The 144,179-nt window shown below is 42.4% G+C and overlaps 1 protein-coding gene across 1 annotated transcript; it reads right to left on the minus strand.

Annotated features, from left to right (window-relative positions):
- Positions 1-1,326: 1,326 nt before the first annotated feature.
- Positions 1,327-95,924, minus strand: CCBE1 (collagen and calcium binding EGF domains 1). Its single transcript, XM_064736458.1, has 11 exons — positions 95,809-95,924; positions 95,613-95,693; positions 25,765-25,817; positions 20,467-20,601; positions 19,625-19,762; positions 14,432-14,538; positions 9,640-9,760; positions 7,525-7,664; positions 7,398-7,433; positions 6,833-6,868; positions 1,327-5,333 (listed from the first exon to the last, which is right to left on the minus strand). The coding sequence occupies exons 1-11, from the start codon at positions 95,907-95,909 to the stop codon at positions 5,100-5,102; spliced, it is 1,182 nt and encodes a 393-aa protein (XP_064592528.1). The 5' UTR covers positions 95,910-95,924; the 3' UTR covers positions 1,327-5,099.
- Positions 95,925-144,179: the final 48,255 nt, after the last annotated feature.

The raw sequence follows: 144,179 nt of genomic DNA on the forward strand, positions 1-144,179 counted from the left end.
GCTCGGCACCACCGAGCAGAGCCTGGTCCATCCCCTGACCCTCCCTGCAGACACTGACAGACATGGATGGGGTTCCCTCTCAGTCTCCTCTGGAGGATGAACATGCCCAGCTCCCGCAGCCTTTTCTCATAAGAGACGCTCCAGCCCCTTAATTCCTTTTGCCACCCTCCGCTGGACCCGCTCCAGGAGCTCCCCGTCTCTCTGGCGCTCAGGAGCCCAGAACTGGACGCAGCGCTCCATGCTGGGACACGGTCTCCTCCCTCGCCCTGCTGGCGCTGCTGCTCCTCACGGAGCTCAGCCCGCAGCCGCGTACCGGGACAGGGAGCCGGGACAGGGAGCCGGGATCTCTCAGCGGGACAGGGAGCCGGGACAGACCCGGCCGAGCGGGGAGATGCTCACGGGAGCGAAGGAGCCGCGCAGCGGCGATCCAGGGTCCCGGAGGTCCTTTGTTTGCTCTTCTAAAAACTATCGGATGTAAGCCAATTAAACAAGCAGATTTTAAAATGTTTGACTTTAATACACTGCTGTGTAGCTGGTTAAAAGGAAAAGGACTGCATCGTGTCATACGACTATCATATGGCTTTCCCCAAATGCACACATCAAGTAACTGAGATCCTGCTTTCCACGAATTCTTGACAGTTCTGTTCTGTTAGGCTCATGCTGTCACGGAACAGTACTACTAGCAGGATCCTCAGTACAACCGGGAACTTCTTTGTTTACCTTTTCATTCCTAGATCTGCTAACTGTAGTTTTTTATCTTTAACACTTTGCTTCCACTATCTACTTTCTAAAACTGTAAAACTGAAGACAGTTGTTACTATGACTATTACAACTTTTTCTCCTTTTTTTTTTTTTTTTTTTTTCCTTTTCCCCCCTCGTGTTTCACTGTGATTTATAGATACTTTTCATTTTACTTTGTTCGCACATTTGCCCGCATATCGGGTATTTCCCCGTTAGCGGTGGCGGGATGCCGGAGAGCTCCGGAGCGCCGTGCCGCATCCCGGGCTGTGCAGGAGCTGCGGTGCTGGATCCAGCCTCGTGTAGCCTTAATGTGGCACAGGAGCCACCAGCCATCCTCAGGGCAGGGGTGGCTGTGTGCTTTATTCCCCAAAGTCTGAAACCCACCCCAGCTTGCAAAAGCTCGTGTCCCAGAGGTGAAGAACTATGACAGTATCGTTCAGCTCCAAGAAAAGTGCTAGAAGACAGTGTAAGGAGATTTCTTGCCATCCGTTTCTTCCAGTTGCAGAGAAAGGGCATAGTGTAATAAAAAGCAGCTACCAACAGTGTAAGAAAAAATATCTTTGTTATTATGAATACATCATAAAATCACAGTCATCTTATACACATTTTAGTATTTTATATATAAATAAAGTGAACAGTATAGTTATTGGAATGTGTAAAAGGAACAAACATATGGATTTTTAAAAGTGTGAAATTAACAGGTAATTGGACCCATCCCCACCTTTTGTTGCTGTGCTGGGACTTGGTACATTAACTCTGAAATACTTCTAGGCAGAAGGCTTTGCAAGCTGTGATGCTAACAGTAACTCCAGGCACCACCCTAATTCCATTTACAATCAATTTTCCTATCCTTTTCTTATTTAGCCTGCCTATATAGGAATTAATGCATGTCAGAACTACAGCTTTGCAAGAAAGACTAAATCTTTATGTACTTGGCACAGTATTGAAAGAAAACATTTTTCAAGATTCATGATTTTGTTAAACCCATTAACAATCAGAATTTTCTTATCACTACACACTCTTGCAAATGCTCCCATTAAATATATTTCTAATATTAATAAAATAACAAATTCTTTATTATCCTTCTGCTTATAATTTGATGTCTTAACATCAAAATAATATTTCTTTCTAATAAAATTATACATACCATTTATATGAAACAAAGTTGTCTTGTGCATAAGCCTGGTAATGAGACTAGCTATGAGTGTAGAAGTTTCTGCTTTCTTGTTTTGGATTCTTGGGAGAGTTTGTTATTTTTGGAGCCACAGAGTAATAAATAATTTGCAAGGTAATGACTTCTGTGGCTACCACTAACAAAACTTAAGATTGGAAATGATTCCTCTGCTCTGGCTTTATGAAACATTTGGTGTGCTGAAGAAAATGACACTTTTCTGAACCTTTCTGTGTTTACCCCAAAATCTGAATGAAATGTTGCTGACACAATATATTATGAGTGACCACACAGGTAATCAGAAACGAGAAAGTTCCATGCAGAGATCTCAGCTGGATGTGGATTGAAGGCTGGCCCTTCCCAACCAGCTGTGCCCAGAGGGACTCTCCCTGCTGCAGGGATGTCATGCTGGATGGTCTTTGCCATAGTGTTCCCTCCTTGCTGCTGGGACTCAAACAGTTTTGAGGCAGGAAATCTGTGCAGAGGAGGGCAATGACAAGGGCAAACCAAGGAGCAAATTCTGTCACCTTTCTTTTTTTATATACTGTGAAAGACAGTGCTGACAGCTCCAGAAAGGGAAGTCATTGAGGTTTCCATTCAGAAAGGCATGGAAGCATGTGCTATGTTTATATTCATGAATCTGTAGGAAAACTTGATGTGCTTACAGCAAAATATGTATTTTATCTGCTTTCCTGGTCCAGTCTCAGAATAGCTCCTCCCTGGGCACTTTTACACAGCAGGGCAGTTGTCACCTCTCCCTGAAATTTGATGGTCAAACTGTCGGAACTTCTCATTGGGTATGTGCCTCTATTCCTAAAAGCAGAACTTAGAACTAAAATAAGTGCCTTTTTTAGAATACATCATCTTGTGGGCAGCAAGCATTAGTATTTAGTTTGTATGTAGGAAGTGACTCATCTAACAGAAGTTTTAGATCATTCAGTATCTGATGGTCAAAAACCTGCAGCTACTAATTCTCTAGTGGGAACCAGCCTGATCCAGCAGGGTGCAGTGGTAAACATATGCAAGGGCTCCATAATTTGCTAGATTTAAAATTACAGCATTTGACATTTAACAAACTTAATTAAAATTGCATATTCATAAATGATGTAATTTATACTTAGTTGCCTGCTTGAAATTAAGAAAATAAGACACAAATGCCTCAGTTCATGCTATCTTTGAGGTTTTTTCCAGCCTGCTGCATATAAGACCATCCCTCTTTTGGACACAGGTACCTTCCTCAAGTCTCCCTTATTATGTGATTCACAAGATTGCTTGGATCTGCAGCTGCTGGCAGAGCTTCTCCCAGACAGAGGAGAAGCCCAAGGACCACAGGGTTAGATTTCTAGAATTTTTTTCACCTATCCCCATAACTTAGGCATTGCTTTGTAAATACAGATATAATGTGAAAAGAAATACAGAATACTCAGTGTTCTTAAAAGCTAATGTCCTGGCTTGTGGCTTAGTGGCAGTGAGACGTTGGGAAATGGCTACAGGAATGAACACATCCTCTTAAGACAGTACACAGAAGTTATGGAAAAGTCTAGACAGACAGCTGTTTATGCAGCGTGACCTGTACTGATGCTGTCAGGATTACACCAACTGTCTTTCAGCCCAGAGAATATGGAATGGAATCCAAACCTTTACATAGTCTGAAAAGGCCCTTCTTATATTTTTACCTGTATTTATTCTACTAGAACATGCAAGCCCTGAAAAACATGGCAAAGTAACAACTTTCTCTTTGCATTTGTGATATGGACACTACCAAACACTAAACATACTGTAGAAGTAGCAGCTACACAGACACAACCTTGAAATTTTGTGCTTAATATACTTTATATTCTAAGCATGGCAAAGTCCTCAGCAGCTGTAGTAATCCAAAAGAAATGGCAACATACTTCATCCATGAGGTATGGTATAACTTGTGCATCCAATTTTCCAGTGTAAATAAAGGGCACTCCCTTTTATCCCCATTCACAAGTATAGGATCCCACGTGCAGTACCTCTCCTTAGCCATCCTCGTACCAGTTGAAATGTTTTGTCATATGCACTCCTGCACATGCTCACACTCCTCATACACCCAGCCAAACACACTGCCACTCTGTGTTCCAGTCTGGTGAAAGCCATTTAGGTTGGTCTCATGCAGCAGAGCAACAAAACAGGTGGAAGCTCTTTGCAAACATGAGGCCTTTCTCTGGTCTTGATTTCACTCAGACTTCAGAATCTCACCAGGGAAGACATGCACCTGCAGGAGATCAGAACCTGACTCTTTCTGCAAGGCTGGGATATATTTCGTTCCTGCCAATAAGCCTGCCTGATTCACTTTTGATTTGGTTTCCTGCTTTAAACATCCCCTTTATCTTGATTATCTTTGTGTAATGTATCCAACACAAATCTGTTGAGAAAGCTAACTGGCCTTCACACTGAGCAGTGGGGCAATGGTAAAGAAAAAGTAGTGTTTGTGTGTGACTCAAAGCAATTTATGACACACACATCTTTTGACTGTCTGAACAATACTCTAGCAACACAAAGCTAAATAATTTACTGATCAAGCAGCAGCACCCTTGTCTAACCCTTCAACTTTTTTTTGCCTTTTTCTGCCTTGATGAGGCATAGTAGAAGGCATGTCTCACTTACAGATGGCCTCTGCTGTGAAAAAGGGGTCCACTTCTGACACTCTCCTAAGCCTGGGGACAGTAGCTGGAGACTTGAGTTTAGTGGTATAATTTATTTGCACTCATAAAGTAACTGTGGACCAAAGTGTTCACTATCATAATTCGAGGATGATGTTCAGCTAACCCTTTGTCCCTGGCAAAATTTGTGTACTGGGTCATTTGGACATAGAATGCAAAGTAGGCAGATGGAATGCTGTGGTCTGTGTTACTAGCTAGAGCATGCCTTAATCATACTACATGCTAAGAAGGTTTTTTTTGTACAATGCACAGTGCAGGCTTGGCAGTATGGAATTTTTGCAAGGAGGCTACCATGAACCAGGAAAGCTACAGTACAGGCAGCATGGTTCAGGAAAAGCAGAAAGAAAAATGGGAAATAAGACATATATATATATATATATATATGTATATATATACACACACACACACACACACATATATATATATATATTACATTGTCAGTGCATTTTTTTTATATTGAAGAATTCTAAAGAGGCTTTGTTGTTCAGGAGGAATAGCTAAGGGTGGTCTGCCTTCTGTATCCTGGTGTTTCTGGATGTTGCCCGTGGTTTGTAGTCTTCTCCGGATCCAAAGTCTACTGTGTCGTGATAGTTTGTGAATTCCTGAGGTAATGGAAACTCTTCTGTTGATGAGTGAGTCCTGTGTCCAAACACTCTCTCTTGCAGCTCAGCGATGTCATTTCTGATGTCTGCCATCATCAGCAATAGGAAATCAAATGAACCCGGTGGGCCCTGCAGTCACAAGGCACTGCCATTAATCACAATCCACCTTGCTCTTACAGTTTTCAAACTGGCTGATAGAATTACTCCTGCAGGAGTTGTTCAGTAAAATTCTGCTTTGTATCAATTCCCAAAAGCTAATGGTCTGTTTTTTAACCACCTTTAATCAGGAAACAATTTTTGAAAGAATCAGATGTTTTTGCAGACAGAGCTTAACATTTACAAAATGCTCAGTACTTTTGTCACTTAACAGTTCCTTTGCTTCATAAGAATATCTTCAGACCTCATGGGAATAGAGGGGAATAATCTTGGTTTCTTGTCTTCTTGCTTATTAAACTGACATAAATTACATTCTTAGAATGATTAATCAACAAATTCTTTTAAGATTGCTATTATTTGTCTTTTCAATATGGTAACCTCGCTGCAGTCAATCACTTTCTAAATATATTTATTGGGAATTACAACGCAGAGAGTATCTGATTTTAGAAAATTATTATTTCTTTTTAGTTGACTTCACACAGTAAAATAAATTGTTAATAATGAGCACACTCTACTGGTCACACTCTTAAAAATTAACTCCACCAATGAGAAAATACCATAAATGAATAGAATCACAGAGTGATTTGGGTTGAAGGGACCTTAAAGACCATATAGTCCCAGCACTTCTGCAGTGGGCAGGGACACTTTTCAATAGACCAGATTGCTCAGAGCCCCATCCTGCTTGGCCTTAAGCACTTGAAGGGATGGGGCACCCACAGCTCCTCTTGGCAACCCGTGCCAGTGTCTCACCACCCTCACAGAAGATATCCTAATATCTAATACCTAATTTAAACCTGCCTTCTTTCAGTTTGAAGCCGTTCCTTTGTCCTGTCACTACATGCCCTTGTGAATAGTCCCTCTCCATCTTCCTTGTGGATTCCCTTCAGGGATGCCATTAGGTCACCCTGAAGCCACCTTTTATCCAGGCTGAAAAATCCCAACTCTGTCAGCCTTTCCTCATAGGAGAGTTGCTCCAGCCCTCTGATCAGCCTGGTGGCCTTCTCTGGATTTGCTTGAACAGATCCATGTCCTTCCTGTGCTAGGGACCCCAGAGATTTTTTTAAACAAGTTCACCTGAACACAGATCACCAATATTCATTCCTTCCTCTGGAACTCAAAACCTCTAGTTTCCCAAATCTGAGAGAGGTGAGGAGCAGGATTTTAAAAGGTTCCAGGGATCAAATTCCTGTTGGGAGCAGAGGTTGAACTGCACTAAGTAGCACCCTGCATTGTTCTGCCTTCTGAGGGTGTCACCTACTGCCTTCGGTTGCACACTCAGCAGAGGAAGAGATTTGTAGGCAAAAACATTTGGATGAAAACAGGTAATTACTTTGTTTCCAACAGCATTTTCTGTGTATGTAAATTATCTGTTATCTTGGCACAGGAGTTTTTTTTCTTTAACTTTTGGCTGACCTGTGGTTAGCAGTCAACATCACTCTGTTGTGGAAATTCCTCCTGTGTGGAATACTTACAGGTATCCCCTTTGGTCCTGGTGCTCCTCGCTCCCCCTGTAATCAATACCACCTCAGTTAGTTTGCTGTGACTAAAGCAAATTTTAAAAGTTTGCTTCTGTATCCTCATTTACTGTCCCCAGATCAAGAATCATCAGCTGATGCTTATTTGGAAAATGAAAAGGAAGTGAAGGAGGAATGCAAGGAAATTGCTGCTGATTCTAGTGGGAACAGAGTGGAGAATCCTGGACAGTAACAAGTGAATCAATGAACATGAAGAATTCACAATGAATGAAAAAGGCTAAAGCATCAACATTTCTTCATGGAAAAGCCAAAAGAACTGCAGAGAAACAAAATAATTCAGTGTGGCATAGAGCTTGGTAGGACTATTTGCAAGACCTTAGGAATGGCAAACACAAAATAGCAGAAAGATGACATGAAGGAGTCGGAAAACAGGATGCTTTCATCTTAAAAAAGGAAATGAGGTAGCAAAAGGGTGTGACTACAAGTATGTAGAGTCTCTCTAGCAAGCCTGCACTTCATATGTGCATGTGCCCATGTTATAGAAATTAGTACCTCTCCTCACCTTGCTACCATCTCTCCCTGGGGCGCCAGGTGGGCCCTGCAAGAGAAAAGAAAGTGTCACATGGGTGTGAGAAGCTGTGGAGCCAAGGGCACTTGTGCAGTGCACGGCAGGAGACAGGAATACTGACCACAGGGCCCCGTCTGCCCTGCTTAATGTGTGATATGTCTGGAGATGGGCCCATTGGCCCCATTGATCCACGAGGGCCTGGTTGGCCAGGAGGTCCAGGTAATCCAGGAGCTCCTTGACTCCCTTTAGGTCCTGGAGCCCCTGAAATCAAAAGCAAAAGTTACCTGCCAGAGAAAGCCTTCACGACGCTTCATCAGTGCAAGAAATGAGGAATGACTTTTTTTTAAAGACCCAGTGGGCTGGTTACTTAAACACACCCAAATCCACAACAACACAACCGATTGATTTATCTGTATCTGTACATCAGCAGCCATCTGAGACAACATTAACCCTTGTCACAGTAGCTACAAGAGATGACCACCAATTTAATCTTGTGTATAACAAGAATTTGAGTCTGCCAGGTGATTAGGGACACAGACTGGGAATGAAAAGAAAAGCACAAACGCCTCATTTGCACACGAAGAAGAACAAATCACATTTAGAAGCATCTCATAAAAAGAAAGCCTCAGAAAACTCATGGGAATTTTGGGTCATGGGCATCTACATGACTGACACAAGCAAGCTCTTTCCAGTGGGGGGCTGCACCTCTCTTTTGCCCAGTGCAATAGCCAGTGTGTTAGGGGAAAAAAGGCTCTCTTATTCCATTTTGCTTTACATAATTTTCATCTTCTGCTGGTTCAGCAGAGCATGTTACTTTTTAGGAAGCACTCAGGCAACAAAACATATGTTTAGCTCAAGAGAAACTTGAGCCAGAAACATAAACCAGAAAATCAGGCACCTGAAACAACATTTGCAGACAATAAAGACCATTAAAATGCCCCTAGTTCAAATGCTTCATGATTAGAGGAGGAAACACTTCTCTTCATACTGAGGGCACATGAAAAACATAAAGAATAAAAGGCAGAGGGTAAAAAGCATTCAGCAGGACTGAATATGTACAGTTAGGATTTTCAAAAGGAGACAACTCAAGTTCTGTTCCTGGGACTCTCCCAGGGGGGACAGCAGAGGAGGTGATCAAGGGTTTAAAGGGGGTTTTTAGGGGTGGTTTTCAGATTTCTACAGTACCTCGGACAGCTCAGTCAAGGGGAAACCCAGTGGGTGGGAGATCTGCAGGGTCAGGCTCCTCAATTCCTTGGAGGAATTGCGAAGCAGCCCACTCTACCCTTCAGAGTCTGTTGCTGAACTTCTAAACATACAGTCCTTGCACTTATGGAGAACTGAAGACTGAAGATATTCATCCTCCAGGAAAATGAGATAGTGACTCAGAAAAAGCAAGATTGCAAAAGGGGATATAAATGGGAAGATGAGGTGAGTTCAGGAGGGAGTAAATCAATCCTCATAAGGAGTATTTGCCAGTACTCTGTAAGAATCCTGATGAAATCCAGCACAATGCTTGGATTTATTGCTGATCCAAAATTAGATCTGCATTCAACATAATTTGCAAAATTTTGAGTATTGTTGGCCACCAGATGCAAGGTGTTTGGATTAAGTTCGGGCTTTAGAATTTCTTTGTTTTTCACTGTGTTTCAATCTATAACTTAGCAAAGAAGGTGTGAGTGGAGTTATACTTTTCTTTTTCAGATTGCTTTCAATCTGGGATACAACATAAAACCAACAGATGAATCCTTGAAAATCAGACAAAGAAAAATAAGAGTTGGCACAAACTCCTACAAACTGAAAGAACATTTTTTCCTCTAATCCTGACTGAGCTTAAGCAATAGATATTCCTGAAATGAAATGGAGAGTGTTTTAAGACAGAGTTAAAACACAGGAAATGACAACTGCAGCAGGTGAGATATCCCAGGGAGAGGGAGAAATTTGACACATACAGGACAAACACAGCTTGCATGCCAAGAAACACACGGAGTTACAATGGATGATGTCAGACAGTTGGCAGAAGCTGACCATAACACCCATAAAGTTTTGTTTGTTTGTTTGTTTTAATTTAGCACAAATGCAAACATATCAATCAAAATATGAAACATATGAAATCATATGATATGAAATGAAATATGAAATCATGCTGAAGTTTACTGAAACCAGACTGAAGTTTACTTTTTTAGTGCTAAACATTCCTGCACAACAATCCTGCACATTTCCACCCCTCTGGTATTACCTGGAGGGCCTGGTTGGCCAGGCTGGCCTGGGGGGCCAGGGATATATGCATTAGAGGCAAGCACTTTTTCACCAGTGATTTGCTTGCTAAGATCAGCAGCATTATTTGGCAGCAAAGCAACCTGCCAAAAGGCAAAAAAAAAAAAAAAAATCTGTGTAAGACTTAATTGTTCAGCCAGAAAAACTACATTTAAAAGACTACATTTAAATATTTCAGGAAATATAATGAGTTTATTCATATCCTTGATTGATATAATCAGAAAAACATTCTTATTCTGTGAATCTGTTCACTTTTCAAGTCACTGTGGAAATACTGCAAGCCAATCCAACAGAGGACAGAGGAAATTCAGGAGAAACACAGCAACAAGTTCTGAAAAACTTAAGTCTCATTACTGCTTCTCAGGAAACCTGTTTTTCCTTATTTGAAGTTTCCTCTATTCATTTACTGCCTTTCTCAGGGCAACATTTTCTCAGATATTTAAGTCCTGAATTGCTGCACAAGTCCCTAACTTTCCATAGGTTTTAATGAGAACCCTAAATCCTTTGTGAATCTGGCCCTGGAAAGTAACCACACTGTTTAACCCATTAGATGTCTGGATCTGCTCTGCACAGAGAGACAAAGATAAAGTAAGTGAGAATACAAGCAGAACTGCATACGACACTTTAAACTGTCATTATCCATTACCTGTTTAATTATCCATGAAACATTCACCTATCCAGTTGAATGTATTTAATAATTAAACATATTTAGAAATATTCTGCAAATGTTTAGTCTCTTAAGAGGCAGCTGAAGGATGCCTGGAGCAGCCAAGAGGCTGGTGTGCAGTGAGGAAAGGAGTTTATTAGTGGTGAGTGGTTGCATGTAGACTTGGAGATTTTGCACTGCCAAATTGAACTGGAAAACTATTCCAGCAATAGCAGTGCAGAGCTACCCCTGGGTGAACTTTGTTGCTTCTTGAATGAATTTGGCTCATTGGATAAGTTGATGCTGAATTCTGCAGCATTTGCCTGTGAGAGCTGCATTGAATAATATAGATGATGACTCCTGCTATTTGACAAAGCTTTTTATCAGCTATCTGGAATTCTCTGAGCTGTGCTGTTCTTAAGACTCCTACCTGTTTCTGTAATTATTTGACATATATTCTTCTGCCATTACTGGAAACCTAATGTAATGCACAGGGAAACACTACAGTGTTATGCACCTGCAGTACCTACTTGAACTGGGAAAATTTCCTTCGGCAAACATGTTATTGCTTAAGGATTACAATTTAAAGGCAGCCTGTGCTGCTTGTAGTTTGGGGTTGAATGCACAGGACAGTTCTGAAGGAAGAAAACAAATCAGGAAAAAAGGCTGAAAATGCTGGAATAACTCTTGGTGGCATTTCCAAAACACCAGTTTGATTTTGAGACTGGAACTCAAAATGTGATGACAGGAACACAAGGATTTATCAGCCATTTGTGAGTTAGGTTTTGGAGACAATTGCGGTTCCAAAGACCAGATGACTACACTATAGGCAAATTAAGAATCATGATGTATGTTTAACAAGAATTTGGTATATTCACTCCACCCCTGCAGAAATCAGTGGCCGGATGAGATCATATTTTCACAGAAGTCCCAGAAGGTGTTTCTTATATTCTCACTCCTATGAATTTGCTTTTCACACAGAAAATGAGGCTTCAGCACACCTATAGCTCTGGGGTGAGCTGTCATCTCTGCTTTTTCAAAGGAAAACGTGTGTTTTGTTTACCAGTGACCTTGAAGCTTTCTCAGCTGTTCCTGGCTGGATACAAAGGAAAGGCTTGCAAGGACCATGGTACAAAACTTCCACTACATGACACAAATCAGTCAAGGACTCTGTGGTTCCAATGCTGCCAAGCAAAAGCAGAGACAAAAAGTCAAATCCTGTGGCTACCTGAGAGTATTATATTTTTAAAGTAGTTTTTTTGAGAATATTTTCAGTGTCATCAGTGGGTGCTTTTCCTTAGGTGTGGCCACAACTGAGTGGCAGATTAATTGAAGACCTCTTTTTAGCTTGCATGTAAATATCTAATTCTGGGGATCTACAGCTGTATCAGTTGATAAATAGATGTCACTTTGTACATAGACCCAGCCACGAATACTCTTCAGGTTATACTGCAAATGGTCAGACTGGAGTAAAAATGCGCATTTAGTGGCAAAGACTCATCACGAAGTGGATTTGGAAGTGTATTCTCTTCTGATGCTTAAATATTTACTTCTTCCTGCCAGCCAGGCTGTTGTAACAACTGAGTAAGTTAGAAAAGAAATCACATAGCTGCTGTGAAAGCATCTATGCATGCTTCCCCACTGACTCAGCTGGACTGGAAGTACACACTAGGAGTGCCAAAATACCCAGGCTCTGGTCTAGCTCACTGCTCTTTGATATCTTCTGGCCAGAAAATGGTTGTTACATGCTCTGGGCCAAACCATGTGTTTTTGTTGTTGACTCACATCCTCCTAGATATTGGATATACTCACTGGCCTAATTTCTGTTTCACCTTTTAACTGAACCAGGATCCTAGTCCAGGGTAACCTTGGCTTTCTCCATCTTCGACTCCAAATCCTAATGGCCCTTGGAAAATAATATTTTGGTTGTTTTTCCCATGTGCATCCAAATATTAGCAAGAGTAAATTCTAAAGAAAGGCTGTTCTAGAAATAAATCTTCCATGTGCTGTTTTGCATGTTGCGTTTGGAGTTTTGCATAGTTTCTAGGAGGTCTGTGGTTTAGAAAATTGGACAGTGCTTGTCAGGAGTGATGTGGAACATGGCTTTCTAATTAAGATGTTTAAACACATCTGTGCAATAGGACCAAACTTACTCAGTTTTTTTCTTATTTTAATTGTTGGCTGCGTGTCAGCATGCCAGATATATTTTCCTCAGTTTTTCAGCTTCCCACTCTTCTTCCTTTCATCAAGGTCTTAGATCAACCTAGGACTGCCCACAGACCTCTAGTCTATCAGGACAGTGCATCTCATTGGATGACAGGCTTTTCTGCTAACCACAATTTTGAATAAAGGTCATAAAATCTGAAAAGCTTAACCACAAGACTGAAGACTCATTTCATAAACCATCTCCCTAGCAGACAGAAATTAACTTTTCTATGTAAAACAGAACAGCTTTAACCACAGCTATTGAGAGATGTTCTCCCCAGGGGAACTTGGCCGTGGCAAGTGGCTGGTGAAACATGAGGGTTGATGTCTCCCTGGGCAGAGAAGCACCATGGGGCCAGGTCTTCATTCAGCATAGACAAAAACTCTCTTTTCTTTGGGGTAACAGTTGCTGAGGGTATTGAGAACCTTCTCTTTCAGCTCCTTCCATGTGGAGCACAACCCTGTGGGCTCCCTCTGAGGATGCCAGGTCGATCAAGTCTCACTAGGGGTATACAGGGGGAAAAATTAAGTTAGGGACTATGACAAGATTTAGCTGTGAAGCAAGAGTGAGCTGCTACACAGCTACTACACAAATGCCTACAATGACAGGTCTCAGTGGTCTGAGTTTTCCTGGAATGAGTTTTGAACACAAGCATCTAACAGCAGAAGTTAGACACAAAAACCTCCCATTAGTTCCATCAATCAATTCTCGAGCAAACAATGTGGCCAACAATGTGACCCCCAGATCCTTCCCTGGAGGTCAGTGTGAGCCTGCTCAGCATCATGGAAAACAGCTGGAGAAACAGCCACTCAAAGGCATGGATCCTTTTTTAACCTCTCTGCTACCATTTTTTTTTAAAAACAGAATTTCCATCACACATGAAATTCTGTCACTTCCATGTTTGTGTTCATACTGATTCAGAAGGAATACATGATGTTTTGAGATTTTGGAGATAAAGAGTATCTCCAACCTCAGTAAATTTCACTTTAATAAGGAATATTTCTTTCTTCCTAATATTAAATGAGTAACATCAAATGCAATGACTGAATACACCAAATTGTGTTTAGACACAATGGAAAGAAATTGGTTGAGTACCCTGGGAGAAATAATTGCAGCCTGTCAGCATGATCTGCTGAGAATGTTCCTACAGAAAGCTTCAATTTGAAAGAACCTTAGTGTTCAAAGGAGATGCCACCAGAAAAGGCATTACACCTGCATCCCTGCATATGGCTCTCCAAATCTGAGGCTGTGTCTTTGCATTATCTCACTACTACTCTTTCATTATTGTACTACTAAAATGCAAAAGGAAGCTACATTGTGAGCAATTGAAGCCCAGGAAAAGTTTCTAAATGCATTATTCTCTACTAGCAAGGGAATAGGCAAGAAAACACCAGAAGGTTTGTGACTGAGGGTTTTTCTTTTTTAAGGGGAAAGTCATATTTAAACCTAGTGATATTTTTGTTTAGTCCTACACTTATTTGGCAAGAATCCTGTACCAGCATCCTATTAATGAAAAATCATGTTCCCACATCTATGAAATGTTTTGCACATGCTTACTCTAGAGGTGGATCATTTCCAAAATCCTGTGCATTCAGAGTGAATGAAAAACTCAGGCCAGCACAGATTGCCAAGAAACCTGGGCTCAGCCTGGGATGGGTGTTTGTCAGACTCTGTTACCACAAGCTTGGTAACACAGCTCCATGGACTTGGGGACCAATCTGATAACAAATTGTACAAGAGCATAAGGAAGAGATATCATTCCTACATGATTTTAAAATACATTGCCCTTCTCTTTGTATGTGCAAGAACCACATGTCAGTGACAGCTCCAAACATAGAAATTAACCTCAGTTGCTGTAAAACACGCAGGTCTGGTAAAAACATGAGTGATCAGTGTTCATACCTTTTGCTTCAGCTGTAAAACTGTCTGCTTTATTTGATGGAATTCCTTACAAGAGGCACAGCATGTCCCCGGTTTTGCCACATTTTCAGATTTCTCAGGAAGCCCAACTGAAAGAAAGCAGTTTCCACTATAAATGTAAAGATCCAAAGGAAAGAAATTCATAAAGCGATAGCAAAAGCAACTTGAAGGTTGTTATATTTCCCCAGACTGTGAAAAGAGAAGGGAATCCTACCATTATGAAATCCTTGACTGTAAATTTCTATGTAAGGCTGAGAAACTTTGCAGGGACAGCTCTGAGCACATTTTTAAAGCAGCTGTTTCCAGTTAACTGTCCCCAGAGAATTCATTTGTTTAATACCTGGAAAAGTTCACACCCCTTCTTTTATCTTTTTGTTTAGGGTAGACTAACCCCGTAGATCTGAACTGACTTATAGTCCCCTGAAGGGCAAATTTTCATATGCTATAAATTACAGTAAAATCCCTAAGAATATGCTTATTTCACTCATTTTGCACAAACTGCTCTTTATCATCATGGGTTATTCTCCATGTGATGGAATTAGCCTGGGCAGAGATGGGGATTGAGATTAATGACAGGGATTTAAATCCACACAAGAGGAAGGGTCACATCTGTTGATACTACGCATGAATAGGATCTTTTCAAGAATCCATTAAATTATTCAAACTGCGAGAGATATTGCAAATGTTATTTTTGTCCTTTTCCCAGTACCATACACAGTCAAGCAGTTCTGCATTGCAAGCAAACAAGGATTGTTGTAACAGATGTCTGCTTAAAGACAAATCTGGTTTCCAAACCACAGGGTGACACATACTGGTAAACTCTAGGTGAATTTTTTTTCACTTCAACATTGTTGAGAAATATCAAGTCTATTGAGGCTTTGCACATGATGTGTAGCCTTGTATGATGTTACCTGTGAGGGTTGCTGGGCGTGTTTGAACACTGACCTTTCAGAGCATGTCCCACAATGGAAAAGCTCTGCAGGTGCTCTTGTTAAAGCCAGGGAATCTCCAAAGTCTTCCAAAAGGATCAACTGCATCATGCTGAGTTACTGTGTTACGCTTGTCTCTTGGATTAAATGCCCTTCATCTTTTCAGAAATGTGTATTGATTTTGAAACATCTGCATCTTTTGAAATGAACCTTGAAGCTTCTAATACAAAAAATATTACGTGTTACTTGATTTTAAATATTTGCAAGGTCCAGTGTGGAAGACTGCAACCATCTGATGGTTGTCTACAGACCACCTATGCACATATTTGGGAAGGTATGTTTATTCCATTGCCTATAATGGCATATTGATTTTAGAAGTCAAAAGTTAATCTAGCTTATCTGCTAATCAGTTAGGAGACAGATATAAGGGCAAGATGCTGGAATAACCAGGAGCCTTAGGAGAGCTATTAGGACTGATTGGAAAATTGGGGCACAAAGGCCTGGATTTTTTCCTCAGTCATGAACTGCCTGTTCCCATGGCTGCACTCCAACAGCCTTCCTATATTGCACATATTATTTACCATTTTTATGGCAGAAAGCACACTGCTGTTTGAGCTTCCCAGCCCTTTCCCCAGCACAGGTTTTGTACCTGATCAGCTTTCTGTGCAGTGCTCAGATGGCTCCAATGTTTAAGACCAGGTGGTACTACTTGATGTTTTCCAGTGGACTCTACACAGCACAGAATAGAATTTCACCAAACTTCAGCTATGCTGGATCCAAAACTATTTAGCCACAAGACCTCCCAGAGAAGATCCAGCATTTTTGTGAAGATACTGGAATACACAGTATATGCTGCTTTGCTCCTTCTCTCCTATATTCCTAATGCTAATAATTTTTTGCCTTTAATTCCCTCCAAACCCTCTTTGCCCATAAACCTTTCTCTTGTAGCTGAAATAATCTTCACCATGCAGGGCTTTTTTTCCTTAAGAGGGAATTGATGTGGTGTAATGAAGACACCACTTTACATTTCGGTAAAATAAATTTGCTCTTGACTACAAGTCAGTTATTGCAGAGTTCTTCCTCCATCTCCAATTTTTCATCTTCCTTTAGAAAACCCCAGTGTCTTGACATGCCCATTTCTGGACCTGTGTAGGAGTTACAGAAGGATGTATATGGAGCCATAAAAAAAAAAAAAAACCAAAAACAACCAACTTTTTTTTCTTTCTTTTACAAACACCAATCAAGTCTGGATTTTTTACTGTTCCAAAGAAAGATTTCTTTTTATAGTTATCTCACCAAATGAGTTCTATCATTGTGTTAGGAAATGTTGCTGAAAGCAACACACAGTCATGTGGAGAAACTGCCAGAGCCTCTGCTGTTGGAAACCTAATGCAATCCCACCAGAATCTGTGGAATTATATGCAGATTAAGAAGCAGTGAATTTGGCCTTGTGTTTCATTTTAGAACCCAGTTTGTCTTCCTGAAGGATGTGACACAGAGGGCTGACAAGCATAGATAAAACAATCCATGGAGACGAGTGCTGGGGGGATCAGCTAATGTTTGGGAAATGTCATACCAGTGAGATTTCTGCAAAGCTGGCTGGATTGACTTGTTGAAGGAAGAAGTCCAAGATCCTTGTATGAGCCAGCATGAGCTGCATCTCAGGAGAGAGGTGGAATCCCCCTAACTCATACCAGACAGAGGTGATGATTTGCCCAGGGAAGGAGTCATCCATCAAACATTTGCTCTACCCCCATCCAACCCTGTATCAGGACCAAACTACAAGAAAAGTCAGAACAAAGTGTGGATAAAGCCAGAATTCACCTAGGACGGGCCAGCAGAGGCAAAAGGCCATTAGATGGAGCCACCCACGCATGGTGCAGAAACCGAGGTCACCTACCAGGCTCAGCTGGGCCACCACTGAGCAAGGCACTTATATAACTTGCTCCCATTGCACAGATTTACATAAGGAAACTGAAATTAATTTGAAGAAGGCCTAAAGCAGCCCCATTTCATAGAGGCTCTCAGAACACAAAATCTAGCTTACACAGGATGGGAGCCCTTTAATCTTGGTGAGATGCTGGTGAGCCCTGTGGCACCTATTGCTGAGGGATCTGCTTGGGGAGGGCTTTGTGTATGGGCATGGAGGCCGTGCCTTGCTGATGCTGGGAGAGGAGGAGGAGATGCTGGCAGGGGAGAGCTCTGCGGGAGCTCTTCTGCGGGCAGTCTTCGCATGGGGGCTCTTGAGCTGATCATCTGTGTTGGATTATCTGGGCTCAGCCTGCTGAGATGGTTTCATCTGCCTGCTTCTGCGTGGGTAGCTGCATTGTCTCCACCAAATGTGAATGTGGGTGCAAGAAAAAAATGCTCCCTCTTCTTGCGTCCACGAACCAACCCAAAGCTCAGTGTCAGGACACTCACAGAGCCGAAAAAATGGTGACCACATCACAGCCACTTACAGAGCCAAAAAAGTGTCAGAATGGCATCCTTTGGAACAATGAGAACACGGCTGTATCTCCCGGAAAACAGGCATCCTCGTTAGAAAAGGAGAACGGTATAGTGGTTTTGCCTCTCCCACTAAATTTTAAGATAAAACGTGGATGTTCCGGCTGTGATGAAGAGCGAACGATGCGTTCATTGGGCAGGCGCTCCGGCCGGGCGCGGTGCAGGGCTGGGGCCGGCCGCGGGGTGGAGATAAAGGCAGGCGCTGTTGGGCGCTGCAGCCGCTCCTCGCACGGCCAAACCCCATCCTGGGAACGGGCACGGACACGGCTCCTCGTGTCGTGTCCACCCGGGTCCCAAAATTCCCAACATCTGTGTGCAGTACAGCGAGCTAACTGACCAGAAAACATCCTTCTTTACTTCGCACAGCTGGCTGGGGAGATATCTGGAGAGATGGTGGGTGTTTCATCCGAGATTATCTGCTGGAATTGGCACTTTTATGTGCTGGGGTACATTCAGTGTAAAAATGGTGGTTTTCAAACAGTAGAATAATTTTTATAGCCTTGAATATTTTGAATGGTTGGTTATCCTGAATGCTTTGGACATTACTCTATAAAGAAATTTGAACTACCCAGAGGAATATTTTAAAAACCCCTCCTATTTGTAGGGGGATTGTCTAGGTTATTTATCACATACATGCACACACACACTCTGATACGGAAAAAAAATTTAAAACAATAAGGAAGAATTACAGCTAATGGAGTGGCCCCAGATACACATTTTCAGATGAAAATGAAAATTATAAATTGCTCTGGCCATCCGGTGGGATTTGGATCACACTGTGAGACCACATTCAGGCATTAATTGATGAACCTGTGGTAACTCACCATTCATCAAAAGTTGTTGGGTTTTTTTTTTCAGACCACTGTTCTCTTCCTCCCTTCTTTTTAAATTTTCATATCAGTATTTATTCTGTAGTATTCTAAATGCTGTAATTTATTAACTAGGATGAGGTCAAACCTTTAAAATAATTTGTGCACAGCACATGTGTACACTCTGAACCAACAGTGAGATGCAAGAACAAGCCCTTACATTTGCTCATTTCCTATTACATTCCATTTAAAAAAATGAAGAAGAAAGAAAAAAATAAGACACACAATTTGACATAATTACAGGTCAGCAGCATTTGGTCTTGGTCAATGTAATTTAGAAATTGATTTAAGCGAGGCTTAGAAAATGTGTTGGATCCCCAAGCACACATTTTTGAGCCTCTAAGGGCCAAGGGGCACTAGCCATCCAACCCAGGGCCTTTTGCTAATCTCAGATGTGGGTGTGTCAATACAAATTAAAATTACTGAAATTATTTAATTTACAGGTGAAATCAGTGAAAATTTTTATGGCTCTTCATCTGTTAAGATTTTTTCCTGGGTCTCCTTAGCTCGGGACCACAAAAAGTTATAATCCAGGCAAGTATTGGAGCAAACTATGGCTTTTAGCAACTGGATCCAGCAGGAATGACCTCACTGAAGCTGTAATGGTAAATTTCATTGTTCAGCCATTCTGCCTCCTTAGGAGAAGATGCCTTCCACATCCCCCAGTGTACTTGTGCATTGGAGGAGAGAGTTTGGCAGGGCTGCTCCACAGGTGTTCAGGTGCCCAGAGAGCTGCCTGGATACCCCACAGGAGCATCAGCTACATCCCAGCTTTGGACCCCCGGCTCCAAGTGTAGCACTGGGAACAGTTCCTCTTCATGACAGACCAGCCCTTTAGGCATCCAGGACATTTAGTCTGCACTAGCACCTGCCTTTATCTCCTCTGGTGCATGTCCTGCCATCCTCCTCCCGGATGTAGCCTTCGTGACACTCGCACCTGTAGCTGCCCACGGTGTTGACACAGATCTGAGAGCACAGAGTCCCGTTGCTCGTGGCACACTCGTCGATATCTGGAGAGAAGCAGAGATTAAAAATGCCCCGTAGCTGGAGGTTTCAGACCTCCAACACAATAAAAGACTTCCTTAAGAGGTAAAGAGAGATTTTGTGGTCAAACAAACAAGTAGTTGGAACACCACAATTGCAATTGAAGCTGAAGTTTTTGGTCTGGAGCTCTGGGCAAGCTGCACCATTAGAATTATTAACCCACCTGGCATTTTATCAGTGAACATTGTTTGAAAGTCTTCTTGCATTGAAAAGCTCTCAAGCAAAGCTCAGTCCTGCAAACCTTGGCTCCCTGGCATGGCAAACCATGCAGGGAGGGCAGGACTAGCCACAGCAGGACCACATGTAAATGATCCTGAATTATATACTGGCCGAGTCAAACCCCAAGGATTAGTTTTAGTAATTAGGCCTAGTGATAATGCTTCAATATTCAGTATATATGGCTCACAACCAGCAGGAGGAATTAAAGGAAAAATTACATAAGCCCAACACTTCAAAGTGTTTGGGTGTGTAAGTCTTGTTGCAGGTAATACCTCCTAATAATTTCAGGGAGATCCACATCTCTCAATTCTTAACATAGTTAACTCCCACATTTCTTCTGTGAAAATAATGAGAATAAGAAAGATTTCAGATTCAAACTGACTTCTAAAAGTCTGAAGGGAGCAGGATAAACCATTAACCAGGGAGGAGCTCAACATGCTCATCTACCCACCCAGGCAGTAAGGCTTCTCTCTGTTCCTGTGCCTCTCCCGATCATAGCGGTATCCAGGATAGCAAGTGCATAAGACTCTCCCAAAATTATCTGTGCACTGCTGTTCGCAAGGAGCTTCAGCACAGACATCGTAGTCTAAGGGAGAGGAAAACATGGTTAGGAAAAATATCAAAGTCAGTAGATGGATAATCTAACTTAGATTGCAAACAATTCACCTCTCTGCTAATTAATATAAAGTTCAGTTACATTGTTTTTAAGGACTCAAGGAACGTAGATATAAAACATTCATGAGACAAAAGCAAAGGAATAAATTAAAATTGTAATTGCTATTCACAGCTTTACAGTAGTTAGACTATTTCTTAAAGCTGCTAAGCAAGAGTCACTTTTGCATTTGGCAGATTTTAGGAGTTCTTTTCAAAGAAATATTGAGTTACCTAAAACATTCTTTTAGCTTTCTTCAACAGATTTTTAAGCCTGATAGCAACATTTTTATGCAGAATACTGTGAAAAACCACGAGGTTAACTGCCAAAGACAGGCAGAAAGTATATCACAAGGAAAAGTTAATTACATCACATGCTAATTGTTTGAAGCCAGATATAACCCTTCTGGCAAACAGTGCATTGTTACAAACTCATCTCTCTTAACAGCTGCAGTGTGCAGATCACGGTATGTCATTGAAATCCCAAAAGACTGAAGTCCCTATTTGAAACCCAAAGGAGGGAAAATCTGTTTCTAATTTCACTGCTGTGTAGCAGCAGAACTGAAGCCTCAGGGATGGACACCAGAGCACAGTGGGGTTTGACCCACATCCCTGTCCTGTCAGGGGCTGCATGTGGCCCTTGGCTGGTGCTGGTGGCAGGGCTGGGGTGAAGGACCCCTCCCAGCTATGGGTGTGAGTGTTTTGCAGCACCATGAGGAATATCTGCCAGGAGACACCAGGACCTCGAGTGGCATCTGCTCTCAAAATCAGCTCGAGCACAGCCTGCCCAAGGTGAGGTTTTACACCAAAGCAAGTGTCAGTTTCTGTCACCATTCCAGAGAACATCACCCTGCAGAGAGCATCCGGGTGGCTGTGACAATCCAGTGAGTGGGCACTGGGGGCCACTGCAGAAATATCTCATCCATGCCCCAGACCAAACCTGTCCAAACAAAATCTAAGTGGTTCAAGCAAGTTTCCATCAAAGCATGCACTGTGTTTCCATATACATAATTAAAACTCATTATTGACTCACCCTAATGACTAGCAGATACCTCTGGGTATGGTAATTGTTCCAAACAATTAAAATGAGCTAAGAGATGGTAAAACAAATGAAAACACATTTTCTGTACGAAGTATATAGAGTACATGCCTAGCACTGGGGTTAAAAGTGACAGCATGCCAAAATACGGAAAAGCACAAATTGAGACTTAACAAGATGCTGTATCTCACACCAGAACCCCTTAGAAAAAAAATGTACTGTTCTAATAGACATACTCCTGTAATAGTGCCAAGCATTCTGTTTGTCATCTCCTAAATAACAGACATCCTTTCTTTCCGTCTTTCTTCCCAAACTGAAGTTTGCCCACAGTGCTGTGGTGGTGAATGGCAATGCTAGGACCCCCTGCAGTAAATAGTGTCCAACAGTGCAGAGTCATGAAAGAAAATCATAACTCTTGCTTTCACACTGCTCAGTCTAGGGGTAGTTTGGACTCTTTAGGTGATCCTGGGCTGTAAATTCCTATTATATTTGGCACTACTAAATAGTCCCAGCTTTAAAGGATTGCTGGTATTTTTCCTAGGCATGGTTGCAATTTTTGTTTTCCACTGAAACAAAATCAGAGTGAGAACAGGATGGTATGTCCAGCATGGGGGTGAACGAGCTGCTCCTTACCCAGTGTACCCACTCATGTGTGGGACTTGACCTGTGCCACGTTCAGCTATTCAGAGCAGAGGCAAAACAAGCTCTGGCCTCCCTGTGCTTCCATGAATAATTGTGCCCCAACAAAATCAGGAAAAACAATGCTGGAAGGGGCCATCTCCCATCACAAGCAGGAGTAGCTATGCATAAACATTTCCTAGTTTTCCTTTTCCCTAAGGGATGGATGTAGCTTGCCTAGTAGTCTGGTCCCAAGATGAAATATCCTTGCAGACAGAAAGCTTTTTACTCATATCTAACCCAAACTCCCCTTGCAGACACTTAGGCCCATTATTTTTGTCCTCTTTTCCTCAGCCATAAAGAACAATTTACCTTCCCCTTTGCAGCAAGTTTTCACATACCTAAAAACTCTTATCATGTCTCCCCTCAGTCTCCTTCTTTCTAGACTAAACAATGCCAGTTCTTTTTATCCATCTGTCGCCAAATTTGATGTAACCAGTCTTTGAACATGTTCACCTCAGCACAGCTCCATCATGTCCATTGCCTCATTTACCTTCACACAAAGCTGCAGAAGGGTCCAGGAAGGACAAATATCCCTGCTGGTGGTCCCACACAGTCAACCCAAATCACACAATGGTTGTAGGCAGGTCCCAGGTCCGGAGCTGCATCCCCAGGGCTTTGGTCCCAGGTAACATGACTTCCCTAGAAACAGTTCTCTCAACTGAGATAGGCAAAAGCTGCTGCACCCCCTGTGCATGCTCTGCAGAGCTGGAGATGAAATTTCCCTCTTGTGTTCAAACTCCTTGTTTGCCAGCCTAAGCAATGTGGTTTAGGGATGAATCAAAACCATACAATAAGGATCAGGCTGTTCCAGACTGTAGGAAAATGCAAAAGCCAAAGCAGAATAACAAATGTCTCTGTATAAGTTTCAATGAACTCAGAAATGACAATATGGCACGGAAAGTTTACCAAGGAAATTTTTGAAACAACATTACTAAGGAAAGACCAGACTTGACTATAGTTGGCTTGTAATAGAGTATTTTACTCTGAATTCTTCCACAGCCAGCTCAGGAAACAAACCAGCAATAGGAAGGGTGGCCTCCAAAATAAACTACTCCATACTGCATCTGTCCCTTCTTCACTCTGACACCATGGGACAGGACCCAAGACTGGACTTTGCTGGAGCAGTGAGTCTCCAAAGCAAAGAAAAAGGAGATCACACAGGAGAAAAAGGTGAGGAGCTGTTCTTTTTATCCACTTTGCTGAACAGGTGGAGCAGGAAGAGATGCTATGGAGAGAATCAGACACACAGAAGTAACTCCACTCAGTGTTTCCTGAGTATCCCTGGTCCTGCAGCTGGAAGTCACAGTGGCAAGGTGAGTACAAAACAGACGAAATGCAGAAACTGGAGGCAGAGACTCATACTGTACTACACTGATTTCTGTTACTTTTCAAGGGCAGATGAAAAATAACAGGACGAAAACCAATAAGGGACGTGGACGAAGCCACAAGCCTTTGGGAAAGAGTCTGTTTAAGGAACAGCTGTCCCAGAAGGAGATTGGTGTGTTCCCCAGGCAGCTATAAAAGGGTGGAAAAGGGAGGATCTATACCTCTGTCAATCCTCCTCCCTGCAGCCACTGCTAAATCATAGAGAAGACAGGGCTGGAACTACTTCTCAAAGTTTCAATGTGCCAGTACTGGATTAAAAGGTGCAGATGTGCTCTAATAAACTCACATCTGTAATGCATTTATGTGTCTGTTTGGAGATATGGATTTCATGCAGCTACTCTGTCAAGATTATGCCAAAACAATGTGTGAAGAGCCAAGTGATGTCTTGTAACAGAGTAAGTGAAACGAATACTTCAGTGAATCATTTTTCTTGCCCCTACACCAAGGGCCTGAGATTGTCTTGGATGTTATAGCAACTGCTGTGGCCTCTGAAGTTTCAGGCAAAATACAGATAAAGCTGAAAAGGGGGAATGGAGAAACAAAGGGAGAGAAGCAGAGAATTGAATTAGGGGCAGAAACTCTCAGGTTACTGAAATGCAGTTAAAAGACAGGATTGGGCAAAGTCAGTGGGCACATAATAAAAGCTGCTTTCATAATCACCAAACATCTCAAGACATGAGAATTAAAAGCCGAAGTAATAAATTGCCGTGGCTCTCATTTTATTTTTGCTCCTATTAATTCTCTTGCTGTATCCATTATATTCAGTGAGTAGCCAGTACATAAAATTCTTAAATACATAGGAAAGCTGGAAGCCAGAATGTAGAGTCCTGGCTTCTTTCCACCCTGAAAGGATTCAGGAATTCTGCCTCCAACACACACAACTGCCTCTTCCAAGTGTCTGTCTCACACTGGAGCTGTCACCCATGTCACACACGCTGAGACAAAACTCACAGCAAAACCATGGGATGAGGAACTATGTGTGAGCACCAATTCCACCCAAACCCTACCCAGCTCCTCCAGGCACAGGGTCATCCTGAGCTGTTTCCCTCTTTTTTTCTCTCTGTCTCCACCCCCATCAGTCCACCAATTGTTTTAGTGTTTCTAGCCAGCAGCAAAGAAGACACAAATTAAAAACAACAACAGCAACAAACCCATAACAAACCCACAAGGATTAGAGTTTGAGTTAGAATCCCTTTTGGTTGGACACTGCAACTCAAAACCAGCTGATTCTCCAGTACGTGGATTTGTCACTTTTTTTCCAAAACATCACAGTCACAAACTAGGAAAATTCTCAGACCAAATCAAGGCTTTCCATATATCATCAAATAGAAGAATATGTTGCCACAGATCAACTTTTTAACATGTAAAAAAAAAGTTTTTTGGCATGTCATCTCTGGGCCATTTGCTCCTGCCTGGTAGTTCCTGCAGTCCAACAAATTCACAGCCAGTTTCATGCAAATCAGATCCATTTTTACTACTGCATACTGAACTATCCTGATTAAATCTGCATCTTCCTTGGCCCCTGGTGACAAGGAAGTCACACCCATGGGAAATTGCAGGCAAGACTAACTCACCTACTCACCATCTCCCTGTGCACTGACAAGCCAAGTCAGCTGTACCAGATACCAGGGAAAAAAGGGGAAAGGCATCATCCATGAGAGGGGCACAGAGTGCTCCCAGCTACCCAGCCATGGGCAGAACATGTTCCTCTGTCTGCAGAGCAGCAGGTCATGGCACAAGATCTGTGCAGCCATGTGTACTTAGGGGAGGATCAAGGCTTGGAATGCTAAGCAGCACTCTTGGAAATTGTTGATCTTTTTATTTTCCCAACAATTTCTGGGAAACAGCTCCTCCCCACACTGATACATGAGATATGGTGAAGCCTGTACTTCTGTCAGGTTGCTGTTCCAAACAGACAATGTGGAGAAGATGGCAGATGGGGAAAGACAAAAGCATGGGGACATGACATGTAAGAACAGTGAAATCACATACCTTCAGGAATGCACTGTCCAAGAACAAACTTATAACCCTTACAGCATTTTTTCCTGAAAAACAATAAAATAAATAAATGAATAAATAAATGTATTCTCTATAGATTCATGCTGCCTTTAGAAACAGCCATCAGTGAATTGTGGATGTGACGAACCAAACAAGACGAGGATCTTGAGCAGCTGGAGTTCAGCATAACAGAACACAGGTTTTTTCGTGCATTGTGGAAATGCATGAAAACAGGGAAACCATCCATTCTGTCTTTTCCTTTGAATCAATAACTAATGCAGAAGAATGCTAAAGCCATGTCAGTCACTGACACTACACCTCCCTGGACAACATGTAACCATCACAAATCATCATTATGTTGAATTTAAATTAGCTATCAGTTGCAACCGATGGCTTAAAACAAACAATGCATTTCTCCAAGCAATGTAAAAACAAACTTTGGCTCCCTATTTTACCCTCTTCCTTAAGATTAGCTGAAATATAAATTATGCCTAATGAGAGTTGAACATCTGAAGAGGAAGCCTTGCTTTGTTATGCAAACAGTGGTGCCTCATTAGACTTCTCTCCAAACACTGCTGTGAAGTTTTATCTGCAAGACAAACAAATGCAGGAGGAACGAGTTCAAAGGTGCATTGGGGAGGCTGTTCACAAGCTGCAAGCCCTGCTGATGGCTTTCCAAGTGCACATTGATCTCCTTCCCTCTGCAGAAGGAAAGAGGTTTCCTTGTAGCTGCTCTTCAGAGGAAGATACAGCCCAGCTTGAGAGGGCTGGGAGGTGAGCAAGGAGAGGAGGACATCCCTGCCATGAGATGCTGACCTGTGGGGTTGTGCCAGCCAGAGCTAACCAGCCACAGGGAGCAGCAACTGCCATAATTTGTACCCTTCTCCATGGAATTCCCACCTTATTTTCAGGTTTAGGACCAATGAGACCTGTGCCAGCAGATGATGTGATAACCTGCTCCTGGGTAAGGAGTCACCTGCTGGGAACCTTGCAGGAGCTGCGTCTCTGCTCTCAGTTTGTCTGGTCATGGCTTTTGGCTGGATTCACTGGCTTTCTTGTGGCTAAAGTGAGGCTTTATTTGCCTGGCTGGATTCTCCCAAAAACCAAACTAACTGCCCTGATCAAACCCTTCTCCCACAGCCATACATTGAGAACCCATCACAGGCTAAGTTTCAGCCATTAAATGCTGCCCTGTCACGCTGATATTGCACGGCCTTGTGCTTTAGCTTTCACTTAAAACAACCAGAAAATCATATTCCCATGGCTGATATCCAAGTGTTTGCTGAAATCCCCCCCTTCAGCAGCTTCTTGCTGCAATGGGCTCCACAGTGGGATGAGATGGTTTTCAGCGTCTTTCTCAAATTTTTGTTGGAATTTTCCCAAGCCTTACTGATAAGGGGATTTTGAAATATTCTCTAAATGTGTGAAGATTTTTCTGCATTGTGGAAGTTTTAAATTATACTTAAAGAAGTGTTTAGAAGAGGGATGCCATGAATTCAGACCACATTCCACATGATAATCTCTTCCCAGTTGAAAGTTACAGATCTCTGCATTAGTGCAGCCTCTACTCAGCAGCACGCTTATCAGCATGATTTTGCCAGGGAAACTGCTACTTTAGGGTTAATGCAAAGGAAATACAATACAATACCTTTTTCTCTGAACATTACATTGCAACCCTGGGATTCCTGCATGCTTTAGCTTTCTACATTCTTAAAGTGAAATCTGTCAAAATGATGGACAAATGAGCATTAGCAAAGGCATTTTAATAGCAACACTCATTTTCAGACATCCAGGCTGACATGTCTAATCAACGTTGCACAGCAGCAATCTCGTTGTACATAATGAGAGGTAAGAAGGGGTTCCTACTGATAATTTTAGCTACTGGATAACTTTCAGCAAGGTGGTTGCCATGCAGCTGTGCATGTGGCCATGCATAAAACACAAACACATGGCTGTGGGTTTGAAGCTCCACCACTAAAACCTGGAGCCCTGGGGAAATTAGGTTGATTTGTTAACCTGAAATCTGGTTTACAAAAGATGAAGCTTCTGGCAGACTTTTATCTGTTGCAGTTTTAAATGGGGTATTTCAGAAATTAAAAATGCAGTAACTTTTGATTCTCATGCAATCTTTTCTCAGGAATAAGAACAACCCCAAAATGATAGACGGTTTGGGGCACCATGATTTTTTTAATGCAACATTCAGCTTTTGTGGTTGTAAGAAAATCCGTAATGATAGAGACACCCCCAAAACCAAGTCACGCCTTATTTTTTCTGGCGGGTACCTGCTGAAGAAAGAGGGAGACATTGTGCTCCAACCCTTTGCTCTAGAGTTTGAGATGCTTCTAGAAGACTAAATGCCAGAAAATGGGATTTAGGGTCAAACTTTTGATACCAATAAATATACCTGTGACTAGGCAGATCTGTGGCAGATCTGTCTTTTTTTTCAGGATTTGTGGCCTACTACCTTGCAAACTAAGAGAGGAGCTGAGTTTCCCGGGAGCTTCCCTGTGTCCCCTCACCCATAGCCCCCTCCCAGAGTGCCCAGAACACAGGGGTGCACCAGCACAGCACCCCTGCCCCATTCTGCAAAGCAGTAGCTGCTTGATAGCATCGCCTCAGACAGGCAGGACGAGAGGCAAGATGGGAGGAATGCGGCTTAATTAAGCCACTGCTTTATTAAGTTAGCTTATCTGGCAGCTATCAGCAGTAAGTCATCCAGCAAGGACCATGTTTTTTTCCCATAATTGCTTCCACCTGGCGCAGAGCTGCCGTCACCCCAGCCCACCTCCTGCTCTGCACGGGACACCGCAGTGATGCCGGAGACACCAAGCAGGGCAGGCTGAACCCAGGAAATAAATACTCTGTGTGAGAGGGGAGGGAGTCACTCAGGGTCCTACAGCTGCTGAAAATCTTCAGAAATGCAAACAATAACAGGATAAACATTTTAAATTATAATTAACCTGCATCTGTTTGCAGTAACATGGCAGTGAGTTGGGTTATAACAACAGCTGCTCCGTGCATTTATTGAGGTTTTGGAGAGGCAGCTGTAAATCTCTGCCATGACTCATGCTGAAAAAAATACATGGTCATCATTTAGTGATAGAAAAAAGGGAACACAAAGGGGAAATGCAAAGAGAAGATGAAAAATACATGTTTTATACTGGTTTCAGACTAAACATAATATGTTAAGGAAGCTCTTGCTAAAGATGTCAAAAGTAGAAAGAGAAGAGTCTGCTCTAGGAAATATTATCCTCCTAGGAGCAAAGCAGACACAGAAATCTCTATGCTGAGCCTGAAAGTGAGTTCTTAGGATAAAATATTGCCCTTGCTTTATCCCTAAAATGCTGCCTGGCAGTCAGTGAGCAGGCTGACTCCTCCCCGACAGAGGTAGTTCAAGAAGAGGAACTTTACCTCCCAGTTACTGGGGCTAGGAGAGCACTCACAGACAGTTTCTAGAGCTCAGCTGAGGCCCAAGGTCAGGCCACTGGAAGATGCAGCAACCCCATAGGTGGCCAGGCAGGTAAAATCCCTACTCTCCAAAACACTCTTTCTGATCTATTAATATCAGATCAGTTGCAATTTAGGGGGCAAAAGAGATGCTTAGGATTTCAAACAGGTTTAAATAGATCAGCACTGTTCTTTCAAGTTGGTGCATGTAGGAAGCAATCATAATACACTCAAGAAATGTCTTTAATAAAAAACCAATTTCTTATTGGGAAAGGAGAGGACTTTTTTCAATACCAGACTTCTTCAGCCTAAATCATAACTTGAACTTAGAAGAACTTGTGCTGTGTTCTGAAGACCTGCCAGTTACACCTGGCATGGTGTTTTTAATTGCACAAAGGGTTTTTGTTAGGTCCCTCTCCTTATTGTTCCTGCCCAGTGTTTCTTTTTTTGATCACCCTGGCTTTGAGAAATAAGTGGTGCAGCAAAAATGCAAATATAAAATACAGAAATGAATGCACAAAAATTAATTAGACATCTATAAATGCAAGCCAGTGAGGTACACTAAAAACAAGCCTACAAAAACCCAACCAAACAGCAAACTCACTTTTCTTCTATATGAAATCCAAATGAGCAACAGGTTTGTCTGCCAAAGCTCGCACAGACAAAGCCCATCTGCAGCACAAGTGCAGCAGCTCAGTAGCTGTGCACAGTTTCGCTGTAATTCACATGGAGAGAAGATTTATGACAACATGGTGTAAAACTGAAGCAATACACTTTATTTTTGTTTGCCTTTCTGTGGGACACATACCGAAATCTTGAGTAAGAGGGGATGGCCTCCCTGCAGACACTTGCTCAGCATACACTTTGCCACGATTTCCAGACTTAGTCCTTTTTCACAGTTTTGTAAAGAGATAATTTATGTTCACACTGGGTGTAATGCAAGATCCAAGGCCAGCCCAAGCCCTTCATGTCATCATCCCAGCTGAGGGGGAATAACCCAAACACAGTGAAGTCTTCCAATACTGCAGCACCTATGACTGCTGCAGGTACCTGTGTGCTTCTTTATTTCTCTTAACGGACTGATCAGAGCAGGGTTTGCCTGAACAACCCTGGGGAACTCAGGCCTCTGAGAGCAAGCCACTGCAATTTACTAGCTGATTTCTGTAGAAGTAAAATTTTCAGTGGTAAAAGCATTGCCTGAAACCAACTCTTGTTTTTTGTTAGCTATTAAAGTCAAATAATTTTGCCCACATATAATGGTTTTCTTTCTCTTAGCAGCGGAAAAAAAAAAAAAAAAACCAATGCCCTGCTATCTGCTCTTTTGCTCAACTCTGGCTATTAAGACAGATACCAGAAATGAAATCACATTCCAGTCATTGCTAATGGGAAAGTTTTGATAAGATTCACAGTTCCTGGACTTCTCTTGTGTGAATGCAAGCCAGGGACCAGATCCTCCCCTGGAAAAAGCCACATACCTCTCTTGACTCTAAGGAACTGTGCCAGTGCTTACCCTGGGAGACCCTGACTGATGCTCTTGAAAGCTTTCAGACACGCTCCTTGGCTGCTCCTTACTGTTAACTGACCCCTTCCCTCCTCCAAGTGCTGTTTCATGTCATCTTTTTATGGCCAAAGGGATTTTTATGGTGGCAGAGCATAAACTGTAGTTTCTTCTTCTCAGAAGAGAACTTCCAAATGAATATGATGGTTTACAGCCCCTGCTGAGCACAAAATTTATGAATGCTTGAAGCTCATTCCTCTATAAAAGAGAAAAGAAATACTTTGAGGTGTGGGAGAAGCCCTCTACCCTGCATGGGTGTCAGTGGGGCTGGGAAGCACTGACCTGCATGAAACTGAAAGATGCACAAAAACAAAGCATCACAGGTCTCACAAATTTAGCCACCAATAAAAAAGCGTATTAGTTTTGTAGGAAAACCTGGGCCTCTGTTCTCCACGGGAAGAGTGCAGGACACCTCTCCCAATGGGGTTTGTGGTTTTACTTAAGTAAATGAGATGTGGTGAGGTATTCAGTAGTGGTTTCTAACAACATCAACGCAGGGAGACCATTCTCCCAACACATCCCCCTGCATCAGCAGATCAGCACTCCCAGAAGACCATCTTTTTTGGACTTTCTTAGGGCTTCAGGATGCAGAGAAAGCAGTTGACGTGAAAATCCGGCAGGCAGCCACAACAGAAAAACATTTCTCATGAGCTTCTGTTCATTGCAGAAAGAACTGGCAACTAAACCTCAGCTTTCTATCTCTCTTTTGGGCAGAAGAAAAAGACTTTTGGTAGCGTTTCCCGTGATTATCCCTTTCAATGTGTAACTTAAAGATGCTCTTGTTGTGAAACATAAAGATGCTGTTGGGATTTCCACATGAGCCACAGAGACCACGGTTCCACACTTTTGGGGAAGCAATGACTCTGTGCAACAGGGCCAGAACCAACATTTTCCCTGGTCGGTTCCTGGCCCAACCAGAGCCACGGGGCTGCAAACACATTGACCAAGCACAGGCTGATCAGCATCTTTTTCTGCAGAGCAGACCAGCTGGCAGCACTGGTAACCATCAGGGCCTGGGTCTCACTTAGCATACCAGTGTCCAAAAATGACTGAATAAAAGTCTGCTTGCAAATGTCCCCTTAGCAAAGAAGGAAACTCCCAGCAGGAAAACGTTACACAACTTTGAAAAGGTAATGACCTCAGCCACCACTGGAAAAGCCATTTGTTGGATATTTTACATGTAATGCATGTAAGCATCATCCTCGAAATCACATATGAGATCCCTTCAAGTGCTAGACTGTACTTTCTTCCGCTCTTTCCTGGATTTTTATTTCATAGTTGTTTTTTCATAACACAAGGGAATGCTCATGTGCTTTATCACTAGACAACATGTCAAAAATAGCAAAATTATTAAATAAAAGGCTTTTGACTGTTTTCATCTGCTTAGACTCAGCTGTCAGCTTTGTCTTGCTCTCTTTTCTAACAAATTTCTTTTATTTTCTGGCATTGTACCAAGAAAACGATTTTGTTTAGTTTTGCAGGTGAAGTTGGTATGGATTCTGCAGAATCCAAGTCGAGGTTTGACAGGTATGAAATCTGAGGGGAAGAAAAAAAGGAATTTTATACAATGATAGCACTGTTTGCATTTAATAAAAAGTCTAATGAACTGGCAAAGTATAATGCATCCTCATAAATATATAGTCATGTCTATGAACAAGTAGCCTACTTAATATCAATTTAAATGATCCAAGATTAAGCTTGAGTTTTAAAATAACTTGCTGCTTTGAGACCTAAAGCACGAGAATTGAGTAAAAGTCCCTTTTTCCACCATCTCTGACTTCCAATTAGAGGACTATGAGCCAAATTCCCTTCCAAGTCTGTAAGTAGTATGTTTTGCTGATGGCACACATTCAATTATTTATCTAACCCAAGGTGAGCCAGAGTACAGGACTAATCACAGCACATCTGTCCCGTCTCTTGGATTTTTTAAACTTCCATGACTCTTCATTTCGTAGCTCCAATTTCCTACCAAGTGTCCATGTGAGATAGAGAGCAATAAATTCCATTTCATGAGGGAAGGCAGAGCCAGAGCAGAGCTGCGAGAAGCTGGACTCATGGGCTGGCTGCTGTGCTGGTGCTCAGTTGCTGCAGTCAAACAGCCACTAATTGCTGGCAAGCTCTCAGACTTACTGAGTCCAGCCCAATGCAGCCCTGTTTACATAGCATCTCTCATCAACAAGATCACAAAAATGCTGCATAAGCAATGTCTAATAAACTCCTTTAGGTAAACAGCAAAAGGAAAGCTCCTTTTACGCACGCATGCACAGAAAAACACATCACACAAATGGTGCCAGGAAGTCAGATCTCTAAAGCTGGATCTCCAAACAGGACATAAATCCCAATTAACCTTCAGAGACAAGCCAGTCACTCTGTCTACATTTACTTACTGGAGTGCTGATATTAAAGGGCCTGATCCTGGTTCTGCTGCAATCCCTGGCAGACTTGACAGGAACATGTGTCAGATTGGGAACAGGATCTGACCAAGGCTCAGGATGGTGGATGCTCAGCTCTGAGGATGTGCTACAATTGGACTTCTTGGAAGAATAGTTCCAGAAAATCACTCAGACATAAACTTGATCAAGTCTTGCTGACAGTTGTCTTTGAAACAGTTGAAAGGTTCATCTTGGTTTTGATGGATTTGGGATGTGATATCTACCACTGCTCCTGTACTCCCCCCCAGGGAAAAAATCCATCTGCACCTTAAACCATCCATCTGCACCTTAAACCATCCATCTGCACCCTAGACACAGACCTGGACACTTAATCCAGATATTTAATAGGTCTTTTAATTTGTTTTTTGAATAGTTTTTTAAATTCCACTCCAGGAAAAAGTAAGTAAATAAGTCCAGCCAGGCTAACACTTCCAACTTAAATAGCCTAGAAATGGGGACAGCCAAACACAAAGCCTTCAGCTTTTAAGAAGTCAAATAGCATGGAAAAACACTTGAAGAAAGATACATCTTTGAGCACCTTTGAGCTGTGATTAGTCCTGTACTCTCCACACTGACTCTCCATGATGTCCAGACGATATTGTGGTTTCCAGCACTTGGCTGGAAAACTGACAGGAGGAGGATGATGTCTGCATTTGGATACTCTGCCTCTCTGTGGAAACCTCATGGTGAAAGGACAAGGGGCATGCAGGGCGCAGAGGTTTATGTGGATTGCTCCTGATTTCTGGGACAATGTGAAAATCTCAATGGTCACTCCCCACACCATCTATAGAAAAGGGGTATGTGATGGCTCCTCTCTTCAGAGAGCACTTTGTGCAAAAGGCACAAAGCAATCTAATTTTATACATTGTGAATCACATAAGGATGCTTAACAACTCCTCATGCCTAAGGATTCTTATCCTTCCATAACTGGCTTAGAGTCACTGGGGCATGACCCTGCTCCAGCACAGCTGAGGGGATTTTCAAGGCAAGGTTTCAGCCAAGCAACAGAAACAAAACCCCTATAATTTTAGAAAAATAGATTCACAGCATAATTTGAGTGGCAAGGGACCTTTGGAAAGATTGTGATCCAAGTGCACCTGACAGCAGAGAACTGCTCAGAGACTTGCCCAGATGAATGCTGAATGTCTTTGGGGATGGAGATGGAGATTGCATCACTTCTCTAGGACCCTCTTCTGAGTGTTTAACCACTTCACTGCCCATTTTCTCCTTTCTATCTCCTTAAAATGTCCCTGCTCCAACCTGTGGCTCTTGTCTTGTGTTGCTTTGCAGTGCACTTCTGATGAAAGTGTGGCTTCATCTTCTCAATACCCCCAACATATCTTCCCTGTAACTCCCCATCAGTTAGTGGGAGACACCAATTAAATTCACGCCAACTCCCTCCTCTCCAGACTGAGCAAACACGGATCCCTTGGGCTCCCCTTGAATACAATGTGCTCCAGCCCCTCAGCATCTTGTCTCCAGCTTGATGAGTGAATGAAATTTCACACAATCAAGTCAAAAATAACACTTGCAGGTATTCTTTAACAATACAAAAAAATTGGATACAAACAAAAAACTTTAAAAAAAAAGGGAGGAAAAAAGGGGTAATCTGTTAAATTCCAATTAAATTGGAGCTTTGGTTCACAATCACTATTTTCTCTCCCCACTTCATCTCCAAATGGAAGTTTGAAAGAAGAAAAGCTGATAAAAAAGGTAGTAAAACTTGAATGAAATAAAGCAACACTATTTTTTTCATTAAAGTATTGTCAACAGAAGAGCTGGCCAGTTATCATCACTATCTAAGCAACAAGAACTTGAAGTTGTTTTTTTAATGTAATTTCAACATCAATAGCAGCAATGGAATTAAGTTCTTAGTGTAAGCCCTTGGAAATATCTATAAAGATACTAAAAAGATAATATTTCAAGTGTTCACCGATCCAGATGTTTTTCTCTATTTCTCCTCTGTTTTATTGTTCCCAGAGAAGACCTTATAAATGATGAAACTGCTTATTAAGTATACAGATTTAATGAATTGGACAAGGGAAGAAATAATTCTTAACATAACATGTTCACAAGTCAGACCCATGTTTATTGTCAACAGAGATGATAGCAAAATACTCTCTTTGCAGAGAGTAGTCTCTTTTAGGATAGAATCTGGCTCCATGAACCACTTCCAGCATACTGAAAAGATTAATTTCTAAGACAACGCAGTATGAAAGTTTGTTGAATTATGCAGTGATGCTGTACCATGGCCCCAGTGCCAAGGCTTATTTTTGGAGCCACACATCTGCAGGTTATTTGTTGCAGGATGGAGTGGATGGAGTGAATCCTTAAACAATTTCCTAAGTAGAGAAGCATTACTGGAACGAGTAGTTGCTTACATGGTGTCACTGGAAGGCCTGGTATCTGGGATGTGCGCTGGTGTCGGAGCTGCCTGGATAGCTGACACTTCTCCACTTATGCTGCAGTCAGCAGACAGTGGGAAGTTCACAGAGCAGCTTTTGGATGTGGCACTCAGCTCCTCTGTTCAAAGTGGCATGAGCAGGAATGCCATCCAGCCATGGGCTGCCGTGATTTTGGCATGGAGTGAGGTGGCCCCTCAAAGCCAGTGCATCCCACTCTTTAATTTATAAACAAAAGAGTGACTAAGACAGTTCTAAACATAAAAAGCAAAGCTATTTTCAGAAACTTCCCCACATTTCCCCACCACACTGTGTCCTACACAGGGCTCAGCTTTCAACCCAGCCTGACCCAATTGCCTGTTGGCCATGTACTAATTGCAGGAGCGATCACACCATGCCCTAACTGATCAAACCACAGCCCCACTCCCTGGTTTTACTGCCTAATTTAATGGGACTGGCATTGGCATTCTTCTTTCTCATCCTGCTGCTGGAATATGGTTTCAGCTCTGAATAACCTGCTGAGGCTGAACACAGGACTTCAATGAGATGCTGAAATGCTATTGGGAAAACTCACCTCCATTTCACTCTGTACACTTGATATTTGCAGCCATGTTCCAGTTGAAAGACTCTTCTCACCCCTAGTCCCCTCTAACCCACTGCCTCAAAAATAGGGATGAGGTCTGCTACCAGGCATGGCACCCAGGCAGCCTGAGGCTGCAGGATGAAGAAGAATTTTGCTTTGGACAGCTATGAAACACTGAGAGCAAAGTAGAAGTGGGCCAAAGGAAATTGGACCTATTGTGGGCCAAAACCTTGCTGCTGGGACAGACTCCTTCTAAAGGCAAAACCTTTTGGGATGCACAAGAGAACTAAGAGGAAAGGTCACAAACCCACACCTGGACCCTCCCATCCTCAGATGGGCAGTGAAGATGTGGTCCTGAACTGGTGAGGGTGACTTGTGACAGATGCATGGAGAGCCTCAAGCATGATGAATTCTGAGAGGAAGCCTGATGGCTTGCAGCACTGTGCGATTGCCCTTGTATTTATTACACCTCCCATTAAAATGGGGTCATGCTTTCAGATACTGATGCCTGCAGGCATTCACCAAATTTGTATAACTTCACCCTCTCCTAAAAGCAATGCACTCTGGGGATGACTCTGCTGGAGCTGGTACAGCAGTTCCAGTTCCAGGCAGCAATTCAAAGCTGCAAGTGCTGGAGGGACTCTGGCACTTGGAGCATCAAAAAGGGCTCAACATTTGGGCTCAAAAGTGAAAAAAACTGACACCAGAGTGAGAACAGAGTCAGGGCTATTGACCAATTTACCCAGGAAGACTGAGTAGGCCCCTCAGTTTGTCCCATTTCACCAGGTTTCCCCTCCCTGCAGCTCATCCTGGACAACTGCCCTGCACACCAGCCCAGTTGTGACATTCAGTGGTTTAGTCTGTGACTGCAAGGTCTTTTCAACTCACTTGCAAACGTTTGTTTTCTTCTAGTGATGGGACTTTGCTTTGTCTGCCTTATTTCCGTGACCCACGGTGAGGGCAAACATCCTGCTGGGTGTCAGTTTTAAGACGTGCTTGCTGCTGGCCATATTCTTGTTTGCCTGTGGGAACCCATCTCTCCCCATTACTCTGCCATCAGCTTTTGGTATTTCTCTCACAATGTCACTTTTTTGATGACTGATTTTGGTGGTCTGGGTCAGGGCGGCTGTTTCTTGATAATGCTCAATGCCACATTTCTGGTTCTTCCTTTACCATTAGTATATTTAAGATATTACAGCATAAATACCTTGCTACTGTAATGCCTGTTCATACCTAGGAAATATATGGAAAGATGGTCCTTGTGGTAGGACCTGGACCTGCCTGCACAGCCCTCACTGGAATGGCACCACAAACCCGAAAATCTGGTGTTGGTAACAAAAGTTATACAGCTGCTATCATATGTGCCTTCATTTCTGCTAATGCTTTATTCTCTGTACAGTATTTAAACATCTTTTTCATGTCACAGCAGCCATGGCTGAGAGAAGGCTCAGGAAAAACCATGACCATGGCCATAGGCAAGAGTCATCACTTTCATCTAAAGCAAGCCACCAGGGAAAGTTTGGGTGATTTCTTCCTATTAACTTATCCTCCTGTAATATGTTTCATCCTGTGTCATTACTAAGCTTCCAGAAATGTTCAAGCTGATGTTGCACTTAAATAAGTAAATACAAAGTGACTGCTAAGGAAGTTTAGGAGATAAGAGAGCAGTGTATTTTTTCTGACTGACTTATTATGACTGGTGTAACTGTGGGTGACAGTCACTTTGGCTCTCCATGAATTAAATTCAGTTCCTCCTGGAAAATGGAAGATGTGTCCAAAATCGGTCTTGCAGGTAAACACACTGCACACCCAAGGCATCTGTCTGTGCTAGCCTGTAGAGACAATGCTAAATTTAGACCTGAGGCTAAATCAATATCAGTAAAAACAAGATTATAATTGCTAGATTCATCCCTCAGAACGTCCATTTTGAGTTTCTGTTCCTCTCAGAATATACATTTTGTGTCACTTTGTACTGCTTCTACATTACCACCTATTTATCTTATGCAATACTTGTGCATTGCCTTTGAGTGCACTGTTCACACTTGAATACTTTTACAGAGGTAGTATTTTATGCAGAATAAAACAAACTAATTGTTTTCTTTTCAACTCTATTCACAAGTTGGTTTTTATTTCTGAGACACTCCAAGGAAGAAAACCCAACATTTTTACTGGCTGAGATATCAATCTGATTCTGTAAGGCTGTTTGAAAGCACTATAATATAACTGGCTCACTCTAATATATTTGGAATAAAGTTTTGGCATGAGGTGTAAAGCAGTCTCCCCCAAACCCATGAGTGCAAGCAGCAAAGTGAAATCAATACTGTGTGCATTCCTTGAGAAATTTCATCTTGGTTTGGATTTTTTTCCCACCTTTCCTACTAATGAAGTGCTTGTTCATCAGTGTTACAGCCCGATGGTCACAGTGTGTATTACAATCTCACCATCTGCATCATTTACATTCCCAAATGTGGAATCTCAGCCAGATGTCTGACTTATCTCCAAGGCGCTGATTTCAGACATATGGTTTTTATTTAAATGAATCACAATACTAACAGAAATCCAGTATCTATTATCTGTCACAATTGCAGATAATAACTCAGAATAAATTTAACTTGAGCTTTTTATTGTTGCCCACATAGACAATTCTGTGGATGAATCTCCTAAAGTGCAGTAATAAAAATCAAATGAAAGTTAAGGCACAATGTTAAGCAGAGTAGTTCATTATAGGAGAAGTTTCAGATTCTATTGAAAACAGAAGAAAAATGCACAACCTTTAGTAACACAGAGATCCTGAAGCAATGCACGACACCGAGACACAATTCAGTGCCAGGACATTAGGTAACCCCAAGTCGTAGTTCTGTTAATTCCTTTAAGGATCCAGCAAAATGCAGTGCATTGGTGCTCTGCACTGATGATTGCCATCAGGTGTGGGGGGTTCATTACCTGAAAACAGCATCACACTCTCCTGTTTGCATGCGGAGCTTGAAGGTTCTATTCAAAACTTGTGTGGTGTTTGCTGGCACAAAATAAAATGCACACTTAGAAATGTGTCTCTACTATTTTGCTCTGACTTGGATTTCTGGACCTTTCCACACTCTCAATTAGTAGTGGTAGGAGTAATAATATGTTTTTACTTCCATGATGTTAACCACTACGGTATGAATGTTGCAAACAGAAACTAAGTTCAAAATAAAGAAAATTGATAGTTCCTTGCTCTGATTCTTTTTCTTCCCACTTTGATATTTCTATGATTCTTATTCCTTCAATTTGCTACCAAATAAACACCATTCTTTGCCTTTCACAGAAGAAAAGTATTGATGCTTACACTATATTGACATCAAAATGTGCCTGTCACAAACCAGAATCCCAAATCCTTATGCAAACCCTGATCAGAACAATTGTTTCGGACTGAATGTATTTTCAGCTATGACAGGATGCAAGAACAGTGTGAGTGCAGGAAAATCAAAGCCATCACATTCCTTATTATAACTGTACACAATTTCCTGTGAAATAGATGATTTTCATATCAAAACCACCATGACAGCATGCACAGGGACAAATGTGCTCAAGTACAGGTGCCTCTGTCTTCCTCTGGGAGGGACAAATGCTGGAGAGCATCTCATCCTGGTGGTGGCATGGCAAAACTCCTAAGCCCAGCGCCTTGCTTGAGACATGCAAGCAGAGAAAACCTAGACTTTAATGCTGCAGTTTTCACCAGAGCCAAATAATTTATTTAAACTCTCTCAGAACTCCACTCCTAGGGAAGGTGGTCAAAGGCCATGAAATGATGAAATCTGCACCAAAACCAAGAGGAGGAGATGGCCTCCTTGCTCACTCTGCTGACAGTGTCCAGCCACGTCCCTTCTGGGGCGGGAAGACCCCACAGAGGCACCTCCTCAGCCCCGAGCACCCCTATGCACAGATGCATCCCCCCATGTGGGAGGCTGGGAGTGTGCCTGTGGTTTGACAGCCAAGCATTGCGAGCCCAGAGCTCCCCCAGAGAGGGGTCAGCCTTGAGGGAGCTCCTAGGGGAACTCTGTTTGCAGAGCTGGAGACAAGGGCAGCCGCCCCCTCAGCTGTGCAGCTCCTCTGACTCTCCCTGTGGGTTCAGTTGTTTCCTAAGCCAGGGAGAGTGCAATACTAAAACATCATTGTATCTGGACTTCTCAGGAAACCCTTCCAGAAATGGAACTGGAAAAAACCTCCAGACTACAATCATGCAATTAAACGCTGAATCACAACAGAGAACCACAGAAGCCCAGTGAAAAATATGCTGGCATGTGGTTACCGCTGGCTTTTCTTAATCTGTGAGTGCCAAAACCCTTTGTATGTTCACAAGGTCACTGTCATGTGCAATGGTGACTTTATTTCTCACCACTCCCTGAACAACAAACTCCCTTTCAGTGCTGCTTGAAGCCATCACAGATTATGCTTGTCTGCCTGCACATTTTCAACCAATGTCCAACTTAACAACTTCATCTGCCAGAATGTTTTAACAATGTAGTCCTGCAGAAGATGGGGTCAGGGCACCACATTGAGACACCATGGGCTGCTACAGCAGCTCTGTGCCAGCCCTGAGAGGGGACTCTGCACAATCCAGGAGTGCTGGTGGATGTTTAAGGGGGGACAACTGTAAAATACAGGCTGGGGTGAAGAATCGTGGGAATTGGCTCTGCAGTCATTATGTCTGGATCTTTTCTAGCCCAGTGTGGAATGTGTATACCTATGACAGGGTCCATGAATAAATCCCTTGAGCTGAGGGTGCTCCACCCCCAAGCACAGACCCTAACTAGCCTGATTCTTCTCCAACAGCTTGTGCCAGGAAGCTTCAAGCACTGCTCTGTTACTATCTACTGTTACCCAGTACTATGACATGGGTACTGGCCTCACGGGCACACAGCTTGAATCTCTGAATTTTCATTGATTCAATTCACTGCTCATGAACAGTGTAGTGCAGTAGTGCTCAAAGGTGCCCAAGCAAGTTTTGAGCATGCTAGTGTGGGCCTGGAAGTGGGACAGCTGCCTGAATCCATCACTCTGCCCAGACATTGCTCTGTGCTGATATATTTCCTTGCTCTATGGTTTTGGGGATAAAACAGGGACAATAGGATTTTTATTTTGCTTTTATTGTTATCATTACAATTACAGTAAAGCAGCCACTCTGATTAGTTCCTGCCAGGGTATGATCTTTGGAGTAAATGCTGCTGAGGATTGAAAAAAGTGGCTGATAATTCTGCTTGAGGAGCAAGCTCATGCCATGAGATCACCCCCTTTATAATCACCTATGCAATGCACAAAGTCCAGCTGAAGCCTCCTGCCCTTGAAAGCTGTGCAACTGTTTAGATGTTGCCTGATGCCACCACAACTGTCCTCTATGGAAGAATGGGCAGGACTGGTCTGCCCTTCCATGAGTGATAAAGCAGTTAAAAGAACATATGAGGTCTTATAAAAATGATGAATTCTCTTTCCACAGAGAGTCGGGTAAGTTTTATGCTGCTACCTACAAAAATGTGAACTGCTCAATTTCTCATTGGGATTTAGCTGTTGCATTTTGACAGCAATGGAAAAGAACAGCAAAATGGCCAAATCTGCTCTTATTAGAGCTGGACATTAAATTACATGCTCTGCTCCATCCACAAAGAAATGTTTATCAACTGCTGCCAAAACCCACAGCACCCTGGTGTTTCCTCAGGCTTGCCTTCCATTCCTACAGCCACTGAGGAGGCTGTTACCCTTGGGAAGTCTCATTTAGAATAAACAGTTCTTTATGTTCATTATCGTGATTCCCAGAGAAAGGGCTGGGGGAGCTAATTAGCAGCTAAGCAGGACTGGGAGCGCCAGGCTGGACCCAGAGGATCTGCGAGTGCATTCTCCAGGCTGAAGAGCTACAGCAAACCTCATGACTCTTCCTCTGGCCTCAAGGATCCCTGGGCTTTGAGCTGGGTAATTTCTTTTTTTTTTAGTGGGATGACAACAGTTCACTGGAGGAGGGCAGGGGAGAAACCAAACTACAGCACTGTGTCAGGAAATGACTGATTCTAAGAAAAATATAAGATGGGCCTGGGTGCCAAGGCATTTCCGTTCCTCACCAAACAGAGGTGTTTGCAGATCAGACTTGACTGACTTCTTCACAAAGGCAAAAAGGAAACTAGAAGCCCCCAAGCACTAGTGTTTTGTGGGAAGCCCAGGTTGCATTGTTTGGGGTTCCTTTACAGTTCAGTTCAGCCTGTGCATCTGTTTGTCTTTGGTTCAGTCTCACCCCTGTGATTATGGCAGGTCCAGCCAGGCTCAGTGAGCTTGGAGCTCAGGTGGGAGCACCCAGCCATGCTCACAGCCTCCTCCTCCACAGGCACCAAGGGCTCTGGACCAAGGGAGCAGCTTGCCCAGCTGCTGAGGCTGGGGGCTCACGCCCAGGGGTGCCCTGTAGTCGATCCAGTGAGGGGAAAACAGGACTGATAAGCACCCCTTCTCAGAGCAAGTCTGCTTTAAGTCCAGCAAGATGAAGCATCTTGCCAGTTAGGGAGCTAGCCACAGACTTTGCCAGTGGCACAGATTTTTGGTTCAGCTTTCTGCCTTCACCAGAGATTAAGCTCAACTTCTAATAGTAGGGGTTAATCTCCTCTAGTCAACACGGTTTATTAAGAGATCACAGTAATCCCTGTATGGGTTCAAAATCAACAAGTTAAAAATGTATTAACCTGTGCAACACTGTGGCAGATTAAAAGAAATTTTGCTTGTGCTGCGGCCTATCTGTAAAGTGGGGCTGGATTTTGTTCTGCTGCTTGTTCTTCCTAAAAGAGCTGTTTGATAAAATACAGCTTAATTGCTGTCTAATGTTTTTCTAACACGCATAGAGATTGTCTCACTTTTGAAACATCTAAGATTTCAAAGACCCACAAAGACAGTCTTCCAATTCCCACTGGCTTGCAGGAAATGCTTGTAACCCATGAGTTTGAATCAGAGCAGTGCTTTTTTTATCAAATCTCATTCAAGTTATTTTTTTCCATTACCAGTTTCTCGCCCCCAAATCATTACTTAGTTATACATTCTTTGCTACTTAGAAACACAGGAGGAGAGGAAGAGGGAACAAATGCATCAGCCAGCAATGCACTAACGATCATCTCTGGGAATGCTAATGACTTCTCACTCAGCAAACAGATTTTGATGTAGGCATGTCTAGTTCCGACAAGGAAGGCAGGAGAATAGCACCATTTCACATGAAAGCACATAGGCATGGCCAAAACCCTTATATAACACAATGGGATTGTCAGCGTGGTTAAAAACAAAACCATCACTGTGGTGCTGGACTGTGTTGTATGCATGGTGCCCTGGAGACCTGGCTGTCCTGGATGCAGCAGGGCGTACAAAAGTCTGGGCTATTCACATGGATGAGGAATCATGGCCAGAATTCCACTGCATCTGCAGAGCCTGGGCTAGCCAATGTGATGTGGACGTGCAGGGAGGGCTTTGCAACTGCACCAAGATGAGAACTTGCTGCATGGCCCCATCTGCCTTCTCCTCCTCAGCCTACCTGGATTTGTCTCTGCAGGCCAGCAAGCAGAAAGGAAAGTGAGGAATTAAGGTCTGGTGTGGGGGAAATAATATTAAATAAAAGGCAACATTTAAGTTTCCTGTTGCACTGAAAATCAGAAAACACATGCAGGATGACCTGAAAAGGCAGGTTTTGATTTGTAGGGAAATTCAGCACCTCCCTGCTGCAAGACTGCACGGGGGCCCCAAAAGGCAATAACACACTCTGCTTTAGCATTTCCACAGTACCTAGAACGGCACTGTCTTATGAAAGGAGGAGAACAATGAGGCAGCCCTGTGACTGAAGTGACACCCCAGAGCTGCTCCCCCCTTGCAGGAACGTGCTTCCCTTGCCACCAACACATTCGGAGCCAGCAGTTTTCTCCCAGCCAGCACAGAGAGCCATTGCACAGGGATACCCTAAGAGATGGGCTAATTCTAGGTACCCTTCCTCACCTCTTGGCTGCTGCATGCCCTGCACACAATGTCACCCAGGAAACTGAGGCTCCAGCAGCCCTCCCTTCACTGCAGCCCCTGAACAGACTGTGGGGTTGATGGTCTGTAACCAGCTTGCAGGGAGGTGTAAGGTGCTCCCAGGGTCTACAGGACTGGGACAAAACACCTGAAGGCAGTTGTAAACATAAAGTGAGTTGCATGCCCAGCTCCCAAAGAGCTCACCAGAAGACACCCCTAGAGGCAGATCCTGGAGTGAGGGAGAGATCTTCAGATGTCTGGAGAAAAAGGACAAGAATGTTCAAAAGCATGGAAGTTTGCAAAGAAAATTTGCAAATAAGGCAAGAAGTTTTCAATGTAAAAAAAAAAAAAAGAAAAAAAGGACAGTGAAAGGGAGGTGGAACAATGGGCTGAAACTCCAGAATGGTGGGGAGCAGGCAGATAAGGAGCATTGCTGTGCCATGTCTCACTTCATAAAGTCCAAAGATAACCCAGGGAAATGATGAGGCAGCAGAATTAAATAAACCAGATAGCAAGTACTTTTTCATGCAACACTAAACTGCAATATTTGGGGTGAGTTGGAGGCTAAAGGACGAAGGAGGTTTATACAGGACTCAGATAAACCCACAAGAAGGGCTAGGGCTAGGCAAGCACCACAGGTACAAGCCTGCCTGTCCCCACTGTCACAGGCAGGCAGAGATGCTGCCAGCTGCTGATGGTTGATAGGCACAGGACCAATCCTGCCTTGTGCTGCTTTTGTGCTGCCACCTGCCAGTCTTTTATCTAAAAACAAAAACACCCTCTCAGGTCATTGAGTCCTGCTATTAACCTAGCCCTGTCAAACTCACCACCAAACATGTCCCAGAGTGCCACAACCACCTGTCTTTTAAATGTCTCCAGGCATGATGACTCTACCATTTTCCTGGGCAGCCTGTTCCAATCCTTGACAACTCTTTTGTTAAGGAAATTTTTTCTACTACCCAAAGTAATCCTCCCCTGGTGCAACTTGAGGCCATTTCCTTTGGTCCTAAGCTTTGAAGCTCTTGCTGCAAGCAGGAATGCTGAGGAAGAGCAGCTTTCTCTCAGCCTAGCCAGCTACCTGGGCTAGTTTGAAAGCAAGATAAAGCAGCCCCCCGAGTGTTATGACAAGAAGCTTTTCAACAAAATGAAGCAGGGAGACTCTGTTTACAAGAAGCACTTGTAAATGGAAACCAAGACCCAAACCTGAAAGGAAAACCACATGGCCATAATCTCTCTCTTGTGAAAGGAGCAGTAATTACAGTGTCACACAGCAAGCTAAATGGTCTCTAACCAAACAAGGATTACAACTGCATTCCTGGGTCATACCTGACCTGGAGAGTGCTCTGAAGTGCAGGGAGAGGATCAGGCCTCCCCCCAGCTGCGTTACATATCCCTGGCACAGCTGGACAAAAGGTTACAGATCAGCTCAGTGAAGTTTATCCAAATGATTTTCCTGGAATGAAAACCTTGACATGAAAGTTTCCAGTGGGGATGGATACCAGCCTGCTTCCACGGCTTCATTGTCAACAGGAAATGTGCGAAGTATGTGATGGGATCCTCCACATTTCATAATTCAACCTATAGGTGCTAAGTCAGTGCGGATTGAGGAAGCTGTTGCAGTGTTGATTCTACCAGGAGATGTTCCATGCAATGCCTGGACTTCAGTTTGTACTTCATTCCAGCTGAACCATGGGTCAGGTTTGGATTTGCTCTAAAGGACTGTGGAAAAGGGGGCCCACAGGGCCAGCATATGCTGCACATGTGCACTTGGACAGATACAGATGGATAAACCAGCACTTCTACAAGCAACAAGCCTTAATTGCATGGCTCTCAATGCTTTGGAGCTACAGAGTAGAGATTCCACCCAGGGGCTTCTGCCCCTCCATTCTGGCCATTGGAATGTGGAACAGCTCCAGGGTTGAACTCCTCCAAACCCCTGTCTGCCTCTGACATGGCACCTGTGGAAATGTAGGGCTGGAAGAAAGTCTAAAAACCAGCCAGGAGTTCTAATGCAAATGAGAAAACATTATGGGGTAGTATTACGCTGAGTAATACTATCAGAAAATAAGAGACAGCCTCTAAAGACCAAAATCAAGGTCCAGATCAGAAGGCCTTTATCATCAGCTCTGAAAAGGAGGCAACAGTGTGCACTGACACAGGACATTCAGCCAGAGGCACAGCTAAATGTGTAAGAAAACAGGCAAGCCCTTGTTCTCCTTGGGAAAACTCCAGAGACAGACACTCTTGTACCCACAGAGCTAAGCACCCCATTGCACAGCCCTGCAGCACGATTCTCACGGGTTTCCACACGGTGGGCACGATGAAAGGGCTCACTGCAAACCCTGACATCAGCAGGGACCTCCCCTGCTCTAGATCACTGCACACACAAAGAGCAAGGGCTCGCACCAAGCCCTTACCCTCAAACACAGCCATGGCTTCCTGACAGCCACAGTCGCTGTTCTTGGTCCGTGGGGAAACAAAAGAGCCCAGCGAGTCGGTGACCACACAGTGCTGCTGAGCACGGTGGTGCAGACAGAGGCGGCGGTGCCTGCAATACACAGCGTTCTCTCTGACCAGCACTTCTCGTGGCAAATGCTCGCATTGAAGCGACTGACAAACCACTGCAATCAGTGCTTGCCCAAGCCCAGACCCCAGTCAGCTCAGATCCCTGAGATACGGCTGTTTTTCCCGAGTAATTTGCAACTTTCAGCTTTCACGTGAGAACTCAACACACTGCAAATTCCGAGAAACTGCTGATATTTTTAGCAGCATCATATTCAGAAACCAAAATCAAGAAATAATCCTTAAAGCATCATCCAAAAACAAATAACTCAAGGAGCTAATGGCTGTACCGACACCCTTTTCTAGCTGAGCACGGGTTATGCCTCAACATATTTTTGATAACTGAGTGGAGGCACATGCCAAGCTTTCCCCTACATCAAAAATACAGCAGTCCTTTTTCAAGAGCTGAAATTTCACCAGTGGCTGCTTGTCACTGTGCTAACCATCATGACAAGCTGGCTTGTTGCAGAAGGGAGTTGTTTTCTTTGTTAATTATGCTGTTATTTCCAAAAACATGCTTTAGATGATAGGATATAAATCTTGGTGGGCCTCTCCTAAGCACATTCTGGCCCACATAAATATCAGCAGTGAAGAAGCATTTGACAAAAGCATTAGACCCAGAAGTGGAACGGGGGGAATGCTGGTGAGAAGCACAGCTCTGTGATAGCACAGCAGCCAAAGGAAAAAGGGCTGCTCTGAGGCTGTCCTTCATTCAGATGAAAAAACCAGATAAAATACATTAGCCCCACATGTAGCAGCTGTGCCACAACCAAACTGTTTCTAGTTCCAGGTGTTGCTTATTATTTCTCCTCTTCCAAGGGGTTAGAGCATCTGTAGAGATCCCAGCAGCCTGCAGAAGACACAGTGGCATCCACAACACAATGCGGGCTGAAAGTGCTGCACAGGACAGGAACTGAAAAAACCTGCTGTTTTTTTCTCAAAGCTGAAAATATCTTGCAAGATTGCTCCATCTGCCCCACAAGACGAAGGAAAAGCTCAGAAAGAACCAGGACAAACAAGACAGGGCTGATCTGCAGGAGGAAAGAGGGAGGTAGGAGTGCTGCCGGTCACTGCTGGGTGCTCAGGCAGGCACTGCCTCACTGCTGGGCATTTGTGACAATAAAGGCATCGGACAGGAGGTGGGAAGAACTCACAAGAAATAACCCAGTGCAGATGAGAAGGACCCCAGGAGTGACCAGAAAAATCCATTCACTGAGTTCAAATGATTCATTCACTTCTTCAGTTATATGGTCTGCATGGAACTTTCACATTTCCCTGTAGCCTTTGACTGGAGATCTGTGGTTTTTTATTTTTGGAAGAGACGTTTCACCTTTCGCAATAAATTCTTGACTGATGCAAGCACAAAGAGATGCAAAGGAAACACTGGAAGTGATCTTACCAAGGGGCTAAGAAAACACTTCAAACCCACATGTCAGCTAAGGACAGATTCATGTGCAGCACGTGCTTATCTGTGATACAGCATTTTTTGAAAGTATTATTGCTATGAGAGATAAAGAAAATTTACTAGCATGCATACATTTCCAAAAACCATTTTATAGGATTCAGATTCAAGATCAGCAACTGCAGCCAAGAGGAGAGATTACAGGATTAAAAACCCTGTATTTAGCACAAAAGTCAAAACATGACTACTCAGTCAGAATTAGGATTGTATCAGTTGGAAAAGATGAATGTGTTGCCCAAGAGCTGTTTTCTAACAGTTCATTTTATATCACAAATTTTATATATTGAGCTAGACACACTCTCAACTACATACACACAAAAATAAGCAGGTTCTGTGAAATTTGTGGGGTTTCCTCTTTTCTTTGCCAGGTAGTGAGCTGAAATGCAGGGAGATTAAGACACAAAAAACCCCTGACCAACCATACAAAAATCTCCACTTACTGTGGAGTAGTTTGTGCTGCAAAGAGGCTGCTTTTTCAGTTTTTGTGCTGTTCTGTGTTTGAAACCTGGTTCCCACTGACTCTGGGTCTAGCTGTGAGTGGTCCCTACTACAGTAAATGCAAACCAAAGTCCCAAGCCAGGCATCACCTGAGAAGACAGCTTAAAATATTTTTTGCACCAGAAAGGACTGGAAGGTGAGCTCCAGCTCTCCCCAAGCTTTGCCTTCTGCAGCCCTTGCTTTATTTCCACATGCTCTTCTCCACCTTTCCAAAAAGCAAAGGGTTGTACAGAAAAAAACCCCTCTTGATATTCTCTGTGAGAGAAGGGAGAGGAAAAAGAACTTCACCTTTCACCCCACCTACTCTGCTGGGCAGACACCACTTCTAGGGAGGCTGGCCTTGTGCAGAGATGTTCTGGCACGGCCTCATCCATCCACCACCTCCACAAAGGACCTTCCTGTCCTGTGCAACCATTATGCGTGGAGTTTGCAGCACTGGGCACCTCCTGGTACATTGCAGTGCCTTTTCTTCCCTCTCTTCTTCACACACTTGCACACAGAATATTGTCAGGCATTGCTCCCCATCTCCTTCCCCTTCATGCTGTTGGATAATAGGGGAAACATAAACCACAGGACAGGAAGTTCTCATGTTGATGATATTGCAAGGTCACAGCTACCCCTGTTTCATCTTACTTTAAAAGATCAGTAACACTGCCACTACTCCAAAGAGAGTTTTAAGACATTCCTGTAGTTGACTCTGTGCTGAAGTATTATTTAATATATTTCTCAAATCTCTGGCAAATGCAGAAAGCCAGCTATGCTATTAGGTTTCTCTTTAATTTTCTTTTTAAACACATCACTGCAATGCTAAGCAACCCCAGCTATTGTAATGAACTCTGCTTTAAATGCAAAACATGTTTTTCAGCTCTTAAAAATCAATCAAGTTGCCAGAGATTGCTAAAATAGCTCATATGAATTCCCTGCCATTTTCTACATGCAAAGGTCAAGCCTGGGAGATGAGCAGGCACTATGAGTTTGCAGACTGGCTCCATCTGTTGCACATAAAGTTTGGGCTTGGCAGTGAAAACACTGGAGGAAGGGGGGGAAACCCAAGACTTACTGTCTGTGTTTACTAGCTGCAGGGCTAGTCTTGCAGGGAGCTGAGTGTCTCAAGCCTTGGTGGGGTGGAGGGGACACAATGGTGCTCACCCATCTTTGGGGTCTTGCACAAATCTCACCTCTGCTTGTTTTTATTAAGCCACAGAAACCTGCATCTCCTTTGAAGCTTTCACCTTGGCTTTCTCTGTGCCTGTGCCACTGGCTGGGACACCCATGACTGCTGTGGTGTAGGAAACACATCTCCACTTGGGTTATTCTCTGCACCCACAAATGTGGAACGGAGGTAGTGAAAGGCTGTGCCTGTTTGAACCTCAAGGCAACTGGTGCTGCTGGCCACAGCTGTGCCCTGTCTGCAGACAGTGATAAAGAGGGAGTCATGTTTTTAATACCAGAATGTGAGAAGACCTTGTATCAGCAAGGACACGAGAGAGAGAACTGCACAGCTGCCTCCCCAGCATTCCTGCCCGCGATGATTAATGAGCGCAGACCATCAGCTGCATGGCCGTAATTGAGGGTGACATGCCAGCAAGGCCTTGTGTTTGTGCAAGGATGGAGGCAGCACAAAGCTGCTCTGGTGGGAGAGGTGAGCAGCGAGCCCTGGGCAGGGAAGGCAGAGGCATCCTTGCCCTTTGGATGCTCAGCATTCCAGCACTGCCAGGTTGCCCACTTCACCTCAGCCTAGACTGTACCCATGGAAACACAAGACAAACAAACCTCATTTCACTTTCATTTCTACCTTACTTTCTGATTCAAAGGGTTAAGAACGCTCTAGCACTGAAGGTATTTTTCTCCTGTTGTCCTTTATCCATGACAGCCAACTACTGGTATGCCAGGGCGGCAGCAGAGGGGATGCAAGGGACACAAATACACCTTGCATTGACCCGGCAAGGCTGGAAAGCCACTGCTGGCCTGGGGCAAATCTTCAGTCAGGGCATTCCTCCTGCGTGAGTCACATCAGGGACCAGGAGTGCCAGCCTGGGTAGCTAGCTAAGCAACAACCAAAAACAACCCAATAAAGAGAACAATGTTATTGCATCTTGAAATTACGCTTGTGGTAAAATGAAAATCTTTGCAAGAAATGTGAAAGCCTGCCAGATTGGAGCAGAGGGCAGGAGGAGGAGGAGGGCTATTAAAATGGAAGTCAGATCTGAGTTTCTTGTCAGGCTGAATTCCTTGCTGTGAATAATAAGCTTTTGCCACAAAGAGAAAAGAAAGTTTGTTCACTAGCTGGGGTTTTTCCAGAACCCACACAACATCTAAAATTCTACAGCCTTTCTTATCCCAATGAAAAATAATTACTCCAAAGAATATTCTTCAATGAACCCTTAGGGGACAAATTATGATACTTCACTGGAAACACTCTGTTCTTTTCCCTTCCCAAAACAATGTTCTTGTGCTCGTTTCCAGGAGGTAGGCAGGCGAGCACCGCAGCCAGCAGGAAGGCTCTTTGGTAATTCATTAAATATCACTGCTTTTTAAAATCCATTCAATATCACGTGCTCTGTGGCAGCTTTGCTGCACCACTCGTGATGGAGATGCTTCAACTCTGTAAAATTCAGCAGCAACAATCAGAAGTCCCATCTAGCAGCATCCCTGAGGGAACCCCCAGCAAAGGTGCATTACAGCCCAAGGTCAAGCACTACAGGCACTCAAGAGAGATGCATTCATCTGCATTTGTCAGTGTAAATCTTCCTACAAGCACTGGGCCAAATCTGGACGGCAAATTCGGTTTGGAGTATCCAGGAAATAAGGTTTGTACACAGCAGAATAACTATTTTAAACAGGATGCAATAAGCTCCTCTTGTAGGATATTTATGTTGCTGCGATGTTTTATAAATAACAGAGGGAAAATAGTAAATAAAAAGGAATTGGGCTTCTCATGAACACACAGACTGTTTCAATCATGTCAGATGTTGCCAAAAATGCTACTTTATTGTGCCTCTAGCTGCCACCCATCCAGATTTTCAGATACACCTCAAAAAGTGTGATAAAGGCCAGTGATTCCATGGACAATCTTTATTTTCAAAGACTGTAGCGTGCATTTTTAATATACCTCCCTGTCTCATCTGAAGAATTCTTGACACAGGTGTCAGAATCACCACTGCTTCCAAATAGGTACTACCACTAACAAAGAGTAAAAAAGCAAAACCTTACATGCACTGTGGAAGTCCACAACCCAGGATGTTTGGGGACTTACTAATGCCTCATTTACTATGCAATAATTAAAACAGCTATTCCTGACATCATTAAATTATTACCAGTAGAATTACATCAGGAGAGGGGTTACCCCTATTACCTTACAAATTTTTTGATTGAACAGCACCAAATAGAAAAGTACTGGAATCAGTTCACATGCACGCAAAAATCCAAAAGAGAGTATTTTTGAAAAGCAGCATTCCAGATTGAGCATTTTAAAATAGCTACAATAGGAGTTACTTTATTTACTTTTCCTTTCTTTATGTAGAACAATGGTGGGCTCCAGGCTCCCAGGAAAATTATTATTAGTACTTTGTTGATGATGAGAGTTTGGATTTTGCTCCATGGAGCAGGCAGGGTGCATTCATAAGCTTCTGTCACAACAGCTTTGCAGTGGTGCCATGCAACTTGTTTTATTCCAAACTATTCCTTCTTGCCATCTTCCAGAGTCTCCCCTAACCACTGTGTTATCTCTGACTTGATCCCAACATGGTTATTACTCACAAAATGAATGATACCTACACAACCATGTCACAGATAATAACTGAGAGGATAGGATTACTTGAAGTATTTTCTGTAATTGTGGTCCACAAAGAAGTGAGATTTCATTCTATGCTATAACAGAAAGCAAATTAATTCAGCTCTATGAATTTTCAAAGTAATCTGATCTCAGTGTCATGTAAATAAATCTATATACATGTGCATCCATTGAAAATGAAATCCCATTTTTAAAACTATTTCTCATGAGCTCCCTTCTAAGTGGCTTGTTTCTGACTTGAACAGGCTAGGTCAAAAACTCCAGGTAGACCCATCCAGGACAGAAAAAATGCTGATTAATGGTAATTCAAGTGTTTTCCATGACTATGTCAATTTTGATGACATTTTCAGTAAAAGTCCCAGATAATTTAAAGAGCATTTCAAGTTTTCTGATACATAAATATTTCAGGCAACAAAATATTTAAAAATTCTTATTTTATCCCTTAAATCAGGAGATAGCATGCCCTAAGTATTGTTATTTCCTGTTTTCTGACACATTTGTTTGTGAACTCTTTAATACAATTAACCTCTGCTCCCAACTTGTGGTGGTCAACCAATCCCAGATCCCTTGGGTTTGCTCCCAGCAGGATGAATGACAGGCCTTGCTCTCCAGAGGACTGAGATCATACAAGTGCTGCCAAACCACAGCCAGGCTTGTGGTGCTGCCAAATAACTCAGGTGGCTTTGGTGGCAGCGGCTAAGAGATCAATTTATGCTTGAATATCAAATCTTTGCTTTTAAAATGGGTATCTATCTGAATAAGGTGAGATTTCTTTTTCCCCCCTACAAACAAAACGCTTAAGCCTGTTACCCTGCTACTCTCAGTGCCTGTAATTTACCCTTGAGCTCACCCACTGATTTCAGCAGAGAAATCATCCATGCATTCTCCAGCACTGATTTGACCAGATTGGTTGCTGTGATTTACTTTCATAAACACTGCAAATAACAGTGTCCTGTTTCCATGGGTTATTTTTGACCTAGCAATGCCTCATTTACACACTGCAGTCAGTAATTTTTCTCCATGCTCATACTATTGGTTTGGTTTTCTAACGTGGCAGAAGGGTAACGCTAGCCCCTCCAAAAATGCCACCCATTAGGGACATCAGCTAGGTAACTGGTGACACTAAAACCCTGTATCCAGCTTTCAAGCTCATGAAAGGACAATTTCATCTTGTAAATTTGTATGGCAACACTCCAGGCCTCCCCATGCCTTTGGACATGATATGTAAATATAGACAGATGCCATGTGTGCAATTTGAGACGTGAGGTGAAGTAGTTTTGGGAACATTTGCATTAAAAAAGCATTAAGCATCTGAGTGCCACCAGCTGCTGGTGTAGCTCGGTGTGGAGCCACCCCATTGCCCAGCTCTGAGAACGCTACAGGGCAGCACCACACATCTGCTTCCAAACAGAGGGCAGTGACTCACAGTGCAGATAAACCAATAAATCCCTGGGTAAACAGGCTCAGAATCCAAATATCAGAAAGGGGGCTCTGTAGCTGAACAGTGAATAAAGACATCAGGCAAGCCCTGCTGTGATCTCGTTATAGCTGCAGTTTAACTCTCCAAGTTGTGCCAGACAATGGTTTGATCCAATTGCCTGGAGATGTGGTGGATTCTGATGCTGGAGCTGCAGGACAGCATTTGGACACAGACTATTAACTCCTTGGCAAAGTGTAGGAAGAGAAGATGTCTCCATAAGCAGAAGATTGCTCCTCATGACATGCTTGCATGAGGAGCATACCTTCACAGGCAGACACAGAAGACACAGTCATTCTCTTCTCTAAATATACAGGAGAATATCATCAGAGGAAATGAATAACAAACACTGAGGTTGAGGAACTGGGTCAGGCATAGGAAGGAGAAACTGTACGTGAGTCATGTAACAGCCTGGAAAATAACCTTCAAAGTCACAATGGCAGCTGACACTGAGCACGAATTTTAGGGAATGGAGAAGTGCACAAGATTTGCAGTGTGTAAGCTTTTCACAAGGAAAGTCAGATATCATCCTCCTCTGGAGCCACTTGGAATACCTGTGGGGGTGACTTTACTCTCCTAATTTTCAGCTAGCAATCAAACAGTGATAAAGAGGACATCTTCCTTAGCTCTGGAAGACAGCAGGCAGTGTTTGCCTTTCAATCCACAGGCTGCAAAGCAGGTGGTTAAGATCTATGGAATTTAGGCTATAACTTTGATAAAAGCATAAAATTCAAGTTTGTCTCGTATCTGCAGCCATGGTGGGGTTGTGCATCCCCCAGAAGCACAGGCCAGCAGACAGCCCCTACTTGTATGCTTCAATGTGCTGATTAGCATCAGGGTGGAGGAACGGGTTGTCCCACAGGCTCCCCAAGGCAGCCAAAGCTGAATTCAGGAAAGATTATGACAAATAGACAGTAGGAATCACTCTTGAAGATGTGGAAATAGACATGAAGGAGAGTTTCTGTATATTTTTAGGGCAACAAGAAGTAGTTTTCAGATAATTGGTGGCAATGGATCATGCAGGGGCAGAAGGAGTGTGTGAAATGAGAAGCACAGCAGACTGGGGAGTCTCACCTCATCCTACTGCAGGCATCCAGGCAATGGTGCCTCCTGAAAACTTTTGGGCAGGAATCACGTGCTCTGTTTGAGAGATTCCTTCAGCAGGATTTAAGCTACACTGTAATACCAGTGATTTACTATTTTGAACCCTTTTAAGGAAGCATTCTATCTCTGTGTTTGTGACAGGAAGAAAACTAAACTAGAGAATGAGAAATCTCCATGCATTACAGAGAACTGATCAGAAAGAGAAAACCAAGGAAGACACAAAGAAATTGCAAAAGAATACAGTAAATCCACTGACAAGATTGAAAGCACTGATGCCAAGGTACATGTATCAATGTTAGATTTTTTTGGTGCAGAAGAACCACTGAACACCAAATGGGAGCTGATGAAGATACTTCCTACTTAAATGACCTACAGAGGTTTCAAAAAGGTGTCATTCAGACATTGCATAAATTGGTAACAAATAAGGTGTCATATAGACACAGAGATGAGAGGGCTGGTGAGAGGGCTGATGCTACTCACTATCAGGGAGACCCTGCACAGTCCTGGTTTAAATCCCTGTGTCTTACATCGGGAAGCAGCAGCTGCTGTGTAGCCCCTTGGCTGATCCCTTTGCTGCTGTGTGCACAGAAACTTTGAAAGGCCTCTCTGGTGACATGCCACCAACACTCTTGTGTGGCTCCCTTGCACTATCCCAAAGTTCTTTATCCTCTTCTTGCTGCCTTTCTACCCCAAAAGTCACAACAGTTTGGCAAACAGCCTGTTCTCCTGCTCTGTGTTGTACAAGCATCATCCACCAGAGCTGGGAATGCAGAGTGCTGGGATGGCACAAGTAACAGCAATCCAGACCTCACTTTTACTCCCTTTGCTTGTGTGAACATGGACATGCACAGGCTGAGGAAGGAAGGATAATAATCATCCTCTTGCTCATGGATTTGGACACTTTTACTGTTTCAACTGGCATATGTGTCCATAAGCTAAAAGCAGCAGAGCATCCCTGCATACCAAGTTATTTCCACTGTTGGCTGGGGGTCTTGATTTACAGCATTGAAACAGACTCACAATCAAAGCATTGCTGTGTATAATCCAGCTGAGGCAGTATTCTTGTAGCAATTGAGAATTAGACAGGTTTTAGAAGCTGGAACCAATTGCAGTTACAATGAAAGAGGAACCTCTGCATAAATGGCTCAGGATTTCCTGTTATTGCAGATTGATTTTTGTGATGCAAGGCAAGATTCATTTTTTTCTCCCCAATAATTAAACACATGTGAAGTAGCATTCTTTCCAGTCCACAACAATGACTTTCCTGGAGATTGTTTTGACAGCGCTTTCAACTGAAATATTTTTTTATTAATATAAATGTTTGTTTCTCAAAGTCATGACTGCACAATGATATCACAGCACACCAATCCACTTTCTGAGGAAAGAAAGATGTTATTTTAAGAATGTTGACAACACAATTCCTTGAAAAAAGGCTATCTTAATCCATTTGCTGGAAATTTTTGGGCTTGCTGGCAAACATGAGGCTAGTGCAAAAACCTTTAGCAGAAGGAAAAGTAAGATAAGGTTTAAAAGTACATTACTGGTTCATACAAGAAAACTTTAAAATTACAGTAATTCAAATCCACTGATGTTTTCTGCCTATATGGCATTACAAAGGTAAACTTCTCAGACAGTTTATTGCATCTCATCTGTAAAATAATTGCTTTTGATGTAAAAAATGTGCAGAGCTTATCAATGCCTGAAAGTGGACTATGGCCCTTGTCCAAAACTTGTTGATGTTAGTGGGGATTCTTACACTGAGTTTAGTATCTTAGTTAGCAGGAAGTTCACTGTCAAGAAACTTGTTTTTACAAATACCATGATCTAACCACTAGAGATAACTCAATGGTTTCTAACAAGAGTTGAAAATACTACTGGGGTAAGCAAAAATTAGGACCAGTTTGTGTTATTCCTTGTCAAAGGGGACAGATATTCATGCCACAATAGTCCTGCTCAGCACTTTTCACTGCAAAGCCTGTGGTCCCCACAGCCCTGCCACTTCCGGCAGGACTTCTCAAAGCTGTGTGTGCTCTGCGTATCCCTGTGCCCAGCCTCGGCTTTATGCTGCATCCTCCTTTCTACCTACACTCCAAGGCTGAAGCACTCCCCAGTTTGCCCTGTCCCCAGTGCACATACAGAACCCTATTTGCCCTCTCCCCTCTGCAGAGGCCCCTGCCACCACTAGAAAGATGAAAGTGGGTCATATCAAGGAGATTTAGCCGTAAACCAGCGAATGGGCAAGTGGCCACACAGCCCACACTTCAAAGGGCAATACACTCCTTGGGTCTCTGTCCTGGAGAAAGGCCTGTGTGCAATAAACATCAGATAACTGGAGCCTGAAATGATCTCTTTGTATTTTCACTGTTGCTTTTTATTAAATGTGGGATAACCTATCTTTTATTACCTCCAGTGAAGCAATTCATTTGTACCCACAGTAGCTTTGGGGAAAGACCCAACTTCATTTTCACCTTGACTAAGCCCTTCCACCCCTTGCCCCCGCCTCTTTACTGTTGCTTTTTGTGCCGAATGAATGAATGCTCACTCAGGCTTCAAAGTACATGGCAGTTTAAAAGGCCTTGTTTGTTAAGATCTCCCAGCCGTCTGCTGGGGAATTCCACACAAAAGCAGATCTCCCCTTAGGGATTATTTCGCTACCTTTGAAGACTGTTTGCCAGCATGGCTGCTTTTTATTTGCAGAGGTATTTCAGCCTTGTGAACCGACGGGCTGTATTATGCACTGGGGATGGCTTCGCTAAAACAGCTCCACAGGCCAAGTGTCTAAATGTTGACTTGCTGATATCCAGCATCCATGAGGATTTTTTTTTTCCCACTTAGCCTAGTCCTTTGAAAAGCAGTTGGGCAAATCTTCCCACTGAAGCTGAGATATATTTCGGTATTAAGGGTGCAAGTCCAATACCTGTTTTTCCCCAGGGACATACAGCACCTTGTTCCTGACCATGCATCCAATGCCTGAGCTGAGGCTCTCACAGTCAAACAGGGCTCATCACAAGTATCTTTCCAATTTCCCCGTTAAAAAAGTTGCCTGCAATCCTGCAGAATCCCAAAGATGCAGGAAAGAGCTCCAGGCAGACCCTGCAGCACTGAGTCACATCTTAAATTAAAATTTGCCACTGGCTTGCTCAGGCAGCCTCTCCATCTCATGGGCCTCCATGGTGCTCCCTCATTCAGGTCCTTTGTTTTCCCTAGATGTCCCTGGATGTCTGACTTTGGGATCTGGAATTCATTAGGTAGCCGGGTGCCTAGAAGTCAGCCACGGCAATACCAAAATCCCTTTGGGATTAGCCCAAAGCAACATGCCTAATGACACCCAGCAGCTGTAGTTAACTCCAGAAGGATTCAAGATGGTCAAATGTGATTGAGAGACCCACTCTTGAACCAAATAGTCTCCTTTCTAAAAGATGTAATGCAGCATTTTCCTGAACAAAACACAGATGCATTCTATCTTCTCAGCACTGAGCATACACATCTCTTCCTGACTCCAAACTGGGATTTAGAAGTGCTGACAAGTTTTGAGAACTGAAATGCAAAGTCTGAGGCTGAAAAGGTGCCAAGATGATGGCTTTAAAGCTCCTAATCTGATACATGTGTGCTGGCACAACAGAACCAGGAGAGATAAAAGATGGGAGATGGGGGACAGCCCAGTGCACATCCTCTGTGTGCAGTCAGTGCAGGCAGCCCATGTCTCCCTTTGCCAAGTTTTCTTAATATTTTAGAGTAGATAAATGATCTCCTTAACACATATCACACTCTTCTCTAGATAACATGAGGGGAGGCAAAGAGAAAACAGACAGGGAAGACAGGCAACCCCACTACACTCTAAAATGATAAATTTGACTGTAAACACATGAGCTTAACATTTATTTTTAATCAGTAGGTTTAAGAATTAGTTCTGGGCATGTGTTGTAAATAAAACCAAAACAAACACAAATGGTTGGGTTTTTTTTTTTATTCCATAGCTATGGTAGGTAATGAAGAAGCTGCATGGAACAACTGTAAATGTTACAACTCATTTGTCTAAGCCATTGCTCTATGTGTCTGAACTTCATTTTTAGAAATTCACCAGCTAAACCAAAGCATATTTCTAAGGCCAAACTGGAATGAAACAAAGGACTTCTCCCATGAGGTAATCCCATAGCAGAAGACTCCTTTGTCCCATGCACAGAGCTATTACCAAAATACTGCCAAGATGAAGTTTCTGTTCAAATTGTTTGTGTATGCTCAACTGGAAAAGTGTATGAGGAATGGCACGGATTAGCTGTACTTGCTGTTGCTCATGGAGCAGTGCAGGCATGTCAGGCCTGTCATAGTACAGATGGCAGATGCTCAACTTCAAAAAGCTGCAAATTCAAGTAAAGTGCAGTAACTTAAAACTGACCCAGAGAGACAGCCATATATTTATGCCTGCAAAAAACCTTGGCATATCAAAGCTGAAAGATTAAGGACCAGCAAACCACCACCTCTCATTATGTCACATGCACTATGATGTAAATATTAATGATTCATTGTAATTTCTGACATTATGTTATGGGCCAAGAAGTTACAAAATAGAGAACGAATTTTCAGAATGAAAATGCTGGCAGTTTCCAACATTAGGTGAAATAGTAGGATTATGACCTGCCCTTGCTATTAATAATAATTAATTCAAGTTAATTACCAGCTGCATAAGGTGGGAAGATCCTTGGCAGGCAAAGTGATCTGGAAATCTGCATTCACACAAATCCAAGAGACACCAGAAAGCCAACAGACATCCCAGCACCCTGGGAAACTTGCTGGGAAGAAACACAGCACATCCCAGAAGGAGCTTCTACACATTCATAAATTCTAACTGAATGTAAAACATCCAGGAAAAAGACCTCAGAGATGTGAGGAATCCAGTGAGAACATCTGTTCGCTGCACAGGAAGATAAGTTACATAGCAAAGAAAATATTACATTGCCTCAAGAAAGATAAACTAGGAGCAATAATTTTCTAGCAATAGGTTTGAATCTCTAGAAATAATAAAAGCTAACTCTTGTTTGTGACAAAATGTAACTCAACCTGACTCTGAACCTCTCAGAAAACCTGGTCTACAGAGAGTTATTCATCCTGTGTAATCACAAGAGGAGATGGCCACATGAGGGAGAAACCTTTAATATGTGGGCACTCTGAGATTTGTTCTGCAGATTCCTGCTGGCACACCAGCTTGTGTCCACAGCACTTGGGATAACAACCCACTGGCAAGGTCAACCCTGGGCATTAGCAAAACTTAAGAAATGCTTCAAAAAGTTTAAAAAATATGCAGTTTATGTCTGTGATGTCAAATACCCATACAAAATTAAACGAAATTGGTAAGAGCATGGTTTAAATCATAGAAGGGACAAAGAAAAAAAAAAGCCCACAGACTAAGAGGAGTTTTGTTATCCATCATAAGGATCCTTCATTTTAAAGACACCCAGCCTGGTAACAGCATCCATGCTGACAGTGGGAAAACATCACTCCCAGCAGCTGCTGAACTCATTAGCATCCAGCCTCTCACAGCCACCCTGAGGACATCCCAGAAAGTACAGAAATAAGCCCTTTTCTCAGACTCCAATGTTCCACCCAAATGACATCCACAGCTGACAGATATTCAAACTAAGCAGTTATCTGAGGAGCCACTTATCCTGAGTTTAGTTAAAAAGCTCACAGCTGCTTAGTACACTTAATGGGCTTTACCTCTGCTTTTCAGGACCAGCCTTTCCAGTAGTACTTGGTGAAAACCGTAATTTATATCCTGGGTTGCATGCCACATCATGCAGAGATAAGAAACATTCATTTCACCAGCTCTCCCTTTTTCTACAGTTTATCAGTAAATCCCACAATCTCTGTTCTGTGTAAATTTCCCACCTATGGAAAATCCCTGTGTCAGAGAACACATCTCTGGAGAGTTAACAGCAGGCTCACCTCCTCTTTCCTAACCCCCATACCATCCATCCCAGGGGTGGCCATTGCACACCCAGCCCAGATAGATGCTGGACCAGCAGCTGCTTTGGTGGGTTCCCACCTCTCTGGGAAGCTGACAAAGCGAAGAAGTCCCCATATTCTCTGATGGCCCCAGTATGGTGATGCACCAGCCGAAGGATGGGTAACTCAAGAACTCTCCTCAGCCTCAGCAATGTCAGGCCCAGCAGTGGGGATAAGAACCAAACAACTTGCAGGTTACCTGTTGGACGTGTTTTGGGCAAAGAAGGGAGGTGAGGATAAAGTTTTTGCAAGAGCTGAGTGGTGAAACCGTTTCCTGGGATCCTTGGAAAGATCCTGGTCAGGATGTTCAGGGTTAAACCCATGCAGGGAACTGGCCCCGGCCATGACCACAAGGCAGTGCTGCCCAGGGCTGGGGATCAATCCCTGGAGTGGGCTGTTGGCACTGTACAGCTTTTCATACACCAACCCAAAGCACACACACAACCCGAAGTGAGGTCCTTTGGACATCAAGAAAAGGTTACAGCCCTTGCACAGAAACCAGAACTGTGGGGCTGGAGGAAAGAAATGCATCACCTCAGTGGTTAAAGGTGGCCAGGATAAGGCTAGAAATCAGCCACAAACATATGACAATGCTATACCAGTCAGGTGAGGAGGTTTTGGGGAGCCAACCAATCCTGTGCCAGCAGAAACAGCCCCAGGCTCTGTGGGTGCAGACCTGCCTGAGCTGAATCTGGCCACAATTCTTTGTGGCAGAAAACCTCAATGGAAGTGACAGAGTAACTTTACCCAAATAAATGGAAGTGATAGTATAACTTTAACCAAATAAATGTCTGTAAAATATTCTGAAGCCTCCCAGGCTGAAAAGTCTTAAAATGTGTGATTGCATTTTGCTACCTGATGCTAAATCATTGTCTCATTGCAGAAAACAGGGGGCATCAGATGAAATTAGTAAGAATCAAGTACAAATTAAATAAACACAAGTTTTACCCACAGAATGGCTATCCAAACAGTGGAGCTACTTTCTAAGGGATGATAAAAATGTCTTCAGTCAAAGGGGAAATTAAATTAAGTCATGCAAGAGTAATCCACTATTTTGACTAAATGTAACTGAATTGATAGAAAATGTCTCCTGCTCATGAAGTCCCTGAATTGGAAATGGTTGAAAACTGGAGGAAAATTACAGAAAACTGCAGCAGAGTATTGAGGAGAATGGCTCTGGAAGCTCATGAAAGTGACATATTGGGACTGATGGACTATCAGCACCACTTAACGCGATGATACTGGTGGTTTTAGGCAGCACTTTAGGCTGTGGCATTGAAGCTTGGTGGACAGGAGGTGTCAGAAGTGCTGAGTTTTCAAGTACAGCCATCGCTGAGGCCTGTTAGGAGCATCTGCAGCCTGCTCACCCAGTCCCCTGAGTAATCTCATCACACTGGAGTGGGGAGGACCCACCAAAAAACAGGCACAGGCAATTTCTGTGCCCAGCAACCAAAGAACCTTCTCACAGTTAAACAAGTGAAAACACCTTTACCCTACACCATGTTCCTACAGATCCCACAGCTGAGGCCCAGGTCCACACCAGGTTTTGTCCGCTCTCAGTGGTGTCACCTCAGCTGGGGGTGAAACACAGAGAGTTTCCTCTGCTGCAGCTTGAAAAGGATTGGCTTTCTTGTGGCTTAAGTCTCGATATTCACACACACTCTGTGAATGGCTTGCAGTTCTGTTTTGTCCCATCAGCTGGCTTGTAAAAAGCAAACCATGCTCTAACAGGCATTCCTGGAAAAAAACAGGGATATGGGACCAAAACGCTGGCACTGCATGACTAAGTTAGAGCAGGTTGTTAAACAAAGGCCCTACAATGATCCCAGGGACCAGGTGCACCTGCAGATATAAAATATTTTCAGCTGGCACAATGACAATAGCATTACTAGGAAAAAAAACCCCAGAAAATAAATTATGTAAAAAAGAAATGTATGATGAGTTGACAAGAGAGTTGCAGGCAACCAAATGATACCTTTTGCTTTTCTGGACAGATGCTGACACAGAGTAACACGTCCTTTTATCACTTCCATAACAATCCAACCACAATTCCAAATATTTCCTATGACATGTTATGGAGTATCAGCAGTCATAACACTGGAACTATGGATATTAGGCAAAAAAAGAAGAATGTAGTTAGCTGGAAAAAGGTTAATGGTATACAAACTCACTAAGCTATGAAATGCAGCTCCTAGATGCATAACGTGGGTGAGTTTAGTGTTGATTTAAGCTTAAAATAATGGAGTGTTTAAGGTCCTGTATTTTTTTCAGCATTTCAGCAACACAGGGAGCATAGGGAGGTTGTTCAGATCATGAGCTAAAATTGAGGGGATAGGTGACACACAGCTTCAACAAATCCAGGACTTAAAGTTGTCTTCCTTTCCTTTCTCACCAGAACGTGATATTTTGACAGCTGAATGTGTCTGGCTCTCCTGAGAGATGCAAAGATACAGACTGGGACTTTAAATCGCCTATTGCATCAACACAAAACAATAAACAGCTTCACACAGTGTCTGTAACAAAAGTTCCCCTTTACAGAAAACAGGGAAACTCACAAAGTATGGGTTAAAATCATAGTGGAAGTGGAGGCTGCAGATTTCAATCTGTTCGGAGACTCGGTTCCAAATTGAACATCCTGGCGTGCATGATCTGCCCTTGGCAGAGCAGCCAGGCATCCCCCTGCCTCCTGAGGAATTGCAATTTTCCTATTATTTCTCAAAAAAAAAGAGAAATGTTAATATAGGCTTTCTCCCTGCAGGAGCACTCAGCCCTCTGGCAGCCCATGAGCAGAGCTGCTTGCCTTTTCGGTGGCCCCACAAAGTCAGATTTTCTGAGCCTGGAAGAGAGGTTGTTGTGGGGAAATCTGCTCCCTTGGAGAAGGGGAGGAATTTGGAGATAACACCAACAGAGGATATAAACAATGGACACCCAAAGGACCCATGCACACCGAGCAAATGCCCTTACACAATAAAAAAAAGACATAAGATACATTAAAATGCCCACCCAGGTTTGACAACACTGCAGACAGTCTCCTATTCCTTATCCTCCAGAGTAATATACAAAACAAAGGGTTATTTTTTTAAGATTAAGAGCAGAGACAGTGGGATTATATGAAAGATTTGACAAAGTGTGTAATGGACGGACTCAGCATGGAAATGGGTTTGGGTGGGTGCCAAAGGCTCAGGTCACAAAAACTACATTGTTTCTTCTTTTCCCTGCTTTTAAAGTCTTTATAAATAAGCATCGTTGGACACAAACTACTTTTCTTCCTATTTCTAGACATCAAAATGATTTCTTAAGCCTGGAAAGTATTTCAGATCCAAGCTCAGAAATCAGAAATTTGGAGTTAAATTTGCTTCTGATGATAAAAACAAATGAATTAAATAGATACTTCTGCTATTTGGAGTTTAGTAGAGAATACTTCTTCATATTAAGTTTGGTGACATGAAGAGCATCAAGTTTACCCAGTTTCCAGGATACCTTCTGGCATTAGCATACAATGTGCTAAATGATCATGCACAAAACACAAGAAACCTTAATGCTTCTGCAAGATAATATTCACCCTTACGCTAATAATTGAAATTAACTCAGTTGTCTCACAGTGTTTACTTCAGGACTGAGATATGAAGGGTAGAATTGAACATGAATCATTTAGGGGAAAATTCACAGAGCTACTTGTGGGTGAGGTTGGAAGCACAGGTTTGCTTGTGAGCATTCTTGGTGCCAGCCTGAAGCTGCCGTGCAGGCAGAGCAGAACAGGGACAAGCACCAGGGGATGGGGAGGCACGAGGAACTTGCAGTGCCAGCAAGGACTCTGCACCACAGAACTGAGGATGGATCTCTGCTTGAAAAACACCAGAACAACAAACACGGCACTTCCAGGGGGACACTCAGGATGATGCCATCACTGTATTTCCTAGCACCAAAGTCAGGCCATTCTGTATGTCACATCAAGGGGGTCCAACAAGAGCAATAGAGAGGGATGTGGTCGTCAAAGCTGTTCTTTGGACCCTAAGGTCCTCAAAGCTGTTCTTTGGACCCTAAAACCGCAAGGATGACCTGGGCCTATAGGAATGTGGTGCCATAAGGGTGGGATGCCACCAGTAAAGTGCTGAGGAAGGCAGCTTACAGCAGGCACAGGCATACTGCACACTTTGGGGGTCCTTCACTTGATGTTTTTGCCTTTTTTTTTTGTTTATTTATCTTCTTGAGTCCCTCTACAGAAAACAGTTTAAAAAACAACCACTACCACCAAGGAATCCATCCCTTCACCCACAAGAACAGCTTTTTCTCAGGACAACCAGGAATCATCAGCTCAGGTTAAGCAAGACCTTGGAAACAAGATTTCCAATGAAATTGAAAGGCTGAGCAGCTCTGCCACAGCAGCCAAGAGTTCCCATTGATAACTGCACAGGTTGAGAGTACTGTGCTGGCCTTTCTCTATCCAGCAAACTTGCCAGATGTTTGATTGGAAGCTTCCCTCATCCTCCAGGAATCCAGATGCAGCTTTTGGCATGATACCAGCTCAAATTATTTTTAAAGCCCCTCTGTGCACTTAAAATGACACTGTAATTAAGATTAGAAAACAACAATCAATCCAGAATTTGATAACACCACTGAAAGCCTAAGAATGAACAATTAAGATTGGTTTTAGTTGTGCAACCCATGTGTAGGATGAATTTGTTAGAGACAATCTGGAGAGAAATCTTTTTAGTAAGCCAAGAAGTTTAGGAGAGATAAAAGGAATGTATTAGTGCATCCAAACTGTTAAAACAAGTTTCAGAGTGTTTTGTCATTTTTGAATGTAGCATTTTGGCTCTTCAAATCTTTCATGGCTTTTTAGGAGACATATTTTATTTTCAAGTTACTGAGAAACTAAATCAGCCCGTCACCTCACTAAGCACATGTGTTCTCCAAATACCCAGAAAGTTGAAACACTGTAAAACAAGATTATTTTGGAAATTATTATGCAAAAGAGCGGCATTAATATCCAGTGATGACAAAACTGCCATAGGTAGGTCAGAACAAAAGCCCATCTATCCCAGCCCTGTTTCAAGAAATAGCTTAAAGATCTAGAAATAGAAATACAAATGGTCAACCACAGCATGTTTTTCCTTCTGCATCCCTGTCCCAGCAATGAGGAGGTGGCATTCCAAGAAGGTTGCCCACACAATGTGGAGTCTAACAGCCAGAACCAACACAGCTGGGGTTTTGGCATGATCCCAGCCAAACGGGGTGTTTTAAGGTGTTTTTAACTCTAAAACTCTTAGAGTTGCAGTGGACTCTGCTCCAGCCCGAGGAGCAGCCCCCGTATGCTGTGCTCAGGGCCAGCATTGCTGCCCAGGGAGCTGCATCCTTGTCTGCCTAAAGCTCCCTAAACTGCTCTGATGGTTGGTAGAAAGTCAACCACACATCCTCCAATAAGCTCATTGTCTGTTCCTCACGGAGCAGGAAAACTGACCCTCAGAGCATCCAGGACCTGGCCAGCTCTTCACCTCTTGGGCAAAAACTTTGGCCAAGGAACTGAGACATCTTTGTGTCCTGGCTGCATTGGTTTGGGTTTCAAAATATTCCCCAATCCATCCCAGAAGAGGCAAACTCCTAACCCAAAAAATTAAGTAAACAGATTTAATTTGCCTTTGAAAATCTTGGCTTTTCTAAGGCCAGTGAGATTCATCTTCTTTTATCCCCATAAACAACTTCAAATATACCAAAGCTTTCTCTGGCACAGGATTTATTCAAAATTTGAATGGACCAGGACAATGTGGAAAACATATTTTTAAAAGTTCTCTATTATGTAAACACCTCAGCTATTTTTGGTAAATGACTGCTGCTATAAAAAATATGAAAAAGAAATCACATAGCAATTATTATTATTATTATTATTATTGTAACTACTCACAAAATAATGATATGATTATTTTTGATTAAACAATGCTTCACCCATGGGATTACGGGGAAAGGTCAAACAAAGGCTTTGCTGCATTTACAAAGCTGCTCTGAAATCTTGGAATGGCCTCAAGTTTTTAGGAGTTTCATCCACCATTTGGGACTGAACTGCAGCTGCAAAGGTACACTATGTGAAGGAGCAAAGTGCCTCTCAAGGGGATGCCTCTTGAGAGGCAGGAATTTGTATGTTTTGCTACCAGTTCTCTGCCTCTTAAGCTCTTTGCTGTCCCCATTCCCAACAACAGCACTATGTTCCTATTCTTCTCCATCCTTCTTTGTACGGTTGTACCTGAATTGCTTGGTCCTGGCACACATATAATAGTGGCAGCATGGTGGGGCTGAGTGTGATGACACATTTGACTCAGAGTGCATTAATTCAGGCTGGATAAGAAATTCCTCACTGCTCGGCACTACTGAGAGCCCAGTGTGCTGGGGAAGGAAGGAGATGGTCCACAGAGCCAGAGGGAGGGGGCCCAAAAGGAGCAATGCAGCCTACCCCACCCTCCGGGATACATGAGGATATGAGGAGTGTCCAAAGGAAGTGGAGTTGGCACAACAAGAGGTGCACTTAGCAGTAATGTGGCTTTTTAAAAACACAGGATATTTCCCTGAGCAATTTTTTCTTTTCCTTTCTTTTTTAAAATCCCTATGAAAAATCAAATTGTGTTCTTTATTTTAATTTAGAACTTTTGTTTAAAGCTGATGTTAGAAAAGCCTATACTAAGTTATGCTCATATAAACTAGCCAAGATTCTTTTTTCCTTGGTGATACATCTCACCTTCAGCTTTGGCCATACAACTTGTTTTCAGACCCATATCAACAGGATACCCACAAGATAACAAGGAGAGTCTGATTAAGGAGAATTTAAAAAGTCTGTGCACCATTGACTACTTCAGGTTCAGAACTCAGGCTTTCTCATTTCTAAAGTATTACCTTTCTTTAAATTTAAAACTGATTTCATACTATAGTTTCACAGAAAAACATTCTGGATGCAGAAAGGCAGCAAAGTAATTCCCCTCTCTTATGGATTACAACTTGAGAAATATCTCAGTGCATGCCTCTGCTTTCAGGAAGGGTGAAACGGGGAAGATGCTTGAAGCAGAATATCTGACATCTGCTCTGACCACTTGGGAAATCTCTCTGTGAAAAGTCTGAGAGCATCGAATGATTTTAAGGAATCTTTCAAGTGTTGAATGATTTGGTGCATACTGAATAAGATTTTTTGCCGGCAGAGGTTGTATCACTTGGAAGAAGCTGGGACAGAAACATCAGGAGTTGACAGCTGAGTGCTGGCCACGCACATGGCAGCTCTGAATTGCCAAACCACGGCTGCCAGGGGATCCTTCTGCCCCAGGCTTTGCCAATAAGCTTTACCTTCCTTGGTCCTAACCGTGGTGATGGCCATCCCATGGGGCTGCTCCTGCCCCTGGAGATTTGGACAGAGCTCCAATCAGGCCAGAGACCCCATGTCTGCATCAGCACCAGCTCTGGCAGTGCAACAAGCCCCAAAGGCCTCGCTGGAGACAGGTATCTCACAATCTCTGGTGGAGACGGTGCAATCTGAGCCCAACCTGCTGCCTCCCTTAAGCATGGCTCATTAATTCCCTTCTGAGCCCACACATCAGCAGAGAGGCCAGCTGCACCTCTGTGTGAGCATGGACAGGAATGCATACCTTGTCTGGGCTTTTGCTTGGCCTCAGTAAGCAATCTTATTGAGCAAAATTGGAAAAAGAGATGTCCAGTATCAGCACAACAAATCAATCCCTTCCCCATTTAGCTCTCCTCCATTCCACAGCAAGGTTTGGGTTGGTTTTATAGTTATCTATCTTTTTTGCTATCCGCTTGAAACACCATAAAATAAAATTAAACAACATAATAACAATATTCAGCATGGCATGACTGATCTGTAGAATCATGACATATTTGCAAGGCATTGCTCTGATACCTGTGTCAGGGCTTACACACCTGAACTCCCAGACAGTCTGGTCACTTAGCTCAGTGATAGGCACACACAGATGGGCATGTTTGAGTCAATTTCTAAGGAATTTAGCCATAGATAATATGGCAGTGTTACATCACTCTCCAGAAATCTGGCCTCCAGCTACCAACCAGGTCTTGGTGCAGAGGAAACAGCATCTGCACAGCACAGTTACCCAGTAAAGATTTCAGGCAAAACATGCAAGCCATTAGTATTCATGAGAGCTCCCTCATTTCTTTGTTATTGCTCAACAGAAAGCACTTTGGAAATTCTGCAGCTGAGTTTTAAAGGGGAAAAGCAAGGGATAACTGCAGCCAAATGAACCTTGACAAAAGTTCTCCGGCATTGTACAGATGTGAACAGATTACATATCTGCTTGCAGGAACATACAGGTTTGCTATTATACTTCAGAAGGCATCTCTATTAATAATTTCAAGTATTTGGAAAAGTTCATGCACTCTGTCTGAGGAATTTTTGATTAGGTAAAAGATTTGATTTTTCTTTTTCTGAGCCAAGTATGTACACTGGCAGAATGACACAGGCCCAGTATGGTACTGAAACTGTATTCATCCTGGGGCAATGTGCTGCAAGATCTTCCTGCTAAGAAGCCCCACTTGGAAAAAGCACATGAAAGATAAATAGAAATGGTATTGTTTCAAATGAAGAAAACAAAAATGTCCATGAAGAGGATAAAGCGAGTGTCTGTCCTGGTGGAGGAGGTCATAGGTGGAACAAAAGCCTCCAGCAAAAAATCTCTTCAGAGGTTTCTTCAGACAGGTTTAAATCACACTGCTCTCTATCGTGCTGGCCTTTGACTCCTGCTATCATCTGCCCCAGGGCACTTGGCCACACAAGCTTTCTGAGGCTGGGCTAAGAGACATCTAAAGCATCTTGGTGAGCGGGGAGGGAGTTCAGCAGCTGGGCTTCACGGCAGGGAAGGGCTGATTAACTGGATGCATGAAAAGCCCGATTAGTAAAACATGCATCAAAAAGGCAAGATCGAGCCACGCCAGAAGTGTCTTGCGGAAGAGATATGATTTAAATAAGGAACAGAGCTAATTAGGCTTTAGGAGAATAATTATGGATCATATGACTTACTGAAGAGTGAAATGCTTGTCAAATATCACTGGGATTTATTTAATCTTTTGTGATTAAATCCCCTTTATAACTCTAAGCTTTGGAATCTCAGCACCAAAGGACAAATTAAACCCACTAAATGGAGTTTAATTATACTCTGATGGCTATTCCCACTGCCACTACAGGCTGGTAAAAGACTTTGGTGCAAATACCACTACTAAAACATAACCAAAGTCTAGTTTCTAATTTAGAGCAATTATTGATTTTCTGTTCTTTTGGTGTATTTTCTTTACATTAAGTGTGAAATGACAAAAAAGGCCCACAGCAGTGAGGATGCTGCACTTGTAGATCTCTTCTGAAGGCAGATTGCAACCTCCTCTTTGACAATGCCAGATATGCAGCCCTATGGTAAATCAACAAGAAAAAGTCACGAAAACATCACTGAGGCCAAAGACTTTGTTCTGTCCTGCCAAGCAAGTTAAAGTTCTGGTTTGAACTTCATAATGAGCCTTTCTCTCAGCATCACACAAAGCCTGGAGGAACTAGTTAAATTCGGGGGTGTCATTGTTTTCTTTGGCCATCACTAAGAAGCACCAAATGATCACAGCATGGATAATAGTCGAGGTCTCTCTCCTAGAGCTTTGAAGTCCCAGGTGGTCAGTCATCAAGGCACAACCTCATCCTCAATTATAGAAGAAAAAAATCCCACTGTTGTTCCTGATAAGCCAACCATCAGTAGTGCTGCCTAATTGCAAGAGTGATGAAAGCATATAGAGTTTATTTTTTATTTACATGCTCAACTGCTTTCTTAACTGAATTGTCAACAGCTTAAGACAATTATATCAGAAAATCCTGGATCAATTAACTCATAGACCAAAGAGACGCCATAGGCAAGGAAAGTATGCACGAAAATAACTTGTAGGCATCTCTTAAGGGAGGCACTGAATGGAGTGTATTCCTTGCTGCAGTGTCATTTTACCAAGCACCATCAGAATTAAAGACTAAAAAATGTCTTTAAATTTGCAAGCTGAATTTGCATAAAAAATAACACCCGGGAGATCACTGGTGTGTGAGGATTCGCCTGCCATAGGAAAAATATTAATAGACTGTGTAATGGACACATTCTTGTCCAAAACTGGAAAGGCTAGAACTATTCACAGGAGGTAAAATTTTAAAAAGCAGCACTTCTGTCAGGAGGATTATGAATCTATTTTCATCCTTAATTAATTGTGTGCTATTAGCCAGTACTTTAAAATAAAATAAAATAAAATAGGCACCAAAATTGACATTTCTGCACCTACTCTTACCGAAGATCTCACAGAACAGGGTTTTTCACCCAGAGTTTATTAACTCTGAGTACAGGGAGTCCTCTTCATTTTCAGTTGCCAGCTCATCCACCCTAAATTCATTAATGGTTACTCCATTTCCTGTGGCTATGCTTAAAACCACAAAGTTCTTGCTCACACAAAAACTTCCTAGTTAAGAACTTTCTCTGCATTAATTCAGCACTACCAGGAAAGAACAGGTTCTTCCTTATGCCCAAGGAAAGGATGTACTGTCTTGTCTGGGACACAATTGTCCAGACAATTTCCCATCTAGTGTGTCTGCCCAACATTCATTTATCACTACAAAACCAAAGTCAGGTGTTATAAAACACCAGCTGTGCTTAGGCCAGGAATGAATAATCAAATCACATACGCTTTACGCACCTATTTTCAAAATTGTGCAGATTTTAAAAGTATTGAGCTGCCACCTTAAAAAGAACACAAATTCCACAGAAAAATCTCATGGATAGCAAGGCACATTCCAGATGTGGAAAAAATTTAGTTTTGTTGCTGACACTTGAAACACAGTCAGTATATTAGACCTGTACTGGATGTCAGTCTCCCTTTGATTACAGCCCAGGACAGTGTTTGGCTAGCTGGAGATGTCCTTTGGATGTGCAGGATGCAAGTAGAGAATCAGATTTTCTCCCTTGTTTCTAGGCATGGCATCTTATGGAAACAGGAAATTACTCTAAACATTGCTTCATTTTAAAATACTTGGAAATTACGTAACTTCAGATCATGATTTTAGTGTTAAGTAGGCCATGTTTTCTTATCAATCAAGCATGAAAAATCTTATTAAAGAGTACAATTTTTTTCATCTTTAGTGAATTTAATGACATTTACCTGTCTATGGTTTACTTGAGGTATTTTTAGTAATTCTTTAGTAACTTGAATAATGGTTTATTTGAGGGTTTTTTCAGTAATGGTTTTGGAACACATTACTGAAAAGAGATTATATAAAATACAAAGTATAAAATATTATATTAGCATTATAAGCAATCAAGTAGAAAGAGCCCTGTTAAGATTGATAACATACAGACTGCAGTCTGGTGATTGTAGAAGGACCTATTCCTTGTAAATATGAAGATAAAAGTAACTTGTTATTTCTGTGATCTGGGTGATTCTAAATTCTGTCTAATCCGATACCCTGTTTTTCACAATGCACATATAAATTGACATGAATTTTTAACAGAAAATACATATTTAACAGGAATTTAATATTCCCCAACATAGCTACTTGACTAAGCTCCTCTCTCTCTGATGGCTGTGTCAGCTCCAGCCCCAGAGGGTTTGAAAACGGAAAAATATGTTCTGTGTTTGTGCTCTAAGAGAAGGGGAGAGCAGTAAGCTCTGACAAATTTTAATTCAATGAATTGTGACTTTGACAAAACACATTCCTGTAGTTTTGTGTTGTTTGGAGCAGAATTTTCCTTTAGTCAGATCTTAAGTAGTTGCCTGCACGTTCGTTTACTATCTCATTTGTTCTTGATAAAACTTTGTAATTTGGGAAATCTCTTTCCAAGCATGTAACTTTGGAACAATTTATTCTCTGCTGGCCAGTTATTTTAAATTACTAAAAAAGAAGCCAGGGACTCTTGAAAGATAATTATCTCCTGCTGGGTATCTGCCAGGAGCACAAAAGCTACAAACCAGCAGCTCAACATTACCTGAAGATTCATTCAGAAACAAACTAAGAAAAAACCAAAATTGTAATATATTCCTTCCTTCCATTGTTTAAAATACGTTCTAACAATATGGAGTTGAAATACCAGCATTTGTTTTAACCTCTTACTTTACAATCTGTTACGCATAATCATGCCTTTCCTTTGGAAAGGATCTCAGGAGTGCAGGGATGTGTTGGCCGTAGAAAAAGCTAATGTGGATACCACCCATCTGCGGGACATGCTGGTTTCCCAGGGGATGTGGAAATCTCATTAAGCTGTGTAATGAAAGACAGTGTACACGGGTATTTGTGACTTCCCCAACTGTGGGGCAATTCACACCGAGCCGCGGATGCACAGCCAGGCTGGGGGTATGGAAAACAGCTTAATGCCATCAACGCCCGGCGCGGTTTCATGCTTTAGGATACGTATTGTTTGAAGACCATGACACTGTTAAATGCAAGCAGAGCCATGAAACCAGCCCTAGCTCACAGCTTATCTCACATTTACCCGATTAAATGGTCATTAGGATTTCAAAAGCCACAGCAGATGAGCCAAGCCTCTCTCACGAGGCTACGGGCCATTTACAAGAAATGCGCGTTATGGCCATTTTGACAAATAAATCATAAACTAAGCAGAGAAAATGTGAGTCATGGCCTTTGCTGAGAAAACCACCACATTTGTAGAGCCCAGCTGAGACACCTAGCTGGTGGAAGAGGGTGGATTTAGAGGCAGCCCCCCCAGCTCAAGCCACCACAACCATGGAAATTTGACGTTCCATGCGCAGATGAAACATTTGACTCCCCATCACCCTGGGTTTTATGACAAAGTCATCCAAAACATAACTAATGCCAAAGGGCAGATCTGATGCTCAGCAGAAAGGAGCATATGGAAAGGGTGCCTTTGGTCTGTGAGTGTTTATTTCTCCAAAACCAACACGCATCTGCTCTTGGATTATGGTCAGGGGGCATACAGTGTTTGTTAAAAATGTCAATAATACAGGTGTAAAAGCTGTTATAAAATTGCATTCCAAAACTTTTTTTTTTTTTTTAACAAAGTGTTTACTGAAACTGTTGATATGAGTTAAGTGCAGGGTCCCAACCACAGCACACTCCCAGGGCTGACTGAGAAAAAGACAGGCAAAGTCGGCCAAAAGAAAAAGCAGAACAAAACCAATAAAAACAGTGTTTCCAACCTCTCAGCAAACTCCATCTCACGCAAATTGAAAGCTACATAAATCTGTTTTGAAGCTGTGCCCTCAAAAAACACCTTCCAGCCTGGGTTTTTTTGTAGAGATCTCTGTAGTTTTCTGGGTCAGCAGAGTTTACTTGCACAAATGAATGAAGATACAGATATAGAACACACAGAAAGTATTGGTTGTGAAATATTGTCATAGCATTACGGATAATAACTTTGGTAATAGCTACCACCAATAATATACCTTTCAAAGTATTCTTTTTCAAATTAATGCTTTAAAAAAATGTCTCCATTTGCCTAGTGAAATCAAAAAAAGAGATAATAAAACTTGTTTCAAAGTCAATGAAACTTATCTGCGGCTTTCAGTTTTTGCACTTTCAGTAACTTCGCTTTCATACTTTCAGTAATTGTATTTTTAGTTTGTCCCGTCTTTTCCCAGATTCCCTCTCCAGGATGCAGGCATATTGAAATGGAGTAAGCTGAGAAAAATCCCTAACTCCAACCTAAGCCAAAGCAAAATAATAAATCTTCTTGAAAGGAAGCTCAACAAAAATAAAAATAATTTCATGGTCTATCCTGAGCCAACAAAAATGTAAAAATAAGAAACAACTAGAATTCAAAAATCATTGTGTTTCATCTTCAACAAAACAGATCTTCAGGGTTTTACAAACTAGTATTAAATATGTGACCTTCTGTCATCTAAGTCATTATGATTTCAACATCTAGACTGAAAACCTAATTAAAATGTAATTTTAAAAAAGCTGCAGACTTTCAAGTGTAATCTCACCTAAAGAAACCTTTGCTACACTTATACAAATACAATGCATTAAATGATGCCTTAGGGAATGATGAAGAGAATTATACATATATAAAATACATATACAAAGCCATAAATATTTGAGATTATATGTGTATTATATAAATTTAATTATGAACATAGTAAAGATGATGCTATATATTTAACATATTTTGATATATTTATGCAAAAAGTAAAGCTTGTCTTAGGAGCATTTTGCAAAAAACAAACCTTCATGGAGTAATTCATAATGCAATCTTTCATATCTGAATGTGTAAAATTCTGTGAAGTAGGCTGATGCTATCATTATTCCTATCATCTTCCAAGTAAACTCTATTTGCTCAATCATTTATGGGCACCAGTTATAATGTAAAGCCCATTAAAAAACCCTTTGATCATACTCTTTTTAAGCAGGGCTTAGAATCATGCCTTACCTATATTTTCAACAGTATCTGACATGTTTTTAATTTTCTTTCTCTTGATGAACCTCATCAACCATTTGGATCTGTTCAGCTGTTTATACTGCACAAGCATGCTAATCACACAAGTGATAAATGCAGTCACTTGGGAATTTTGCGTGTTCAATTGACTCTCAATAACTCTTAAAATTATAAACATTAGGTCATACTCTCACAGCCTCTCCTTAAGGAGGCAATATATCCTGGAACACCATTTTCCTTGTGTGGTCTTGAGCTCTAAAACACCACTGGCAAAATGTCAGCAAAAACGCAAGCAATTTAGGTTTCTGTCCCACAGTCAATATCATTATATTGTTCCTGAAAACAGATCACAGTTGGAGTTTTGTGGGCACTTCATGAAACCTCCTAACCCTTCCCCACCCAGTCAGTTTTGATGCCAGATGATGGGAGACACTGATATTGGCAGGAGCTGGCTTATTTCATTAGGCACAGATATGGTTTGGACTTGTTTCTCGAGAGCGTCCTAAGTGGGATGTGCCCCATCCCCACTGTGCACCCGCATGGACATCCCACAGCTCCTTCCCTTGGGAAGCAGCCAGAAGGAAGCTGGGACAGGAGGGCTGAAGATTATTTCCCTCACAAGTTACTGTGTTCACAGTGTTCTTCTTAGAGGATTTACAGCTCCTCCGCCTCCTTACTGAATATGAAACACCAGTTGTATCCTCAGGGCCCCTGTGGTGCTTCATTTATCTCATCAGTGCTATGTAACAGAAATTAAAAACACCAGCCTAGCTCGGGAGAAAAAGCCCAAACCACAAACCAACCCAACAAATGAAAAATGCCACATGAGTGTCTGAAAATCTTCTACATGGAAGATGGTAAATAGCAATCTATATCAGAGGAAAAACCAATTCTTATATCAGTTAGCAGCAGTCATCTCTTTTTCCCCCAAAATCCTGCATGGCTTGAGGATATAAGAAAGTATGCACAGTTTCTACTCTGAAAAACAGTGTTTCCTGTGCTGATTTTACTCTGCAGTGTGAATCGAGATCATATTCAAGACAAGAGGAACAGAGATCCTAAAACCTATTAAAATTGTGGCACTTTGCTAGTTTTGCAAAGATTACACTTGAAAGTCTTAAACATTACAGTAAGCTTACAGCTGTCACAGCTGAAAATACTCTTTCACTTTTTCCTAGGTGTAAAAAATCAGATAAAAATTATAGATATTGGGGGCTGTCAGAGCCTAGAAAGTCCTTTCCAGAGCTGATTTTATCTTAGGGTTTTCATTTCAATTGATAAATAGAAGAGTCTGAGAAAATGTTATTACTGATACCTCTCCAGAGAGTGGAGATAATTCATGTTCTTCCATTTTCTCCCATACTGTTTGCTCATTTTTGACTTTTCCAAGAAAGTTAATGTTTCTTGAGATCTCCACCCATTTTTGCTAAACTGTACCCTCTCTGGAAATCCCTGCCAAAATAACAGCATGAGATACAGCTATTGGCTTTAGAACTGGAACTATATTTTCAGATCCTGACCGAGACAGAGTAACTGCTCTTAGCTTGTAACAATTAATGGCAGAAAAAATATTTGGCTTATTTCTGTCTTCCTTTTCTAGGTACCATGCACAAAAAAAAAGAAAAACCAAAACAATTCTGTACTGGGAAACGCCAAAAAATCAAACTGCAAAATTAAAAATTGGAGAATGAGATAGGGTGCAATTGTGGGAAGCTCTTACAGCCATCTGATTCATCTGAAAAGGTGGCTTGGCTCCTCAGTGGCACTGGAGTGTCAGTGAAGCTGGCTGGTGTTCCCACAAGTTCCTCTGTCCAAACTCAGGGAGTTTTAGGCATGGGATTTGTTTTATTTCAAAATTGCATTTGGGAACACATTGACCCACAGCACATAACTTCATCACATTAATATCCTAATTTTTTTGAAAAGTAAACATAAAAACCAAAATATCCCCACAAGCTGAAATCCATTGCTTTACTTTTCTAGAAATCCTTTCATTTAGCTCATTGTACTTCCTGGTCTAAGATTTGTCAGGTTGTTAAAATGACACAGAATACTAAATTTCACTTGACAATTTCATCAGGTTAAAAACCAAACCCTTGGTATTGTTTATTTACTTGAATTTTTCCATTCTGTTCATTTTATATATGAAGTTACAGGATTGTCACCATATGGCATTTACCAAAACCAGGCACCTGTGAGGCTGCATTACTCTTCCAGAATCTTCCAGCACCCTGAGTCCTCCTGGCAACTAGTTACCAGCTCATCTTGTGGCTATTTCTAAAGAATTAGTTATGTCTGTTCCTAGGACTAAAAGTGCCAGTAGCTTGCAAATAGGGCAAGTTTGGCAATATTTCCCTTCTTTCTGTTGATAATCATAATTGCTTTGGTGGTGGCCTGCTGCCATGACTCATGATTGCACTGTTCTTCATTCATTCCCCAAGGACCTAAAAACTAACAAAAAGACCAGAATCTACCCTAAAATCTCTGGCATTTTTGGTAATGACCCTTAAATACAGAAGGCTGTGAGAAAACAACTCTAAATGTTGGGTTGAGAGTTGAGTGGATGACTGGGACAGGTTTGCCTTGACTTCATCCTATAAATCCCTATAAATCCTCATTCAATAGTAAAATCCTACCCATGGTAAAAATCATCTAGATGGACCAATTTCTACAAATTATGGAAAATAGAGCCATAGCCGCTTTCTTTCTGGCCACTGAGTCATTTAAACTTAGTGGAAATTATGTTTTCAAAGACTCTTCTGTCCTTCTTGGATGAGAGACACACTGAGAAGTTTGACAAAGCAGAGAGCTCATTGTAATAATGCTAATGATCCTGTTTCGGATCCCTGTTTGCAGTTGTACAGAAAGGATGTATTTTGTCTTCATGCAGCCTTAAGCAAACCCAGGGTCTGACCCTGCAGCCTCTGGAACGCAGTCACGACTGTTGGGGAGATAACATCGCCCATGTCGCTGCTGTATCAGCTTTCTGCTGGCATCGGTTCAGTTCTCCTTACAGCAACAATCTCCCTTTTCTTAGCCCTCAGCTAACTTCCAGCTTTCACTGGTGCAACTGCTGCTTTCTCAGTTATTCCAACTTTAAGGGTCACTGGAGAGCCAACCTCCAGATTAAGTCTTCTCTCTCTTCTTATCTAGTAACGAGAATCTCTGAAAATCACCGTAACGAGACAACCCACTTCTTCACTCTCCTAATGGAAGATAGCAAAGGCAAACTACTCCAGCTTGTGTACCAGCAACCTTCAGGCTGGATTTGAGCAGGCAGCAGGCATAAAGAAAGTTTTCTTTTTACATGTGTCATGAGACATTTAATCCCAAAGCTGCTACTTGGAACAACAACATAAAGAGCCAAAGTTTTGTTCTTTGAACAACATCATGGCTATTACCCAAAACTGTGTCCCTGGAGATACTGTCTGATTGATGTTAAAATCTGTTGATCAGGTACTGAGAAAAGCAGACTCAAACATTTCTCCCCACCCTCAAAAAGTAGTGCAACACCATACTGTAAACTAATAAAAAATTTAATTTTTCAATAATTTGTGCACAGTCATGACATTAGGGCTCTAATTCCATTTCAGGTTTTAAATCATTCTGTACAAAAGACTTGTCATGATTTAGATCCATGAAAGAGACTCTTGACATTTCAAACTCCCCATGTTATCCTGCTCAGATTCCAAAAGAAAAATTAACCTTCAGGACTAGACAAAGAATGCTCTGCTCTAAATATGCATTAGTAAGCTCCTTGGGAAAACTTTCAGTTTAAACACAGCTCTGGTTTATAGCTAGTATTTTCTATATTTCCTTGTTTTGTTTATTTTCAGGGATATTTGTTCCCTGCTAACAATGACAAGGGAGACGTTCATAAGGAGGCAGGGCCATCGCAGGATGTTGAGCCCAGCCATGGAAGTCATTCGGACAAGAGATAAGATTTCCCACATTCACCACGTTCAATAACAAGGCTAAGATGCCAAAAAGGAAGGAGCCCATGATTTTAAGGCACCAGAGGATGACGGTGTGAGCCTGAGGGTTTCCATCTCCATCCTACTGAAGCAATCAGTGGTAGAACCACAGGTACGGGTGCGAGTATGAGGGATTGAGCTGGTGTCCCAAACAGCCTGCTTGTGCTGACACAAAACACCTCCAGGCTGGAGCAAGCAGGACCACAGGGGGCTGCTGGTTTCTGACATCTAAAGGCGGCACTGGCATTTCCCATGAAAGCTGGGAATACCCTGGCTCAGTGTGGCCACTAGATAGTTGGCTACATGGCACATATAAGGACACAGTTTTGATGGCTAGTGAAAGCGTCTGAGCTATGCAGTAGAAGGAAGGCAGCTCTAAGCTGGTGCTTGCATAAAGATATTTGCAAGCTGTCATCAGCATGTCCAGAATTCCCCGTGAAAACCAGTTCCAAATCCAGAAGATTTGTTTGTCACATGAATATAGCACTATATCTAACAAGACCCATGTCTTCAAGCTTAGTACTCATTGTCACTCAAATAAATACATAATTTTTAACTAGGAGTGCCTTCTACCTTTCCAAGAGGGTTATTGCTTCTTTCCATCTCTAGACCACTTCCCTCTTCCCATCAGGCTGTCCATGTTTCTGAAAGCCTTGTGCCAGGTATGCTTCCTCATCCTTGCAAGTTAATGACCCAATTATTCTTCCAGCTGAGGTCTTGTCAAGGGTTTGCACAGTAGTATTAAAAATTTCTCACAACTACTGAAAAGACTTCACCACGCAGACTGTGGCACCACACTTGACTTTCTTATTTCCAGTTCCTGGTTGTCCAGTAACCAAACCTTTCCCCCTGTGCCTTGCCCAGCTGCTAAGCTTCTCATTTGCAGTGCCATCTCCCTAAAGACAGAATTGCCCCAACACTCCCACTAGACCAGATAAATCTATTTTACTTACAACAGCTGTCTGTTTAAAGGATACACGGAACAGCAAATGGTTTAGGTAATCCCTGTTGGGGATCAATTGCTGCCAAGTTTAGACCACTATTTATTTTCTCTCATTTCCAGACATTTAAGTACCAGAGGCGATGATCCACCAAGCAAGAGTGTTAGAAAAGCACAAACATCCCGACGACTGAATATATTCCTCTAAGAAAACATGAAGAAATTCTGACTAGAATGACATCTCTGAAGCAGACAGAATGTGCAGTTGTCTCCCCTGTGATGCATATACTTTGGCTGTTCTCAGATGACAGAACAAGGAGCACTTCAGAGCACCTCCTCACAGTTCTGGGTGCCCCAGGGAAAGCATTATGATTTTCTCAGAATTCTAACAAGAAGACCAAAGTTTTCAAAGACATAATTCTCCCCTTATTTATTCAAGTTATGGTCTTTTTCCTTGTCACTGCCATGACAGACTACTGGTTTCAGGGACGCTTGTCCTGCATCTCGACATTTCCAAATCTACGTGTCCCAGAAAAATTACCCACAATTAATTTTCTGTTAAAAATCAAAATCACAAATGCAGTTCTACATTTATGATCAGATCCATGTCTTTAATTTCCTTTCAGACTCACGGCATGGTACCATGTCACACAGCATGAACAGGGACAATGTAATCCTGCCATGTTCCGATGCTGGTGGGCCTTCCCTCCTGGGCATATCCAGTTCCTGTTTTGGCAGACTTACACACTCTCCCCAGACTCCTGATAAGGCTGAAGTGTTTTCCATCTCTCTGCTTACTTGCTGCACTGTTTTAGCAAAATTATGGTTTTTGCAAGCAAATAAAAAAGAAACTTTTGAGGCAGCTTTGCAGGGATCTACACAAAACTTCATGAGTTAAAATGGCACAGTTAGGAAGGCAAAAAAACAGACCTGTAACAAAATCCACTGCTGAGCCTTCTGGATAGTTAACAAGGGAAAAGAGAGAGTATGCTCTGCCTTGGCATCTGGAAGGAGCAGACTCAACCTTAAAATCAATTCTCTTTTCTACTCTCTGCAGTTCAGAGATGTTGATAAATGCAGGAGAATTCAGAGAACCAAGAAAGAGATGGAAAGGCGAGGGAATACAGAGCATCCTCCTATTTGACCTGACAAAGTTATTGAACACAGACTTGATCACATTCTAAAATGATATTTGCAGCTTGTTGGTTTTGTTTTGTTTTTCACATCAGCAAGTTGAAAAGTTCTACCACACATCAGGATTAACTGCTCCCTCTCAATTCTTTTGTTCCATCTACCCTTTACTTGATCACAGGCAGATGATACACAGGCATTGAACTCCCACCAAACTCAATGGGTTGAAGCATCCAAATGGTTTGATCATCCATCTCTTAGGGCATCACAGGGCTGAGAATAAACTTACACTGATCTTGACATGACAGGGCTAAAAATGCAAAGTCTCATTTGTTTTAGTGAAGACACACTAGTTCATTGAGGATTTCCAACTTTTTAGAATAATTGCATACACGTTATTTATTTATTTAGAAGCAGACAGAAGTGTTGATCAGGCAAAAAAATTGTGCAAGAAACCTGGGTTTTGCTAGGTTTTTGTTGGGGCTTTTTGTCTTGCTGTTTTTTTCCTTTAATCTTGCATAACCAACAATCAAAAATAACTTTAAAAATCTATGGTGAGACAGAAGAGTTCTAAAAAAACAAAACTTAATTGCTCATACACAGTAATTGCTGAGTTAGATGATTCATTGTTAAATACAATCAAATTGCTTCATCCTGATGGGAACTGGGAGACCTCACAAAAGTTGAATTTCAGGGACAAAATCCTATTTTCACCATTATATAAAGCAGCATAAATCCAGAGAAGTTCAATCAAATCCAATGGAACTATATCCAGTCTGCACTAGTGGTGCAAAACAGGTTTTGACTATAGCTAATTTTTTTGTACACAGGCATTAAACTCAAACACAAAGTATTCATGGTCACTTGGATGAGAGATTAATTTATGTACCAATTTTATGTGCATATGCTGTGGTATCTCAGCCTAAATTTCTTCCAAGATAATTCATACTTTGCCATTGCAGACAGTTAAAAGACTGTCAGAATCTTTCTAACTTCAAGACCTGAGATGGTAAGTTTATAAATAATTTCTTTTTGTTATGGTTTTCAGCCTTATGCTGTAAAAGGAAAACATCAGGGTGGCTAATCCTCCATCTAAACATTGTCTTTACAAAGGGAATGGTGAAAAATCCAAATGTAGCCTATGAATTACCTCGGAGTAGTTAACATAAAAATACATTGTGGAAAATTTACTCTTTAAGAAGGAAATTTATAAAATGAAGTTGTATGAAAATCAGTATGAAAAAAATGCAAACCAAAGACAGCAGGTGTCTGCCTTTCAAAGTCTTCCAAAGATGTGCATTTAGTCTGAGTAAAGCAGGCAGATAATCTGCCATGCACTATGTATCTGCTACCAAATAATGAAAAACATCTTGCATCTGCTCATAAAACTTGTATTTCAGGAAGGGCTGCAAAAGAAATGTTCTGCCCAATAAACTAAGCTACATTTCATAAAGGTATCACGAAATGTCTCAGGGAGTCTTTCAGGTGGGGAATGTTTTCCTACAACACGGCAGTAAAAGATGGAAAAGCACCTCCAAAGAATAACAACTTCATTTTGTCTCCAGGAATAAGAAAAAACTTGGAATTATTTAAAATCTGCTGTTTAGTCCATTTAAAAAATAAAACTTTTTCTAATAGAAGCTAGCATCTACTTCTCTATTTACCAAGACTCTGCTTCTCCAAATAAACCTTCCTCACCAACAAACTTTTTCATACATACAAATGGGCTTAGGTACAACAGTTTTCCTTCCAAATAAATCAGGATTAAGGTAGCTTTTTGTTCAGATATTGATATCCTGTTGCAAAACACCAAATTGACACTCGACTTCCAAACCCATATTTTGGGAGTCTCTGCTTATCTCTGCATTGTCATCAGATAGTTTGGGATGATGCAAGGATACATGGTTCAAGTCTTCCCCACAGCAGCCTGATAGGGAAATCAGGACGTGGTTAGGATCAATTCTAAAACTTATGTTCTCAAGCATTTCCCACAAATATCAACCACACGCCTGCAGAGCAAGACATCACACAGCCATTTCCAGTTCTCTGCTGCTTTGCAGCTCTTTTCCACATGCATCCCATTGAAGCAGGCAGGATATTAAATCTTTTGAAACACTTAATCTTCTCACAACTGAGACTGGATTTCAGTAATAAACACTTGCTGTAATTTTTCATCCTTTGGGCCATTATATTTCCAGGAAGCAAGGTCAAGATGGCATTTAATAAAAGGGTTGCTAGATTTGTTTGGTTCTTTCTTCCAAAAGAGGAGCCTTACAGAGGCAAGCAACAAATGGAACAATGTGGAATACGGCCAGGATCTTCAGACCTAATACACAATTAAGAGGAATCTGAACACAGGAAAGTTTTCCCTCTAATTCCATCCTGAATATATATTTGTCCTGTATTAAATCTTTGTCAAGTCCTTGAGGAAAATTTCTTGGAAGAGTTTTCTTTTCATTGGAACTACTTGTAAGTGTAATGACTGTAAGGTCAATGAAAATGTTTGAGGTCTACTTTTACTGGTATTTAAAAATATCCAGAGGTCTATACTGCAAACAAGGATGTATAAATAAATATATGTGTATTTTTGCCATTGTTGTTCCTGACTACTTGTTTTCTACTGCTATTTTCACTCTGTCACAGTTATTTTCACTGGAGATGTTCCAGTGATGTACCATTAGCTTACTCCCACTGTGGAAATGCTCTGGATACTTTTGAAACATAAGAAAACATCTCAAAAATCTAATTTGTCTCTTGGTGGGTATGAAAAAATATACTTTTAAAAATGTGCATTTTTTTTTTTCTTATCTTGAACAGTAGTATTTTGTTGAACTGGAATGACAGCAAATCACTAAAGTAAACAAAGTCTAGCAAGTTACTTTAACATTTGATTTACAACAATCCTCTTTGCTGTAACAGGAGTGCTACATCTTCAGCATAAACTTTCAGGTTCTCTTTGTGCCTCTCTCTCTGTGAGGCATAAATTAGGCTTTCCCCTCCATTTTATAGCTGGAGAATTAGGTAATACTGACATCCTATAGAGAACTTCAGTGGGTAACTGAAAGCAGAATTTGGCATGATACAGCTCCTTGAGGAGCAGAGAAACGGAGCCCAGGACCTAGAACTCGACTCTTGGCAAGGCCCTCCTAAGGTTAAACCCTGCTGCCTCCCTGGATCACAGTGCTCCCACTGATGTAAATCTGGAAGGGCACTGTCCAGGACCCTTCCAGGCACGGTCAATAAAACCGCAAATTCAAGTGTGGGTCAGTGCGAGGACAACAAACAGCAAAAACAAGACTCTGGCCAAGAATCTCTGCTTGGAAAACCAGGCAGAGAATTCGCTTTGTTGGTAAGATGCGTTCAATCTGCTTTAACATCTTTCTGTATTCTTTTTTTTTTTTTCATGGAATGCTAAGAATAATTATGAAGAATTCCCCAACTGACGCACTTTGGTGTAGGTCCAGGGAAGTCAGCAGAGCTGTGGAAATGCAAACCTCTGCAAATCTTTTCATACAACCTCTTTTGTGCCCATGCAGGGGCCAAGAAAGACATCTTTTAACAGAGGTGAGCTTCTAAGAAAAATCGAAAAGGGGCCAGTCCTGCAGACACAATCATAAAATGTTCTTAAGCTCCTGCGCCACACAGAGAAATTTCTGCTGGAAAAGGGCATAATTTAAGATCAAACACAAGGAGAAGGTTTGATTGCACTTTGAATTTACTTCAAACCCAGAGGAGATTCAGGAATACACGTCTGTCTTTGCAAAATCTTGTGGATAAAGCTCTTTGCTGAGGTTATATGACAGCAAAATTTCCATTTCTCTTTAAGTTCTAAAACTAAGAGGAAATATGATGTTAGCCTGCTGTGAAGCAAGCTTTCCCTTTCTCCTCATTGACCATAAATACTGAAAAGAACTGGTGCCTGAACTCCTAAAGCAGACTCCGAACAGAAATATCTGAAAATTGGGAAGTGTCAGATAGTCCCAATTCCCTCTGTCATCCCTAATTTACTATGCATTGATGGAAGTTAGAAATGTAGGGAACTGAAGTGTGACACTGAGCAGGGCAACACTCTTTGAAGTAGCATGTCCAGTATCTTCTGGTTTGCTACTAGACAAGCTAGAAGGTGAGCAGGATAAGGTAGAATTAAAATGAATCCCACATTCTCTATTTCTAATTACATTCCCCATTCCATTTTGTGTTTCTTAATTTTAAAATGAGAAGAGCTTGAAATGAATACTTTTGCATGAAAACTCTAAAAAAACCCCCAAACCCCCACAAACCAAACAAACTAACAAATAAAACAAAAAAATAAAAAAACTCCAAAAAAAAAGAAGCAAAAAGTCCCAAATGAAACCAAACAACAACAACAAAAAAACAACCACAAAGCCTCCACAATGATCTATTTGCAATAGGCTCCTTATCTCTCCAGGCAAGTCCAGTAGAGTAGGCATACACTTTCCTTGGGAAAACAAAACGAATAAAAAAACCCTAATAAGATTTTGAAATCCAAATATGCATCAAAATTATCTTCATACAACTGCCTAAGCAAACATACTATTTGCATACAAGCAGCCCATTAGGTAATACATCAAGAAATCAGTGTCTGAGGCACCACAGGAGTCACAGTCTGAGGCACCACTTGCCCTTAGACTGTCCAGGCCACTGTGCAGACCAGCAGCTGGGTTCATCACGCTGCAGAATCCCAAAGATCAGCCCAGGCTTCCAGCATTGTCTGTCTCCCACTGCTCCTTACCCCTGCCTCAGGAAGCTGCAGTTAAAAGCACATATTCCCAGTAGGATTAAGCACTTACCAAACAGTAGCTCTAGTCCTGGTCCCTCAAGCCTCTTTCTCAACCTCCACTTCTCAATCACTAAGAACTACCAATAAAATACCAAAAACCCTATTTTCACCTGTTTTTTTCCTCTTTGCACATATAATGTTTTAAAGATAAAATAATTTTCCCTTTGGCTATTTTTGTTTCAACTCTCCAAGGCAATAATCTCTAAACGAAGGGGTTTTGTCAGAACTCCAGAGAGCAGTGTTTAGGAAATGACACCCCAATTTTGGTGCAGCTATGATAATAAACTCTTTAGTGAAAATTGAGTATGATAATAACATCTTATTGAGTAGGCAAGATGTCTGGTTTACAACATACATTTAAAGTGTTGAATCTGATCACAGAAATATTAACATTCCGCAAAGACACTGGAGCTCTGGGCAGGAAGTTATTTACAAAGAAAAAATGCATCCAATAAAGTAATTTTCTCTCTCTTGTACAGAGTTCTGAGCACACTTTTTTCCTGGATGTACTTTCACAAATTTCTATATTTTCAGCATTCATCCGTTTCTCATGAGATATGATAATACTTTATGTATTTCTTCATCCATTTTGCAGACTGTGCCCTACAACTTCTTGGACATGCACACTTTGTTACAGAGAATTAGGTGGTTCAACCTTCCTCCTTTACAGTTGATAATGAGATAACGAAGCCAACATGAACACTCCTGCTTTATGCTGGAAGCTATGTACCAATAATTTTTCCCTAGAAAGATAAATAATATGTTTTCTAGCCCAGAAGAATATGTTTTTATATTTCTCCAAACTCACACTCTACAACAACTTGCCATTGACCTATAATATGCTTATTCATTTTTCCAAAAATGATCCACTTAAAAACTTGGATTATAGCTTAGATTTTGCCTCTCTTTCCTACTTGAAACACTATGTCTACACCACTTTATCTCCCAGTCCATTTGAAAAGGAAGGAGAAGAATTCTGTTTAATGTGTGTTTACTACTAAGTAGCTGCTAAAATTAATACAGTTAGTACAAACACTGTGTATTTCACCTCATTTTAATTACAGCACAGATTGTCAATTAAAATGAATGTGGTTAGAGCTTGAAACTAACAAAGAAACTCAGAAGAAATTATTTACAATAGCTGGATGTATGCTAAATGCTTGATGGTCTTGTACTTCATTTTTTGAACCAGGATCAGCAATGAAATCAACACAACACAATGGAAAACACTCTTTAAGGGAGAAGGATTTTCCAAACACTAAGCTCTGAGATTACTGTCTAAAAGAGAAATTGTTTTTCTCCTCAACTGTTAAACAGAGCTACTCTCACGGAGATGCAAACAAATTGTTTTTTTTTTTACTAGGCCAAGAAGAAATCAAGTCAGGACTGCATGGATTCTGCTTTCCATTGTTTCTGCTTACAATTGGAACCACATAGAAGAACTGGCAAAGTTGAGCAGCAGGGTGACATTTGCTACTGTTAGTTTATAAAAGAAGCTCCTATTAGTTTGAAAACTGAAACCAAGCAAGCAGAAAATAGACAACACATAAAAAAAAAACCTGAGCAGACTTTGGGGAAAGCATTTTTTTACTGCAAATCAAAGTCAGCTTTGCTCGTTTGGGCTGGTGGGCACAATCAAAAAGAGGAACCCTGGAGTGATCCATATGTATGAGACGTAAGCAACACAAGGTCTCCAGAGAGGAGAGACCCATCTCCCTGTCACTGCCTCATGACAAAGCCCTGTGCCATCCCCAGCAGCTCCAGCTGGAGTGACATGGGTACTGAGCACTCAGCAGTGACTCACACCTTGAGGCAAAAGTCATCTCAGGGCTCAGGGCACTGGGGTGGAGGCAAGACCAAAATACTAAACTCAGGACTGTGAGGATTCACTACAATCCCAAAAGTCACCACAACCCCAAAATCACACCTGCCCAAATGACCAGCACTGCACAAGAGTGAGCATAATCTGAAATGAGATCTATCCCAGGTACAGGGTAACTGCTTACTGTACATCAACATTAGGCACCTCCCTTATACCTGCTTCGTGTGACCTTGTTCCCCACATACAGTAATTTCCCTTCTACACATGCAATGACAGAAAAACAGAACTGCACAGCAGAGGTCTCAAAAACCCTGCTGCTCACACGTTCTTTGTACTGGGCAATGGCTTTCACAGCAGAATATGGGCAATCCTGTCTTACCTGGGATCTCTAGCAAGCCTGATCTACTTTTCCACGGGTACCTTAAATATTTCATGCTTAACTTCTTCCAAAAAACCTCTTTGCTATGACAAGGAACACAGGCAATCTGAACAGAGCAAGGGCTGAAAGGGAAATTTAAATATCTGCCTGTAAGTTGTCCCTCCTGCCCCTGCACAGACACACACTTTACAGAGAGGGACAGAGAGGGAGAGAGATTTTCCAGACTGAGGAAGGAAGGAAGGGGAGAGGCTGTCAAGGGAAGATGCATCAGGGCCTTTAGCTTAGCTCCAAATCTAGCTGGGAGAACAGGAATCCTCCCAGGAGTGCGTGCATGTGGGTTTTTGTCTGATTTTGGCTGATGTTTTGTTTTTATGGGTTCAACTTAAATAGAAGCCTGGGAGCATTTAAATTATACTTCTTTGGGGAGTGATTACCTCCCTTCTGTCACACACATATCTGTCACACAAACCACCACAAAGACAGAATTTTTGTCTTTTTATGGCTGAATCAGTTCTTTTTTCTGCTTGTTCCATGCCCCTGGGTGTTTTGTCCTTTCTCTTCACTGCTGCTCCATATCTTTATCCTTCCATTACTGCCTTTTCTGTCTTGCCTGTTTTGTCTGCAATCAGTACAGCACAACTCAGCTCAATGGGTGTCTACCACAATGGGAGCAGTAATACAAGTATTAATAACATCCTGCTGTTAGTAGGAGAGACTACAATCACTTTTTTAAGGACAAAACAGCCTGACCTTAGGGAACATATACAATACTTAAGATAATTACAAACGTCATGCTCCCTTTGGCGGCCTATTTTTATTACCTATTTCGTATCAGGCATGGGAGGCCCTGGGGCTACTATTTTGTTTGTCTGGAGTCTCTGAGCTAGACGACATGGCCAGCAAAGTCAGTTCATATTTAACCCTATATTCTGTAGATGAAAACCATAATGCAAAGCACCTGGGTTTCATTATCAATCAAACCACCAAGTAGGGCACTTATCATAAAGCTCTTGGCTTGCCAGTTCTAAAATTCTCCAAACTGCTTTGATGTGAACATCAAAAACTCCTGGCCTACGTGAACGACCACTTGCCTGACCTCATCCTTTAATTAGCACATTGTTCCTGAGAGAACCACTCACAGTAATTATGCAACGTTCTTTAAGACCATTAATTAAATTGTTTCATTTTGTAGTGAATTGGCTGTACAGAGGAGACACTGCATAGGAAACCCACAGGAGCACCAGGTTTTGCTGCAGGAGTCTCTGCTGCAGCCAATATCATCCACATCTGCTGAGATCTCAGGTGTCCCTAACATCACCAAAAACCAGAAATAATTTGGTTTCTTATTCTTAGCACCTGAGACAGAAAAGTGACACAGAAAGCCACGGCCACCCAAGTGTAGTGTGAAAGCCTAAAGGCAGCTGTATGGCGTTGGTGTTACCTTTAACCAGCAGATATTCACAATGTGTCTCAGTAGCTATGAGCAATCTGTTCCTCTGGCAATCACAGCGAAGAAAAATGAATGAAACTCAGGGCTGAATGCAGTCAGAACCATACAGCTTGAAGGTGCTACTTCCAAAGCAATAGTGAAAAATATCTAAGAAAGCAAGAAGAATCTCTTGGCACCATTGTAGCCTACACCGTTTTGTAAGAAAAGAAAAAAAGTACTGTATTGAAGAAAATTTTGTTCATAGATATGTATAAAGTTCTACCTGTGATGACAATTCCCTGGAAGATTTTTTTTTTATGTGAATTTATATGTATATTCTGTATGTTTAGTTTTCTGAAACCAATACAAAATTTGAAATCATATTCTCTCTACATTTTCAGCAAAATTCTACTATGGAGTGTATTTCCCTTCAAGATAACTGGAGATTAGGCAGTAGTTTGCTCTAATCAGGTTAGTTGCTTGTTTAACTGTTATATCAGTTGGGGCTCTGGTACGGAATAGTCAGCAAAACTTCAGAGAGTAAATGCAATAACAACTATAAAAAAGAAATTTATGAAAAGTAAAGTCAGAAGATAAGATGACCAAAGATTATCCCTGCTTGCTTCAGCTGAAAGCTCCAAAACTATATACAGCAATTTTTTCTCATGTTGGAAAGCTCTGCTACATGCTTGCTGAGTATCTGGGAACCAGGAATTGCATATGGTCCCCAAGGGCATATTAGTGAAAGTGCTGCTCTTTGTGAAACAGCTACAATCCAACTTCTTTGCAATTACTTTTATCTTTTAAGAATGTGAAAAATTATGCAGTCTATAAAAAATAGTAGGCTTCACCAGCAGTGTCAGCATTGAAGAAGGTAAAAGAAATGCTTGTGATCTCTGTTTAGCATCAGAACAAAGTAGGGTATAAATATATATGCATTCTCTTTCACAATACATTTGAATAGTCTTTTTTTTAGGAAGTATAGAAGAATTTTTTACAGCATAATTTAAAACCTGAAGTGCTGGAAGGACTTATGCAATACACTTATATCTGCTAACTATCAGATGAAGAAGCTGACAACCTACACTGAAATGTGTTAGTCCTATTTAAAAGATCTTGCTTGCAAAATACTAAAAAAAAAAGTTACAGATTAAGTTCGTAGCCAAGATTTAAGTTCTTCAACATGGAGCTTGCTTGGAGATATATATAAAGAGTTGGCTCATCTTTACAAAGATTTCACCATCATTAGCTAGAATTGTGCCCAGCACCCTAATTCTAAATTGTTTACTCCTTGCTGGTCTGCAGAAGGAAGGACCAGGATGTCTCCATCACTATATACACAAAATTAGGGTATAACCTGTCCTTGCATGCTTCATTTTCAGCAAAAAATGTAGGAGGCTACTTACAATGATGCCAGAGAGAGATGGATAATTTCTCTTACCATATCAATAGTGTATTTGTTTTAAAAATAGTCAGTTTTGTCAACCAATTTAGACTAACAGTTTCATCTGAATAAAAGAAAAAGAAACCCCAAATCTTCCCTTCGCCCATGAAGGCAATGGGTAAAGTGTTCATCCCAGATGTGCAGATCCAGGTTCAAATTTTCACCTCCCTGATTTACAGCTGTTGGTTTCCTTAATTTAACATTTTATAAAAATTTTCTGAGGAGCAGCAAGATTATTTCTTTCATGTCAACTTACAACAACATTTAAATGTCTAGTAGGCAAAGAGATGGGCATAGTCAGGCAATGAAAATATTCTTGTTTTCCCACATTTCATGCTTGAATCTTCCTACAGCTTCTAACAGCTTCCCACTAGAAAATGTTTCTAAGTACACATATTGAATAATTCTGAATAATTCACTACACTCTCTGAATTCTAACTGAGTAAAATATTTAGCTCTCCTAATGTACAACAGTTACTGTGGCAATCACACTTGTTGGTTTTTAAGAAGGGAGAAACTGCGATTAATAAATTGTACCAGATTAGATGTTGATCCTCCTGAATTTGGAAGTGACATAACCACTACCACTCCCTTTTGGGAACACAGGTCCACACTCAGGATGAGGCAAGGAAATACCTGCCCCAGATGCTGCTTTTCCTTCTGGACCAGAGGAAAACATACAGGAGCACTGTTTAAAATGGAAATGAAGGAAGGACTGTAATGAAAAGGACTACTGCAAGGATGCACAAACTGAATTGTCACAGGCACTGGAGAAAAATGCAACATTTGTGTAATTTTTATTATGCCAACAAAGTCTGTATGAGAGTGAAACAGGTTAACATCACATCCAAACTGGAGAAGACAGTAACAAGGCAGTGAGGCTTCATATTCTCATGCTGCCCAAATTTCCTAAAATTTGATTAATTTGGCATACGATAGGAATTCAAAGTCTTATTGGACCATACTGCTATCAATAAATCTGCAGAAATTCCTCTCCATACCTGCCTGATGGGGACATCAGTACTGGGTACTTTGTGCAGTTACATACAAAAGTTTAAATGAGATTTCCACAGAAAAGATTTTGTATAAGCTCCCTCCCCTTTTTGCATCTGTTCTTTTGTACTCTTATGAAAACAAATACAGAGGACATATAAAAAAAATCACAAATCAAACTAAACCAAGGGCCAGACTGCACACATTCAAAAGAAAAAAAATACGTCTGATTGTGTACGTGGTTGCTATGACCACAGGGAAAAATGCCAGTATATTCTCAGTGCTTGGCCCCACTTCTGGCTTGGTCCTCCACTTGGATCATCTTTAATCATAAGTAAATCTGGTTAAAAAAAATAAAATCAAGAAATATTTTCTGTGATGAAAAGATGCTATTTTTATTGAAGTGCTCTAAAAACATGCTGATTTTCATGACAAATTCCAGCAAGAGGAATAAAAGGATGGTATTACTTTCTATCAAGCATTTTGGTCAGGAATTTTGATATCTAGCTTCATATTATTCCTAATTTTATTTAACTAATTTCACAACAAATTATCAGTAGTGGTGCACGTTGCCTTATGCCTGATGTGTTATGATAAATTTTGTGTCAGTTTGTGTAATTTCTACACAAATGGTACTTTGACCTAGAAAAGAAGTTAGGTGTGTCTGCTAATAGTAAATAGAAGCTGACATTAACTATCCTGTTATCTACCTCTAACAATGTACATAAATTACATGACTATTGTCATTATGAAATACTGTGATAATGATGTGTAAAAAGATAAAAAATGAAGTGTAAGAATTCGTAAGAATAAACTATAGAACAGCAAAATCAAGTTTATCTGAAACCTGGAGTGAAAGCTCCTAAAACCCACAGCTGAGTTTCTACCAAGCTGAAGTTCTTTAAGAGCTGGTTGTCATTCCAGAGATGAAAACTGAATCCTTAAGCTCCTGAATGTCCTATGAAACAAAATCCGCCTTGAGGCACCACAGGATTAGTCAACACTTGCAAGTTTCCTGTTGTCTTGTTAACAGCCTCGACCTCAAAGTATTAATGAATCTTACATTAAAATGTGTTCTGCCAAGGGTTATCCCACGTGCCTGCTGAGAGCACACCTTGCTACCAGGAGCAGTGGGGTGCCCCTGGGGTTCACCACCTGGGGTGGGTGATGCTGCAGGTCCTTGCCAGGGCACGCCACAGCTCCGAGGGGCAGGACTGCCAGCTCAGGTCTGCGCTCTGCTGAGCAGAGCTGCTCCCTCTCAGAGTTGCTCTCCTGCTCTTGTGCATCTCTCATGAAGGAGACCTTGCAGGGTGAGGAATGGAGCCCTCACCCAAGCCTAAAGGTTAAACCTTAAAAATACATGATTACACAGAAATGGATTTTTTTTTCTTTTTTAAAGCAAGGGAGGCTTGGAAGTCAGAGATACAGAAAGTGCTTGAACTAAAACAACCAAGAAGTCAATGCAGCAATTTCCAAATTCTCATCCACACAGGCTGTGCTGATTTGAGAGAGTGAATATCACTTGGGATTGTGCAGAGGGAGAGCTGGGGAGGGAGGCCTGTCACAACCAGAGCCCAAAGGTCAGAAATACCTCAGAAAGGATGACAGAAGTGGGAATTGGCAGCTGGACAGAGTCCTGCTTTCTTTGCACAGTGGTCCATAGCTGCCAGTGGAGCCTGTGTAGTCCTCCTCTGTCACACACAAAGCAGAATCACTTTCCTCAGACGGATTTTGGGACACGTACAAAGGAGCAGGATGGTCATGTGTGTGCTGCCTTATGCAGCTACCACTCTGGCTTCTTCAATCAGTAACTCCGCACTCAGAACTGTCTTGTCCACCCCAGTGCTCTGCCCCCAAAACCAGAGAAATGCTGCAGCTTCAACCAAGAACCTGCAAAACCTTCACACTGTCCCTCTCCAAAATGTGCTGCCACTGGGCGCTACAGAGCTGCCTGCAAGAGGGCTCTGCCTCACCTTCACAGAGAGAGGAGAGAGACAAGATAAGGGATGCAGGGAAGGGTGGTCTCCATTCCCTGCACAGCCCTTCCCAGGGACTGGGGGGAAGCTGATGCTCCTAAGAACTGGGCAGTGGCAGGACACTGTCCCAGGTGTCCGTGTCTGCCAGAGGGCATGAACAAGCCCGAGAGCATGGGAGAGGGACAGCACTGCTGCAATGTTTGTCTACAGCTCCTTGGAACTAATGCCAAACAGAAGAGAAAGACACTCTCTGAAGAGATGGACACTCTCTGTAACACTTTCTACATGTGTTACTGTATTTTTGGTGTACAGAAGTGGCTCCTTGTCACATGCAAGCATACACACACAGGCAGAGCACAGCTGCCTCCACAAAGCAGCCTCTCATAAGAAGCAGCTTTCATACATGAAATATCTCGTCTGTGGGGATGAGGCTAACCTGAGGGCATCAGTGAAGGGGCGCACACAAGGTGCGTGCTCATACTTTGTGTACAGCTCTTCAAAAAAGCACATTCACTGTCAATTACTGACAGCTCTGGACAGCTATCATCATTAAATAGATTATGTTTCTCAAACGCACAGCTGAAAAATGAAAACTCGTGGTTAGATTCATCTTACTTAATTTCAGAGGCCTCTGTCGCATTTCTCCCCCAGCGCTGGTTGCTGAAGAAGTTACCAATTCTGAGAGTGATTCATCTACCTAACTTCAGATACGTTTTGCGTAGCACAAATCCGGACGATCTCGCTGATTATCCTGTAACTGATGCAGCTAGAGCTCCCATGTGGTCCCGGACACCCGGGTCAGAGGAAGCCTCTCTCATCGTATCAAAACTGTCTGTGGATTCGGTACAGCAATGAGAACCACACGCGCCCTCTCTCTCCAGCGATGTCTCAGAGATGACGTTTGCAGCGAGTTACCGAAACCCTTCCCCGGGACAGCCGCAGGACTTGCCAGGGGAGATGCGGAACGCGGGAGGGGTGTGACCAAGTTACCTGCTCGCGGTTCACGGGGTCGTGGGAGCGCCGGGGTGGGCTAGCACAGAGCAGGGGGGAGACAAACAGCTGGCACAGCTGCCGTCCCTGCCTCTGACACCCACACGAGTGTGTCCCCCCCGCCTTCCCCGCGGGCAGCGAGTCCCCAGCAGCGGACACGGGTGAGCCCCGCGCCCCCTCTGCCCCGCGTCCTCCGCGGCTGCGGCGCTCACCTGAAGCAGGTGGTGAGCTCTCCCGTGGGCTTCAGGCAGGGGTACCGGGTGGTGGCGATTTTGTTCTCGGAGCAAACCTCCCTGCAAGGCGGGGAGTCGGAGTATTAAAAAAACCCCACAGGGTAGGAAAAAAGAAAAAGAAGGTGGTAGATGGCGAGGACACGCACAGAAGCAGCCTCGCAATCGCAACACCCACCTGTCGCCGTCCTGCGGCTCCTCCCGGTAGGTCCAGGCGTGTCCCAGCGCCAGGAGCAGCAGCAGCCGGAGCGGGGCCAGGCTGCCGGCCGGCCGCCCCATCGGGCCGTCGCTCCCCTCCGCGCCGCGCCGGCTCTGCCCGCCCCGGCCGGCGGCGGGGCTGCGCCGACCCGCGCTCCTCCCGCCCCGCCGCGGGGCCGCCCCCCGCCGCCGACAGATGTGCCCGCGGGGAGGGGCCGCGCGCGCCCAGATGTGCCGGCAGATGCTGCCCCGCGGCGGGGCGGCGGCCAGATGTGTCAGGGTCGCTGCAGATGTGCGGCGGGAGTGAGGGGACATCAATACACGGCCCCGCAAAGCCACGCTCCACTCCCGACCCCCCGGCTGCGGGCAAGGCAGGGAAGAGGGGGAGAAGGGTGCCCGCCCCAGGGTGAGGGGGACGGAAAGTGGTGGAAAGGTCCGGAGCGACGGGGGTGATCAGCGGCTCTCGGTGCACCACCGCTGATGCTTTCCAGATTCGGCTTTATCTCAAATCTCTTCCCCAAAGGAGCAGAGCAGTTCAAAGCATCTCTGCTGCGACGGCTGTTTATCCTTGTGTACAGCTGCCACTTCCCCACCATTCATAAAGATGGAGATTAATGACAGCAGACTCCCGACAAAGCAGCGCATGGGGTTCGGCCCGCTTTACCATATCCTGTTTTCACGGTTAAGCTGCTTGGGACCAGGGGAGCGAACCTGCAGAGCCACCGTGCCTTTGCTAAGTGTTGGGCAGATGCATTGGCTTTAATCACCATGTAACTTCTTGCAGGTACCAGAAGCTCCAGGGACATGACAGAGTGCAAATCAGCTCTTTCCAGCACTTTCACCTGCAGTGTAAAAGACCTCATTTTGCAGTCAGAAAAATCAGGGAAATGTGAGCAATGGGTTGTACTCATATATCATTACAGCCAGAAAGTCAGGGTTATGCCAGGAGCTGTAATTCCTCTGTTAAACCAGCACAGGAGTAATAAAAGGGTGTGAGATTGAGAAACACACTTCCATTATTCCCCCTGCTGCAGGCACCATTTAAACAAGTAATTTCACCATTCTGTGCCTCAGTTTCCCATGTCTCTAAGAGGAAGTTTCTGATAACAAAATAAATAAATAAAAATGCAGATCCCCATATATGAATCAGCTATGATTAAACTGTTAATCCCTTTGGTATGCTGTACAGTACTCAGGAAAGAAAAAACCTAACTATAGATGAACTGGGAAATTATCGGATTTTTGAGAAGTTTTTCCTTACTTGCACATCATCCACTGTCATCATGGTCTGCCGACTGTGCTGTGAACTGCCAGCTTCAAGGTATTTCTCTCCCCTAGGCAGCACTGCGCACTCTCTGTGCTCCTGTGCTCAGTTAAGCAAAGGAGTGCTGCACGGCAGACTTTTTTTCCCTATTTGTTTTAGCTTTTGCTCTCAAGAGGATGTTTCAGATGTTTATTCTGTCATAATTACTTCTTTTTCCTTTATACAAATAATGAGTAAGCAAAGGCAGGACTTGCTGTACTGAAGCCAGAGAAAGCTGTGGGTCTTTCTCACAGGGCTGAGCCCTCACCTCTCCCAGGCAGCCTCTCCTGATTTGGAGATAACAGGAACAAAAGCAGGACCTGGGTGCCCAGATCCCAGGGCTTGGGAGACACCTGTCTCCACGCCGTGTTCCTTACCCTCCTGCTCCAAGCAGAAAGTATCCAGTGACAAGGCCTGAAATGAAGAGAGGTTTGCACTGCTGTAACCCCTGTGATGTCTGTCTATAGATAACAAAGGATTTAAATTAACACATTCCAGAAATGGTCACCTACCCTCCCAAAACACTTCTTTTTTTAAAGAGATTGAATCCCAGAACACAGACCCAAAATCCTTTGTATGATTTCCAGCCCAGACCCAAGTGTCATGAATGAAGAAGGACTTTGATTTTAAAAGGCGTGAATATAGGCCTGGCATACGTATGCTTCCAAAAAGGTGGTTTTTTCCCAGAATTTTTGCCACTCAGGGAAGATCTGATTCATTATCTAAACTACTTGTCTCCCTGCCTGGTCTTTAATCCTTGCCACCCACATAGCACTGTATCAACACACTGCTATCTTTTTAATTAAAAAATATTATTATTAACTTACATATGTATTTATTTAACCCATGCTAACAGCCTTGCTAATTTAAAGATGGTAACCTGCAGGTGAAGCTAATCCTGCGCTCAGCTCTTTGCCAAAGCAGGGCCCAAAGTTTCATATTCAAAGGATTTCAGTGTGGTCAATAGTTGACAGAAAAGAGAGGTTAAACAGCACCATATTTTGCAGTTGGTAACTATATTGCAGCTGAATACATTAAAGTTGGAGGTTTGGTCATTTTGCTTCATCAGCTCCATCTCAGCTTTAATGACCACGCAGGCAGGGTCATCTTGAGAACAAGGCTTTCCTCCTGAAAAGTGTTGAAGGGTGATGGTGGTTAAGGAAACATGGAAAAGTTCCTGTTGCCTCAGGGAAGGAATGGCTGGGGCTGTTTTCATATAGTAAATAAGCAGAATGGGATTTCTCGTGCGAGGGATGCTTTTTCTTGTGCGGGGTCATGTTAGTTTTGACTTGCCCAACTCAAGCACGTATGAAGTTGATTAAGCTGCACACTAAACTTTGGAACGCTCTCAAAGGAAAGAATGAGGAATTCAATGCAGTAAAGTGCTTATCAGAAGTTTTATTTACACTGTTTACATAGGAAGAAGATGCATTATTTCCTGCAGTTCATTCATAATGATGATGTTGAATTAATAATACAAATTCAAGTTCCTTTCTGGATATTGCTGGTAATTGGAATAGCATAGAAGCAAGCCTTGATTACTGCCTCCAAAGAGGCTTTTTCTGTAGTGGAAAGGCACAGCCTCTGAACGTGAGGAGAAGGATGTTCAGAGTATCCCTGACTCCTTAGAAATACAGAGGTTGTTTGCATGCATGAAGATCTTAGGCCATTATTAATTATCAACTACTCATTGATCTCCACCAGGGCAGTTGTATAAACTCAGTACAAATGCATTCAAAAGATTTGAAACTTTGATAGTGATCCTAAACTGAAGATTATTTTTACCCCCTTTCTACTCCCACCTTAAAAAAGCTATGATCATGATGTTTGGGGAGGAAGGGTGGGGGTAGGGGAGCACAGGGATTTTTTGGTTAGTTGGCTGGTTCTTTTAAAAGTTTCACTGCAGTCTTCAGAAGTACACTGTGATTATTCTTTATCTGTTTGCAAACAACATTTTCATTGGTGTATTTTCCATCTTCTTCAAACACAAAGCAAGTAACCAGTTATTGTAAATAATCTTAATCCCACTACAGCATTGTGTTTGCATCAAATGCCAGGTCTCCAGCTGTCAGCTGGAGACATGTTCAGGGACATCAGAGCAAGGCTGAAGGTGTAAACAGACAGAAAACAGAGATTTGCATGAACATCTTGAGTAGATACTTTGAAAGGCTTCATGTTGGCCATTCATGGATTAGGGTCCCTTCCAGGTTAATGCCCAAACTGAACCTGGAAATCCAGATCCAGACTTCCACTTTCAAGGAATATTGCACAATCCAGGCTCAACTGTGACACACTCACTCAGGCTTGGGCAGTGTAAAGATTTCCCACACCATTGGAACTCCAGGGGGCACCTAGAGCAGTGTTCCATCTCAGAAAAAAAATACAGAATCAGATAACAGAGAGATAACAAAAAATCCTGAATTATTCTCTCTCTCTCTAGATAGAGGTAAAACTTCTTCCTAAACTCTACATGATCAACAGTCACCCAGTTTGTAAAAAGCTGCATGAAGCAAGGAATAAACAGGCAGAGGCTAGGAGTGAATGCAATAGCTCTCAGAAATGATCCCCTAGAAGCAGGTCTGGGGCAGGAAGGAAGAGAGAGAAAGTGAACAAAAACAGAGGAAGAAGAAGAAGAAGAGGAAATCTAGGGAAGATAAAAAGGTTGAAGAAATGTTAGGGAGCCATAAGGTCTGAGCAGGGTAAACAGGTATTACATCCTGAAAGATGATGGTAGAGCACTTAGCAAAGCATCTGTCAGAGCAGGGAAAATGTAGAAAAAGGTGAGAAAATACGGCATAGCCACAGCAGTTCCAAGTTACTTTTGGGAGGTAAAGAGCAGAGGACAAGGTGAAGAAGGGCTAAAAACTGTAGAAGGGCTGTTATTCTTCTTCCCTCTTTGTTCCACACTTGAAAAGGTGTGAAACTGAGGAAGTTAAAATATTTTATTTATTTTGCTTAGTAAGTTCAAGGAGCTGTCTTACTCTGTGCTACAGCCCAACATGTAAAATGCCCAACAAAACTTGCATTAAATAAAAATATTGAGACATAGAAAGATACTTCTCATCACAAACACTAGAATGGTACTCAATCCATCTAGGAGAAAAAAGTCTTTGCTTTTTGTCTGAGGTATTTTTGGTAAAACACATCAATAAAGGACCAAGGCAGTTGAAATGTGATGAAACTGTTTTGAAAATAGCCATGGAAAAAGGCATGTTAGAAAACAAAAAGCATCAGGCACTGCCTCCAGAGAGCATCACAGCTACAGAAAGGAATTGCTTCTATTTCGCAGATAATTACAGGGCTCATCTTAGATTAGCAGCAAAAATAAACACCTTTTGAAAGTATCAGCTAAAACAATAACACTGCTGACCAAGAAGAAAACACGTAAATGAGAGCACTAATCCACCAAAAACAAATCCTGGTGGATACATGGGACATGGCATCACACTAAGCAGACCTGACTTATTTTTTCAGGGGTTAGGTTTGAATTCCGTTTTGTTATAAGATATTAGAACTGAAGAATGTGAAATCATCCGTGGCATCCCAGCTATCAAACACCATCGACCTCTGCAGATCATATGGGCTCCTTTTTTGTCTGGGCTCCTTTGAAAGGCCTGGCACACTGCTCTAAGTGCATGGACAGCAAGATAAACAGACCCCTTCTACCCAGTCTTTGTGAGAGTCAAAATGAAGGCACAGTGCTCCTGAGGTTTACAAGGTTATCCACCTAAATTTCTCCTTCGATGAGCATCCCATGCCAGTGTCCTGTTCTAGAAGCCCTGGGTGTTGGGGAGGAAGGTCACTGACCCAGAAATCACTTTTTAACAACACATGTTAAAAAGTGATTTCTGGGTCAGTTCCCATACATTTCCCACATGTATGTAGAAGGAACTGAGTAGGTGGGAAACTAGATATGATGATACAAACTGAACTAAAATTTGAGCACTTATTCTTTTATTTGCAGCAGCACGTTGTGGTGGCAGCACAGGAAGATATTTCTGGGAAGTATTCCTTCTTTTCCACAAGCCAAAGGTGTTCTTTGACTAAAAGAAGCTGTGGGAGCCCTGTTCCAGCACGCAAGCTGTTGGCAAAGGAAGTGCAGCACTCAAGAGTGCTGTGTGTGCGTGCCACAGGAACACCCTGTAAATGGCCAGACTCTGGCACCATTGACCCATTTAGGATTATGGTGGATACCCAGCAAGGTGTTGGGATTTATTTTGCAAACTCTGTGCCAAATATTGCAGAGACTAGACACAGAGGGGCAAGAGAAAACCTTAGTGAAAAATCCATGGTAACTGAAAATTTACAAATAAAGCGAGGTATTTTGTTTATTTTTAATTATATATCATTAACTGACAAGCCTTTATTTTGTAGTATAGAATACTGCTCATAGAAGAAAATAGCTTCTTGCAATGGTTTGCAAATGTTAAGAAAAATGTTCCAGTGACCAAGGCATCAAGCCACACCTGTGGTTTATGTAAAGTCTCAAGTATTTATTTGTTCTGATGGCAGTATCAAGTTAATAAAATAGACACCTTTAAAAGTGAAAAAATATTGGAGATTTATAGAAGTTATGTTTTACACTATAGAATATTAGAACATGCAGCAATAGTTTCCTAACTTGCTCCCAGTGCAGATTTCTTCAAGGAGTGTTGCACACTGCTCATCCTAGCTGCTAAACCAAAATTTTTCCATTATGACTCCATCCACAGCAAGTTGCAGACAGCTCAGGTATCTGGTCTGTATAGATGAAGCCTCCCACAGATTTGCCATCTCACCTGCAGAGCAGGAAACATTATCTCACGGGCTGTGCAGCTGTTTTGCAGCTATGGCCTGACACAGCTCCAGGCAGCTCAGGTAGCTGTAGCTACACCTGTGGGAAAGCTGCCCCTCCATAGCTCACTGCAGAATTCCTTCAGTGTTCCCCCATGCTTGGAGTACGCAGGGGAGCTGAGGAAGGCCTGTGACACAGAGGGAAGCAAAGCAGCCCCCATGCTGCTCTGCTCATGGCAATCCTTGGAGCCTGTGCCAAAGCAAATGCAGCCTGGAGACTCTGTGCACGTGTCCCTGCTGTGCCATCTCCTCCCAGATGTGTTTTCTTTGGCTCAGGCTCCTGTGAAGCCCTGGGCACTCTCCAGTGGTAGATGCATTAACAGGATAAAAATCCCAAAGTTTTTGAGTGCTCTTGGGGAGCAAAAATTCCTTGCTCATATGGCTATGGAATCATCGTTCTTGTAGCTATGGGCAAAGCCAGGCGCAGGGAGGCTTGAGATGATTGGTATGCCACAGATTGAAATCCTGGGGTGCTGACTGCACCTGCCCTCCTTGGAAAATCTGGGTCACACCCTCATGCAAGCACAACTCCTCTACCCTTACCTTTAAATCTAGCAAGGAAGGAATGTTTTCACTTCCATGTAATTTATAAGTGGGCAAATTAACTTTACAAAAATATAACCCCCCACATTCACAGACTTGGGTGGGTTATTTAAACTGAAAATCAACCTGACATGAAGTGGAAGCAACAGTTTTGCACTAACATTGCAGTTTTCCCTGACATGGAAATGCTTGTATGTTTCATGCTTTACAACGCCTGCGTGATGGTTCTGTTGCCTTATTAATTCTGATACATTTGTTTCCATCTGATTTCCTTCTAAATAAGGCAGCGTGCACTGGGAAGTTTCATTCTGCCCTACAGAGCAACACATGTAACTTATCACAGAAATGGGCTCGATTCAGACCAGTCACCCGTCTCATTGAAGTTAATCTGGCAAAACACAAGCAAAAAAAAAAAAAAAAAAGAAGAAGAAGAATACGACCTTCACTCCACGGCTTGTGACAGCTCACTCACTGCTTATTTATTCTGCACTCCTTGCAAAAACACTCCACACATTCAATCACATCTCAAAGAAAGGGGTCAAAAGGCAAGTGTTTTTAAACTGTCTCAGTTAAAGAGTCCCTTCCCATTAAAGCTGTGCTGGTTGTGTCAGAGATAAAAGACTGTTTTCTATGAGGACTGACCACTCTGACAAATCAACAATAAATTACTCAGAAATAGGCTCTGGCACATTCATTGCAGGAAAGTGAATCTCCAGGCACCCTCCATGATTAACAGAGAATGCTTCTTAATTCTATGGATGGCTGTGTGAAATGTACACGAAATTATCTAAATCTGTCAGTGTTTATTTCATGATTAATGGTACTGCTTCTGGCCTGATCCCTGCAGTGGATGGCCAGAGACTAAGAAGTTTAAGACTGTGGTGTGGGACACTTGCAGGGGAGAAAATCTATGACAAAAAAGAATTGTAAAAATCTCTTATTTTGAGCTTGTAAAGTGCTGAATTTCTGTTTTCAGTGATGAATGTGAGAGATTTCAGGGTCTGTCAAGAACAGGCAGGAAGCAAACTGAGCATGTTGGGAAAGATAATTTTCCTGCCAGAAAAGGGGAAAATCCACATTCAGATGTCCATTTATTGAGGTGTTAATTGTTAGGATAAATACAGATTTTTGCCTTGAGAAGGACCTTTCTCTCCAAAACAAGCAATTTACATCTGGTTTGACTTCAGGCTAAAGGAGTCCTAATCCTTGCCTGTCACTGGGTGGCTGATTTGCCACAAGGAAAAATTGTGCGTGCTTTACACCAATGAATCTGAGATACATTCTTTCCACATTTACCCTTCTGCAGGTCCTTTAGTACTAGAAGCAGGCAGGGCTTGGTCTCCTGCATTTTGCAAGAAGGTCACACAAAATGTCTGGCAGTGCCCAGTGATTCATGGTGTGCATGCTCCAGGTGTCCTCGAGGAAATGCACAGTGAGGTCTTTGAGGCCTTGGGGCACTGTGATAACAATGATCCAAGTTCTTGAGAAAGGAAAAATAAATCAATCAGCTCTATGAAAGTGCTTTACTATGTTCAGCATCTCTCAGCAGCGGTCTGAAAGGACCAAAACACTGGAGAATTAAGCTACACTTTTCTTGTAACTCCACATGTTCTTTTGCAGCCAGAATACTGTATTTCAAAATAGTGTTTCTCTTTTTTTAACATATTTCAAGCAATAGCTTTTTTCAGGTCTGTATTTCAGTCAAAAAAAAAAAAAAAAAAAACCAAAAAAAAAAAAACCCAAAAAAAAAAAAACCAAAAACCAAAACAAACAAAACCCAAAAAGCAAAAAAGACATACATACAGAGAAAAAAAGTATATGCGGAGTGGTATTTAGTTTAGTTTGATTTCTTCAAGAGGTGAGGCAGATCTCAATATTCCAGAAAATTATGTTTCTCTATTATACCTCTGGTAGCCATTACTAACCAAAGTTAGAAAACCTATTTTTCTGTCTAAAAAATAATGGCTAGAAAAAAAGAGCAAGCAAAGGAACAATAATGATAGTAACTCATTTCCACTGAACAACAGGGGAAATTAGCAATGCATACCTTGGCACTTAGCTGAACCAAGCTGCTTTTCCTAACTGACTCTTCTTTCAGGCGTCCTGTCAAAATATTTCCTTGAAATGTGTTCCTAGTGTGTGCAGGAGCTATTTATAATCTACAACACTTATTTTTGGATTAAATACATGTAGGTGGCTAGTTGCCATGAGAGCAAAGGGGGGTTCAATGAATTACAAAACGTGTATGAAATATTACCCTTGGGACAGCGCCTTTCCAAGCTGAGCAGCCCGTACAAGCAATCAGACTGTCAGACATGGTGTCAGAGCAGGCACAGCACAGAAACTGGCCAGGAGATGCACCAGCATGGCCTCACCCCACTGCTGCTTTCTGCCTCTCTTCTTGAGGCAGCCCTCCAGATCCTGTCCCGGGTTTCAGGCCAGCACTAAGGAGCAGCCAAGGAGCAGCTCAGGAGGGCTCCTGTTTGTTCAGTACCTGCCCTGATTTTAGTCAGTGTGTCCATCAGCTGAGGTCAGCCCCCATGGCCAGCCAAGCTCCTCTGCGGAGGAGAAGAAACATTTGAGGAGTCTGTCTGAAGACTCCCACGAGTGGCCTGGACAGGACAGCCCTGGCCTCTATGCCATTCACTGCTGGCTTGCTGCCTTCTCCTCCAAGCATTTTTCCTCTCTGTCTTTCAGCACACTCATCCAACCCAGAATTCCCACTCTCTCCCTGAGCTGGTGTGGGTGAATCTTTGTCCCCAGCAGCACTGGTTTGGAGCTGGGGCGACAATTCCCCTGAGGTGTCAAGCTCCCACTCCTGGGACTGATGGCATCAGCCCCTCCACAGTGGATATGATTAATGTGTAACCCTAACAGCACCTTCCCCCCTCAGCAGTTTAGTCAGAACAGAAGGGAAAACATCCGCTGGCTAATGGTTAGGTACACCAGCTGTGCTGCTTGTGCTGTGCTCTAACGAAGGGTGAGTAATCATTAATAGCACAATGCACTGGCAAACTAGTTCATATGTGGTTACTCTTCAGTCACCCCTGATTTACTGCAGCCTTTACCAATTTCAGTAAAATAATTTGGCATTCAGCATGTGTTGGGCAATCCAAGCTTGTGCTGAGAGAGCCCTTGGTGTATTTGACACTCAGATGCTGCCAAAGCCCTGGTGAGTCCTTCACAACTGAAATACAGAGCAGCAAGTATGCTTTTCCTGATATGCAAGAAGCATGACACTGGTGGCGAATTATCCTTCTATCTATCTATCTATCTATCTATCTATCTATCTATCTATCTATCTATCTATCTGTTGCTGTCTACTCTTTTGGCCCAGTCACAGTCACTGCTCTTAATGTTCCAGATTGTCTCATACTAGGGTTTTCATGAGAATTGTGTCTCTCTTTGCTCTGCAGACAAATTTACCTGCAAATTGGCATTTAGTAAAAGGTTTGGGCTAACCTTTGGACCCAAAGGTTGTGTGGGTGTCACAGAAATACATCATATTCTCATACAAAACAGTCATCATTAGTGCAGCAAGGCAGCAAATATTCCTAAGGATCAATAAACTAGACTTGATTCAAGCCCACTTTTTCTAACTCTGTATTTCTGTCTTCAAAGAAAAGCATTAAGGTTGAACAAGGTCAAAATAAGGCAAAAAAAGGCTATGAATAGGAATTGTCCAGCTGAAATTAAGGATTTTGTTGCTTTGAAAAATTAGTTCTAAGGTGTAATTGAGTAGGGGAAGGGAAAAACACAAAAAGACAATTTTCTGTAGTATCAGCTGCCTGCTAGAGGCTCTGGGAAGCTGCCTGCTCCCATGGATGTGGGTCAGGGGCTCAGTACAACAGTGAGAGCCTAAACCCCTGGCTAGTCACAGCCTAGCCAAGGAGGCTGAAGGGAGGGCTAAGACCAAAAGAGGACTTCCAAGATACCTGTTCAACTACGTAATATGGTGGAGTATAAAAACCTGCCCTTGTGTGAGGACTGCTTTGCAAGAACAACCAGACTGACACTGCAGCAGTTTTCTAAGTGTTAATTTTTGAGCAAATTACAAGAACGTGTAACCCAAAGCTTTCTTATTCAAAATATTTTGGATCCATGCAAATGTCTGGGATGTACATATCAGTTTGAGCTGCAGAGAGCAAAGCTGGAGAAGAGGAGAGAAAGGGAAATACCAGAAACCTATGCATGACAAAATCACTGCATGAGGATGAAACATGCAGATTTAACTGGGCACAATGGCAATGGAAAGCTGCTCATTGTATTCCAGTGTTTCTGAGGACAACAAGCCATATAAATTAAGGGAAATATGTCTCCAAAGTATCTTCTGTAACCCCAGCAAACAAAAATGGGAATAAGCAACAAAAGCAATAAATTAGGACTGAATACAAGAAGGATATTTTCCCCCTCCACAACTCTATAAAAATATCAGTTTAACAACTGTGAATTCTTATGCTATATTCTCCCAGCATCCTGCCCACTTCTGTAGAACTCTTAAGTGTAAAAATCTCTATGGTAATATTATCCCCTCTTTTGCCCCTTCAGCCGCTGGGGGTTGCAAATGAGCTGCTGGTGGTATCTGGCCTCATCTACAGGTTGTGGCCCAAGGGAAGTGAGCATCTGCAGCCCCATGGTGCAGATGGAAAACACATGGAAAACTCTCTCCTCTAGAGGATCTTCAAAGCAGTTGCTTGTGACTAGGGAGGAAACTCCTATCCCTCCAGCTCATCCCACACCAGTGTATCCCAGTAGCTCAGCTTTCCACCCAAACCCCTTTTCACTCCCACACCCATCACCATAAACACTTCAGTCCTCTAAATGCAGTGGTGGGAAGGAGAGCTCTGCTTTCAGAGTTCACAGCCCATCAGCTTTGGACAACGACCAAAACAGAACCCAAAGCTCTGCCAACTTTCTGACCCAGCTTTCTTTCTGGCTGTGAGACGTGGCTGGCTCTGATTTCAGAAAGACTCCAATGATAAAAACCACAGGGTCTTTCTCACAGGGCCTTTCTTACCCCCAGAGGCATCCCAGGTTTTACAGAAGTTTTTCTCATCTTTTCCCCACACTCATAGCTTTTTACTGACCTGCCCCATTGGTGCATTGCTGTGGAGGACCAGCTGCCAGAAACAAACAGCTGAGAGGAAGATGATGATCTAATTTCATCACACATGGATTTTAACAGCATTCCAGCCTCTAAATGCAATGGGAAGGGAGAGAATGGAAAAGAGAGATGAAGACCCCATTACAGGCACTCAAGCCCCAAAGCCAGGAGTAGCTCAGATAATGTGAAAAACATGATTAAGGTAAGATGAGCCCAAATGGATGAGGGAATTTTTTTCCAAAAGGGACACAGAGGTTAAACTGATGTGAGCTTGGCTTTAGCCTAGCTGCCTGAGCAAGGACACCCTTCCTTTTTCTCCCTCTGTTGGTTCTCTGCCAAGAACAGCCAAGGGCTATGCTTGGGCCACCAACCTACTAAAACAATTACTAATAATTTGTTAATCAACTCAGGACATCAGTACTGTAAGATTTAGCAAGTGCCCACAGCTTTGCTGACACTTTTGCAGTGTGTGGGTGAGAACCAAGCACACAGGATGTGGTAAGAGCCAGCAGCTGTGTATGAATCCAGAAGAGGCTATTGAGAACTGAGCCTTTTGAGTTGTAAGCAGAAGTTTTGATGACTTTTGCTGAATGGAGATTTTGCTGCTGTCTGCAGTGACTCTCACACATCACACATCTGTTGAGTGAGGAAATGGTTTTATGCAGATGGGAACACCAAGCCTGATTGCAGGAGAGGTTTATGTATCACCTCAGGAAAGGCAGAGCTGGGTAGGAATAGCAAGGAAATTACACCAAGGGAGTGACAGCATTCACTGGTAGGAAAATGCAGAGTTCCCAACTCTGTTGCATTAAATTATACTTGGGTTCAAATCCATCAATCCAAATGAGCTGCTAAACTGTGAAAAGGGGCAGGCAGGTAGGTAATATCACATTTGTTTAGTTGAGATGAAGACTTTAAAAGAAATTCCTGCTAACTTACATCTGCAATGTATACAGAAAAGCTACTTGTCCCATATTTTGCTGTCCCTTTTGTACTGGAAAAATCCCTTTGCTCTTCCTCCTGAACTGACTGGTTTTGTACTGTACAAGTCCTTTAGGATATACTCAAAAACCTAATTACCAAAACAGTTACTGCATTTGAACAGCAACACTGTTCTTGCTGGAATCACCTGAGACGAAGACCAACCCAAAAGCAATTTAAGATCCTGCTTTAAAGTTCATCTTGGGCCAAATGCATTAAACCCTAACTGATAGCTTCCTTTACAAACAATCAGTTTAAATTACTTCCTCTGACCTCCTGTTGGAAACTGACATTTCATACAAACTGATCAAAGTTACGTGAGATTTAACTGAACTTCGTCCCTAGTGGAATTTCAATGCTGAAGTGAAAAATTGAATTTCCCATTTGTGTGCACACCATCTGACGCAGGGACAGAAAGCTCGTTTGGGTGTAGGAGGATAAATCATTCCTAAAACAACATTGTGACCATTGGTCATGCAGGGCCTAAGCCAAAGTGACCTTGGGTGCAAATCAATTAGGACCAGGAGAGATCGTCAGTCGGGATTACCCAATTGCAAGCTTGAGGAAGCTGGAAAGAAACATGTACGTGTAATATTGCCAGAAGCCTCCTGTCCTAGGATTCAGCCTAGGGCTCAGGCAAGCAGGCTGGTAAGAAGAGGTCGTGCTGAGAAGTTGTCTCAGCTCACTCTTTACTGAAAACCTTGCACACACTGACAAACTTCAGTCTGCGTTTCTTGTTCACTGATCCTCTTACTGCAGAGAAGAAAACTCTCCCTTTGACCCATTACCCTTTTTTACATTCTTTCCCCAGGGCAGAGAAGAGTTTTCTTTACTATATATAACTTCCCTGTGCATATTTCCAAAGTGACTTTTTTACAGCCAGCAGTTATTTCTTTGAAGGCTGGGCAGGGTTTTGTTTCCCTGGAGGAACAATTCCATAGCACTGATCAGTCCTGAGTCTGTAGCATTAATGAGGGATGCAGTCTATTGAACATTCTCAGAGTGAACTTCAAAAACTTTGAGAGTTTCCCTTGTTTCATTAGAATCATTTGCACTCGCAGAGGCCATCATGTGCATGTTAACTTTAGCACAATGTTATCTGTTTTCTTTAAAGAAAAGGATTTGAATAAATATGTGAACTGCTTACATCAGAGAGTTTGAATGTGAATTTAAGTTTTCAAATCTTGAGGGAATTAAGCAAGTTAATCTCATAGCTAGACCATTTACCCAGTTGGGCCATTTCAAACACGCCTATTTCTGTAACTATTGCATTTTTATGCAGTCATACCCTTCCCACACCCTTTTACTTAAGCACGAGATGTGAACCGTATTAGAAGAGATACACACAGTTTTTTAAGAGCATCTTTAATTTATGTTTTCTGGATATCAGACAGCAGACGGGTCTGCCACTGACTAGATGCAGCAGGAAAAAGAAGTTACTATTATTTAATTCTGAAGCCATCAAGGGGAAGACTAAAGGATTAAGAAGCTGCAAAGTGACTGCACAGTAGGACAGTGTGCCATGCACTTCATAGTTCACAGGGCTGCCAAGGGATGCTCCAAGGAGAGGGGTTAGCATATAATCATCACGTTAAATCAATAAAGGAACAATTCAAAAATGGGAGCATTTGCTGGGTGGTGCAAATGTGACAAAAATACCGCACTGCAGTAACATTTCAGTTGCAGGGTTTCCTCTACCCAGATCTCCCTTTGTGCATGGCCAGCCACACACACAACAGCCCCAGTGCCCCGAGTGTGCTCCTGGGATGGTGGGGTGCCAACAAGGTGCATTCAGAGCATGGCTTGAGCCAGGGACACACAGACAGGGAGAAAGAGGTCGGGGGAACTGAATACAGGTCCAATGAGAGAAACAGGTGTGTAGGTGTGTTCAGAGCATCTCCACAAAACTCCGGATGGTGCAGAAACAGAGCCAGAGCTGGGGCTGCAGAGGCAAGGGAAGACACTTCTCACTGTTATCCATTTACCATTTTCCTGATCAGCTAGAGAAGTAACAATAATTTTCTTGTACATAGCTCAGGTAGAACTGTGCCTCCCTTTCTGTGGGATTTCCCAGGCAGGATCCCAGAGGACTACCTTGAATAGCAGCTGTTTTGCTGACTCTGGCCAGCACCTCATGGCTCTTGAGGCTCAGGCTTAAAACATGTCTAAATAATTTTTGCTGCTAATGGCAGCAAAAAGAAATCTCTTTGCACAGTAGAAATATTTGAAAACTTGCTGGGAGCACGCATTTTTTCTGCACTTAAAAGAAATCATGGCAAAATGCATCAGGAAGGCGGTTCTCAGCAGAGGAGGTGAGAGACATGCTGACAAACTCCTTTTTTTTTTTTTTTTCAGAATGCCACAGGCTGCATTTATTTATTCTCTTTTACCACTAAGAGAGGTCAAGCAACAGCCAAAGGAAGACCTCTCTGAAACTGGAATGCAAAATTGTTGAACTTCTGTTTTAAGAAGAACCATTAAGTTTAATGACGCAGACTCAAGAATGTTTCAAGTTATATGCCAGTAAAATACAAATGTGGCCCTCACTTACTGACTCCTGTGACAGACCAGAGCAGGGATATGAAACACTGCAGCACCTCAAACAGTCAAAAATTAGCCAAGTCTGCACACATTCTCTTCAGCATTGTAATTTAAATACACTTTTGCACATGGTAACTGAAAACCTTTTACCTTCTCTCTGAATCTAATAGGAGCCAAGCTTACTCTTGTTTTCCTTTACTGCCAGCAAAGCCATTAGGTGGCAGTACATCCCAAATTATTCTTAGCCATGCCACGGTATTTTGGTGGCGCTACAATACATTTACCATCTGTTGATGGTGTCATTTGAACATCACAAACATTTACTATGATTCATAGAAACCATTTGTCCAGATAACAGCAAATAGAATGTGAATGTCAAAAAACCAACAAACAAAAGCAACCCACAAAACACATAAAAAAGGAAAGAGCAAAAAAGAAGAATTTGATCAGAAGCAGTTTTATGACAGGAACTGTGCCCTTCAGTCTGAAAATCAATGTAGAAAATGAAGGTAGAAAACATCCAAGCTTAAAAAACCCAACAAACAAAAAACCCACAGTAAAGCCAAACTAATATAGAATAGACCACTGGTCAGAGATATTTACTGGTGTTGCCACAGCGTCTTTGAGAACCAGTCTTGTATCAGGACACCTACTGCATGAAGGAATTTTCTAGCACAGGATGAAGGGGCCAGAAAGCAGGAGCAGGTCCTGCCCCACAGCTAGAGCCAGTGTCTGCGCAGACAGCATCCCAGCACAGCTCCCACAGGAACACCCAAGACTGCTGCCGCGCACACATCTGTGCTTCAGGCACATTTCATCACCAGCTACACCAATGTAAATTACCAGGATGTTTATTGCATTGCAGGGAGGAAACATTTGACCAGCAGACTTATACCACAGTGCTATGATAATTCTGTGGGAGGTCACCACAAGTTAAGCAGTCTGCCTTCTTAACCTATCCTTACAAAATGTACAGTGATGTTCATCACATTTTATGTCCATAAAAATTCCCTAAGGAGTTACTAATCATGATAAAAATGTTCCCATCCTGCCAGGCTATGAAAAGTCACTGCTAAATGTAGATCTGGTTTAGGATGTCCAGAATCCAGGAAAAAGAGACCCTTGGCCTGTTCCTGGTGCCACTGACTCTGGGGTGAATTGCAAAACTACTAATGTCAGAGAGGGAAAGGACATGGGAGAGAGGACAAAGTCTTTCTCCAACTTTTCAACAGGATACACACAGACATTTCCTTGATAAGCTATTTTGTCCCTGAAAACTGTAGTTTTAATTCATCTGAAATGATTCCTAAGTTTAAGCTGAATTTTACACTTCCCAGTTGAGCCAGAAAATTTATCTGTACAGACATAAAGAAAGAAAGAAAATAATGCTTTAGGTATCAGTATTGAAAACACAAGCTACTGAATTCTCTAAGCTAGAGGAAGAATACTTCTCAGTGGGAGATTGGAGTCCTAGTTCTTGAAAACCTCATCCCTTCTTTTATTAAAAATGCCTTCCTTCTCCCATATCCTAGATTCAGACTGAGCAGCTATTCACTTTTAAATCTTCTTATAGACTACCAATTGTTTATGATATCTCTACTTATATTAATCTGAAGGGAAACTGAAAAACCTCCTTATGGCAACTGACAAAGTGGTATCTTATCAACACAACCAGCTGCCAGCAACAGGACTTGACCCAAGTCACTGCTACTGTGTGAAGGCAAAATTTTTGGTATAAGCTGTTCCTTTTGGTCTTTCCCCAGGTGCACAGTAGACAGGTGTGCTTTCACACACATTTAGAAAAATATTAGTGTGAATACTTCATTGATATGTTAAATCACAAGGTCCATGTAGTTTATTGTTGCATTAATTGGTATAAGAATGTAGGGAGGGTTTGCATTTGAGACTATATCTAAAAATGCATTAGCAAACAATGTATCACATGAATTAGGATCTCTATTATTGTAAAGGGATCCTCCCTATAAAATACAGGAGACATTTAATAATGTACTCCCTTGCTATTACTTTAGCAAGGCTTTGGAAAGCCCATCTATTTGGTGTCATTTGAAAAATATGACATACAGAGCCACATTCATCCATGTAAGTTGGGACTTTATTGCCATGCTCTTTTATTCAACATTTCCTTGCCATTTTTAAATCACGAATCTCCGAGCAAAAGCTATGTGACAAGCATCTTGAAATGCAATGCAAAAGCCAGGAAAGTCTCCATCTTGAGTTGGCTTCTAGGGGTAGATGCACTGAAAGTCAGATTTCATAGAGACAAGGCATATGCTTATACTTTGATCTTTTCATACTTGAAACTGTGCCTTATTTTAAACTTAACCTCATTAATTAACCTTGGAAGGGGTGAAAACTCTCAGGGGCTAAGCAAGAAGGCAGAGATTTGAGCAGAGACTGTGCCAGAGATGCTGGACAAGATCTAGGCATGAAACAGAATTTATAAAAAGATAAATAGATGTAAAAAAAATTTTAAAGGGTGATGTTTGGAAAGCACAGCTGATGAAAGGGGTTTTATGAATTCTGTGAAAGCTTTGAAATTCAATGCAATTTTTGTGACATTGTTTCTGGACTGTAGAGAGCTGAGAGTTCTCCTTTGAGCTCATGCAAGGAGAGCTGCAGTGCCTAGTGCCAGACAAGGAGGGCAACAGAACCCACTGCAAGAAGCCCCCAAGAGATGCTGACAGTATCCCATCCACCAGTTCAATGCTGAGCTTCATCCTGCAGAAGAATTAGCACCAGAGGAAGTTGAGAAGAATCATCCCAGCACTTGACTTTATGTTACATCCCCAGCATGGCCAGGACAGAGGAGGGTTTCATGTTGCATGCCCTGCTGCTGCTGAATCACAGGGTGATCTGCTGACCCATGGGTGCTGTGTGCCAGGCAGGATACACAGGAGCTGCGCAGTACCAGACCAGCATGTAAAAGATTTAGTAAAGCACACACTGACAGATCAGACTTATTTTTACATCTTAAGCCGTCTCCAAACAAACAGCAATAGCAGGAAGCTAGAGGAATTTGCATTTCCCATGCTAGGTTCTCTCCTCTCCTTCTAACACAGTATTTTACATGTGGGCATGACAGACCTTAACTTCTGTGCCAGCCCTGGGTGGAACAGCAACACAAGCACACATTTCCATAGCAGAGTCATGAAACATCAAATCAGCTGAAATGTCACTGACCAGAAAGCTGGGAGCCCTGTGCGCAGAAATGAAGAACCACTTTTGCTTTTTTCACCCAAACAGGAAAACATTTAATTCTGAGATTGCCCAGATTGGCTGGGCAGTTTGTCACTCCTCTGTCTGCAGTCCATGTAACCTTAAACCATTATTGTATCAATGATGAACTCACCCTACCATCACTGTCTCCTGGTAAGACCACCACCAAGAACCATATTCATGTTTGGGCTGATGACAGCAGCTGATGAAACAGGAGAAGTGGCAAAACTGCTTGTGGAAGAAATAACTGTTTTTCCTAACTGGGCACCATAGTAGGTAGACCCTGCTTGCCTCCTCCTGCTTGCTACCCTACACCAGTGCAGAGAGCGTGTGTAACTAACAGGTGCTGGAGGCCACTGAGCAGCAGGAAAGCTATGAAATAATCATGGAAATGTGGTGGGATGACTCTCATGGCTGGAGAGCTGCAGTAGGTGGCAACAAGCTCTTCAGAAGGGACGGGCAGAGGGGTTACTCTGTATTTCAGGGAGTGGTTTGGCTGTAGAGCACTCAGGAATAGTGAGGATGGGTAGGAATCAAGGGAAAGGCTAGCAAAGCAGATATGCTGGTGGGGGGTTGTTATGGACCATCCACCCAGGGTGAAGAGGAAGCTGAACTATTCTGTAAGTGCCTGACTGATGTTTCACATTGACAGCCCTCCTTCATAGGAGACAGGAGGGGGTCTAGGAAATTCCTGGAGAGTGTGAAAGAGAACTTCCTGACACAGCTGGTAAGTGAGCCTACCTGGGATGGTGACCCACTAGATCTTGAAGTTGAGCATCAGGAAGAATTTCTTCACAGCAAGGGTTGTTAAATGTTGGAATGGGCTGCCCAGGGAGGTGGTGGAGTCACCATTCTGGGGGGTATTCAAGAAACCACCAGGTGGGGCAGTCAGTGCCATGGTCTACTTGACAGGGTGGTTTTCAGTCGAAGGTTGCACTCAGTGATTTCAGAGGTCTGTTCTAAATGATTCTGTGATTCTGCAAACTGCTTCCTGTCACTCTTGCTCTCCAGGAACTGCACATGCCCAATAAAATCCCAGGATGTCATTCCCATTTCCCAGCCCTGTGCAAGAGATGTAGCCAGTTGGCTCATTTTCTGAGCTCCTGATGGCAGCTGCAGAGAGAAGGGAAGGCAGAGCCTATGCTGCAAAAGCAAAGACATATTTCATACACTGCTCAGCCACAGCTTTGCCCTATGGCTCATGTCCAGCCACTCACCAAGGTCCAGCTCTCTTCCAGAGAAAAGGCAGTGCTGAGACCCTCCGCAGAGCCTTGACATCTTGAAAATGTTGGTACGGGTAGGGAGGCCAAGGGATGCTTGAATTTGGCACATCCCCTGATCAAGTACTGCCAAGAATCCTTCTGAGGTCCTCCTGCTGGCAATTTAAAGCTGTTAATTCACACAAAGGAGCTACCTGCGGAAACATGGCATAAAGCCCATCTTTTCTTGAAAGCAAATCTCCTGCCTAGCAAGGGTCTCCTTGGCAAAAGCAGATATTGTTGACATATAGGAAATTAAGCCAGGTTTGGATTTAAATGCTTTTTTTCCCCCTCCTTTTTTTATAAGTAGTAGTAATAATATTGTAAGTATATGCATTAATTTGGAAAGTTTTAAGCTTTACACGCACTACCCAGCGCTCTGAGATATCTACGTCTGGGTATTCAGGACTGAGTCAGGCCTTATGCACAGTGTTGACATGGATCCCTGCAAAATAATGTACCAGGTGACTGCTTAGAGCACTGAGAAGGCAAAGGGAATGATTTGTTTTAGTTCCTGGTGGGCTTGTTCCTGCGCTTGCCCAGCGCTTTTGAAACAACATGAATCTCACAGACCCACTTGTGTTGAAGGCAACAGTGATTATGTGTTCCCTTATTTATTGCCAGGAAGCATCTGAATAACAAACATGCAGAAAGTATGCGTGAAAAAGCAAATACAGCATTAAAAGCTATCAGCTTATTACTTGAGAATGGACAATAGGATATCCAGTCGCAATAATGTCCAATAATAACATAAAGCTGAGGTCAAGATTTTTGGATCTCGACTATGCTGGCATTTGTTCCTACAAGGAAGAAGGGGGAAAAAAATGTTAAGTGAGGTTCCCACAGACCTTAAAAAGCAGAAACATCTGTTGTTGTTATGAGCAGCTCAGATGCTGAGTTCAGCAGGAGAAAGTCCAGCAGCTAGGCCAGGTCTCTACTTACCACCACATGCCTCTGTGCTCAATGGGAAATGATCAGAGACAGTTTCAAGGGACATATCAATAATTCAAAACAGCCCAAACTAGCATAAACAAATAAGAATTAGTGCTCTCTTCTTTCTCCTGCCAGCAAGACTGGAAGATGTTACTGATGCCTTAAATGTGCAGTCTCAAGCACTGTTGTCAGAGCTGTCCCCAGCTGATGAGTTGCTCCACATTGTGCATTTATTTCATTTTTTAACAAAAAAGATTGAGCTGAAACACTGAGCAGAAATTCAGAAGAAGTGAGTCTTGTTCTCAGGAATACAGAAGATGGACATGGCAAGTTCTTATGGACTCAGCTTTTCTGTTGGAGAAATTAATGATCCATTATTTGCTCTTTCTAAACAGATCTTCATATCTTGGGTGTATTATTTTCAGTTTACACAATCAACATATCTTCTAACATTAGGTGACATGCAAATGTCAGAGATGCTATTTTGATATGTACTGATGCAAACTGTGACTCTATGAAACTCCTTAATCAGAACCTCTTTTGTAAGCAAAATCTTTTGGCAAACTGCTCTCAGCATTTGCCCAGCAAGTAGCATGGGTAAATATTCACAAAAACAACACTGCTTCTACTTGGAAAACATCAAACTGCGTCAAGGCTGTAGAGACCATGAGTACTGAAGGAAAATGCTGATGACTTGGCATTTTGTACTGCCTGATCTCTTAAATACTGCATGTGGAAGCCTCACAGAAGTAAAGTCCTGTCAAAGGAAAGAACTTCTGTATGCCAGATTTCTATGTAAAAACAGATTTCCAAATACAGTGCCTTATTTTGCTTTATGGTCTTACATAAAAAACCTTCCAAAGCTGTGCACAGCTCAAAAGCAAGGGGAAACAAAGTAAAGACCTCTGGACTTCAAGGAGTGAATCTTGGCCCTGCTTTCTCTTCACTCATGTGTTGGTATTGACCTGGAGATCTGCCTCCTTTGAACTGCCAGCACAAAGAAACCCTTGCCCAATTTCCAGGGAGAGGGGACTTAAGAGACTGGAAGAAGGGGGGTTTAAAGGAGTACAGTCTTTGGAGCATGGATTTATTCCTTAATTTAGTTATTGATGTTATGGAAATATACTAGGCTGTAAGCAGACAGATTTTTTGTTTTATTAACACATTGAAGGAATGGACTTAAAGCTAAGAATATGATGATCTTCAGTTTAGATTTGTGCCATAACATTTGTGAGGGCACAGGGTTAAAGACAAATATGCCAAGAAATAGAGCTACCAGATATGTAGTTTGACAGTGAGGCATGTATTTCTTTTGGCAACAATCACATTGTGAAAAAAAGCCTTTTTCCTCCTTTGCTCCCAAACCAGCAAGCCTTTTTGTTGTTGTTGTTGTTGTTGTTGTTGTTGTTGTTGTTGTTGTTGCTGTTGTTTAAGAGCCCCTTGCATGAACACCGGGTCAGACACATGACCACATACAGCACCTGGTGTGGTAAAACACAGCATATCTGAGGACATCCGGTACCAGTACTGAGGAGGCAACAGAAGACAAAGGCTGTTTCTGCAGCCATTGCTGCAGAAAACCAAAGTTTAAAAAAATTCCTTGGGGCTTCATTTTTAGGTCTTTTCCAGACAGTTACTTCCACATTATACTGAGTCTGAGATAATTCAAAGAAAACATGTCCTATGCCTGCCTACAGATCTGGCCTTCTGACAGCATCATGTCTTGCAGTACCTTCCCCACCTGGTCCAAGGATATTTTAACTTCTTTCTGTTTTGCAGAACAGCTGCAAAAAGAGCAACTCCAAGAGAGCAGCCCACCTACACTCCTGTGCTCAGCACTGTTTGACAACTCTGTCTTTGCACAGCTTTGAAAGCAAGTGAAGAATCACAGGCTCTGCCAAGTGGTCTGGAGGCACTTATGTTCACACGTCTTGGGACTAGCCCTCTCTGAAGCAGATTGACATGTTGATTTCTGAGCAGTTGCTTTCCTTTGGGAAACGTATGATATTCCACTTGCTCTAAACCACTTGCTCTATACTGGCTGGGGTAGTTTGGAGTGGGAAGAGAAAGGTGGATAAAAAGGAGGGTCACTTAAGCATCTGAATGTAAGAATCTGAACACAGCCTAACAAGGCTGTGTTATAGCCCACCAGTGTGCCGTTTTACTGTAAGTTAGGGCTACATGTGGCACCCATGGCTAGCAGTACTGAGTCAGCCCTGTCCTGGGGCATCAGGCACAGCATCACCAGCCAGGCAAGGGAAGGGATTGTTCTGCTCTGCTCTGCACTGGGACAACCTCACCTCCAGTGCTGGGAGCAGTTTTGGGTGCCACAATATAAAAAAAGTATTAACCTGTAAGACAGTGTCCAAAGGAGGGCCATAAGGATGGTGAAAGGCCTGGAGGGGAAGCCATGTGAGGAGTGGCTGAGGTCATTTGGTCTGTTCAGCCAGGAGGAGACTGAGGGAGATGTCACTGTGGCCCTCAACACCCTCACAAGTGGAAGCAAAGGGGCAGGCACTGATCTCTGCTCTGTGGGGACAGTGACAGTGACAGAGGGAATGGCCTGAAGTTGTGCCAGGGGAGGTTTAGGCTGGGTATCAGCAAAAGGTGTTTCCACCCAGAGAGTGGCTGGGCACTGCTCCCTAGGGAAGTGGTCACAGCACCAGCCTGGCAGAGCTCAAGAAGTGTTTGGGCAATGCTCTCGGGCCCATGATGAGACTCTTGGGGTGTCCTGTTTAGGGTCAGGACAGCCCCAAAATGAACAACCTAAACATGCTCTGACACAGCTTTGTGTGGTAAATGTAACATTTTCTTTACACATATTTGCTAATCCTGGAATAGAATTGACTAAGAAATGGGAAGTCACTGCCTAGTGATCTCAGCTCAACATCAATGCAAGGTTCTCAGAAAACAACTCTATTCTAGGAAAAAAACTTCAGTCAAAGACCAAAGTGGAAGACAAAATTCTGCCACCCTTTCCCCAGATACCACTGCAACAGGAAGCCTTGCCTTGTCCAAAATTAGCAACACACAGTCAGAAGTCCTGAGTAAGTTTAGACTCTTTACTTGATGTGATACAGATACACTAACAGTGGCCTCTTCTGAGAGGTTCTCTCAGTCTGAGCAATATAGTATCTTCTGTCTGTTCCCTTTCCATTGGGAATGGAGACATGAAGGAGTTGGGTACATCCACCTTGTTCTTTGCTGCATGGACAGCAGAGACACTCACCAGCTACTGTAGCCTCCTTGACAGAAGCAAGTGAATTTTGCCAAACAAGAAGAAAAAACCCATAAAACTCAAACAAAAAATAAAATAAAAACAAAACAAAAAAACCAAAACAAAACCAAAAAATCCAAAAGAAAAACAAAACCCCAAACAACTAAGAAGAAACAAACAGGGAAGAACAACAAAAGTGACATCTTAACTGTTTATGAGTTGATCACATGAGGAACCATTGCAGTCAGAATGTTAAACTGAAGACTACAGATTAATCAGTTGTAGATCTAAGGGATGAAACTTAAGGAACTTCCCAGAATGGTCTCCCTCAGTGCTTCCAACTTTCACAGTTTCTTATTCAGCTTATCAGATTTAGTGTTTCTCAAGGACCCACCTCCTGAAGGCAAATTATCTGAAATGTGAAGAGCAGGATGAAATGCTCTAAGATAGTCCATCTGTTTTAATTTCAGAGAGACACAAGATATTGTGATCTGAGCACTACCAGATTGGAACTCTCTGAAATAAGATTTTTTTTTCCTGTTAGGAAATGATGATTAGCTAAAATTTAAACCCATCACAAAACTCTAACAGTTTTGACAAAAGTTCTCAGATCCAGATGAGAATCTTTGGTCATTAGATAAAAGGGATTCCCTTTTTTAAGAAGCAAGTAATTTGGAAAAGTTGCTTTGAGACATGCATCTATGCGTACAAATTTACACAGCCTATAAGACCAAGATCCACCAGCACATGTCAGTTACCTGAGTTCATCAAAAAGCGAAGGAAGAGCTCTAGCCCGTTCATCCTTCTGGGTTGGGGCTATTTTTCCATGTTAGGCTTTAGCCTGAGGCTAGCAGTTAATGTTTATTTTTGAGAAAAACTTAACACACTGGGGCTGTGACTGGAACTCAACAGAAAAATAGAGTGATCATGGGGACTTTTGCATAACTAGTTTCACTTTAAAATACTTCACTTCTCTCATTTCCCTCCTTAACTTCCTCTAAAGCTCACCCACTGCCAAAATTTCTTATTTCTGGCAAGTGTCAAAGTGTTTTCCAGGAGAACTTGTTGACATACCAGTTGTGCTCCATTTTAAATTCCTCCGGTTGTTTCAACATACATGACTCCCACTTGATCTAGGCCTCTTTTTTTAGCTAATTTTTGCCCCTATAAAAATGCATATCCTGGTTTTCTCTAGGAAAAAAAAAGGTCTCTTTCAGTGACCTTTGCTCTCTTGTTAGAACAAAGGTCACTGAAAGAGAGGGAGAAAGATTCAAAAGGAAAAAGAAAAAATAAAGCACTTCTAAGAAATTAAGCACTAAGAAATTGGCACTAAGAAATTAGTCACCTTCCAACATTTAACACATACAGCCTTGCCAAGCCAGAAAATGAACAAAATATTAGAGTAAAGGTCAGAAGACAGAAAAGGGGTATTCCTTTCTCTCTTGATGCTAAATTTTCTAAAACCATTATGATTAAGTGGTGTAATATTTGCTGGTTAACAGAATCACTCAGAGTAATAGACTTGCAGGAATGTGTTGAGAAATCATTCTAAGAAGTTTTATAATTTGCCAGATACAAAGAAGAGAGACATGTTTCTGCAGTAGAAAGTAGTGTCGAGCATCCCATTCTTGATCAGACCGTAACTATCATTTGTGTGATGGTTGGTATCTCAGAGGTGGAAGTACTCATTTTGGTGAAAAAAATTCCCTTTTAAGTCTCAACTTGCCAAAGAAGTCCTCAACCAAAACCAACACTACATGTGAACACCACTGGAAGCACACAGACTCCCACTATGATGCCATCAGCCCCAGTCAGCATTTTTATATCTCTGGTGTCCAGACCATTTGCAGGACACACAAAGTCTAGCATCAATTTAAATAGCACCAGTATTATTCTCCTGTTCAGTATTGCTTAGAAAACCCATGTAAAAAGCATGACATATTGAGTGAGACATAGACTGAGATTTGAAATTTTGGCAGGTTGTCAAAGGGGCATCAAAAAAACAAGAATTACTTTTTTTGTGTGTGTGTGCTGAAAGGATCAGGACAAAAAAAAGGTGACTCACAGGAGTTCATCGTCTCCTAGAGTTATGCCTTTTTGGCCAGCTGAAATAAGTAATAATGTCATATTTGGGCTGAACAGCCATGAGGAAGCCTCAGAGAATAGAAAGAGCATGTACAGAGGAATTGGCCAGATGACCAGGAATACTTGGGTGTAGAAAGTCTTAAGAATCTTTGTGGAAGTGGAAAGGAGGGGGGCTAAAAGTAAAGTAGACATGCAGTCACAGTTTTATGAAATCAGTACAGAAAATGCTCTTCTCCCAGTGCCCCAAAAAAAGAATATTTTCTGCATACTGGCATACAGATCTCCAGTAGATCTTTATTCACTGAACAGACTTCAAGCACACAACACTCATACAGCTGCAATCCCACAGTCATACTATTATTTTAAATCTACAGCACCTAGTATAAACCAGACTACTTAAAAATAAGCCATTACAACACTGAGACAGTCAAAGGCACACAGCTGCCATGGGAGTGCTCTTGCAAGCAAGCAAGAGTGATCTCATTTCATTCCCATGAATTTGATTTTTACATGAAAACAGCTTTTGCACATACACATTCAGAACTCTGAAGAGTTTCATATTGATTTCTTGTTTTAAACAAATTTATTCTGTACTCACATAGTAGAACAGCTACTGTGCTTTTTCAAGTTATTGTAAAGTCTTTCAGCATCAGCTATGTTAATCTGTAACATACACTATGCAGCTTGTCACTGATAAATCAGACATTAGAATCAAACATTTTGCTCACTTAAATGTGGCAATTACTGCCCTGGAGAGAGCAGATATTGTGAAGGAGACAGATGTCAGTCATTGCACGCACTTCTTTTCACAGAACTGCATTACTGCTTTGTATGCTGCAGACAAGTTTGGCAACATTTCTCAGTCAATGTGGTTTGTCCATGCACAAAAACTGGGGAAAATTTCTTATTGCAGATTATCTCATTATGCAGATTTTTAACATCAGACCAAAAATAACTCCTAGGCTAGAACTGCTATTCCATATGGGAAAGATTTCTCAATACAAATCCAGCACAATTTTCCCTTCTCACTGCCCTGGCTTTGTACTTATTTGAGGCACTAAGCTTGATCCATGCCCAAGCTATGGAGAGGTCCCAAATGATGGAATCAAAACTAAGTCTCTCCCCCGAATTTAAGAAAGGTGCAGAGATCATTTAAGATTAACAACTACCCTAACCTTGATCTAGCTGCACCAAATCACTCCAAGAACTCTCCATCTGCAAGTGGTTGTGCTTGTAATGACCATCAAATCAACATCAAAGTGCTCATCAGTGACTGCAAGTCAATCTTTGACTCTTATATCCCAACAGAAATTAACAGCCACGATATTTTTAAAAGCCCAACAATTATTAGAGGAGGAAATAGCAAAATCTGGCTTTTGGCAGTGTAGAAATTAATCCCTCCTACATCTGCAGATATATAATTTATCACCATGAAAACGTGATGAGAAAATGATTTATTGGTATTCTTCTTCAGAGGGGCAAATTAGAAAAAAGGAGGAAATGACCCAATCAGTGCCACACAAAGACTCTTTAGCAGATGCAAGTATTGAATATCTTTTCAGCTCTTATGCAGGACTATAAAATTATTTCAGGATAAGAAGCAACATTTTTACAACAATAAGCTTGTAAAATTGCTTATTACAAGCAATAAGATGTTTGTAAGGACTCAAAACATCTCACTGAGTTTTTGTGAACCTTTTCATATCAGAAAAATTCATAAGAATCTAGATTATTCTATGTAGACTTGGTTTGCATTTGATACTCTGAGAAGATACTACTTCTAGAACAGGTGTTGAAGAGCAGAGATATTTAATATAAGGGGAGTTATCTATAGGTATGGAACAGAAAAAAGTTGCAACTTTTCACTGAAAAGCCACATTGCAGAGGGCTGAAAATGTTACATCACATAACAAAAAGACAGCTCACTCTCCCCATTGGTTGTTTTTTTGCCCTTTTCCCTTTCCTTTTCCCTTTCCTTTCCTTTCCTTTCCTTTCCTTTCCTTTCCTTTCCTCCCTTCCTTTCTTTCCCTTTCTTTTTCCTTTTTTCCTTTCTTCCTTTCCTTTTTCCTTTTCTTCCTTTCTTTCTTTCTTTCCTTTCCTTTCTCTTTCCTTTCCTTTTCCTTTCTTCCTTTCCTTTCCTTTCTTTTCTCTTTCCTTTCCTTTCTTTCCTTTCCTTTCCTTTCCTTTCCTTTCCTTTCCTTTCCTTTCCTTTCCTTTCCTTTCCTTTCCTTTCCTTTCCTTTCCTTTCCTTTCCTTTTACATTTTTCATGGTAATTCAGGTTTAAATCAGACACCAGCCTCTTTGTTTACTTCTTAATTGGAAAAAAAATATTACATCACAATTATACAGTCATGCTTTTTAAATTACAAAGTGGTGAAAGGCCTTGTGAAAGACAAAATGGGAACTTTGTGTCTCTGGAAGCTCCAGTTCTTCACTCAGGGACTCATATCTTAAGTTCAGATTCCCCACTGTGAGCAAGAGTACAGGACAGGGCATGCTCAAGGAGCACCCACGATATCTTCAAGGCAAAGGTTCACTAAAAGTCACTCCTATCTACAAAACAGCAAAAATCTCTTTGCATGTTATGCAAAATAAGCCATGGGCATCAGTGTCTGGAGATGTGACTCTGCACACATGGTGTTGTCCCACTAAGACAACATGCATTAAAGTTATTCAGATGAATATTTAGAATATCTGTCAGGTGGATGAAAAAACTACCAGTGTCTTTCTCTCAGTGAGAAAGTTCAAACTTTCTCCAGTGAAGCCCTCCCTGTCTTTCTGAAGCCTGGATGATTTGTCACCACGTCCTGACACACAGGAAGCAGCTTACATGACAGCTTCCACAGCTTTCCCTTTCACTGATGAACAGACACATCTGTAAGCTGCTGGTTAGCTAAGAGGTCAGTGCCTCTGTGTTCCAGATGTGCATTTAGAAACACAGCCCAACCTGCCAGCCCAAGCTCTGTAAGTGTCTGATACAGACGCTTTTGGAAGCTGCTCACTATGATTGTGAAAGCATGAGAAGACAGTGTGGGAACTACTTAGAAACTCAGATTTATTACAACTTGATATCCCCCAGTCAGAGAGTATCCTCCAGAAAACACACATGTTAATCTCTTGCATTCACCAAGGTCTCCTACATAAATAGAAATTAAGGCAGGGCATCCCAATCTACTTTCTAATGAAGCCACAATCATTTTGTGTTACCACAAAAGTATCCTATAATTGAATTCCCTGTCGTGATTTCTTGAAAACATTATTGTAACACCAAGAAAAAAGCACGGGTCATTAAATTCCACACATTTATTCACAAACCACAAGAACATCTTTCTCTCTTTCTGGGACACAAGCTCTGATGTAGGCTAAGGCTACCCTCTAGAAACCACATTCTTTTTTTTCCTCACCAACAACCCTCTACAGAAGCAGAAAAAGGAATATAAGACACAAATGAAGAACACATGTTAAAAAATTAAAAATAAAGGGAGACCATAAGAGTCATTCCTATCATCCATCTACTAGTTCAATGAATGACCCAATATCAACCTCCTGAAATAGCCACACAACAGCACACAAAATGTTCCCCCTGCAAAAATGTGCTTGAAATGAAAACATGCGGTGGAAGAGTCATTAAACCTGAATAAACTGACCCAGAGTTCAATAAACAAGCTTCAAGACATTGGTGATAAGAAGTGAAAACATCCAGTACAAACACGAATATCACTGCACAGCAAAACCCCTGAGCTACATGTACACAGCTCCTCAGCACACAGAAACACAGCAACTATTCTTCCAAATATTTGCTGTTTATTCCCACTTATCTCATGTTCAGGTACAATACACTTATGTCATAGGGATAGTCTGACACATACATTTAGTATTTATCATGTTTCTGATTATACAAAGATTTTGATTACAGATCTACACTGCTGCACTCTAGTCAAGGCCTCTCATTACCTCCTCTTGGCATTAATCAGTGCTGAACATCCTCAAGTAGAGACCAAATACAGTGCATTTCCAATTTTTATCTCCTGGGGGATATAAAAGTTTTCACAGCAGTTGCTTTCTAGTAGGTCTAACAGTTGAGATCGTACAGCAGTGTGCAGAGTTCAGGCTCTGAATGGACACAGCCCCAGAGAGGCATCAAAGCACAGGAACACAAACCAGAAATTAATGGCAGAACTAAGACAGAGCATTTCCAGGGAGACCTGGGTTCTGGAGGTCCCCATTGAGGCTTCTGGTTCTACATTTTTAACCCCCTTCTGTTTTTCCTTTGTCATCCAGTGCTCCTTACAGAGTTATTTTCCTTTATTTTCACACAGGAAAGAGGTCCAGACAAGGCTGCAAGAGTAAGGGATCTTTCTGCTCCAAAGCACATGCATGAGTTGAACAACACAGCAGGCACTTACACCTGCTTCTATTAATCTGCAGCCACAAAAATTAGGTGTGGGTGGTGTCATGCACAGCTCAGCCCATTCCCAAGCAATGTTTCCCATTCATTCAACAAATTGAATTCATTCGGTGAGGCTGATAGTCACAGGGAGAGAGGAGGAACATCAGTTCAGACTCTGCAGGTTTTTGCAGTGGGGCTGTACCTGTGTCCTAGAAGAGCAAAGGATGCAGAATGTCATGCCCTGTACCTCAGATGGTCACTGCTGCATGTTATGGCCTGACAACAGTGGTTGTACAGTTTGGCTGTCTTGATGCTTCCTCAAATGGCTTGATACACCAACTTTCCATCAGCCAAGGCTGTGCAATTGAATTTCATCCTGTACAAAGTGAACCCTGAGGGACCCCTTCAGGGCTGAATTTGAAATCTCTTATTTTTGTAAATCTCAATCTCCCCGCAGTGACTGGGGACAATTTCTGCTCCAAAGGACAGAATCCAGTACATATCAAGTGTCTCTTAGGCTGCACCACAACATCAAGACATTTTGAGAAGCAGAAGTTGGACATGGACTTCTTCTCTGACATGATGGTGATTGTCATGGGAAGAAAGGGGGGTAACAGGGGACAACACTTTTTTCTACAGTATCACTAGCTCCCTAATCCACCTGCATAGCACCTAGATATTACTCCTGTGATAATCCAAATGTGATTAGACTGGCTTTGAGTAGCTCAATGTCTCACTCAACATATGTCTTTCCAGAGATCAAGACAGATGCAAACACCATCCTGTTTGGGTTCCTGTTATATCTGTTACAGAACTTCCACACTAAGGGTCTCCACACTCTCCCACTTCTTTTCCCTTTACTTCTGGGGATCTTTAATGTTTCCATTTCCTGATTTATGTCTAACTGGAGCAGTCGCTCTGTGGCTGCCTCCTGGCAGAGCACATGATGGGCTGTGTGCCCTGCTGAGCCCAGCCCAGTATCAGCTGTCATCCCTCTCCAGTCTCACTTCCTATCTGATACCTCACAAGGTGAAGTCCTGTGACTTCAGGCTTTTTTCTTCCTTCTCCTCCCTCCAGGTGCCTCTTTTTGCGTTGTGTTTTATTGCTTTCCTGAGCTCTGCCCACCAGCGCCAGTTGTCCTATGCATTAAGAAAGCCATTTCCGGCAAAAAACAGGAGAGCCCGTAGCTCTCCCCCGCTCCCTAGCTGATCAACAACCTTGAAGATACCTGGTTGCACTTTTTTCTCCTCTTTCTTGCAGTAACAGCACCACCTTTTGGTTCCATGCGCAAGGCTGTGATTTCAGGTCAGCAGCACAGCGATGCCTCTGCAGAACGCTGACGTGTCCCCCCCCCCAAAAACCTTGTGTGTCTTAACTGTGCTCATATTTCATCTGCAGTAACCATTGCCTGGGGCAGAGAGGATCCCGCAAACCACTGGAGTGAGGAGTCATCCCCTCATCCAAGCACACACCACCTGAGTACTACTTCTCCTAACTCAATGCCTTTCAGATAAGATAACTGGGTAGCAAGGAATTCAATCTCCACCCAGCTCTGACCTCAACAAAGCAGGTGGTAGTACGGCTCACAGCACACAAATCTTTTCAGCTCTGAACATAGATTAACATACCAATCCTTTATCCTTCCCAAACTGGCCTTCAAACATGAACTAATCAAATGCAAAGGAGCAGTGCTTATAAACCCAGCTCTTGGAAACAATCAAGACATAGTTGCCTGTCTGGGGCTGGTGGTGCATTTTGGAGAGGAAGAAATACTGGGAAGTTTTGGGGGGGCAAGGCAGTAAGAATGTGACGTGCTAGGAGGGATATGACAACACATATGCATTTAAAGTAAAGGCTCAAATTCATTGTTCAGTCAATGTTCATCCTGAAACCCTGGGTGTTCACCTCCTTTAGTGGTGAACATCAATTCTACAGTTACAACACAAAAACTGCCATGGTTTGAAGTAAGTGCTCTAACACAGTCTTCAGTCACCCACCAAATTCCCCTTTCCCTTCCAGCTCTGATAAATCAATCTGACTTTATTGAGTTCCTCCAGCTGGGCTGTGATCCTCCTGTTTGCCTTCAGGGCTAGCAACAGCAGCAAAGGTGAGGCTCTCCTAATCAGGGGTAAAGCAGAACAGATGCACCTCTTTAACGGTGTAAATTCAAGCCAGTTCCAGAAAGGAAAGTGTTTTGCTCAGAATTCAGCAGAATCTGCTTTATTTCAGGGATTAACCTTTCCTTTACACTCTCTTGTAAATCTCATTCCACAGCCTCAATGCCTGTGACACCAGAACTAAACCACTTAAAGATCAATAAATAAATGCACCTGCAGTTGTCTGATGATGCAGAGCAGGTTTCTGCTGTCCCTGAACTCTGAGATGAAAAACAATTATAGGCTGACTCATGTTTTCTTGGACTATGACTGTGTGTCTTGAGCTCTGCACTGGTAGAAAGGGAAGTAGTCAGTCATATTTAAAGATATACTCACAACCATCTACATTCTGATTTATGATGTGCTCCAGTATCTTTGAATTACATTTAGTATATTTAAATCAAATTAATATTAATTTGCAAGACTTTTCAAAATCAAAGCATAACTATCCAGTAACTTTCTTTAGCTACTTCTCATTAGAATTCTAATCTCAATTAGAATTAATGATTCTAATATGCATTATTTTGTGTTGCTTTTCTCTGATTAAGCCAAGGATCCTGATTCCACAGGGGTAACATTAAAGATAAAGCACCAGGGAATGCAGACACCATCATAAACTTGATGTGTCTATTGCCTGGGCTCAAATGCTATCAGTCTCAACAAAACTGGTATAAATGTAGATTAAAAGCCTTGTACAATTTATCTTTCCCAATTCATCTGTTCCAATGCAACTCTCAGTGGTTTTTCAGGGTCATAGTTTGGCTAATCAACAGCCATCTTTGGAATGAAAACTTGGCTGAAATGAGTATATTAGCCTCCCTATGAGTGTATCTAATATGAATCCAAATGAAAAGTAAATATTCAAAGACTGGAAAAATGTTTGTCTGTTAAACCAGTCTAGATGACCACAACATAGGAAGGAAATAGCAAAGAGTTCAGGTATACACAATAAAGTTGGCCCAGCTTTTTTCATGGTCTCTCCCACCTACACAGCTGTACCTGGACAGGAAATTTCTAAATATCCCGCACTGCTAAAACAGCAGCTCCTGAAGAAAAACCAGGACTTTTGCAAAGGCCATTACTAATTGCTGTCAAAAGTTTTCCTTTTGCTTCACTTACATCCTGATCCCAAACTCCTTGAGCTTATAGAAAGACTTGAATTGGCTACTTTAGGCTTTCATATGGATGCAAGCTCTACTTTTCTAATGGGGCTGCTATTAAAAAAAAAGGGGGAGCAAATCAATGTGTCTTTTGTTTAGCACCTAATGAAGGATTTGAGTCTTGATCATAGAATCACAGGATGTTTGAAAGGGACCTCAAAGATCATCTGGTTCCAACCACACTGCTATGGACAGGGACATCTTTCAGCACACCAGGTTGCTCAGAGGCCCATCCAGCTTGGCCCCAGGGATGGGGCATCCACAGCTTCTCTGACAAACATAATCTATTTTGGACTTCAGACAGCTGGTCCTGTTCTGGGGCAGGGGAAATTCTTAGTAAGTTTTGATCTTATGGCAGTACAACCAGAAAGTACCTGAGAGTGTATTTTGCACACAACCCAACAGGATTTCAAGATTTTTCTGCTGATAGCTCGTTTTTGCCAGCAACCAGCAGCCTGAAAATTTGTGCTGACTGACCTCTTGGTTGTTCCAGCTGGAATTGGCAGAGACCATCCAGCCCCAATGCAGTTTAATGTATTTTGTAATCTTAACTTAGTGAACAGAGTTCACTTAAAGCGGCTCTGAAATACAGATTGTTCCAATTCATCCACAGCAGAAGTGAGGCTAATAAACCAACTCACTTCAAATGCCCTGGAGGTACCTTTGATAAGATACCTGCTGCCACACAGTCATCAGTAGTTTGTTTTCAGCCTGTAGTGGGAAGTACAACGTGATCATGAGAAGGGAAAGCCATTCCTGAATGAAAACAGAAAACCAGCAAGGTTGATAAGGAAACCAGCGAGAAAATGTTAATACATAGGCTAAGTATCCATTAGGAGCAAACAACTCTCCTAGCAATAAGAAGTGCAAATTTACATTGTTCTTTAATTTTATATCCTGCTGCTGTTTAAGCAGTGGGAAGAGAATTAAGATCTTTCCATAAGAAACTGGAAATGTCAATCTCCCGTGAAGAAATTGAGTTACTGTGAATGTTGGCTGTGGTGTCTCTGACCCCTGCCTTGCATGGCTTGTGCTAGTGAAGCTGCTGGGGGCTTGGACACCACCAACAGAAATACAGCAAATACATAAAAGCCAGGCACATTCTGACGCAAGATCTCCTGTAATTTTTATTAACTGAGAGTCCCCTTTGATTTCCCTGAAAAGCCCATCCAAATCCTCCTGTCTCAGACCAGCTCACACACAAACAGCAGAGGGAGCCAAGCTACTAGAAAATATCTCATGGCTGGGAAATAGGGTATATACCATGGTGAGTTCACAGGCACGAGTCTCCAGCTATCCCCTATAGAAGTTCCAGTGTGGTGAGGTCCTCACTTCCAGCTCAAACAACCCCTGAATACACAGCTGGCAGTCAGCAATGCATCTGACTGCATCTCTCTGATTCTTCCATTTTTCAGGCATTATTTTATCTTTAGGATTTTTTTATTTTTCAGATTTTTATTTTTAAGGATTTTTTCCTTTCATCAACATGTTTTGTTCTATGGGTTGTATATAAATCCCAGTACTTTAAGGCACTGCAGTGACATTAAAAACTTTTCCTGTCTGTGGTCACTCTAACCCAGCTCCAGATTGCCTTTACCTGGCAGCAAGCCATGTAACTCTCCTGTGAATCTGTCCTCATGTGGTGCTGACCTTGACCCTATCCTAGCCTTGGTCACACCTCTCAGACACGGGAATATCGCGTCATAAACTCACAATCACTGGTACTCATGGGGCAGGATGATTTGTGGAACAGCCTTATTACCACCACACTGTGTTGGAAAAAACTTCTGGATAATCTTGCAGTGCTGAAAAGCAATGACATGGCAGATTTAATTAAAAGACAGGCAACTATAAAGAAGTAGATTTGGGGAGGGGAATGAATCCCCCTCAGAAAAAATTCAGAGTCTGTCTCAGATGGCCAAAACAGTTCCCCAGACAATTATCCTCTCTTTGACCCTACAGGGTACTTTCTAAAAAAGCCAAGTTCCCCTAAATAGTGAATGTGCCTTCAGTTTCAGCCTAAGAGCCCCACGAGAACTATGAAAACACAGAAGGTATAACCCTCTTCTGTCAGCACCCCCTCTAACACCAGCAAATCCTCTGCTCTTCAGTGGGAGAGCAGAGTCATTCCTATCTGAACCTGTCTGAATGTCCCCACCAGGAGTCAGTTGTGAAGACCAAAAAGAGGCCTTAAACCCAACAACTCAACCTGAAGAGCCACGTGCTGTATTAAAGGCAGTGGCATTCTTGCACACCCTGCACAGCCCTAGTGGTGTTGGCCTTGACATAGTCACCTGTATGGTGACCTTCAGGACTTTCAGCCCAAAGGCCACCTACAGCAGGACAGCATCTTTGTGCCTTGTTAGTTTGGGCCCTAGAACCAACATCTGTTAGGGTAAAAAGTTAACATTTATGTACCCTATGTCAGATCAAGTTGCTTTTGTATTAGAATAGTTTGGGATGATGAACTTCTGCCTGTACGAAAATAGACATCCTGCCTTTTCCACCTCCACCTCTTAAATTTTAATCCACAGAACCACAGAACATTTGAAAAGTTTGGATTGAAAGGAAACTTTAAAGTTTATGAGCAGAGCCATCTTCAACTCCATCAGGTGGGACAAAACCCCATGAGCCTGACCTTGAGTGTTTCCAGGGATGGGGCATTTACCAACTCTACCAATAACTTGTTTTATCTAGTGCTTCACTATCCTCATTATAAAACTTTTCTTCCTTTTAACTATCTGAATCTACTCTCTTTGAGTTTAAGACCATTACCCTTTGTCCTATTACAACAGGTCCTAATAAAAAAATCTGTTTCTGTCTCTTTTATTAAATATTAATAATTGAAAGGCGACAATAAGTTCCCCCAAGAGCCTTCTCTTTCCCAGGCTGAACAATCCCAACTCTCTCAGTCACAGCAGAGCTGTTCCATCCCCCTGATCACCTTGGTGGCTCCTCTGTGCTGGCTCCAGCAGGTCCCTGTGGTTCCTGTGCTGGGAGCCCAGGGCTGGATGCAGTGCTCCAGGTGGGTCTCAGCAGAGCAGAGCAGAGGGGCAGAATCCCCTCCCTGCCCTGCTGCCCACGGGGCTCTGGGTGCAGCCCAGGACACGTTTGGCTCTCTGGGCTGGGAGTGCCATGGCTGGGCCATGTGCAGCCTCTCACCCACAGCACCCCCAAGTCCTTCTTGGCTGCTCTGGGGGCTGCTCATGTCCAGCCTGGGCTGATGCTTGGGATTGCCCTGATAAAGGTGCAGCACCAGCACTTGGCCTTCAAACCCATGATTTTTCTCATGAACCTCTCCTCAAGCTTGTCTGGGTGCCTCTGGATGGCATCCTGTTCTTCAGGTGTGTCAAACACCTCAGCTTGGTGTCATCTGCAAACTTGGTGAGGGTGCAGTTGATCTCACTGACTGTGTTATTGATGAGCAGTCCTAGTACAGACACCTGAGGGTGACGAGTGATGAGGGACCACCTGTCACTGACCTCCATCTGGACATTAAGCCATTGACCAAAACACTCTGGATGCAATCATCCAGCCAATTTCTTGTCCAGCAAATAGTCCATCCATCAAATTCGCATCTCTCCAATTTAAAGACAAGGATGTTGTTGGGGACCATGTCAAAGGCTTCACAGAAGTCCAGACAAATGAAATATGCAGCCCTTGTCCACTGATGTTGTCACTCTGTCATAGAAGGCCGCTGGATTTGTCAAGCCAGACTTGCCCTTGGTGAAACCTTGCTGGTTGTTTCAAATCACCTCTTTGTCCTTCATGTGCTTTAGCAAAGCTTCTAGGAAGATCTGCTCCATGATATTCCCAGGCAGAGGGGTGAGGCTGACAGGGTGGTAGTTACCAAGTTGCTCCTTTCTACCCTTTTTAAAATGCTTGCCATAATGGTGTAATTAGGAGTTTTAAAAAACAAGGAGTTTTAATAATTCTTCAGCTCTAAACACAATTCAAGTACTAAACAATACGGTCTTGATGCAGCAGGGAAGAAACCACGGGACTTCCACAATTTATGGTCAAGGGAACTGAATCACAGAAACAGTGCAATATTTTCCTGAGAAATGTTAGCCTTACCCTTAGATGTCCTGAGTTTGAACTCACTTTGCTATAAATACAACAATGTCCCACAACCTATTAGAGAACAGAAGAACTTGGGCTCTCAAGTCCCCAAAATAGCACAGTCATTGCAGTAATTTGCTTTAAAAGACCTGTTTTCAGATTTGTACATCTGCTGTAGATGGTACCCAGATGTGTCCAGTAGGTGTCATTCCTGTCTACCCTTGCTTGCTTTACTGAAGGTTAATGGCAGTCAGAGGTATCATTGCTTTCCTGTTTTGGAGAGAAAACTACAGCATGTGCAGAAATGATGTGTTTGACCTCCAGGCTGAACAAGAATGCTCAGAATCAGTTTGATGCCTGATTATTTCTGGATTGAACTAAAACCTGGACAGGCAGGTCCAGATTTTGCTTGAAGTCCAGTTCTGCAGGGTTTGGCATTTTGAAATTACTATGACCCTGTCCTTTCCATTTCTACATGTCCTCAGCCATGGTAAGCCACAGGAAACCCTCTTGGTACCTTTCCCTGCACTGCTGGGATATGAGATATACAGACGATCTACAGGAATTTCTGGTGAAAAATGTCTTACCCCTTTCCCTGGCTACAAAGAAAATCATAAAGCACTGAAAGATAAACTTGTGCACAGGGAAGTTAGGCCATGGCTGCCAGGAATTGGAGTGAACCAGCCAAAAATGGTTTCCTGTCTGTCAGATATGCCCTTTCTGTATTGCACAAACATCTGGAACAGGACGTCAAGCACCAATCTCTATCATCACCCAGCATCAGGTCAACAGCCTTGACATGCAAAATCTGGCATGGCTTACTGAGGGAAAGCATAAGACATTTTACTAATTTCATAATTTTTTAACTTCTATTAATTGTTCCCTTTGTCCACATTCAGGAAACTTCCATCCCACAGGACAGTGAGCTAAGGAAACACATGTTTCCCCAGGGACACTTTAGAGCCAAGTCTGGCCCTGGCTGCCATTGAAACCTAGACTGGGGGTCTCAGCACTGGCTGGAGATGCTGGAGCTCCAGGCAGACATGAGCCCACCTTTGCCCTTTTGGCTGACCCAATGGTAACCTCTGCCAGAGGGACACAGCAGCCGCTGCTGCTCCCTGATCCCAAGGGAGAACACACACAGACATGTGGGAATCAGCACCCACGTGCAGGAGAACTCCTTGTTGCCTCCCACGAGGCGCGCAGATGGCATGAAGCCCAGACACGAGATTAAATCGGCAGCAGCCGCAGAGCTGCAGCTGTGTGGGGCCAGGAGAGCTGAACCCATCTGCTTCTCGTGGGCGGCTGGGGCCAGAGCTGGGGCTTGGCTGCCACGGGGACTGTGCCAACACACAGGTGCCAGGCCTGCTCCTCCTCTCAGCCTGCTTGGAGCACCACAGCTGTGAAAACTTCACCCTGATGCTGTGAATTAAGCAAGCACAAATGACTCCCCCAAAAAAGGCCATTTTGCATCTACTGTCCTTTCCGATGAAGTCAGAAAATTCGTCCCTGAGTAAGCTGCAAACTGCAACCATGTATCTGAAATTTCCACTCAGGCACCTTCATGATGTTGAAGTAGAACTTGCAGCTGTGTGCCTTTCATGCAAAATAAAACAGGTGTCTCCAGCTCTACACAGCTATCCCCAGCTTCTCTACAAAAATATGGCATCAAAAGCAAAAATTTAATTTATTGTTCTCCAATAATTGAAATTATTTCTCTTACTAAAGAATATCTGACTAAAAGTAATGTCCTCTTCCATGAGCCCACACTAGCCATGAGCCATCATTTTATGCTAGGCAACAGGGAAGCAGCCAGAAAATGTAATTTTGATAGACTTAACCAGTTTCTCTGGTCAAGAAGTATCCCTAAATACAAAATTCTACTCTGAAATCAGTTTTTGAAATTCAAACTATTAAAGGCTGCTGCTGCTCCTTTCTTCTCTTGCAAAGATAAAATGCAGCTGTTTGCAAACTGCTGACCGGAATTTTTCTTTGCCTGTCTAACAGGGTGTTGCGCCTTCCTCCAAACTGAAGGAATTTGTGCTACAGTATGAGTTTTGAAAATGTAATATCAAATTATCCATCAGGAAATACTTCTGTGAAGGGGCGAGCTGAATCTGAAGACCTCACACAGTCACAATGGAACTCAGTTTTCCAAGGTGGGATCCAGCCCCTCAAGTCATGATGCTCAGACTCCAAGAAATGTGCTAAGCTTCTGAAGGAGCCTGCTGCTTTCTCATAACTGGCTTGGAGCTCCCTCTTTCAGAGCACTTTTTTTCTCAGTAGCTGCCATTATGTAAAAGCCTTCGTCCTGAGGCAGGCAATACTCACGTACTCATTGCTTTTTCAACCTGCCAGCAATGATAAAGCAAGATAAAAGACATCTGGAGAGGTCCAGGCAAAGGACAGTGCTTCTTTTCAGCAGCTCATTCACTCTCATACACTCCTGACAGCAAAGGCCTTCGTAATCAGACTGCAGTGATCTTTGATTACAGCACACAATAACTACGGAAAGGAACTGCTCAGCCCACTGTACCCAGAGGGATCTGTTAGTGTAGCTGGTCAGAGAACACAGATTTATCACCAGTCAGACAGGGCTGAACTACAAGGTGAAGAAAACCTCAGACATCAGCAATCACATTTAATTCAAAAAGATACCCACTATGGGAAGGCTTCAAGGTGAGGGCTGAGGTTTTTCACAAAGTTATAAATAGAAAAGATTTATGTACTGGGCTTTGGGAACCTTTCAAGATATGTATTTACAGAAGCGTGATATAACCAGGGTGACCCATTTCACTGTGCTTTGGGAAAAGCAGAGACTTTTCAGGATTAAGCCTTTCAACCAGCAAGTAATATCTGAAAACTCGTCACATAGTCCAAAAATTTCAATATTAATTTTCACCCAGACTTGAAAGAGTGTGTGCTTTTTGTGGTTGGTTTTGAATCAGTAACTTAGGGTTTGGTTTGTAAAATGAGGGCAACTGGATACACAACTCAAGCAAAGCTGGAAAAAGGACATGAATTTTACCCAGCTGAGGTCTGCTTGAGGGGATGACTCACAGCTCTGCTGGGTGACTTCTGGCTGGCAGTGATGAGCCCACTCATGCGGAATAAAAAATTAACCCCCTGCTGAAATGATGCAATACCTGTTTTCTAGGTTTTACAGACTCCCTCTGAATTGTCTACTGCAAAGCCTCCATTTTCACAGGATTTTTGTAATGCTTGGGTTTTTGTTTCCATTATTTTTCCTTTCTGCAGAATAGGTCCGTATCTCCATTCCAAGAACACAGAACAGCCCTTTCCTGGGAAAATCTTTGGTAACAGCTTCCTGCTGTTGCACTGAGCTCTGTGCATCTCCTACATATTTGGCTTTACCAGCTGTAAGACAGCAAGAGAGCATTCAGGTTTTCATATTTCTGTTACTGCTTCCATGGGCATTGACCCCGACACATGTAAACACTTTTATCCTTTACCATTTTAGCCCACTCTTTTATCCTTTACCATCTCCTGTACCTTTCCCTTTCACTTTTTGTTTTTTCTTCCTTCATCCCGAAGCAGCTTGAAAGGCTCTGGTAACTTCAAAACTTCAAAACTTTCTGGATCACCACCCTACCCTACCTGAATCCTTCTTCATGGCGTCTTTCACTCCTAAGTGCCCAGGAAACCTACTCAGGCAGCATAACAATGGAGGTGCTACGTGGCATATTCACGGGTTTCTCGGGACTGAACTGAAAAACAGCCTGAGTAAGCACCCATTCTCCGTCGATTTTGAATGGTGAAAAGGCATTTTGAGGGACTATGCTCAAGTTAAATAGAGACCACTTGTCTCCCTTCCTTCATCTGGAAACTATATAAAGGTGTCCAAACAAAGGCTGTTTGGAAACTTGTTGCACCAACATCACTGCATCAGCATTTGTCTATGCAAAGTCTGCTCACGTTCTTCTGAAAATCAAGCTGTTTTTTGCCTCTTGTAATTTCCCTTTTTTAAATTAAATGCTTTTATGTAAGCATGACTGATAATTATTATGGTCTAGCTAGTAAAAGGAAGGAAACTGATTAAATTAGTTTTACCATGCTGAGGCCAAAACACAGAATTTTAAAGCCTTTTTCAAAGTGCTCCTTACTTACAGTGCCTTTTCCGCCCTGTTGAACAGGTTGTTCACAGTCATGAGTGCATCTTCCTCAAACATGGGGTCAAATATGGACCATGAGTCATTTCAGGTTCTCTTTGAGTAAACCTGAATATCAGGCTTTTCAGGCCATCTCAGTGAGCAAATTATTGAAATTTTGCCAAAAGCTGTCATCTGCAGCTCCCCTGTCCTGGGCCACAGTAACATTTTTTGCAGATATCTGAGCAGTTCTACAATGCAGAATTATGAGGTTTTAAAAGGTAGTATACAAATATGTCATCTCCCAAAATAAGAAAACAAAGAGGAAGGAGGAGAAAAAAGAAAAAAAAAAGTAAGGAAGAGAGAAAGAAGGAGGAAAAAAAATGAAGAACAGAAGAAATCAAACTGGCTGTATAGCGAAGTCTATTGCTCATGAAACTGCAACACAGAGAGTTGCAACACCACTGAGAGTTCCTGTGATTATTTCACTTTCCTGAGGCTGGTGGCAGAAGCCACCACAGAGGGGAATCCACTTCTCTGAGGAAGCAGCAGTGTTTATCACCCTACCCCTCCGGGCATGCACGCACACACAGAGACACAGAGACACAGAGACACAGAGACACACAGAGGCACACAGAGACACAGAGACACAGAAACACAGAGACACACAGACAGACACAGACACAGACACACACACACACACACACACACACACACACACACACACACACATACACGGGATCTCTCAGGGCAACTTCACTCCAGTGCCTGTTGTCCCAGAAATTCAGATGGGGATACAGGTATCTGCAAGCCAGCAGCAGAGGAGGAGGAGATGTTGCAAGAGGGCCAAATTGCTGTGGTCATGCAGCTGGCCCACTGGAGCAGCTCTTTGAGGATATGCAGCAGTATTTTAAAACCAGGGAGAGCACTGGAGAAAAGGATGGTAATCAAATGATGCAAGTGTTAAACTGGGTATTTGGGTTTGTTATACTGAGGCAACAAAGGAGAAGATGATTTATCCCATTCCCTCCTCATGCATTCTTGTCGCAATGCCATGAGCCTGGCTCAGTTACTAGCTCTGTGGGCCAAAGATAAGAACTTAGGGAAAGGGTACAATTATTTATCTGATGATTGTGTCCTTCCCTGGGGTGGCCTCTCCTTCAATTTCTGTCTTCAGCACCAATAGCTTCAAAAAACCCAAAAACTCCCATATGTATTTTGTAAAATAAATGCCAAAGGAATAAAAGAATGATAAAATATTACCTGTTGGGGATTTCCACTGAGTGGCTGTGGTTAGGCTAAAGCTCCATGACACAATCGAGAGTAGAAAGTATCAACATTAAACAAAGACTAACCTTCCAGCATGCTACCTACCAATTTAGCAATGAGCAGAGCTTCTGACCCCACACAACAAGAAGCGGCTACTCCTCCTCTGGTATCTGTAGGAGGGAGAGAGGCAAATATAATGATTCCCATAAGGACCCCTTGGAGGCCTTTTCTTCTTTCCCTTTTTCCCCCCCAGGTTTTACATTTTAAGACTCTCTGGGAACGCAATTTAAAGGTCTTAATTGAGTGCAGCTTTCCCCACAGTCTTGTTCATATATATGCTTCGTCAACTGTAAATATGTAAAGATTGTCCTCCTTCTAAAACTTTAAATTTATTATTTTAAAATGGTCCCTTTTCCCTATCACTAACATTGCCTTCAGCTAGTCTACACACAGAAGTAAAAATTCCTGATAATTCAGTGCTAAACAATCAGAGAAACACTATAAAAAGGGATTATGGGGAGGCCTCTTACCCTTTTCTCTCTACCAGAGATTACTGAAGTGTGGAAACAAAAATTAAGGTTAAAGCAAAGAGAAATTAATATAGATTTTAATTGTGTTGAGTACTGTCTGAAGCAAATTTTAAACATGTAGTTTAAAGTTGTTCCATTTCCTCTGTTTCAGTAAATATAAGATCTGTGCAGTCCATAATTACATAGACAAGTTTTGATGACTGCTTTCCTCCTTTGCAAAACAGTTTTTCTCAGTTTTGTTCTTAAAGAGGCCCTCCCATCAGCTGATTTTTCATGCCAATGGACATAAATGAAACAGACTAACCAAACATCCTCAGAGACAAAGAAGGCTTGGCCTAGGTTTATTTTTGTGAACATGTCTCATCATTCCTGGATTTCTGAAAGTTTACTATAGTTATCCAGCTCACGTGTCTTGCAAATGATGTAAATCACAAATGAGTAATACTGGCAGAGCTAGAGAAAAACAATTAGGTGATAAATCAGAGTTAGGGTAACCAGGTTGCAGGTTGCCAACTCCTGTGCAGAATTTATCCACACTACCAAACAGTAGAGTCCAAGTCAAAAGTGCAAATGGGTTCAGAAGAAAATTTCCTCTTGTAGGATTCAATATAATTATATTTATTTAATAGGTAGCTCTTAAATATACTATCTGAATAAAGGAGTCCCCACTTTTCTAAATTACAAGAAACCGGTAGAATAAAATAAGAGAAATATTACTTCATGCCCATTTTGTTTTCAGTGGTCCAAACATCTTCTTTCTAAGATGTCCCATAGCCACCACTACCAGCACTTTTGAGCTGCCCCTGCCTGGCAATGCTTAATGTGTTGTACTCATTCTCTCTCAAGCCTACAGCATGTACTTAAATACTTTGCAATTACAGGAAAATGTACTGACCCAACTATCCCAGAGAAAACAGTGACTTTGACCCTCCACACCAGTAACATTATTCTCAAATACTCCTTGACTTATTTTGAGAATTTTCTTCCATCACATTTCACAGAATGGGTTAGGTTGGAAAGGACCACACAGGCCTATGGGGTCCAACTTCCCTGCTCAAGCAGGGCCCTTCTAGGACACACAGCCAAGGATTGCCTCCAGAGGGTTCTTCAATATCTCCAGTGAGGGAAACTCCACAGCTCCTCTGGGTATCTGTTCCAAAATGTTGTAACCCCCTCAGTGGTTCTTCCTCATGTTCAGGTGGAACTTTCCATGCCTCAGTTCCTGCCTGTTGTCTCTTGCCCTGTTGCTCAGCACCACCGAGCAGAGCCTGGTCCCTGCTCTGAGCCCTTCCTGCAGACACCGACAGACATTGATGAGGTCCTCTCACAGTCACCTCTTTAGAGGCTGAACATGCCCAGCCCTCTCAGCCTTTCCTCACAAGAGAGGTTCTCCAGTCCCTTGATCACCTTTGTAGCTCTCTGCTGGACCCACTCCAGGAGCTCCATGTTTTTTTTACTGAGGAGCCCAGAACTGGGCACAGCTCTCCAGACAAGGCCTCACCTGAGCTGAGCACAGGGGCAGGATCTCCTCCCCTGGCCTGCTGCCAATGTTCTTCCCAATGCACCCCAGGACACCCTTGGCCCTCCTGGCCACAAGGGCACTGCTGGCTCATGGACAGCTTGTTGTTCACCAGGAGCCCCAGGTCCTTCTGCTTTCCAGCAGGCTGGGCCCAGCCTGTATCGGTGCCAGGGGTTGTTCTGCCCCAGGTGCAGGATGCTGCACTTGCCTTTGTTGAACTTCAGACAATTCCTTTCTGCCCGAATCTCCAGCCTGTCCAGGTCCCTCTGAAGGGCTGCAGAGCCTCTGGGGTGTCGGCCACTCCTCAGCTTTCTGTAATCAGTGAACATCCAGAGGAGGCCTCTGCCCCTTCCTCCAAGTCGCTGAGGAGTAAAGTAAACAATACTGGGCCCAGTAGTGAGCCTTGGGTGACACCACTAGTGACAGGCCTCCAGCTAGACCCTGTGCCACTGATTATGACCCTTTGGGATCTGCCACTCAGCCAGTTCTCAGTCTGTGTCACTGCGCACTCCTCCAGTCCACCCTGCCTGAGTTTCTCTACGAGGATGTTGTGAGACACAGTGCTGAAGGCCTTGCCACTGGGTGCGACCATACACTGGTTGTTGGGGGATGGAAGAGCAGCCAGATGCATCCAGCTGGAATGACCCTAGCTATTAAGAGAAGGGCACCAGAAAGTCTCTCTCTTCATGGGTGAGAGCATAGCATTTCAGCAGCAGGTTGCCTTGAGCACTCCCTCCGAAACTCTGTTCTGAAACATGCCTTAGCACCAAACCCCTGGGGCTGTGGATGAGAGCTAAGTAGACAAAAATAATACAGCAGGTAGAAAACACCTTTTTGTATGATGACTGCAATGCCTAGAGGTTTTGCTTTTATAAACTTGCCCATTTTCTTACTCTATAGACAGCACAACATGTTCTGCTCCTGGGAGAAGTCTGTAACCATCAAGGTCTTGGTATCTTGATATCATGGGAGGTCACTGAACAGACCCCATTTCCTGGCTGCCAATGGCTCCATTTCTCAGTTTGCATTTTTCCCATGAACTAGGTTTGCAACCTGTTGAATTTATAGGGTCCTATTCTGCTGGTAAAATATAAAAAATAATTGAAAAATTAAATCATAGAATGGTTTGGGTTGGAAGGGACTTTAAAGATTGTCTTTTCCTGAATTCCCTGCCATTGGCAGGGACACCTTCTTTCTATCAGGTTGCTGAGAGCCCCATCCAGCCTTGCCTTGAACACTGTCAGGGATGGGACACCCACAGCTTCTCTGGACAACTTTGCCAGTGCCTCACCACACTCAAGAAATAATTTCTTTCTAATGTCTACTCTAATCTATTTTCTTTCAGTTTAAAGGCATCATCCCCTGTCTCATTACTACATGCCCTTGTTAAAAGTCCCTCTCCAGCTCTCTTGTAGCCCATTTAGGTACTGGAAGGTGCTAGAAGATCTCCCCAGAGATCTCTTTTCTCCAGGGTGAAAAACCTCAACTTTCTCAAGGTGTTTTCACAGAGCCATCTTCCTGACCTCCTCTGGACTGTTCCAACAGGTCCATGTCCTTATTGTGTTGTGGGTCCCAAAACTGGATACAGCATTCCAGGTGGGGTCAGATTAGAATGAATACAGGAAAACACAGTTAAGGATGTTTGCAATCTGTTTCTAGTAATGAACGCTGTACTGATGAAAGAGAAGTAATACTGTTGCTCTGGTTTTAGGGGGAAGCTGGGCCTTAGAGGTTTTCAGCTTGCAGGTCACTTTGCCTATGCATCTATGAAAAAATGCGATCTTCCTTTAAGCTCTTGTAAGTACCAAGTGAAATGTATCAATTGGGTGATTGCTCCAACTACATGTATACCTCACATTTCCAAACATTATGTTATAAATTATCTGTAAATTACTAATGCAATTTTTCACACATTAATGAACTCAATAATAATAATAATAATAATAATAATAATAATAATAATAATAATAATAATGTCAATTTGATGTCATGAACCAATAACCCTCACCTCAAATATCTTACAATCTAGGATAGCTAGACCAAAAATAACAACCAAAAAATTTGAAGATCAGTATGGTTACTGTTTACCAGAAGTACTTAAATGCAATTTTTTGCTTTAATTTTTGGATGCAGTTGATTTTTGGGACATGATTCAGAAGAAAGAGACAAACTGCTGTTCAAATCCCAGAACTACTGCTCAAAACACATTACAAATAAAAAAAATCTTAAAAAAAGAAAATAAAAACTTCTTCTGAAGTAAAAAAATCAGAAACAGGCACTGTGAAAAATACCATGGATAGATGCAATGATTTTTAGAGATGCCAATTCAGTGTGTTGCTTACTGTACATGCTTCATAATTTGGGGGATAAATTCACAAAGAGGGCTTCTAGAGTTTCTCTGTGCTACCCAGAACTGAAATGAGTCATTGACTGATGGCTCTTGTGAGTCTGTTTTCACGTATACAATGTGAAGACATTTTTAACGGAGGCTTTTAAAAGCCTGACAAGGTATTTCACTTGTTGTTTCGAGGGATGATGTCATTTTCCAATTTTTGACAATCACTGAGATACCACAAAAAAAGGTGGTTTTCGCAGTGAGTCAGCCCTTAGCCAAAACTGAAAGTTGACGTTATTTAATTCGACTGAGCATCCAAACTTCTGTGGGTATTTCTCATCTGAGCCTCCTGGGTTTTTAGACTTGATACTATCACTGCCAATTTTTTTGGCCAGATCTGCAGTTCTGTGAGCCTGTGAACTCCTGGTTGGAGACCCAGATGCCACAATTGCTACATATAGTATGATTTCTGTCTCGTGTGGCGTCTGCTGGGCAGCAGGAACATGCAGCTCAGAGGGCAATGATACATTGCCAGTCCTGAGACCAACTGGTCCCACACCCTGGGACTTCAGGTAGGCTTCTCCACCTCTCACCCCTTCCCCAAGGTCCTTTGTCTCCTCCTCAGCACAGAGTTTCCCTCACCTCTTCCTTTCCATCACCATGCTCTGCCATAACCACAGCAGCTTCTCCCCTGCTGGACACCTGAAAACACCTGACAAGAAAATTGCGGTGTTAAAACCAAAACAGCTCACAGAATAAAGAAACCAAAAAAAAAAAAACCAAA

This window comes from Zonotrichia leucophrys, chromosome Z (assembly GCF_028769735.1).
Source record: "Zonotrichia leucophrys gambelii isolate GWCS_2022_RI chromosome Z, RI_Zleu_2.0, whole genome shotgun sequence".
NCBI lineage: Eukaryota > Metazoa > Chordata > Aves > Passeriformes > Passerellidae > Zonotrichia > Zonotrichia leucophrys.

Coding starts and splice junctions, on each gene's coding strand:
- CCBE1 (XM_064736458.1), bottom strand. CDS start 95,909: ATGGGGCGGCCGGCCGGCAGCCTGGCCCCGCTCCGGCTGCTGCTGCTC. Junction 20,602..25,764: donor TGGACAGTGCATTCCTGAAG/GTATGTGATTTC, acceptor CCTCTCCCTTAG/ACTACGATGTCTGTGCTGAA. Junction 7,665..9,639: donor TGGCCAACCAGGCCCTCCAG/GTAATACCAGAG, acceptor TTTTGATTTCAG/GGGCTCCAGGACCTAAAGGG.